The following is a 144,179-nucleotide window of genomic DNA, read 5'->3' as shown; positions in this document are numbered from 1 at the left end:
GCACGCCAATTATGTTCCATCAATAAAGGATGTTGAAGAAAATCGTTGGCAGCTTTGCCAGTACGAAAAAAGACCTTTAAGCCCCGAGGGCCAAGAGTACGAACATCAGCTACATCTGTTAGATTGTTATTGTATAAGAGTATACCTAGTTTCATAGGATGCTGTTTGCTCAAAGCAGAAGTGGAGGAAACGTGGACGACATAAGGTCCTAGATGGTGATTTTTATATCTGTTATTGTTAGTATGTGCATAGGGCACATTTGATACATGAGAATTTGAAGAATTAGTAGGCGGAGAAGTATCCATATTAGTGGATCGAAGCCCGTGTCCGTCTGATGAGGCTGCCATGTTAGGCAGCGACGAAAGAGAAAAAAAGAACCTTGCGCTAATACACAACACACGGAGAAAATAAAAGGTGAAGAACACTACACAAGTCAAGTACACTATATTCACAGAAGTATCATTTGAAATCACTCGGAATCTGCTGTAGTCCTGTCACAAGTGTACATCCATTCGAAGCGAAATCAAAAGTCCATCCAATCCCCATTGATATTTTATAACACTTAGTTGACATTGACCTCATTCTGTAACAATGTTTGCAAAATCGTAACACAATAGAAGCAATGCTATAAGAGTGGTCTTATTCCGTAAGAAATTGTACCAGCAGAAGAAAAATTTTGCGTTTAGTTTGCGATAATAGCTATATTAGCTTTTGTTGTTGCATGTCATTCGAATTCATTGAGATCCACAAATTATGTTGGGATTAATGTTGAATGTGGCCTTATATCTGAGAGTGTTTATAAAACAGTATGGGCCTTATGCCTAGTCGTTTTGACGTGATTAACGTCATACTAAAGACCTGACTACTGCAGGACATATGCTAGTTCAACTCTTTAGTATGACACTAATGAAGCGTTAGAATGAATATCCATAAGGCCATACGTTTTTAGCGTAATAACATTTATACTTTAGCCGAGAAAATAAAATGAAATTAATAAATAAAATAAATTCGTATAATGGTGGCGTCTGGTAAAGAAAGTTTCATTGTATTTATAGAGTCTATTCCGTATCCTATTTCGTCAACACAACTCAAATTCTGAGTTCCTGTTTACGATATTAGGTGTAGCACTTATTGCTGATTTTTGCATGTTTTACATTGTGCTACGTTCTGCAATTTTAACGAAGGCTTAAACGAAATAAGACCCATAGGGCCTTATGTAGAGACGTTTTGACGTGTAATTAGAGACATACTAAAGACCTGAGTACTGCAGGAGTTAGTCGAGCTCTTTAGTATGACGCTAATCATACGTCAGAACGATTCTGCATAAGGCCAATAGACTTCTCATGGTGATTTTATTGTCCACTTACCCCGGTCATCTTCGTTCCTTTAATTTGATTAAACAGCTGATTTTGTAAAAATTGTATCTATTTTCTATAATTCTTTTAATTGCTAGCTGGTTTAGATGTCTCACTTCCTTTCGCCTCTTTATTTTCCAATGTCGTACTTCGCTTCATTACCTACCCATTGTGAACAGTGTTGTGTTCAACGAGTAGCTCGGAGCTACGAAATTTCCTCAGTTGGACAAACAGCGTGTGCGTGTGTTTTCTCGGGGTTCTCACGTTTCCTCCCACTTTTTCATTTCATCATTCCATTCGTTTCTGATCTTCACCATCTTCTTTAGCCTAGCAAACTGAAAGATTTAATTTCATTTTTCAATTCACGTCGATGTATATCTCTGTTCGGGCTCGAAGTGGGTTATAGTTATACCGCATTGACTTGACACCTAGTCTTCCTTTCAAAGCGCTGCTATCGGCTGAAGGAATTTCACTCTCTTTCGCTAACGCTCCCTTGTTTAGCAACAGCTGAACCCTTATTGGCTCAACGCATGGGTGTTTAGCGTGTGTGAGTCTTAGTTCACATTTTTGCCACGGCTCAAGACATTTTGGCAGCACTCTATCAGTGTTTTCGCAGTACTACTTTAATCCGCTGTGTATTAAAAGTCTCCCTGGGGAAAACCGTCTGAAATCATCACCGCTTCTGAGCACTTTGGTATATCTAATTTGAATTTATTTTAGTAGCAGTTATAGTTCAGAAAAGAACTCGATGATCGCTAGACAACGATATTACTATAGTTCATACACCTTTGCAGATATAGCATTCATAAATAGAAAATCGAGAGCCATTCATCGACTACTCATTTCCCATTGATATTTATGTAATTAACGAGTGTTGGTCTGTGGAAAGGATCGTTATAATACCAGATTTCTGTACATGCGCGGAGGCGCACCTTGTCCTGAGATTTATTTAATATGAAAAAAAGGACACGTAAACACTTTCTTCCTCTGTGTTTTTCAATATTTTGATTTAATTTATTATATTATAACATTAATTTATTATACTTTCACTTTTTACTTTCAGAGCTTCGCCTAGAAAATATACGTACGCGCCTTTTGCGTGGAAGATCCGGATTCGATTCCCGGAGGGAGCTATGTGGTTCGGATTTCATGTTAAGCTGTAAGCCCACGTTTCAAATCCTTGCTGCTGAAAGTAAAAAGTGAACTGAAAATCAAATCAGCTATTTACTTTGAAACATAGTTAACAATATATTATTTCTTAACGTAAGTTTAAAGGAATTTTCTATACAAATCTTCTACAGCGATAGTATCAAACTACAGTCAGAAGATAACATGATTTTAAAAATATATATTTAAAAAACTTTGAAGCATTTTGCCCTCTTGATAATAATGATCTCTATTTTATGCACCTCCACCTATGCATGTATTCTTTCTGTTTGATTCATAAACAATTATCCTCTTTCTTTCAAGTTGTTGTTACTTATCTCCTCCATCGCTTGAATCAGTAGAAATCACTTCAAAATATCATGAGTCAGAAAATTTAGATTTTGCTTTAGTCCAACGTTTTATTTATATAATTTTGGACACCAATTGCTCACAACAAGTTCTTCATTTCGTACAATGACAAGAAAACTCTACTTTTTCAGAAGTCGATAATTTCATGTCGATCAGGATTTAAAAAAATTAAAAAGCTTATTTTTTTCGATTTTCTCATAAGGTTACTTTTCTGATTCATGACCTTTTTCAAAACTACGGATTCACTTGAAGCAAGCAACACAATGAGAGAGGTCAGTACCTAAGTGGTATTAGTATTATTGCGGTAGACTGAAGGTAATGAAGCGACTGCAACCACTTGTCGACGTCGACAGTACCCGCCATGGGCAAAGTAATCTTTGACAGTACGAAAAGAAGCATTGGTGAAGGTGCACGATCTCATGTTGGCATATAGAACTGTCTGCCACATGTCTTATGTCTTATGTCTTTTTTTTTTTTTTTTTTTTTAAGCGTTGATGCAACCGTAGACACACATCATTTTCAAATAAGGATTATTGCAAAATATATAAAGGTTATTCTATGTCCAAAACCAATGATGTTATTTTCCTCAAGAAGGTATACAAATACGCAATTGAATAACCATACAATATAATAGGTACGTTTCTCAAAACCACTAGTCTTACAACATTGGTGTCAAACTTTTCAAAATCAAACATGTTTGAATTGCACGTAACACAAAATGGAAACAAATGAGAAGTAGCAGCATTAGGATTTGGAAATTACTTTTATTATTATTCTAGTTTTTCTGCTTCATGATTTGAGAATTGTAAATAATATAACGACATGTTCATCAACCGTTTGTGTACGCACATGTTGACGGTGTGTTTACCAATCGTTTTGTGTTTTTAGTTATATTCATAAACATTTTATGTGTCCTTGAATACTTTGACGTGCTTGTCAGGTTCAAAATTGGCAAATATTGATAAACGCAGTCTTCTGAAAGTTAACATTTTTTTTTATTTTGATGTACTTGTTGAATTCCGAGTTACGCATTCGCAATATTGTTAATTTTAACAAAATAGATTGGAATAAACAAGATGATTTGATATATATGTGAATATTTTAAAAATATTATAGTAGATTGTAGTATCGGAATCTAACGAGAGAATTTTGAAAATAGAAATAGCGACACAAACTCATTATAATAATCTGAAACAAAGAGGGGTTGCCACAAGAGTAGAAAAATCAATCATTATCCGAATTTACAAGAAAGTCGATAAAAATTACTGTAATCACTAATAAGACGTCTGTCTTTTGTTAATATTTTATGAAAACTTTTCAAACGTTCTTTGATCCTACACGCCAAAGATATTATTGGAGTGTGGATTTCGGTGAAATCGATCAACTACCCATCAGATGTTTATCATTCGTCAAATACTCTACAAGAAATGGGACCACAACATCGAATATCAATTATTTATTGATTTTAGAAAAGCCTATTCCTCTGTTAGGAAGGGAACATTGTTTAACATTCTTATCGAATTTGGAATACTAAAACAACTACTTAAATTAATTATGATGTAAATAAATCCCAAAGTGATATCCGAGTGGGAAAATACTTGTCCACGACTTTTACGTCGAGAATGGCTTGAAACAAGACAGATGCATTTTTTTCATTATTATTTTTTTTTTCTCGAATGTGCTATGAGGAAAATCAAATATAGCAACTTGAGTCTAGAACCAGGCAGGTGGCCAGCTTTAAAATGTAGGGGGAAGGGCGGTACAAGTTAGGGAGGCCCGATCCAACCAAATTATAGTTCATCACCTATTATACCTATTCATTTGCAAGCTTATCGTGAAAATTTTAGGGGAGGTAGGAAAAATTTAGGGGGCACCGGCCCCCTAGACCCCCGGTGAATACGGGCTTGTCTAGAGCTGAACGACAGTCACCTGGTTATAGCTTATGCTGATCAGGTAAATCTGGTAGGTGATAATACAAGGACAATATTAAGAAATGCAGAAGTTTTATTAAACGCCTAGGGACATGGGTTTAGAAGTAAATGCAGAAATAAACTAAATTCGTGAAAGTTCGCCTTTACCGTAATATTGCCAAGTATTATTGCATTGAAACAGACAGCCAACATTAACAGACCAAAACTATATCCATAACAAAAAGGTCGACTGTAAGCAGGGAACTTGTGTATTGCTCGCTCTGCCAAAATTTGTTTGTGTTCGCGAATCCTGTGGAAGAATTTGAAGCTTAAAAGATATAAAACATTAATTATAAATGTTGTACCGTACAATTGCAAAACATGGCGCTAATTTTAAGGGAAGAACGCGGACTAAAGGTGTTTGAAAATAAAATTCAAAGCGAATAATCGGACCCAAGAGGGACGGGAATGAATATTGGCGGAAACTTCATAACGAGGAACTGCATAATTATACCGTTCACCTAACATTGCTGGTATCACTAAATCTTAGAAGCTCAGATGGGCAAGTCATGTAATAGAAGAAAGTATTAATACTTTCAAAATTTTAACTGGAAATCCAATTGGAAAAAGATCATTATGAATACCTAAGCTCAGATGAGAAGGTAACATTAAGATTGTTCTTGCAGTAGAAGAAATCCAAAGTAGAAACTGAATCCAGTTGACTAAGGACTGAAATCAGTGGTGAGCTTTTGCAAATAAGGCATTGAACCTCCAGGTTTCATAGACCATATAGTTAATAGTTAAGATGGATACTATTATGTGTATTGTATGTTCTTTCAGAGTAACTAATCTGATGAAACTGGAATATTATTTGTTTTTACACGCACATTGTGTCGCTTATTATTAAAGTTGCTTTATCGAGTAAAAATTCCAATTCTAACTAGAAAGGGAAAGGAGACTAAGATTTCTGTATTACTAGTATTTTTATCGTATATTTTATAACTAATAATAGTAATCGATGAAATTAATCTGTTATCATTAGATTTCGTATTATTCTTAGGTACCGGTCCAACAGTCTTTGTCCCTTGGTCTGCCTCTGTCTCTGACCCACCATATACCGAGCGATTAAATGACTTGTTAAAAAAAAAATAAACTGTGGATTCTTCTAATTGTTGCAACTTCTACAGCATAAAGATGAAACATAAAGTTATCAGGAACATATAAGGAAACTTCCTTCAGCCTTGCACAAATACATCTGCTTCTGTAAAATAAAATATAAAAGTGTCTTTGGGATGTGCTACTTTCCCTACATGAATGAGTAGAGTAACCATCAATATGCTTTACTTTTTTAAAAAAGAAAATAGTATATAATTATCCTTTATCGTTTTGTATTGAGTTTGTAATTTATTAACACAGTTTACAGTATAGTTCAGTTAATACATTAGAGATAACCAGTGAAAGTTATCAAACAAAATACAATATATAAAATTTAGATCCATTAATAGCTAACCATAACTTCAAAGTATTGTGTCTATTACGTTACCGTGATTAATTTACATTTAATTCCTCGTAACTTGCTTCTGCTGACATTTCGTTTTATTTTTCATATTTTCTATGTATTTTTCGCATGTTGAATTGTAATTTTCATGAACGTAGTTATTTTATTATAATTTTTTTCAATTGAAAATAAAACTATACTATTATTTCATTTACTCAAAATCAATTTATTTTTATTATCGAAAACTCCTTTCAGATAAGAGCTTCTCATTATTTTTCTCTTTTAGTAAGAAATCAAGATAATTTCATACATTTTTTTTTTATTATTCTGAAAGTCCATAATTCACTTTCTTTTGAACCATTTTCGTCCTTAAGATAACAAATCTAACACAGAATGCCTTTATTTTCCTTTACATCTTGGTTGAAATTCATCCTTCTGCTGAAAGAGGCTTCTCAATGTTTTCAGTGTTGCCAAGAACATCAGAACTGGACCGAGGACAATTGGGGCCGCATTCTTTTCTTCGATGAGGACAGATTCAGCCTGAGCAGTGATTCTGAACGTATACTCATCTGGTGAGAGGTGGGAATACGCAATGAACTCAAGGACATTGTCGAACATGATCGTTTTGATGGTCAAGATTTTCCTGTGTGGAGAGACGTAATGTTGTATGTAGATACTGACCTTCACCTTTTTGAAGTCGGTATACTCACCAGTCAACGTTATTGTGACAAGATGTAGTCAGCTTCGACTTCATGCCTGATAATTCGCGACCGCATTGAATAGCGTAGGAGGTAGAGCTCTTGGAATGAAAGGATATTTGGCAAATAGACTGGCCTGCCTGTTCCCCGACTTGAATCCCGTAGAGTACATGTAGAATGCTATTGGAAGACGTCTTGCAGCGCGTTAAGATGCATCAAGGACCATTCAGCATTTGTCAGCAGCACTGAGAAATAGAAGACCGTGCTACAATTAATTACCAACCTTGTGAGCAGCATGATAGAGCGTTGCAAAGCATGCATCTCTGTCCGTGATGATCACACACCCTACTAAGGACCATTTCACTCCTTCTGTAATGCCAGGGAAGCAGGCTCGGACTGGCCCAGGTGGCTAGGCAGCGATTGCCGCCCAGACAGGGGCCCAATCAAAAGGGGGCTAAATGAAAATTTTTATAAAGAGAAGAGGTCATAGAAATTTGGAATAAAATTACGCAAATCGAAATGAAAATTCATTACACCAATTTCTGGTAGCAATATTAAGATTTACTGTTGATAACTTCTTTCCTGATCTTTTATTACGTCGCAACCACAGTAGATAATTCCATTACGAGCAACCTGTAGGTCTATATGCGCACACGATTTGCATAAATACACACAATCTGGGTACTTGATATAGTTCGTGGAACCACAAGTGCTTACTGATGTTAATGTCCTTACGAGAAGATTTTGCCGTGCTTATTCCGAAAGATATGTCCTCCCCGGAAAAATATTTCTGGCTACGTGCAATGAGCGTCTCTTTGCAGCTTATCGTACCCCTTGTTCACGAATTCTGAAACCGCCAGTGCTAACTTTACATTAATTTGTCCGTAGTATTTATTAACAAATTACAAATTTCAGCCATCCCAAGGCGCACTAGCGGATCCAGAAGGATCGTTTGGGAGGAGCGGTTCGCTTTCTCGAAGATGAGCGTAGCTTCAAGGCAGGCCTGTAGCCAGCCCAAAAATATAGGGGGGGCCCGGCTGAAGCTAGGGGGACCGATCCAAAAATATTATAGTTCATCACCATATTATAGTTCATTTGCAAGCCTACCGTGAAAATTTTAGGGGGGGGCGCCAAAATTTAGGCCCCCCTAGACCCCCTGGATACGGGCCTGCTTCAAGGTGACCAGAATTTAAATTTACAAGAATGGGACTCATATGAATACGGGGCTGGAGGGGGGTGGGTGTAAAAATGATTCCCAGATTCCACTTTGGGACCCGAACTTGTATTTTTTTTTTAATGGGAGTATTTTTTCTGTAGATTTAAATTAAATACGTACTTCCGTTTCGGAAGCGTGACGGTGTCATGATTCACTTCACACACAGTCACCGCAACATATGAGATGCACTGTCTGGCACAGTACTTGCACAAAAGAAATTACTGTATTGACGATATCATTCATTTTAACGAAAGAGTGTACAATTTGCTCTAATCATTTATATTTTGAGTAACAATTGCGGGAGAGCAGTTACAAAAATTAATACAAAATTAATCTATCTCTATATTTGTGTGGGGTCCACGAAACATAATATAACTATAGTTATGCTTACAACAACAATAAAATTACCTAGGTATATTATACTAGTCTTCGTTAGGTGGGGCTCGCCCCCAGATCCCCAATCTGCTCGAAATACGTCCTTGAACAATATAGCAAATGCTCCTACGTGGTACTGTGGCACAATATTTCGCGTTCTTCCTTCTGTCTTTCATATAGAATTGGATTAAGCTAAAACTGACACGAAATTCCAACACCTCGTAAGGCATTTTAATGAACCACCCCCACCTTTTTTCCTTCTCTTCTACGTTAAGTGAAGAAAAACGTTCAAACACATGTTGAATTATTTTAAATGAAAAATCAAACTACCAACTTTCATGTTTCTAACCGCAAGGGATCCCGAGATATGGCATCTTATAATAATAATAATAATAATAATAATAATAATAATAATAATAATAATAATAATAATAATAATAATAATAATAATAATAATAATAATAATAATAATAGTAGTAATAATCCCACCCCTTTTCTTCCCTTCTAGGTAAAATATCAAAAATGCTACTATACGTATTGAATTATTTTAAGTGGAAAGTCCATATACGACATTTCATGTTTCTAACCTTCAAAGATTCTTAGATTTTGATATCTTATTATATTTGCAATCTCAGCCACTTTTTCTTTCCATCTCTTTTTTCTCCGTTTTACTATAATATAAAAAAAAGTTGAAATATGTGTCAAATTATTTTAAATGAGAAATCCAAATGCCAAATTCCAAGTCTCTAGTCTTAACTGATTCGAAGAGATGAACATCTTATTAAAGTAATTTCCACTCCATTCTCCCTTCCTTTCTTCGAATTAAAAAAAAAAATCCTTCCTTAGTGATACCCTACGTAGTAAATCTCATATACTGTCCTAATTTCGAGTTTCTAGCTTAATTGGTTTGGCCTGTGCGAAGTTACTTACTCAAGATTTCGTCCTTTATGTGTGAATTACAATAACAAGCTTGTGTTATTTCTCAAGAAAAGATGGAATGCCATTTCAAGTCACAATAAATCCCTGGTCCCTTCCTAATGTTTCCGTGTTGAACCCAGGGCCGTGCTGGGATACTAATGAGGGCGGTGGACAAGTCTACTAAAAGGGCGCCGATACAAACGGGAAAAATGAAATGAAATCTTTGAGTTTTACGTCCCGCGGTTATGCCGGTTAGGTTAAAGGAGACGGTGATGATGAGTAATGAATGAAATGGTGGAATGAAGAAAGTGGGAGGAAACGGGAGAATCCCGAGAAAACCCACGCACACGGCGTTTGTTCACCACAAAGTTCACTTGGCGGGGGCTGGGATCGAACCCGGGACCCCAAGCACCAGAGGTGAACGCTCTACCACTGAGCCACCGCGGCCCCCGATACAAACGGGAATAAATAAATAAATAAATAAATAAATAAATGAATATATATATATATATATATATATATATATATATATATATATATATATATATATATATATATATATATATAGGGAGAGAGAGAGAGAGAGAGAGAGAGAGAGAGAGAGAGATTAGTATTAACAAGAGGTTCAGTGCCGCGTTTACAAAAGCTCTCCATTGATTTCCGTCCTTAACCTACTGAACCCAGTCAGAACTTTGGATTTCCAGTCATAACTTCTAAAGCGTTTCTAATTTCTTCCATTCTGGCTACATAACCTGCCCATTTGAGCCTCCTTGACTTGATGACCCTAACAATGCTTTTGTAAACGATATAAAATCATGCAGTTCCTCGTTATAGAGTTCCCGCTATTCCTCATTCCCGTTCCTCTTGGAGTTCGAATATTGGTTTAAGAATCTTGTTTTCAAATACTATCAGTCTGCGATTTTCTCTCAGAGTCAGTGACAATGTTTCGCAACCATACAGCACAACAGGCATGATTTTCGTTTTATATTTTAAGCTACAATTCCTCAACAGAATTGGCGATAACAAAAGATTTTTAACTGAATAATAACAGAAAATCCCTGCTTTCAGTTGACATCAAATATTTTTTGATTATAGTTTTGGTCTGTTAATAATGATTCTAGATATTTGAAAGTATCCACTTTGTCGAAAGAAAATATTATTTGGTATTTTAACCCATCCATAAAATGCAGTATTACGATCCCGACAAACTTCCATTTATTTAGTTTTCTCTGCATTTACTTTTAAGCCCATATCACTGCAAGCGTTAAGTAAGATTTCTGCGTCCTTTCTATTGTTCTATAATCCCCTATTAAATCTATATCATCAGCATACGCCATAACCTGGTAAATACAATTCAGCTCTAGGACCTGATTCCTGTCTTTGATTTTCCTTATAGTGTTCTCCAGATCAATGTTAAATAATAATGGCGACAACGTATCTCCTTCTTTCAGGCCATTCTCAACGTGAAATCTCGTGAACAAGAATCTCTCTACTCGAACCTTACTTTGGGATTTATTTAAACATATCTTAATTAATCTACCTTTTTCAGTATTCCAAATTCTTTAAGTGAATAATTGATGTCCGAGAATATTGTATTCCCATTTCTTTTCAAGTATTAGTTGAATAGTAAATGTCTGGTCGATAGTTGATCGATTTTACCCACATCCGCTCCGATTATCTCCAATAATTTCATCTGTGTATGGAGTCAATCTTGCTAATAGAATGTTTAAGAAAATTTATTGGATGTTGACAGAAGAGAAATGCCTCAATAATTATTAAATCAGTTTTGTTGCTTTTCTTCTGAACTGGAACAGTGATTGATTCTTTTCACTCTTGTGGTAATTCCTCCTTGTTCCAGATAAGGAGAATGAGTTTGTGTATCTTGCTCTACAATCCCTTCCCCCCCAGCTAAAATTAAGTCAACCAGAATTTCGTCTACACCCGGAGATATGTGTTTCTTTAATTTTTTAATAGCGATTTCTGTTTCGGTCTGTTTATGTTCTGGAATATACGGTTATGCTGTATGCATTTCACTTTCTACACGCACATTAGTTTTTGGCTATGTGTTAAGCAAATCGTCAAAGAAATCTTTCCATCTATTTAAGATGCTATCCTGAACAGTGGGAACTGTTCCTTTAGCTTTCTTTAATATATAAGCACAAAATTGATAGCCTTTCTTAAGTCCGTTGATGCATTTTTACATGGCCGGAATATTTTTATTTTTTACTATTATCTTCAAGTTAATTAATTTTAGCTTTCAAAAATCACGTTTCTTTGTTCTAAAAGTTTTGGACGTTTTCCGCCAGATGACAGTGAAATTTTATGTAGTTAGTTCGTTCGGATTTTGTAGCCAACTCTGTTTCTTCTGTTTTCTCTTCTCTACTACTTTAGTGCATTCCTGGTTGAACCATGCTTTGTTCCTACGTATTTCTTAGTATTCCAATATTTCTTTTGCTGAAATATTAATGTTATTATCCTGAACACTAGTGCTCTCCGAACCTTCTAAAACCGAGAATCTATTCGATACCTCAATCTGGCTCCCCTCTCACCTGACTCTCCTCTAATTTTTTTAAAATTAAACCACTCCGTTTTCACATATTAAATATTTCCTTTATTCAACTATAGTCTCTCTCTTATTATCATAATCAACTCCTCTGAACGACCGAATAAGTTGTGCTAGACTGTTTTCTTCTATCTACTAAAACGTGATCAATTTGATTATGTGTTTTTCCGTCTGGTGAGGTATAAGTATAGTTATGAACGTCGCGATATGGGAATTTTGTAATCATCATGATAAGGTTTCTGGATGTTGCAAAGTTCACGAGTCTAACGCCGTTGTCACAACCTTCCTTATGCAGACATTTATTCCCTATAATCGGTTTGAAAATACCCTCTCGTCCTACCTTCACATTGAAACCGCGTAACAGGATTTTCATATGGTATTGCAGGAGATGATCAAATACCCATTCTATTCTTTCGTAAAAACTTTTTTATTGTCATTCTTATTTTCTGTTGGGGCATGTACATTTAAAACAATAATATTAAACCACCGACCATTAAGAGAAGAAAGAAAATCTATCACTAACAAATTCAACTCATGTAATTGCTGATAGTACGTATTCGTTTGTGAACGAAAAGCCCTGTTCCTAGTTGGTAATTTTTAATTCATTCTCCGTAAAAGGACAAAAATTTCCCGACATGACTCCTCCATTTCGTTCTCATCTAACTTCTTGATATCCAACTAGGTCCATTTTCTATTTCTAAACTCATTCATTACACATTTTAACGCGCCTGCCCTATAGAGACTTCTTATCTTCCATGTTCCAATTCTCATGTCGATTTTACTTTGCTGAGTTCGTGCCAAGTTATCAGTTCTGATCTGAGGATTCTGCGAATATATCTGAACAAGACTTTTTTTTTTTTTTTTTTTTTTTTTTTAACAGGATGAGGTTGTTAGCCCCACACCAAATCCCCAAGCTGGAATATCACCCCTTGTCTGTCCGCAACTTCTTATTCAGTATATTCGCAGCTAACCTCTATATCCCAGAGGCCTTCTCCTTGATCCACAACCTGATGACGCGCTGTGCCGTGGTGACAGAAAGACCACATTGTACGGAAATCAATATAGCTACATTTTAGAATTACAATAAGTACTGATTATCCGAACATTGATTTAAAACACACAGGAACAATCAATACGATTGGATATATGGATGCATATTAAGACCGTGAAAGCTTCGATGCCGTAAAAATCGTAAATTAGAGACTAGTGTCAGTGTAGTATTTCATGAATGCATCGTACGTTTGACTCTCTGAACTCTTCTTGATGTATCACATTGTTTAGTTTCATAGCTACATAACTTCATAATATTTTTGTAAGCGATTATACTCTTTACCTGTTTTCGGCCAATAGCAACTGTATGAATTTATAATACAAAACTGAAATACAGAATAATAAAATTTAAAAAAAATGTGATATTTCGCAGGGCATCTCAGGGAAAGGGCGCTTATAGAAAGTTGGTACACAGGATAACTAAGGCCACCATAATGTGATGTTTCGTAGGGCGCCTTATGTAAAAGGCGCACTGTACCTTTCACGGGTTCTTTACCAATAGTAACTGTATGCATTTATTGTACAGAACTGTGGTATACAAAAGAGTAAATAAAATCGTTCATTTTTGACGTGGACTCGCAAGGGTGCCTAATGTACAGGGCGCACTGCACCTTTCACGGATTTTTTTTACCAATAAATCTGTAAAAATTTATTACTAAAAACTTGTACCATTATATATACCGTGATGTTTCGGAGGGCGCACCGGGACACGTCCCGGTGTCCCGGTGGGCCAGCACGGGCCTGGTTGAACCCCAAAAGTCACGGCTCTCTTTGTTGATCTAGTAGATAGCGAATGTACCTATGATCTTTGATGTATGAGTTTCTGTGGTTTAATTTCCGGTAAGTGAGAATGGAACGCACTCTAGTTCTCGTTCTGTAAAGCATCAGTTTTGACAAACGACATACATACATATCAATCAATCAACCAACCGAAAAGTCTCCTCTTAGATTCAGAGAGCTTTTCGGTAAGGAGCGCTGAAGATTCTATATTTCTCTTTATTACAGGTAAAGGTAATTGAGGTTATAATCCGGAATTCCGAAATCCATTTCATATTCTTTTTCTAGGACACAATAACACATTTTTAGTACAAAGAGTGAACCGTCTTACCCTCCTTATTACAGTTGTTCGTCCAACGAATGAATCATATTCTCGCTCCTTTGGGGCTTATGGTGACCGCCCCAAGGAACTAGGGAGAGAAGTATTCAAAATTCAAATATGTCTGTATTAAGTACTATTAAGTACCACACATTTTTATTAGACTCTGCTATGCCTGTCACACAGATTGATCGGTCGGGAAAAAGACCATATTAGTATTTCCCAATCATAAATGCTGAAAGTTCAAAAAACTGGTGGGGGCGGTTGCCCCCTCCGCCCTTCCCGTGGATCCGCCAGCGCCAAGGCGAGATGAATATATATATATATATATATATATATATATATATATATATATATATATATATATATATACTAATGATTACTGTCTGTGTTGTTCTCATAAATATTGTTGTTACATAACATTTACCCTGATTTTATATTACGATCTTTATGGTATAATGTACGCTGTGGCTGCTAAAGAATAGTATGCTTTAACTAAGATAATAGTGTGCTTTTATTGTGGGAAAACAGTGGGCAGTTGAAGGGGGGAGGATTGAGAATTCGGGCCAACACAATATGTCACTCCGGTCTTGCAGGGGCTAACTAGTAGCCAGTCCGGTCCTGCAGGGAAGCCACCATGAGTCGTAGTGATTTCAGAGTAAGTTATTGGTAAGTTATTGTTTCTGTAGTATATATAAATTCCAATTTGTTTTGCTAATTATGTTTTTTTTTGTTTTTTTGTTTTTCTTGTATCATACTATAGCACTGCTTTCTATGTACTACCCAAGTTTTACCGTTCTATGCCACTTGAAAGTGGCACAACATGCAAAAAATACTTTGTACTGTGGAGGCACAGTGGCTCAGTGGTATAGTGCTTATCTCTGGAGTGTGGGGTCCGTGGTTCGATCTCCGGCCAAGTAAGTTTGTGGCGGACAACATCGTGTTCGTGGGTTTTCTCGGGGCATTCCAATTTCCTCCCACTTTCTTATTCCACCAATTCTTTCATCATCACTCACTTGCCTTAATTATCGTCTCCCTTAGGTTAAAAGGCATAATTGAGGGACGTTAAACAGATAGATTTCATTTCTACTTTGGACCTTAATTTTCTGACGCCAATGGATATATCTATATTTTGTTGAGATTTTGTGTATGTTGAATGAGAGAGAACGTATGTACGAGTACGCTCAGTGGTGGCTAGGATGAACAGTTTCTATTATATAATTAACAATTGGCAGAGGTGAAGTACATTTGTATTTCATCTAGATCCCTATTTTATTTTCGGGAATTACATTTTATGCAGAACATGCTAAGATAGTTCTAACAAGGTACATTCGCGAAGTGTCCCCTCGGGATTCATATCAAATTGATTCAAATGCAAAGTAATCAGCACGCCAATGTGTATTGTACTCATTTTAGAGGCCTATACGGACAATTTGCATACTTACGGGCCTTCATATATCCGGAATTCAATCATACACCACTATAACGCTCGGGTACAAAATTACTTTTAGTTTCTTTAGATGGGACTGGATATGAATGTGGGCATATGCAAAACAAATTGGATCAAGTACTGCTTCTCTGACACATGCTAACCTCCGGCCACCATCTTGGATCCGCCATATTGGATTCAACTTTCGGTTTTCTAAATGGGAGTAGGAGCAAGTGATACATCAAATTCACGTAAAATTTTCTCGGAAGTTCACCAGTGTAATGAATTTTAGCGTAGCATGTACGTACTGTTGGAAGGTATTGGATGTTAAATCCTTCCAGTCACTTCGCGAATAGATATTGCAGAGTAATATCAGTTACACTTACGTATTTCATGTTAACAAATCAAAACAATTTGTAACTGGAAAAATACTGTCGGTATAAACAAACTCTTTACAACATTAGCGTCATAATATTTATTAAATTTCTGTGAGTAATTGTTATTATTTCGATGTTATGCTATAACAAGGAAGTATTGTATAACGGTCAAAATGCCTAATTTAAATCCAGATACAACCAGATTTGCTTGAAGACCTATCATTTCTGGACTAACGTCTGTGTGTCTGTATGTGTGCATGTTCAAACAATATTTCGTCAACTATAAATCACGTAAAAGATCACATATACATACGGGACCCTGCACAACTTTCTATTTGGTTCAATATTCCTGAAGAACCTGATATTTAACATGCAATACCTTGCAAACGGTATAAGCTACGGTGAAATTCACTACACTGGTGAATTTCCGAGAAAATTGTACATGAATTTGATGTATCACATACATCTATCCCCTTTTGAAAAACCGAAAGTTGAATCTAATATGGCCGGCCCAAGATGGCGGCCGGGATGGGTATCCTTGCATTCATATCCAGTTACATCTAAAGAAGCTAAAAGCAATTTTGTGTCCGAACGTTATACTAGTATGATTGAATTCCGGATATATGAAGGCCCATAAATATGCAAATTACCGGTATGTGCCGCTAAAATTAGTACAATACACATTGGGGCAAGGAGTACTTTACATTTGAATCCGTTTTACACGAATCCTGAGGGAACACTTCGCGAATGTACCTTGTAAGAAAAATCATAAAAGGCACAAACGTATTACAATTTTCCACTTGTTAAATCGATAATTCCAAAATGAGTAGAATTGATTTTGAGTTTAACGCCCCCTTTCAGCAGCAAAGCTATATGAGACGTGAAGCTACTGATTAACGTGGAACCCGAACCACATAACCTCCCGCCGGGAATCGAACCTGGGTCTCCCACACCAAAGGCACGTACGCTAACCACTTAGCCGCGAAGGAGCTCTATAATTTTACAATTCTAAAAACAAATTATTCAGAATTAACATTGTTCACTATTCGACTGCTCAGCTCTTCCCAAACTATCTAATTTGTTATCACAGTCGAACGTAAGAAATTTTTTTCTCCTTGGTTTTTACTCATATAAATAAAAATGTTACATTTCGATGTTATTTTATTGAGTTGTACTGGAGTAATATTTCCTTAATGATGTAACCGGTGAAATTCATGAATGTGAAAGTACATTCAAGTGAGTGCTAACTACTAAATTAGTTTATTCGAATTAGCGTCGGAATCTGTCGATGTGCCCTTTTTCCAGTTCCAAGAATTTGGGTTTATTTACTTGTTCATATATTTTTTATCTGGTTATAATATTATTTAAAATTCATTTCGTGTTTAATTTTACTATTGTCCGCTATCTACATTATATTCTCGTTGGGGCTGTTAAAATATATATCCAGTTGTAGTTGTGTTTTGCAATTCTTTTGATATTGCCTAGTGTTTTGTTTTGAATTTATAATTACGTGTATCATTTAACTTTCATTGGCTTATATTTTCTTTCACGGGGCAATTTCTCAGTTTTGATACCAACATTTTATGAAAAATTTCACTGTTAACTTTTAAACCCTCTAGTATCTGTAATTAGCACAAGTGCTAGGCTCGTTCAGGAAAATACCGCCAATAGCTATTAAAATAATAGTTATTATATTATTATAATTATTATATGATCTTCCTTTCTTCGTTCCTTCTCCCGTAATTCTTTTAATTTTAACTTGTCTTAAATCATAATAACTTTTAGAATAATAATACTACGGGTCGTATATAAGGAAAAATGTACTCTAGTAATACAAATAACTAATAAAATTAATGCAAAGCACGTGTGTCGACTTGTTCGTCAAAATTTCACGTACACTCATGTCTATACGTACACTCAAAATTATTGTTGCACGTTGCACGTTAAATATGAAATATAATTTGATAACGAATTCGCCCGGTATTTTTTATAATGTTAGTATGTGTATAATCGGCAAAGACATGTGTGTGGCAAATTTCATGTCAAAAGATTAGAAAATAAGAACAATAAAACGAAAATAAAACTTTCTTGTCCATTTAGCAACATTTTGTTTTACTCATTCTAATTTTCGTATTTATAATTCTTTTTCTATGAAATTTACCACAATTATATATTTCCCGATTATACACGTAGTATCAGTATTAAAAGTACCTTGTAAAATCATTATCAAATTATATTCTTACAAGAAGACAATGCCACAAGCATTTAGATATGCCACAAGCATTTTGAAGATGAGTGTACAATAAAAAAACAATAGATAGGTACTACTGTGCGCATTTTCAGCCTTAGCACTAGCTACCCATACTCACACTAGGTAATAGCTTGCATGTGCTACTTATGTACTTACCTTTAAAAAGTTCTTTCTTTTCCCGCCGGTAATATGTGTCTGACTTCTTGAAGTATCATCACTCAGGCGCTGTAATTCTCATGTATGGTGACAGTTGACACCTATTTTTCTTTATAAATAGTTTCATATGTGAGGTACGTAAAACTAATAACTTTAGCTGTGATCCAAATACATGAGTTTTTTCAATATTGCTAGCTCAGTGGTTCTCAACTGTTGAGTCGTGACACACTGGTGTGTCACGCAGTCCCTTAGGTTGTGTCGTGAAATTTTAGAATTTAAAAATCACGAAGAATTTAATAATAATTAGTTAAAAAATCAACTTTGAGACAGACTGTACTAGTCAACGCCTCCAGCGCAGCAGCAACTATAATGCTCAGTACTACATAGAATCATTATATTACAAAAATGTATAGGGTTATACTATTATAATTTATATTATTATTTTTATTTTTTATGATTAATAATAATATCAAACAAGTACCGGTTTGCCGCAATGTCATGGATGTTTAATAAGATTTGTCGTCAATCGAAAAAAGGTTGAGAACCACTGTGCTAGCGTGCAATATTTGATTTATTAATATTGCGAATATGCTCTAATATTTCTGTAACTTATCATGTACTTATCATGGAAAACACATCCATGCTTTTAACACGTATTGCGCACTGTGTACCGCAAATGTTCCATTTCTAAGGAAGAATTTTGAACAGTACCGCAAATGACCCAGAATTATTTTTCGTTGAGGCGCAAATATTCAGTATCGCAAACGTCCTAATACGAATCATCCAGGTACAGTTGTCACATTCTTTTGTTATTCCAAACCGGGACACTTTCGATACAAAATTTACCCGGTTTTGTTCCTGTTCCACCGATTTCATGCCTGTTGCAAGTATCATCAATGATAGTAAAGTAACAAACATCTTAGATCCGTATAAGTTACATTTGTATATAAACTGTATGTTCTGACGTGAGATACTCTAATATTTAAGCGTATTGTAAGAATAGCTTAGGAAAAGACGGAATTCCAAGATAAACAAAAAATTCTAACTGTTAATATCGACATAAAACTCAAGAAGTGTAGCACTATATGGATGTGAGACATGGATTCTAGGAGAAGAGGATAAACGGAGAATGGAAGCTTTCAAAAATGTGATATAGAAGAAAGTGTTGAAAATTAGATGGGTTGGATAAAGTATTGAATGAGAAAGTATTGCAAATGGTAGGAGAAAAGAGAATACCGAAGAATATTTCAAAAATAGGACATAAGATGATTGAACATATTATAGCTAGGGTGGCCAGAAGGCAATTACTGTATTAAAAAGCCGAACACATTGACTTCCAAAGCCGGACTTAATGAATTTGTAAATCTCTTTCCCACATATGACAATTCAATTCATTAATTGCGTTTAGGCATCTTTGGCTCAAGCAAGTTGGGAAAGCTACATTTACAAATAGCTACATTTACATGTTAAAATTCTCACCTCATTGATATTTCTCTGCTCCTCGAGCAAAAATAATTGAAGGCTTAGATATGAAGCAGACGGATATTTATAATTTGATATGGCCTGGCGAGGGTTGTCAATCTAATGGCTTTCCTACCAAATTTAGGAACTCAAAATTTTTCTTACTTTACAACTTACAATATGCACTGATAATAATTTGCAAATTCTGAAGTGTCTGAGGGACTGGAGCAATCGAGTCATCAAAATAATGAGAAGTTAAACACTTACAATGAGACAATTGAAAAAGCAGGACAAATGTGCATCCGGCTCGACTACTAAGCCGGACATGGGACAGGACCTCTAAAAGCCGGACTGCCCGGCCAAAAGCAGGACATCTAGCCATCCTAACTATAAGAGACATGGATGAATCAGCCTAATAGCTATGGAAGGTGTGACAGACGAAAAAATATCCAGAAGAAGGGCGCTATTGAAATATGCGGATCAAATAATATAAAAAGTAAGGAAGAAAAAGTACATGGAAATTAACCCACAAACGCCCAAGACCAGTTAGAAATGAAATTTTTGAGTTTTACGTCCCACGGTTATGCCGGCTAGGCTAAAGGAGACGGTGATGATGAGTAATGAATGAAATGGTGGAATGAAGAAAGTGGGAGGAAACGGGAGAACCCCGAGAAAACCCACGCACACGGTGTTTGTCCACCACAAAGTTCACTTGGCGGGAGCAGGGTTTGAACCCGAGACCCCTAGCACCAGAGGTGAACGCTTTACCACTGAGCCACTGCGGCCCCCCAAGACCAGTTAGGTAACAAAAATTTGCATACACTAGCAACTGCCTGAACAATACCGTGTTACATCGAAAACCTGAGAAGAGAAGTGAACGAAACTCTTACAAGAGAACGGGTAGTGTGCCTGAAGTGGAACAACGGTTTTTTTTTTTTTTTTTGCCTAAATGAATGATATAGCCCATGTAACGTAGTGAAACATAAAGTGGGTCACTGGTGGCACAAGGGGCGTTTGTGGGTTAAAAATCTGGCTCAGGTTAGAGAAGAGTGGAGAGCTGTGTCAAACCAATCGAGAAACTACCGACCTGGGGATGAGGAGGATATGTAGCTGTTAATGTAAAAGTATGTAACACCAAAAATAATGTTTCATAATATCCAACGATGATACGGTACACAATAATAATAATAATAATAATAATAATAATAATAATAATAATAATAATAATAATAATAATAATAATAATAATAATAATAAAAGCTTCTTCTTGGCTAAGCGGTTAGCGTACGCGCCTTTCGCGTGGGAGACCTGGGAGCTCATGTGGTTCGGATTCCATATTAATCATTAAGTCTACGTCTCGTATAGGCTCGTTGCTGAAAGGGATGTTAAAATCAACTCAATAATAATAATAATAATAATAATAATAATAATAATAATAATAATAATAATAATAATAATAATAATAATAATAATAATAATAATAATAATAATACAAGGTCGAAAAGGGAGCTAGAAACCGTGAAAAAAAGGAAACCAGGATAAAATCCTTTAAATTGGGACTGTTCTGATCAAAAAGTGACGTTGGTAATTTAAGGTATATAAGATATTTTAAAAAAACACTCTTAACAATAATTATTATTGAAATGCCTAGCTTTCATTGCTGATGGAAAGAACAATTAAAATTAAAATTAATTTAAATTTTTAGTTACAATAATAAAGACTAACAATTAAGCACACAGTTAATTTTCTTAGAATTGTGCTTTAGAGCTATTTTTCGTACTATGCTTTGTTATTTCTAAAATTTGGATTAATTTTTCTGGACCTTTAGATAAGCCAAATCATGTTCAGGGTAGCAACCACATAGAGAAAAATCCGTTCTCCGGACAGCGGTATATTGTACAAATATAAGGTATCCTCTTGCTTACTATAGAAATCAGTACGGAGCATACGTTATCCGTATGCTACATAGGCACTGCCCTTAGATGTTACATCATGCCGTTGCAGGATGTCTGACATCTAACAGTTTTCCGTATATCACATACATATACTTATGTTACTTTCTTCAGCTATATGTTATATACGTTCATTTGTATGTGAGATCCTGACCGCCTATATTGTTTCATACGGAAAGTACGTATAGATGGAACACTTATACAGATGTTGCTTGCGAGTGATGGCTCACATTCCAGGATGATAATGCGCGCATGCATTCAGTTGGAGATGTTGGGTGTGTTCTAAGGATGATGAGGATAATATTGTAATATCCTATGTGATGTCGTAAACAAGCAGTTCCACGCTTCAATGTTTACAAACAACACCACATGGTTCGGCAAGAGGATCTTCCACCAGAGGGACCTGCTATCACCTGCAGACGACGTTTAGCCCCTCCTACGGAGCAGAAGACGAAATCGAAGCAGAAGCGCCACCGCCACCCAAGGGACGCTATAAATTGGGCAGAAGAATCCAGCTCAGTACCAGTTTTCTGGTGACCCTCCACTAGTCTGCTACGGGACTCTTGGAGTAACCTAACCCCAGGCCTCTAGTCTGCCACGGGACTACGCCTATCCTATCTCCTGGCTTAGCCTGCTACGGGGCTCTGTCTGGGAATCCCAACCTCAGCCGCTTAGCCTGCTACGGGGCTCTGTTGGCAACTTAACCTGCCTCTGCTTGCTACGGAGCATTGGTTCCTTAACTCCACTCCTCTTAGCCTGCTACGGGGCTCTGTTGGAGATCCTGTCTGCGACCACACGGTCAAAGACTACCTTTTACTCACCCTTTTAAATAGAGACCAAATTGTATAGTATTTTGTACAAATACTCATATTTTTATAATAAAACTGGTAGTGGGAGACGATTCCGGACACTCTTTTTATTAACTGCTCTACCTCTTCCTTATATGAGACGAATTTACACAAAGTTTTACATGGTAGAGGCTTGACCGGCTCAGAATAAACTCTGAATACTCCCCTACCGGACAGTATTTTTATTAACCGGAAGTGGACTTTTTTTCTTTGGAAGGTATGTGATTTTTTTAAAGTGTTAGTGCTTTTAAGTGAACTGAATTTTGTTTATGCCTCAAACTAGAACTGGTAAAAACACTTTTCCAGAAAACATTTTTAACATGGAGCAAAATTCGCGCCCTTCTTTTAATATACCACACCTTACTAAGTATTCGGGACACGTTACGGAAGACCCCGATAGATTTTTTATGCTCTTTGACCATTTGGCACTATTACATTCATGGAATGAACAGAAAAAGAAAGAACTATTACCTATGTACTTACAAGATGTAGCACTTGATTTAGTCCTACAGTTAAAGGCCCAGAATCAGTTAGAAGCGCTTAATTATGACCAATTAAAAGACAAATTAGTTGCACTGAGTAGACCAAGATTACCGGCATATCGAGCGGAATTCGAAATTTTTCAAGTCCAACAAGGTGAAAACGAGCCAGTAGATGCTTATTTTCTCAGAAAATTAAGGGTCATTAGACAAGTTCTGCCTCAGGCCACCGAGGAGCAGAAAATAAATTATTTATCCTTAGGTTTAAAGAAAACTTTTTTGCAAAAGATAGCGTTAGAAACATTTACAACTGTTCACGCCTTACAAACGCATTTACACAACCTCGAGAAAGCAAATGACCTCATGAAGAAACGTGATTACGTGGAATTACAACAGGCATTCTATTCACTCTGCGATCAGAGTACACCAGTCAGCAGTTTACATTCATCAGCAGTCGCTGGCGCTTCCTTCCCTGTGCATCAACAACAACTGACCTATTCAATATGTAACCCAACACCTAGTTGGAATCAATACCAGCAACCAGCTTCAGTTTTTCCTACACCTTCAGCACCACAGCTACAGGGTGCATCACAAAATCAGATAATTCCAAATCCTTCCCCCCAAGTTGCTAATCCGAATCCCCCTCCCGAACCCCCCGCGCCTAGCACATCTAGTAATTCCAGTGCAAACAATTCATTAGATTTTACTAAATTAGCAAATCAAATGGCTGAACTATCTCTTCTTGTAGCTCAAAATGCCATTAAGAACTCACAATTTAGAAGAGGTGGCCGTAACAATTATAGGTCGAAAAGTACAAATAACGGAAATCAAAATCGGCAGAGAAATGGAAATAAGAGCAATTCTAAAAATAATAATAAAGATAATAATAGTAATCCTAGGCCGGAAACTGTTACAGTATGCGGTACGTGCTATAAGAAAGGTCATTCTTCCAGTACATGTTATAAGAACAATCAGCAGGGAAACGCCTAGGGGGGCCCCAGGACACACCCTCTCAAGAACATGTTCTGAGGGCCGAGAACCAGGAAAAAAGTGAACAACAAAGATTGACAAATACATCACTTTATGCAGTAGCTCCGTTATCAGATAGAAGGGAGAACATTAAAATGTTAAACCAGGAACATAAATTATTAATTAATGTAACAATTAATAAAGAGAAGTATCCTGTAATCATAGACACTGGCAGTTCATTGAGTCTTTGGCCTAAAAATTGGCTTCCACCAAACACAAAATTGATCCCTTTTAGCACTAATCTACGAGGAATTGAGAATTCTGTCGTAAATTTACGCTATATAGCTTTGATTACATTCAGAATTGGCTCAACAACATTTTCTCATTATTTCAGAATTTTAGAGCATGGAGATTTTTTGCCTTTATTCGGTGAAGACATTCTAAATCGATTACAGACCAAAATTGACTTAAAGAATAACATGTTGTCAGTATACAAGAAACCAAGGCCTCCGCAGTATCCAATTGAAATTGATACCCAGGAAAAATTATCTGCTAACGCTATGCATACAATAAAACAGCACAAGTCGGCTGATGTTTTCACAACCAGGAAGGTTACCATACCAGCCAGGTCACATTTCTTTTTACCAATTAGTGTCAAGAATCGGCAAAAGAATAATAAATATTTTTTCATCTCTCCATTAGAAAATTTGCTGGACAAATACGGACTACAAACGTTACCTACTAAGGTACCTAAGAATAATTTGACTTTATTGATATCAAATCCTACTAGTAGACCGGTAACGTTAGTAAAGAGCACCCCAATTGCTTACGTAGAAGAGAATCTTCAAGAAGTAGATTTACAGGGTAATTGTCAAGATAATGGCCATGATGACGAAACTTTTTACAGATCAGACAAAGAAATTCAGGATCGATTAGAAGAAACAAAATCATTTTTTGATATTAATTTGTTTGACATAAACCCGGATTTATCAGAAGAAAAAAAGAAAGCCGTACAAGATTTACTCTTTAAATACAGAGATGTTTTTTCCTACACACCAACAGACATTGGATATTTCCGAGGTTATATACATAAAATACGGATAGACAAAGGAGCATCCTTCCATCAAAGATCTCCTCCGGTTCCATTAGCAGTAAGACCTCAAATTGACTTACAAATTAAGCAACTCTTAGACGCAAATATTATCAAGGAAACTAGCGATAGTTCGTTTTCATCGCCACTTCTCATAGTGAAGAAGCCAAATACTTCAGAGTTCCGCTTAGTTCTCAACCTCCAAGCTTGTAATAGGTTCTCACATTACCTAAGTATACCATTTCAAAATACGGAGGATATTCTACACGTTTTAAGAGGAAAAAACTCCATATCCACAATCGACATAAAATCCTCCTATTTCCAGCTATTGTTGCATCCCAAAAGCCAAAAATACATGACTTTTGAGGTCAACCATACTAGAAAGGCATATAAATTCCAGAGGTGTACCATGGGTCACTCCAGTTCCGCCGCCGGACTCAGTATAGCTGTACGCATGCTTTTAGAGGGCCTACCACCCCGTATAACTGCATTCGCTGATGATTTGGTCATAGGAAGTAAAAATTGGAAACAACAGTTATCGGATTTAGAATTACTTTTTAAAAGATTAAGAAAGCATGATTTTCGTGCCAGTCCAAAAAAGACCCACTTATTATACACAGAATTGGACGTTTTAGGCTTCACAGTTAGTGGGAAAGAAATCAAGATTTCACCTAAAATCGCTAACAAGATTCGAAATTTTAAGAAACCAACTACTAAAAGAACTCTGAAAAGCTTTTTAGGATTATGTTCTTATTTAAGAGCACATATCAAAAATTTCTCAGAAAAAATAGAACCATTTCAGTGCCTTTTAGACAAGAATTCAAAATTTAAATGGACCTCTCAGCATGACGAATTATTTGAGAAACTTAAGACTGACATCATACACGCGCCATCTTTGTTTCACTTCGATCCCTCACTGGAAATACGTGTGTATACCGACGCTTCCTCTATCTCCGCAGGAGGCTTATTAGCATGTTATAACCAAAAAACGAAACAAGAACGTGTTGTTGCCTATGCTAGTAGACGTTTTACACCAAGTGAAAGGAAAGCATCCACTTGGCAAAAAGAGCTGTACGCCTTAATTTATGTTTTGAGAAAATTTAGATACTTCCTACTAAATAGAAGATTTAAATTATTTATAGACGCCAAATGCTTGACATCTCTCACAACACAAGTGGACAAAGTTGGAAAATTTAGTCGCTACCGAATATTCTTAGCAGACTACAATTTCGAAATACAACACATTAAAAGTCAATTACACCCAGCGGACATCTTTAGTCGTTTAGAAGATAAACAGGAGATTAAACAGGGAGAAAAACAAGAAATTGACATTTTCTCGGACACAGAAGATGCTAAAGTATTTGCATCTCATTCTTTAGACACTACTCTCCAAATTGAACAACCTATAATCCTACCAAATTTAGCAGAAGAACAAAGGAAAGATCCTTCATTCTCTGACATCATCACTGTTTTGGAAAATAAGGAACCTAATAAGTTGTCTACTCTTCGGGCCGCAAAATATTTTTCTCTAAAGGACGGGATATTATACAGAACACAGAAGCATCCCCAATTAGGATTGTTATATCTACTTTGTGTGCCGAAATCTTTATTAAGTAAGTGGTTTGATGCCTTACACAATAACCCAATGGCACCACACTTTGGATATACCAAAACATATCAATCGGCGCTTAGGAAATACTACTTTCCTAATATGAAAGCGTACATTGCCAACAGAATTAAAACATGCATTTCCTGTCAGAAATTCAAGAAATTACCAGTTAAACCAGCGGGTCAATTACTCCATCACCCACCTAAGCCGATCGCAACAGCTTGGCAATATGATTCTATTGGAAAAATAACAGTGGGAAATGGACAGTTTAAACACATATTAGTGGCCATAGAAATGTGCACAAGATATTGTGTGACCAAGGTTGTGGACAACATAACAGCGGAAGAAATTGAACAATTTCTCATATATGACATCATACTCAAATTTGGACCTTTTTCATATTTATACCTGGATAGACATCCAGTACATAACGCTAAGAGGCTGCAAAATTTGGCAAAATGCTATAACTTTGAATTTAAATTTTGCCCTGCATACGACCATAAAAACCTAGGGGTAGTGGAAACATTCCACAAGACAATACAGAATGCACTTAAATTTTTCGTGCAAGAAAACCAAAATCTTTGGCCGAAGCTGATACCATATATTACATTCGCTATTAATACATTTGTGCAAGCCGGAACTAAATATTCTGCTTTTTTCCTCATGTATGGATATGAACCTAAGACCATCTCTGATATTGCGTTAGCGTCAACTCCAACATTATGTGTCAACAAAGAACATTTGAATAAAATACGTGAGAGTGTACAGAATAACTTGATCGCTAGCTATAATAAGCAGAAAAAGTATTTCGATAGCAGACACCGACAAACTCAATTTGAAAAGGGACAAAAAGTACTAGTTTACTTTCCTAATCGGCAAATAGGAGTGCCGGAAAGTTTTTCAGCTTCCTATGTTGGACCCGTTCAAATCCTGGATAGACTGAATCCTAACCTTTATAAGATAGAATTTCCAAATTCTTTTCGGAAGAAAATACAAGAAATCTCAATAGACCGAATCAAGCCATTTTATCAAGAATTACAAGACATAGAACAGGATAAATAAGTTCTTTTTATTCTCTACACACACACACAAAAAAAAAAAAAGTGCAGTACTCACACTAGGAAGAAAGAAATACAAAGACGACTTCAACAGATAAAAACACTTTTCATAACAACACAAACATTCATTTCCTTTTTGTTTTATAAAAAGCTGATTCATTTATTTTACGGCTGAAGAAAGAATGCTGACATCTGCATTTCCGCATTTAAAAGGCAAATGATCTTTTACAAGGACAGCTAACATATTTCTACATTATCATCGATAATATTTTTTCTTTTCTTCTGTGAACTACATATTGTAACTGACATTATGCAACTTGAATATTGTACAGGACGTTTCAAAAGTTATGACCACATCTACATTATACAGGATGACCAGGAATTCAGGACCATTATTACTATTATCATTGACATTTAAAATTGGATTATTTTATTGAAATACATATCTTTAGTGCAAATATTTTAGAAACTTTTACACCTTATACAGGGTGACCAAGAAATCACGCCGTTCGAATTAGAACTTTCCAATATAAATTATCTTTATATCTCAGTGTCAATTGCAACTTTTTTAGTATTCCTAAGTCTTATTATTTTATACATATTATATCGTCGTCTTCGTTCGTTACCAAACAAATCTAGAACGAACCGCATAGAAATTTCATCTCCTATTCCATTGGAAACATTTAATACCAATAATACAACTAAGGAGCAACAGCTAACACAGACTCCAACCCCACTTACTATAAGTGAATTAGTTTATATTTATTGACGCCAAGCCAAAAACAGCCCTATCTCGAGGGAAATGAAGTATCATGTACCATGTACGGATCCTGCCTGTATATAGGGACCACCTGTTTAGTGCTCTATATTCCGCTACCACATTACTGCTCCGAAAAGTGATTTTCATTTATTTCAGTGCCACAAGTGTTTAGTGTTCAGTGATTTCTTTTGTGTGTGTGATTCTTCAGTGTTGCCAACTATCACATAAACAAAAATAACCCTTCGGCTTATTTTTAAACAAGCCAGGGGGGTGTAATATCCTATGTGATGTCGTAAACAAGCAGTTCCACGCTTCAATGTTTACAAACAACACCACATGGTTCGGCAAGAGGATCTTCCACCAGAGGGACCTGCTATCACCTGCAGACGACGTTTAGCCCCTCCTACGGAGCAGAAGACGAAATCGAAGCAGAAGCGCCACCGCCACCCAAGGGACGCTATAAATTGGGCAGAAGAATCCAGCTCAGTACCAGTTTTCTGGTGACCCTCCACTAGTCTGCTACGGGACTCTTGGAGTAACCTAACCCCAGGCCTCTAGTCTGCCACGGGACTACGCCTATCCTATCTCCTGGCTTAGCCTGCTACGGGGCTCTGTCTGGGAATCCCAACCTCAGCCGCTTAGCCTGCTACGGGGCTCTGTTGGCAACTTAACCTGCCTCTGCTTGCTACGGAGCATTGGTTCCTTAACTCCACTCCTCTTAGCCTGCTACGGGGCTCTGTTGGAGATCCTGTCTGCGACCACACGGTCAAAGACTACCTTTTACTCACCCTTTTAAATAGAGACCAAATTGTATAGTATTTTGTACAAATACTCATATTTTTATAATAAAACTGGTAGTGGGAGACGATTCCGGACACTCTTTTTATTAACTGCTCTACCTCTTCCTTATATGAGACGAATTTACACAAAGTTTTACAATATCAAACACCTTCCCTGGTCCGTTCAATCCCTGAATACAATTGAAAATTTGTGATCCGTTTTGGAGAGATGAATCCAGCTCATATTTCCGCCTTCATCCTCTTTCAGGGACTCAACTAAACTCGTTGTCTCCCTGAACAACAAAATCGCCTGAGTGTCCCCCCCTCCCCGACCAACCAAACCAAATCGCTCCCCGACTACACTTGATATTGGCATCACAGAGTCATTCTCTTATTCCATTTTTTTCAAGTGGTAAAGCTTGATTTCAAAACTGTAGTACACAATTTAATTTTTAGTACAAGGTAAAACACCAAACTAATTAGTATTTGATTGCCAAATAATTGAGAGTAGCATGCTTGACATATTCTTATAGACTTATCATGATAACTGCAAATCACGATTTTTTTTAAAAAAAATTATATCAGGATGTACATAGAATGAATCAACAGTCTGTTGCTTCAGAATAGAATATTTAATTATGACAAACACTCAAGCTGTTGTCTCGAGTATCATACTCGGACATTCTACAAATCTCTTAAATCGATGAAAATTAAATGAAAACATATAACGCTTGAACTAAAACTTAAATTTGCCTGCTCTTTTGGTTGCAAAAGTTTTAGCAACGTCCTCAAAAGATATCTTTGAAGCTAACTTATGTTCTATGGATATGATAGTAAGATTGATGAGTCGTTCTTGTTCTGTTAAGTTTCTGAGGTAATTTTTTATGATCTTTAGTTTGCTAAAACGCCTTTCCTTGCCTTATAGTGAAAATAAATATTTTTCCAGTTTTGCGCTCCCCAATGCGGCGCCCGGAGCACAAGCCACGTTTGTTCCCTAGTTACGTCACTGTTCTCTCTCACAGAACTAAATGATGCACTATACGCAGAATGGTGTAATATTACACTTGCTTCCGCTCACAGTCTTTCTAATTTAATTTCACGTCCTATTAGAGTTGTTCCGAGAACGAAAGGTGGTGCGACTCCATATTAATCTGGTATATACCATTTTTTATGTATTTCCATTATTCTGATAGCCATGTATATGTTTATCTTTTCCTATTAGTAACATATACATACTCCTAACAGTGAAACACAAACTACTTTCAAAGTTTCCTTTACTTCTAGAATTGTGTAAAAAAACTCGTGCTTTATGTAAAACATCTCTCGTCACACTTTGGGTGTAGTTTTAAGAAACAAAGAGAAAACGAGAACAAAAGTTTCTTGTTTTCTTACAAAGTTTCGAATCTAATTCGAAATCACATTCCCATCATTTTTCTTTACGAAATCACATTCATGGACTTTTATCCTTACGAAAGTCGAAAATTTCACCATTAAAAATTTAGTTATCGTAGTACTTAATATTTTGACAGAAATCTTGTTGGTCAACTTTAGAGCCGGTAATGAGTATGTATTATATGTACTATACTATCCTATTTTTTCATTACACTTTCAATATCATTTTAAGAACAAAGAAGATATTTTTAAAACGAAAGTTTCTAGTTTCCTTGCGATTTTATTGGTACCCTTTATTCTAGATTCAAACGTGTAGGAGCAAATATGAAAAGAATCAAACCTAAGACAAAATAGTAGTTTAAAATAAAATTCTGAACTATTATTTATTAAATTATTTGTCATTTTCTGAATTATTACTTGTCATTTTCTTAAATATGCAAAACGATTAAAATTGATTCAGGATCGTGCGTCATAAATGAAAAATAATCAACCGGCTTTTTGCAGCTTCCAGTTCTTAAAAACTCATGTTTGTTTCTATGTTTATCAGACTTGTTTTCATATCATTCCTCTCTCGAAGTTTAATAGTGTAATATCTTCTCTCCGGCCGGGTACATATTTTTTTTCTATAACTTCAGAATAAATTACCAGATTCGAGTATAGTTTATTTTGACACAGTCTACTCTACAAGATATAATTAGAAGATAACACATACTATACATGAAATGAACATCAGAAGCACATAACAAACATAATCATGAAATAGTCTATGCACTTGGTCTCGAACGGTAGGAGAGTTGAAGTGTCCATACGTTGTACTTTCATAGTTATACAGTAATTTATAGGCATATTTTTTATACTTAATGTAAAATGTAGTATACTTAATTCCTTAATCATATATACACATATATACAATATTTTGTACTTTCTTGAGCTTTTCCATTCACTTTTCACATATTGAAGTTTACAAAAAAAAAGTGCAAGTATTTGTTTTAATCATTACATCCCTGAGTAATTTCTTGCGGTATTTTTGCCATTACTTCTGCACACCTGAAAAAGCTGGTTTTCTTCGTAACTAAAGTGGTGTGGTAGACACGTTCCACATTGGCGAAGCAGTCGAGTACGTTGATGTTGATTCGTCTTTAACCGATGTTTGAAATTGTATCAGGATTACAAGGTAGGTCGTCACAGCGCCAGCAATCTAAGAAAAGAGATGTTAATGAATGCATAAAATTATATACAGAAACAAATGTGTCACATATTGATATGACAAATGAATGTATAAGGCCATCTAATTATTAGCAAATCATAATTGCTATAATTGAAACGCATACAGAATTATACTTGTAGTATAGGCCTATTCTTATTACATTTTGGATTATTCTAAGGATCAGACAACTATGGTTAGTGATGGTTCGCTTATTAATACTTGAAAGCAAAAATTTGAGATTCAAACCCTGGTCACATTATCCCACACAATAGCAGAACGTCCAAGGAACATCCAGTTTATTTCTTGGATATCTACAGTGTGTCCACAAGATATCACTAAATATGGATGCTTTATTATAGCTCTTTGGTATCCACACTTGGGCACACATGGTTTTCCATAAAGCGGATATTTAGTGGAACATTCCAAAATGCAGTTAACCAATAGTAAACTATTTATTTTGTTCATTAATAATTATGATTTTAATAGCAGTAGACTGTCCTAGAACAAACGTTCTTGACACGTATGTGCGATGTACGTCGTACTTGTATGTTTAAACGATCATCCGACATACATTATATATCATGAATATCCATGGACTTGGAATGAATGTATTAGACAATATACACTGTGGAATTACATGTTAGAACTGATTAAATGTCTGTATCTGAACGTTCTGTCCAAAGGCAGTTTCTAACTCACCTAGGTTTGGCCACCAAGCTAGCAAAACAAGGTAGGGTGGTCAGTTTCTTTTTTTCTATGGTTCAAGAAGAGTTAGAGCAAGCTGAAAATTAAGACCTAGAGTAGAGGCACAGGTTGAGAATAGGATTGAAAATACCATATATACAATAACTCTATAATTATAGCTTCATTAGACAGGTAATCAGTACATATCAATTAATGTTTCGTCGACAAGCATTCTAATTTCCTGTAGTGCCAAGAAGTCAGAACCTTCACAGTAGCTGTCTGAATGTGCTTAGAGAGCTTTCCTTTTGTGATGCACTTTTATCATATCGAGTTTCTCATTTCTTTTTCTCATTTCTTTTTACTTGCAGTAAATTATTTTTCGTAGATTGTTTATAGTTAAGAACGTCTTATTTACCATAAACTACAGAATGTTACGTTTACTCTTTCATTTTTAACCTCTTAATCATATGAGGCGCCTAGTATCAAAATCCGTTACATCCATTTCGCTTAGGTTCAAGTAATCTCGCAAAACGTGCAGTGAAGCTCCATATACACGCGTACAAAGCCCCATATTTGAACTAGTATGAAATGTTAAGCTTTTAAACAAAATTCTGTTTTCATGGAATTCCTTTAGATCAAACATATAACAAGCGATATAACTAATTTCGGTAAAAAAAAATGGATTTGGCGGTTTTTGATACTAGCCGCCTCATATACTATTCCAAAATGCTCGTAGAATATTTTCAAATCTATCATCGTTCCATATGTAGCACCAGTGGCGTAGGCGGAATTGCATCAAAGTAGAGTAGATTAAAGTACTCGATCTCATATTCTTTCAAGACAAGCAAGATTTATATGTACATAGTAAACGTGTATTTTTTTCATATCTTCTTCAATGGGATTTAATGCCCCGAACCCCTTGCATACGTCAATGTGTAGTGCTTTAGAAACACAATTAAAAAAATACTCGAAATATATTAGCATGAAAGTTTACAATCTTTCTGAAAACAATGTTCTGCAAGACAGTCCACAAACTCTTTCACTTCTAGATGATAGGTCAATATTCAGCTGTCTTTCCGAGAAAATACTCTCCAATATCAGCTGGGCTCAAACAAGACGAGGTAAGTCACACTTACGTCTACGACGACGTATTCTACTGTCTTGACTTCGATATTCGGTACCAGAGCGAAGTTTGTGAATTCGCCTATACAATGCTTGTTCTAAGGTGATATCCGCAATCAATCAGTTGTATAGTACGTAGTTCAAGAGATACGAACGGTACTGTGGATGACACTTTCGAAGTCAATCATGATCATATTTGGTTTAAAAACGAAGTTCAGAAATTCACATTTTTTAGCAACTTCATCTATTTGTTTGAATATGCTGTACAGTACTTGAACTCTTCATATCATTTGAAAAAAAAAAAAACAACGTAAATTTAGTACACTTCTGTATGTAAAAATGTAACACCAAAAAACCACGTGTAAGTAGAATGAAATTTAAAGCTTGAGAACTGAACAACACCTCTAACACTGAAGCCTTCACGTGCTGCAACCATGCTGCGTAAAAACGTCAAAGCATCGAATCAAACAGCGTTGGATGCGTTCCTGAGGAATCGCTTGTCACACTGCTTCTTTGCGAGTCCATAACATATCAACGCTGTCTACTGAAGGACCGTGACGAACAAGATGGCGGCCAACGACATTTTACACGTTTTGATGGGCGATTGTGCACGCCAGAGCTAGCAGTGTCTGTCGTTCCTTGAAGAAGGCTTGAACACTCCAGGATACATGTGAGCAGGCATTATTCTCCTGAAATATGGGTCTTTGATTTGTTTAAAGGGAGGTTGTGATTTCGGGCTCCTCTGATTTAGTGGCATTTATTAGCTTACCCTGAACTTGTAGCAGTCGAGCTTCGTATTGCACGCAATGGGACCCCACACTTTCGTCCTTGGGGTTCGCCAGCTTTGATGTTCGATTGCGTTTACAACGACAGCATCTGAGACGTATGTGGTCATAACTGTATGACAAGTTAAAGTGAAACTAACCCGGCAACAGCACGTAAACGACGGTGTTCTTTTCCTATCTCGGCCTGAAACGTATGTGATTCTTTGTCAATAGAATCCTTCGTGAAGGCATGCGTGACTCAAGTATAGCGTTCAGCGATACAGGCCATCGAAGCAGAAAAGTTCACATCCGTCCGAACTTCACCGCCGCTAATAGTGTAGACAACTTTTTAAGGTCCGTCGGGACTGCGGCGTTATCTTGTGGCATAGTCGCATTTCGTGGTCTACTGCTAGGTCATCGCTGCGTATGAATCTCTTCTACCCGTAGCTTCCATGCACGTATCCTTGTTCTTGTAACGTACATACAACTTCGTGATATGAGAAGCCACCTCTCGTAACCTAAGAATACGACAGTACAAACCAAGTCATCTTTTTATATTACATCCTGTGGCACCGACGAAACAGTGTCTTTGCTCATACATTTCCTATTTGCTTGTCCACACTTTACTGAGTGCTGCATAAATCTCCCTCCCGCGATACTACTCCCAGCACTTATCACCGCCTTTTGAGGTTCGTTTATTGTCTTATTCAAAATAATAAAGAGAGGGCAAATTTTTGAATTCATTGAACAAGCCTCATATAAAAAGGAAATTCTAAGAACTGCTCCCTCACAAGCATATACATGTACATTTGCTTCTGTGTGTGTGAAGTGACTGCGGTGCAAAACACTCAGGACTCCTTATACGGTGAGAAAGAAAAATCGCTCGGTGTGCATTCCACAGGAGAATCTCACCGCTAATTTTAACCATGATTTTGGTCCCGATGTTACGAGTAAAAATCGGGAATTACCCGTTCAGGCTTATTTATACAGAAGTTGGCCGAAGAGACAATTCATTCGCGCATCCCACCCAACCAGGTACATTCTAGGAACGTGCCATTTAAGTTCCATATGTATCGTTTACGTACCTGGTACTTGAGAAATGTACATTTCATATGCATAGCATGTGTCGCTAGGTATGTGCCTTTCGAGGAATTTCTGACACTTGAAAGGTACTTTTACATGCTTCACTGGAATGTGAGGAATGTGAATGGCACATACCCCATGTACCATGGCATGGTTGTGCGTAAGTTGCTTCGTATTGCGACTAGGGTTGCCAATTTAGCCACTTTGTGACTAGATCTGGCCATTTTGAGAACGTCGTTAGTCACATAATTTCCAAAGAGCCAATAGTGGCATTTTTAGCCATATGCTTTTCACTTCTATAGCCACTTTCTGAGTTTAGCCACATTTTAATATATTCTGTGTGTCATTTTGCAATTTTCTGACGTTTGATGCGTTCTCTAGGTTGTAACATTCTAAATCCCACTGTCAGAATTGTCCTCATAAAATTAGCATTGATGGTTATATTGTGACATTACACAGCAGAAAATTAGTTCAAAACCTGTACGTTAAAACTAGACGTTAAATAAAATTTTCGGGAAGACATAAGTTTAAGTATAAACTAACTCCTTAAAGAAATTCAGCCTGGTAATATAGACATCCTTCAGGAAATGTCGCTTTTCAGTGGCAATAAGCCTGAAACCGGTGAAACATCTTTTACTGATTTAGCTTCTTCTTTCACCTTCTGTGGAATTTGAAGATAATATCGACAAAATTGAAAATCAGTGGCGATTATAAATCTTCGATTGAAGAATTTTTGCAAGAAACTAGCTGAACCTGCGCTCTCTACACAGGGCATTATTCGCATATGAGCATAAATCGCCTTATCATTCCTTACAACATCTGTACATGTCTCTTTACAGACACAAGTTAAAGACGTATTGATTAAAAAAATAGCCAAGGGGTATCATAAAGGGGAGATTTTTCGATTATTTTTCTGAATATCTCGCACCGTTTGCAAGATTTGAGCCTACTTCCGGTTGGAGTTTCTAATTCATGTATAACCAGTGTTTTCTTTCTTCTTGCATGCAGTATGTAATAAGCAAATACATTACATACAAAATTAATATAATGTCAGTTATATATGGTGTTCATTGGGCAAAACACTCCCAAAAAAAAGTTCATCTTAGACTGGAGAAATGGTTATCCTTCCTTTTCCATTATTATTTGGCTATGAAACAAATGCCGGAGACATATACAACCCCTATATACAACAGTGTGGTGTTGGAATGTATAATGATTAGGATGTGATGTTTTATTTTTTTTTAAATTTCAACACTTCCAATGTACCCGTAAAAATGTAATAAAAAAATAGTGTCCATCTTTTTTTAAATATTCAATTAGAACTGGACAATCTACATGAAATTTGCAATCGATCAGTGAAAACGTCATCTGTCTAGAGCCTGTAGTTTCTGAGATCTCATTGTCGAAAAACATATATGCATATTTTAAAACAGCTCCAAAGATGGCAGCACAATTCATTTGCATTTATTTCGGAGAAGGCTTACTAAAGGCAAAGGCCTTTGAACAATAATTTAAAAGGATAAACTTTGTGAAAAATATTTCCTTAAGTAATTTATTTAAACTACACTCTTTTAAAAATATTTGTCTTTGTTATAAACGTGAAATCACAAATAACCGCAAATCAAAGGAATGAATGCTAAGGTTATAGGTTAGAACTCGGTCGCTCTTAAATGCTACTGTAGCATTTTAATAGATAGATAAATTGCTACACAGATGCCGGAGGAGGGAATGTATTTTCAGACTTAGTTTCGTGGCTTTTTTTAGAAGTACATGCTTCTACATTCGAACGTAAAAATGAAGCGTTAATTTAAGTACTCGCACCCCCGGTTGAATAGCACTGCCCTAAGGAACATTACTAACATGCCTAGTACATTCCTGGCACATGCCAAGTAAATGTGTCAAGTACATACACGGTACGTGATATACACATAATAGATACATTCCTCGGTATGTGTCATGCACGTACTTTTGGGCGGAAGTAACCTTATTCCTTACATGTGTATTTCACATGATTGCTCTATTCACGTACCTATCATGTACATTCCAATGTACCTCGAGGAACATTCTTTACACATGACCAGTATGTATTTGTGTTGGGTGGGATGTGGTTGTAAGGAAGCAGGACTCTGCTCGGACTCTGCTCCGAGCCACCCATAAGTACAAGTCAGGTGGTTCTAGTGTTCATTATTTTCTATTGTGGTGTCGAAACGCGCTCCCCGCCTTCGTATCAAGGAACGGTGGATTGAGCATTAGGATTAGTAAACTATGCGAAAACTATATGTATTCAGGTAATAACTTAGTTTGTTGAAACGCGCTCCCCACCTATCGCTAGTGTCTGTGTGAGTCGAACATTATGAACAGTGGATCATTCTGAATTTACACATGATTCAATGTTCTTTTGTGTCTTCAAATATCGAGTAACAGTGTGTTGTCTAAGATACCAAAGGAAAAATTCGAGACGACCAGACGTGAGAACGCATTCCGCATTGACGTGGATAATTATGAATCATCATGACTGACTGACTCATAGAACCAGTTACGGACCCCTGCGTCGGCTTGCGATTCAATGCAAGACAACGACGGTCTGCATATTTGCGGATCCCAAACGTTTCAGCATATCCTCTGATCTGATTGGTCGATACAGATGCGATATCACAAGACATGATCTACATATAGCACAAAATAAACGAAAATTATTGTCGGTTCTGGTAGCCGAGTGGTAGAGTTGCTCGGCAGACGCCGTGCTGTTCACACCGCTGTCTACGTAGGTGTGCGAGTGGCAGTGTTGAGTGTTTTTTTTTCAACTCACGCCGCATTGTCAAGTGGAGTATTTTCTGCTATCAAGTACTTAGTGTTTGCTATTTGCTAATTTCATTATATAGTCTAGTGCGAAGTACTGTTTTCCATTCTCAGTGAACCATGTCAGTTATTCGAGTGAATACTTTACGTTTATCATTCCAAGATGTAGTAAATAAGCCTAATACATTAGTGTTACATGAATGGATTCGTAATACTTTCAATTTGCTTCCAGATCAAGTTGTCAGTATTGAATTCGATTATAGTCGCAAACAGTTATATCTAAAGTTAATATCGCAAGTGATTTGTGAACAAATTCTCTTTCGAGTGAATGGAAAGGTCACTTATTCAGATGAACTTGGTACATACAATATTTTAATAGATTCCGCAAGTTCCAATGTGGTGACAGTTCGTTTACATTTGGTACCCACCGAATTAGAAGATCAACATATTACCCGTGTCCTATCTCAGTATGGTGATATCAAATCCATTACAGATGAAATGTATTCTACTGGCCATATCTACGAAGTCCGAACTGGTAGAAAGATAATACGCATGTGTATTAAGCGCCCTATACCTTCTTATGTGACTATATGTGGTTTACGATTGTGGTTAACGTATGGAGGCCAAGTTAAAACCTGCGCTATCTGTGACTCCCCGAATCATTTTTTGATGGAATGTGCGAAGCGCCGTCTCCCTCCAGCCGTATCGGCTTCCCTCACCAGTGCTCCAACATCTAGATCACCGCCCATGCCCGGTTCTTTGAACAAAGTGGATACTTTACCGGATGTTCATTCATTTACCAGCTTTCCCGTATTAAGTGAGAAACGTCCTCCAACTTTACAGGAAAACCTTCCATCGCCAACTATGACTTGTGATCCTACTCTTCCAAGTGCACTCACTATAAATGAACCTACTTGTCAACTCGATGTCCCCAAGAGTTTTACCAATGCACCTATCACTAGTACTCCCGCTACTGTCTCCCAGAGAAACCTTGAATCCAATACAACATCACAGAGTGACTCATCAACCTCCAGTACCATTGTGACGACTTCTCCGGATCTTCCACAACAAACTCCTCCTGCTCCAGCATTTGCAAAATCGGAAGAGGATCAGTTACCTGAAACCGCCGTAAATACTCCGTTGTCAGCGATCACGGATGACTCCCGCCAGGAAATGAGTGTTTCATGTGAGATGGATTCTCCAACTACAGAAGCATCCCAGTTTTCCGCTCTACCCGAAAAGAGGCGTAGAAAAGGCCGATCTCAGTCCTCACCTCGTGATAAACCCGATCGAGCCAATAAACATCAGAAAACTAAAAGTGTTCTCCCTGTGAACTATAATTGTGTGTCTGGTTTCACGAGGTCACGAGCAGATCCCCATCAAAGTGAACTAAGCACTAAGGTAAACGATGTTGTTGCCCCTCCAGACAAGTGATCATAGCACCTCCCACTTTAGGATGGGAATATGTGCGACAAATATTACCCGTCTTTGTTGTGTCAAGTGCATTATGCCATTTCTTGGTGCAGTGTTTATTTGGTGTATTTTTCTTCTTTTGTGGCCATTAACTATGTTTGAAACGCGTATAGCCACCATTAATATCAACGGTATTTCTAGTCTTACTAAGCAAAAAGCATTAGCCGATTACATCACCAAATCAGATCTGGACATAATTTTCCTTCAAGAGTGCAATATTGATCATTTCTCCTATCTCTTTAATCACATGTGGGAAATCAATCCTTCCGAAACTGGTTCTGGCACAGCTATTTTATATCGTAAAGATATTTCTTTAACCGACTTTTCTAAATTTCCGTCAGGTCGCATTATTACAGCCAATTATGAAAATATACATTTTTGTAACTTATATTCACCTTCAGGCAATAATAATCGTTCCGAGCGCAACTCTTTCTATCTCACTGACGTTCCCACGGAGTTACATTCTGGTACACGAGATTTGATCTGTGTAGGAGACTACAACGCAGTGTTAGATCCTATAGACTCAAGTTTCGGTTACAATACTTCTCTTACACTGCGTAAATTGGTTCAAGACTTTACGTTAGTTGACGTATGGCGTCATTATAAAGGTAACACCCCAGGGCACACTTTCTTTCGACAAAATGGATCCTCACGTTTGGATAGGATCTATGTCAGTACCACCTTAATTAATTTTGTGCGCTCCATAAACGTTCAACCAGTATGCTTTTCTGATCACTGTGCTGTGGTTTGCACCATTGATTTACCCATCCGTAAGTACTTAAAGTCCTCCTTTGTTTGGTCACTCAATAACAGCATTTTAACTGACGAGGATCTTCAGTTGCTCATTACCAATAGATGGAATTATTTAATGCAATTTAAACCTCACAAGAAAAGTTTGTTTTCATGGTGGTTATATCAACTTAAGCCTTCTTTTCAGTCTATCTGTAAACAGCACAGTAAAGACAGGTCCTCTCTTCTTAAAGAGCAATATAATTACTACTATAACTTATTATGTGAATATTATAAAGAACTTGCTCAAGGAGTAGACGTACTTCCTCGTATTAAGGAAATTAAGGCACTCCTACTAACTTTACATCGTAAAAAGAATCAAGGTTTTTTCACGAGAGGCAAAACAACAATGCTTCAGCATGAAGTTGCCTCTTTACATACAGTTAGCCGTGAAAGGCGAAGAGGTAAACAAAACCTTATTTCCAAGGTCACCTTTCCTAACGGTGACGTTCACGAGCATGATCGCGTACTCTCAGCTCTGTATGATGCATACCAGAACCTATATTCCCCCGCTCCAACCCAATCCTCTGAACCTTGCTTCGAACATCCGATCGATTCTATCACCCCGGAGGCTCGTAACATCCTCAATGAGCCCTTTACAGAACGCGAAGTTCACCAAGCTATTTTTGCGGGGAAGTTAAACAAATCTCCGGGACCTGATGGTCTTACACTAGAATTTTACCGCCAATTTCACGGCATTCTCAAGCCTTTTCTCACAGAAATGTATAACGAACTCCGAGTCACACCCACGTGGAGCTCTTCTTTTACGGCTGGCATTATGGTCCTTGTACCTAAACATGTAGGTGCGCATGATTTTGATAATTTTAGACCGATTACCCTCCTTAATGTTGATCAGAAAATTTTGTCACGTTGTCTTGCCTCTCGTTTAGAACCGTTTTTAAATCAGGTCTTACATAATGATCAGTATGGTTTAAAGCATACCAAACCTATGTACTTAGCATTAAGTAATATACGAGAAGGTATTCATTGGTGTCAGAAAACTAGTTCTCCACAGGCAGCTATATTAGCTCTTGATTTCCATAAGGCATTTGATAGGTTGTCACATGATTATATGTTTACAGTACTTGCAAAATATGGTTTCGGAGACAGTTTTCTTAATTTGATTAAATTTCTTTATACTCAACGATATGTAAAATTAAAAGTTAATGGTGCACTTACAAATCCCATCAATGTACGTCGAGGCATTGCACAAGGCTGCCCCCTGTCTTCCATTCTGTATAGCTTGGTTCTCGTGCCATTTCTTTTAAAACTGGAACAACACATTCAAGGTATACAGATTGGTGCAACAACCTTAAAATTACAAGCATTCGTCGATGATATACATTGTTTTCTTAACAGTCCACAAGAACTGTCACGTGTTGAAAATCTCATATCGAACTATGAGCGCATTTCAGGTGCTGTTCTGAATAAACAAAAGTCACGCCTGATGTGTATAAATCCGGCTGACCAACACGTGTATTTTTCTATGATTTCTTGTACTGATCGCATCAAAATCTTAGGTGTAACTTGGCAACGTCGCATAGCAGAACTATAGAATACAATTTTCATACCACAACATGTACTTTGGTTGCACTCATTCACCAAAGTAAAGCCCGGCATGTAAGTCTTGCAGGCCGAGTTTACCTGTTAAATGTTTTTATTTTTAGTCGTCTTTGGTTTTTGACACAATTATTTTCCTTGCCGAAGAAATACCTCAGTGTGATACGAAAACACACAGGGCAACTGCTGTGGCATAATCACTGCCTCAGAGTAAGTCACGAGACTGTGTGTTTATCAAAAGGTGCTGGCGGCCTCGGTCTTAAAAATATTCAACTTCAGAGCTACTCGCTGTTACTGAATCGCGTGTGTCAAACATTATGTTTATATTCCGACTCCCTTTCCAGCAAGGCTTTGTGTGTAACATTACGTCATATTGAGCTACAAGCTCCCCTGCATACACAACCATGGGCTAGTATTGTGCCATACCTCAAGGACGTATTTATTGATATTAGCTACTCGCTTATCGCACGGAGTCACCTTGAAGACCTTTCCGTAAAGCAATTATATAATCAATTTCACTCTATCACAGTTTCTGTTCCCCGTATAGCAGAACATTACCCAATGAAAAACTGGACGCAAATCTGGGCGAACATTAATGCACCGATATTGTCCCCTGCCCTGCAATCTCTGTGGTACAGTGTTGTTCATAATATATACCCTACAAACGGGAGACTCTATGAATTAGGTATCCGCAGCCTCTCTTTCTGCGGCACCTGTCATGCTCTCGATACTTTACAACACCGGCTCGATAGTTGTTCAAAGAACGTTACAATTTGGTCTCACTATCAAAAAATTATTGCCCGTATATCCCGAACAACTCCTTATACTATCACTTGTCTGTCACTAATGTTATTTCCTGATTATCACTTTTATCCCTGTACTAAACATAATGCAATTCTGTGGATCACGTCCCATACTATAGATATTCTTTTATGTAATGATTTTAATGGTAATGTGACTTTGTACATCCACCAACTTTTGTTACGCATGCACACTATTGCATTTCCAATTCGTAAACAAAAGTTTGCTAATTTTCTTGCAGCAATTTATTAATATGTCCATTGTATGTTTGTTTATGCTTTCCGATGTAATTGGCTGCTAAGAGTACAACTTTTGTTTGTTTATTGATTCTGATGTAATCGATCGATAACAGTGCAATAAAGTATTTAATTAAAAATTAAAAAAAGAAGAAAAAAAGTGGTCTAGCGTAACATGCTAGTAACAAAAATGTTTTTGGCGAGGGTTACGGACAGTTTTTTTTTACTACTTTTAAAAATGTTTATAACACTTCTTTCGTTAAAATAAGATTAAAAATAATATTCAAAAAGTGATTTAACGATCATTGTTTTAAAATTTTCATTAAACTTCTTTCATTAAAATAAGTTTGCCCTTGTACTATATAGATCCACAGCAAATGTAGTAGTAGTACGTTTGCCCTTGTACTATATAGATCCACAGCTAACGTTGTAGTAGTAGTAGTAGTAGTAGTAGTAGGAACGGGTTAGAAGCCCCGCAGGGGTTGTTTGGATTATGTTCTCGACATCAAATTGGCAAGAATGCTGAAACGTTTGGGATCGGCAAAAATGCCGACGGTCTCAAGGTGGATTGACCGGTCGAAAATTATTGTGCGTATCATAAACATATTAATACAAAAGAAAAGCCACCTATAGATCCTTAACGATTTGCAAAAGATAGAGCTCACCGAAAGGAAACATTAATAATTTGTGTAAATCGAAAAGTAGTAAGTCTTACATATTTGTACGATTGATGCAATTCGCATGTAATTCAATTTATAGCCACGATTATGTGTGTTACATACTATAGAGTAGAATTTTATTTTCTTGCAAAGTCATATCTAGCTTGTTATTTATATCGAGTTAATCTATATACTCGTTCACACAATTAACGGTACTTATATTCATATCCGTCGTCTCCAGCTTCGGTGGAGATTGAGTATAGGTATGGTGGAATTCGTTTTTGTTATGGCAGAGCTGGGAAAGGAGAGAGAGAGGGATACAGAGAGACAGAAAGGAAATAAGTAGCATATTCGTGTTAGTTAAAAATCAAGCCATAACAAAAGCGCGATTTCATACCGAACCAGGGTGCTACTAAGGTCCGAAATTGTAAAAATTTGTACTTCACACATTGTCGTATAAATTTTGAATTTAAATGCATTCTCGTCATTTATGCTTGGTATTGCAATTTTCACAAACGGTGGTGTATATACAAGACTTTACACACTGATCACCAATTGAATTAGAGACAGCTGGACAGGTGCAGAAACCACTCTGTAGAGGCTCCACTAGTGCATGTGAATGAAACGCATAACGCATACACTGCTGCCATGTACTTTCTCTCTCGGTATCCGTGTCAGTGCAGTGTGTGATGGGCAAGATGAAGAACCTAAGTGCATTTGACAGTGGTCAAATCGAAGGAGCCAGAAGACTGGATGCTCGATTTCAGAGATGGCTGCGGTACTCGGATTTTCAAAGACAATTGTATCAAGGTTGTATCATGAGTATCTGACTTCCGGTAAAACAACACACCCAGGGACAAAATACTACGCTCAGGGGCGTGTCGATGACAGGAGAAGGCGCCGACTGGCCCACTCGTAACAGCCGATAGACTGGCCACAGTGCATCAAATCGCGGAGAGATTCAATACAGTTCAACAACGCCGTGTTAGCAGCCACACAATCCACAAACCTCTACTCGCCATGGAGTACAGAAGCCATCGGCCCACACGAGTACCCCATCTAGCCACACAGCACAGGAAAAACGTCTAGCATGAGCGAAGGACACCGCCATTGGACCATGGAAATGTGGAAAAAGATTGCCTGGTCAGATGAGGTACGTTTTACATTGGTACATGCCGATGAATGGGTACGGGTGCGTCGCCAACCGCACGAGGCAAGGAATCATCAGTGCATCATGCCAGCAGGGAACTGTGTAGAGCGGTAGTGGTGGTATTCTCATCTGGGGCATGTTTACGTGGTCTGAAATGGATCTCTTAACACGTGCGACACAAATGAACGCCACTGCAATCTTCTGGATGACCATATCCTGTCATTTACTCCGCTGCAACATATGGATAATGATTTCATCTTTTAGCAGGACAATGCGCCGACCCACCGCTCTAGGATGGCAGCAGACTAGTTTGATGAGTACTCCTCTGATCTGACAACACTTCTGGCCATCACGGTCACCAGACTTCAATCCCATCGAACACATCTGGAACGCCATGGAATGACCCTTCGGGCTATGAACCCTCTTCCGATCAACATGTGGGCTCTGTGGGAGACTGCAGCAGCTATGGATTGAGATGCCACAACAACACCTCAGGCGCCTCGTCGAGTCCATGTCGCGGCAGGTTGAGGCCGTTATCAGACTGAAAAGTGGTGCCACACAGTATTAGGGAGGCGTCTCCAATTCAATGGGTGATCATTGTATACCATATACTTTATATAAATTAACTTCCAAAAATGCTTACCGAGCACAGTAGTGTAAAATCCAACGTGAAGAAACCACAAGCTGAAAATTCTATTTTCCTATGCAGCATCTGTGACGAAAAGAACTGAATCTGAAAGAAAAGATATATATTAAAGTTTTAAAAATCAACATTATTATCATACAAAAACTGCTCAAAAAAGATACATAAATCAATTGATGTAACTCATTGAAGCTGAACCAAATGACATGAGTGAGTGTAAATCTTCATGCACTGACTGTTTTAAACCTATAAATTAATGGCGTACGGTAACCATGCTACTTCTTAAGATAAAAATGATATTTGAGCGTATACACTCAGCAAGGTTTTTTCAATTATGACACTAATAGTGCGAATTAAGTTTGATTCCCGATAGTAACCCATATAATTCGGAGATGTAGGTCCACGTCTCATATAGACTCGTGCTGAAAAGAACTCTAAAATAAATAATGATAAAAAAAAAACAAGCAACCAACTAGCAAGACATACATAGTACACCCTTGGGCAATTTATTGGAGTCAAACTTCAATTTTCAGCATAATCGGATTCTTGCAGCTTTAAACATTGTTGCTGGTTATTATTCTTGTTTGTTTCAGAAAATTGGAAGTTCCGCAGTGTTCCTACAAAGTCGCATTGTAGTTAGATGTGGTTTTGGGTGAGTTTTGGTACAGTTGGTACTTTTGTTCTTTGTGAAGGGTCACTTTCTTATTTTGTATTACTTGTTATATTTACAGTGCAAGATGGATATTAGTCCAAGAAAGGAGCAAACTATTGTGACATTGAACAAAATATTTCCGTAACTCAAAGAGAGATTGCTGCTAAGTAAGGTGTTAGGGGATGTCCACATATTATGTAACGCTATTTTTGACCAATTTTTACACCCTCTCTCCCCCTTCTCACACTTCGTAACGCAAGGCAGAACTCCTTCCCCCCTTCGTTACGTAACACATTTTGATTTTTGTTTTTTGACCAACTTTGCTTATTTTGGGGGTTATTACAATAAAAAACTATTTTAAAGGTAGAATATTTTATTACAAAATGCTTGTATTCTGAATATATCGATATTTATAGTGCTTTTCGCCAATAAATGAAAGTACATATTACAAAATAGTAGAACCGCAGTAATATTTTAAACCCATAAGGTTGTTTAATTAACCAGTTCTAATTTTTTAAAACTGCATTCTGCCGTACTCATCCTTTTAGGTCACCGATGATGAAAAGGAGGAAAATACTGCCGGAAGATGCAGTTGAAACCGCATCTAAAATACTGACATCGACCTCTTTTTCAGGAATCCAGGATGCTTCGTGCATTTGAAGTTCGCCAGTGTCGACGATGCAAAATTCTCTTCCTCGTCGACAACAGATTCGAGTGGCTGCACACGTGAAAGAAGAGGGACATCTCGTTTGTGAACAAAGTTTCGAACATTTTCTTTGGACTTTAGACTTCAGTTTCTGCCTTTTAAAATTATTCTTATCCTAAATCAGTGCGAGAATGTGAATGAACTCGATTTCTTCAGAAATATAAAATCTAAAAATCAAATTTAGTACGAGATGAATACCCGACGAATTAGGTTTTTAATTCCTTATTTTGATCTGCAAATCGTGGATCGTTCCGTCACGAAAATTATTATTTCACAAAAAACAATTTCTTCTGTTTCTTCTGCGAAACCCCTTAGAAGGAAGGAGTGATAATGATTCAAATCAAAGGTTTTACATAATATTTTCAGAAATAGAGATACGAGTGGGAACACGAGGACATTTTCAAGCGGTGATTACGTTCACTAACAACTAACTCCAGAAAAGCGTGTTCCGTAAACCCAATGCTGCAATAGCTACAAAACGGAGATTTATTGTGTTCTAATACACGCATGGTTCGACTAGTCATGCTGGTGTCTAGTGCGTTTTCGAATCGTTCTGGATGATTCAATTTATTTAGGCTATAGTTTGCAATTTTCCAAAACAATAGAAATATTTATTTTTCTATATATATAAAAATGAAAGTGACTATGTTTGTAATTTAATAACTCTTAAGCACCCGACCGATCTTGATCAAATTTTCCGATCCAAATGACCGATCTTGGCCTCGATGTTTTTATCATTTCACTTTGAAGGTGCATCTTGAGGGAGGGGGAAATATATAAAAATGATCTAAAATGACCAATGTTAGTGTCAAATCCATTGTTTTAGGGGTCGATGAGATAAACAGAGACTTCGATGCTGTTTAAATTAAAATTTAACTCCATAACTTGAGGGAGGGTGACATCTATAAAAATGATCGAAAATGACCTATAGTAATGTCGAATCGGTGTAGATTACCAGTGGCACTTCCGATGCTGTTTAAATCTAAATTCAGTTCTCATTAGTACTCCTAAGAGGGGATAGTGACATGTAAAAATAATTGAAAATGACCTATATTAGTGTCGAATTCATAGCTTTTGGGGACAGTTTTAGTGCCCTTTATGTCCAAAATGAAAGTATTCTCCCCATGTGAAAAACGGGAAAAAAGAAAAGAACTGAGTAAAGTTATTTGTTTAAAAGATTGCATATAAACCTGAGAATAAAAATAAAAATTACAGCAAAGAAAAACTTGCGTTATGTAACGAAGACCTAAACCCCCTCCTTCCTTTGTCATCTTCGTAACGCAAGGGCGAACTCCCTCCCCCCCTCTTGCCGCGTTACGTAATATGTGGACGACTTCTTACCCAATGTGTCTATTTCTCAACGTAGGAAAGAGAAATCAGGTCATAAACGCTCCACTACAACTATGCCTCTTCGTGCATGTAAAATTGACCCACAGAAGAGTATTTTTGACCTTTAGAAAGATCTTGTTTATGCAGGAACTTACGTTCAAAATTCAGCAGTCCCTCAGTATTTGTTGAAAAGACAGCCTTAAGTCAAGAAGGCCTTCCGAGGGTCCAAAATTCAACAAAATTCAATGAAATGGCTTTGCCATTTTACAGCAAGATTTGGCATCGTGCTACATGTCTAAAAAAATTCAATCATTTTTCGAAGAGAACGAAGTAAACATTTTAGACTGGCCTGAAACTCAATTAACATCAATCCGATCGAAAATTTGTGGTATATTTGTAAGAATAAAATCAAAAGGGTGGACTGCAAAACAAAAGACAAACTTGTTCCCGTTTTAAATAAACTACGGTTCCATAATAATGTACTCAGGGCATTATTGTGGGTTCATTATTGTAAAAAAAGAAAGAAAAAAAACTTGTGGATTCATTTCAACGGTGTACATGCTAAATGGTAATATTTAGTTGTGCACATGTAAATTTGTGTTTTATGTGAATATATTATGTCATTGATACCATTAATTTGATCAAAAGCATACTTATGATTTATTAGATATAGGCCAAAATTATGATAAGCTTAAACTTTATTTTTTGTATAACTTTAATATTATGCAACTTGATACAAATGTCAATCGACAAATGATATCAAGCTAAACAAAATTATATACTTAAGAGCAAATCAAGAAGAAACAAACTTTTATATTCTAATATGTATGTTGATTGTTGGCAATAATGATTGATAATTATATTGTGCTTCAAAGGATTATTTATTTATTTGCTGTATATATATATACACGAGGGAGGTTCAATATTTATTGTCACTAGCATATTTAAAATACTTGAACTGTTATGGATTATGGGCGATATTGTAGCCTAATGTCTTAGATGCCTATATGCTAAATTTCAGAACCATAGTTGCTATATTAATATTCTTTTTTGTCGTTTCAGGTGTGAGAGGTGGCACCTAGCTTGAAAAATGGAGAAAACCGAACAACGAGCTGTCATCAAGTATCTTCAAAAAAAGGGGTTAAGCCTAAAGGAGATTCATGAGGACATGATCAGTGTGTTGGGTGATGGGGCTTCTTCCTACCATGTGGTAAAGAACTGGTGCCGCGACTTCCGTTGCGGCAGGGAAAGCTGTCAACAGGCCCCTGGTGCTGGTCCCCCAATAACAGCATGCACCCCAGAAAACAATGATGCTGTGCATGATGCGACTATAGCAGACAGACGAATCACGGTGCAATAGTTAGCAGATATCATGCACATCTCTGTAGGCTCAGTGGAAACCATTGTGCATGAACACTTGGGATTCAAAAAGGTGTCAGCGCGATGGGTACCCAAAATGTTATCTATGAACATCAGAAAGACAGAGTTCGATGTTCAAGGGCTGGTTTGGAGGTTATGGGAGCAAACTTGAAACAGTTCTGTGATAGATTTGTGACAGTGGACGAGACGTGGCTCCACCACTATGATCCCGAGTCCAAACTACAGAGCATGGTGTAGCGGCACAGCAGTTCGTCTCCTCCACGCAAGTTCAAGATGCAAGCATCAGAACGCAAGGTTATGGCCACAATTTTTTGGGATGCGAAGAGTGTGCTCCGTATTGACTGCCTAGAGGTTGGACACACTATCATGGGGGCCTATTATGCAGCCCTAATCCCTAAGTTACGCGAAGAAATCAAGGAAAAACGGCACGGGATCTTGTAGCGAACAGTGCTGTTCCACCAAGATAATGCTCCGGCCCACAAAAGCCATCTTACTGGTGCCGCAATCCATGCTGCTGGTTTTGTTGTGTTGGAACATCCTCTCTACTTACCCGACCGCGCCCCTAGAGATTTTTATTTGTTCCCAAAGTTGAAGGAGCACCTCAAGGGGAAGAAGCTTCACTCAAATGCAGCTATTATTGAAGCTGTGGAGGAATGGCTCACGGCTCAGCCAGAGACTTTCTTTGAAGCTGGTGTAGTGGGTTTACAGCAAGGTGGAAGGAGTGCAATACTATAAAAGGATACTTTTTGGAAAAATAATACTGCTTATAGGTCAGGGACAATAATTATTGAACCATCCTCGTATATATGCATGTTTTTCGTAACGTTAAGCTTCTTAATCTTTGCTTAATTTTTTGATACGGAATAAAACCATAGATTATTAATTAACAAATACTGTGTGTCCGGGTGAAAAATACTAATAATAAATTTGAATAACTCGAGAACTGATAGTGACAGAATCGTCCGGTTTTGCTTTTCGGAAAGAGGAAAGAATAGAATTTTATGGCCAGCAGCAAGGGCGACCATGTTGTGGTTTGCAGGGGGACAAGTATAAGAGAAATTTCAAATATAGTCTCAAATTTTGCGGTAACTATTCTAAACAGTCTATTGGGTTTTTCGATCTTCTGAAGTAGAATTTCTTCCAGAGAGGGGTGAGCACTCCATCTTGCCCCTCCCCTGATGGGCGCCCTTGGCCACCAGATGATTGAATGCTGCGAGTTTAATGGCATCCTTTACTGTTCGTCAGATAGTGGAGTGCTGATTTTGATTTGCAGAATTAAAGTTCCCTGTAAGAGTACAGAGAAGATTTAGCCAACAATACGAACAGGAAGCACCAAACCATTATTGCATTGTTAGATGGCACAAACATTTGCTGGAAGCTGGGTCTGCGTGAGTACACAACTGCAAATTCCGCATTTGACTGTGCATGATATCGTGCACAAAAGGTTACGTTTCAAAGCATACAAGCTACAGCTTGTTCAAAAACTTAACTTTAATGACAATCCTTGTAGATATAAATTGACTGTTGAAATGCTATCTCACATTGAAGAGGAAAATGATTTTCTTAAAAGGGTAGCTTTTTCTGACGAAGCAACCTTCCATACATCCGGTAAAGTTCAGAGGGATAACTGCAGGATATGAGGTATGGAAAACCCACATCAGTTTGTGGAACATGTACGCAACATGTGTATAGTATTTGTTCCAAAATCATTGCATTACTTTTCAGTTTGGGAAGACGAATAAATATGGAATTATATTTGGAATATTCAAAATATAGTACCTTGATTAAGAAAGGCCAAACTGGGAGTAATGGACATCATTAAGCAACTAGAAAATACTGCAGAGCTGATATTTCGGCTCCTTGAGGGTCTGTCTGGGTCAATTTGGATTTTATGGACACGGGTACTGCTTGGGTATGCGGATGGTCTGGTCACCAGGTCTGAGATGTGACACCAACCCAGACATAATTCGTGGCCCGGTGACCCACTTCATCACTGAACCGGACGTTCCGTTTCAATGGAATTGAATTGTTTTTTCAGAAAGTCGTCCGGTGTCCCCCCAAAAATGTAAACGGGTCTCAAAATGTCCTTTTTCTGTTTTTTAAAGCTTCCCATTTTTGGCTCGTAGTTAGGTAGTAAACAAGTAATTTCTTGAATGAGAGACCAACCTTTCTACAAGCAATGCAGCCATAAAAATTATGACATTCAAAAGACAATAGATGACCTTAAACTTGGTTTCTGTTAAATGTTGAAAGATAAAGTAAACATTAAAATTGGAATAAGGTTAAATAAATAAAAAGAACCTGGTTATTTTGAAATGATCGATACTTCTTTCTTACTGGAGTGAATGAGATCACAACGGCTTTATCTAGGTTGATTGTTACATTAGGCCAGTTTTGCCAAGTGTCTAGTTTTTAACTTTCTAAATTTGGTCATTCTACATTTTTGCCATATTAAAGTATGTAATAAATACAAAAATTCTCAAAGACATAAACTTAAGAGTTTAAACCCTGCTCTCGATAACATTCTGTGTATGCCACTAACACAGATAGCTCACTATTGAATCTGAACTACTTTATGTTAGTTTCAATGAGAATCGAACCAGATTATTTTTAAATCGTTGTTTGTGTATTTCTGTAAATTATATCATAATTTGCGAAATATGATGAAATCTATATTAACTACCGAAAATAACTACGGTTTATTTTCCAACCTAAATTAAAAAACAACTTATTTATTTACCTCTTCTTTTGTTTCAGCATCCATCGTGGGACTTCGAATCTTATGCAAGAGTACTCCAGTGCGTTTTGCCTAAAACGAAAGAGGAACATATTTAGATTAATTACAGCTTTTTTTTTTTTTGCATATTATAATGTTTTATTTAAATATAGCTTTCAAACTAGTTATTACAGCGCAATAAATTTAAAATTATCTTGAAATTTTAAAGATAATCTTAGTAATTCTCTTCTATTTGATGAGAAAGAAATGATTTGCTGCTGTTGGAATACTAAGTTGACAAAAGAGTGCTATATACCTACTGCTTTTTTCCTGCTTAGATCTTGCCTCTACAGGATGTCTAACATCTAATAGTCTTCTGTATATTACATACGTCAGCAATATGTGATATAAGTCCATCTGTATATGAGATCTTTACAGCCTATATATACGGCCATACGGAAAGTACGTATAGATGGAACACTTATATGGAAAATATTATAAAACATACGTTTTCAGTTATAGCTTTGCTGCAGAATGTTACCTATAGTCATACGTTAAGTCCAAAAACTACAGGATTTACGCATGTAACCTACGTTTTTACGTACGCCACATACATACGTTTTCTCTGTGTGGAGGGAAGAGATTTTTTCTTTATTTTTTTCGAAGATTTTAAAAAGAATACGACAATTTTGCTCTTACTTCATAAATAAATATTTCAGTAATACCTATAGTGCGCCCAGGGCGGTTCGCGAAAAAATTGGTTAGAAAGCCTGAGGTTTAGCCTGTCCCTTTCAGCACCGAGACTATATGACACAAGGGTCCTACAGCTTAACATCGGGATATGAGCTCCTGCCGGGATCGAACCCGCGTCCCCTATATCTAGACGCATACGACTTGTGAGGGAAGCCCACACCAGTAAAAATTAGAGTTCTATTGCTTCAAACTAAGGATTAAAAGACTATCTAATATATTGTGTCATACATTAGGAACGTTTTCTTCTCAGTGTGTGATATGATTTATTTTAACAAAAGAGAGGGAGAAAGTTTTGTTTGGTGACACGTAATTTCTATTTATTATTATTTAAAGAAAGACCCAATATATATATAATTTTCAAGCTACACAATACCATTAGGTTTGGACCGCGGTTGCTCAGTGGTAGAGCACTCCCTTTCTAATGTGTAGATGCCCTACTTCAATTTCAGCGCGAGCTAAGTAGGTTTGTGATGAACAAACTAAAAATAGCCACAAAGTTCCGGTTCCGGCGGGACCGGTTCCACGAGGAGCCGGTTCTCGGAGATTCGATTTCCAGAACCGGTTCCGGATTTGGATCCGAAAACCCGGTTCCAGAACTGGATCTTAGGAACCGGTTCCAGACCTGGATCCGAAAACCCGGTTCCAGAACTGGATCTTAGGAACCGGTTCCAGACGTGGATCCGAAAACCCGGTTCCAGAAACGGATCTTGGGAACCGGTTCCAGACCTGGATCCGAAGAACCGGTTCTAGAACCGGATCTGTTCAGACCCGACAACCGGTTCCACCAGAGCAACACAGTGTAGATAGATTTCTAGGATTCTCGAAATTTCCTCCCACTTTCTACATTCCACCATTTCATTCTTGCTTAGCCTCAGAGCATAAGAAAATGAAATCTTTGAGTTTAACGTCCCACGATTATGCCCTTTAGGCTAAGGGAAACAATGACGAAATCAAGTGAATGGTGATGGAAGAATGGTTGAATGAGAATTGGGAGGAAACGGACACGATGTTGTCCACCACAAACTTACTTGAACCGGGATCGAACCAGGGACGCCATGCACTAGAGGTAAGCACTGTACCACTGAACCACCGTGCCCCCTTATTTTTATACGTATGTAAAATACATTGTAAAAATCATTTTTGATTTCATGAGGACCCGCGGAAAATTAAGTCACTACAAAGGGTCTACGAGATCAGAAAAATCAAGAAAAGCCTTATTAGATAAAGGTTTAAAGTTGGAAGTTAAGAAAAAAACTTTAAATTTGCATTCTATTAAAAAGTTGAGATATGACACATTTCGATGAGGTTGACTATATTTTCAGAACATGTCAACATGTGAAGACATGGCGCGACAATCTTGCTCTGAGATAGCTAAATCTTTTTGGGAGTAGTTAATCATTGATATAACATTTTAAAAAGTACTTTAATATTTATATCAATAAAGAACTTTCTATATATCAATATAAATTCTACTTTCCAAATTAAAAGTTACAATAACCTGTTCTCTTTTGAATACATTAAATACAATATATGACACTCTTAGTAAAGAAAAAAGTCAATTATTTATTATGGACAGTTATGATTTGAAAGTATCCTGAATTGTGCCCTAACTTTGAAAGTTATATATGTGATCGAGTTATTTGCATGCAAAATAACAGATTTTAACAATATCTACTAGGAGAAAGGCCTTTTGAAACTTTAGTCAATAATAACGCTAATACTAAAACAATGTATATTTAGTAGTTTTTAACATACCTTTTCAGTAACCTGCTCACATGACCACGTGATTACAAACAATCTACATATGTAAATTAAAGGCCAAAGTCCTTCTGCAATAACACTGTTGATATTATCAAATAATTTGTGATAGACATATACCCAAAAGAAATACAATTTAGCTATTAATAAAATAACACAAGATAAAACCGCAGCAAAAATAGGAATGCCAAACAATGATGTGAAATCTTCAATATTTTGACAGAACAAAGCATGTTTACGTAAAATTTGACGAACATCTGCTGCTGACAGAGAGTTGGATGATAGCGCACTTAGCTTTGACACAAATCTGAAATCTTGCTCCAACTGTAAGGGTCGTATTGTTGTTGACTCGTAACATGGATGTTCTGTTGAAATGCGAGAGTTTATGGCTGAAAAGCATCTGGCAAGTTTAGTTAGAATGATATAGACACACAAATCAACGGGAATTGGCGGTAATCTTAGGAAATAATAGAAAGTCAGAAAAAGTCTTCTAGAATCCCGAAAGAAATTTGTAAATGACAAACAATCATACACATTTACAACCACAAGAACAAAAACATAGGTTCCAACACAAAGTTGTGAAACATTGAATTTACTTGATGGAATTTTCAGTTCTGCTTCATATCCTTTCATCAACTGAATCATTTCTTTGATTTTGTAGAAATTCTTTATGCTAAAACCGTACGAGAGTAAACCCGAACATGAGACAATTAATAAGTCAAGATTCCATGCGATCAGCCCTGTTGACGTTAATATACTGTCTTTATAAATATTTTCACGTATTAAAAGAACAATAGCAAAGAACGTTAAAATAATCAAAATCGTCCAAGATACGATAAATAACGCAATACTGACGATGGACATTCGCACTGCACACATATTGTTCAGTACCTACTGGAGAACAGTCAACACCTCGAAGAGTCGCACGACGATTTTCTACAACCATAATTGATTTGACCTAGTTTCTGAACAACATGGCGCTTATATACCTAGGTACATATTATTTACCAATCAAGATAATAAATACACCATTGCGTGGTTATATAGCTACTGTACTTACATTTGATTGTAATAGGGAACTGTCATTTATTTTTATCTCTTGAAATATCTCTTACTATCATGTTTTCTGAGCTTATACTAACTTTGTAGTGTGTACGGTTTTCTCTAGAGAGTGTTATTCACGGGAACTTATGATAGCAAATAGACTTATCTTCCCTTATTTATACATCATTTATTTTGTTTGTCAAAGGGATTTGACATTTACACAAAGGTACTTACTAAAAGTTGAGAAACAAGATGTCATTTCTTTTCGATATTGATTAACACTTTTGTGTTCATGTGAAACCATAATAAAGAATATGGCACCTTATTTGATAGAAAGAGTTATTGAACTATCCTGAAAAACTGCTTATGTTTTGTTAATCATCCTTCTTATATCGCAGCCATTACAATTTGGACGAATTACTAATAAATGTTTTACTTGTACCCTTTTCCTTCATGCTTATAAGAAATGAAGATCTAAAAGTCCTTTTTATACATATATGAATAACTGGAAACCATAACACGGTATAAGTAACATTTTGGTCAAAATACCGATAAGTTAATAAATGACAACTTATACTGCCACTGTTCCCACCCATTCATATGACAAGGAATGTACCTCTTTGGAATTTGATTAATGCTACATCTAATTTCATTCTTCGGAAAATTTTTATACTTTTTGATACTTCAGAATCTTCATATCCATATTAACTGGTTTCATACATTTTCAATAAATAATTAAGTCTGGAGACCAGATGGATCAACAAATGATGCTGTGTGGCGGTCCAGAGGAATTCTAGGAAGTGAAAGATGCGATTCTTTAGAACTCTGGGGCACGATCAGGTTTGCATTCACTTGAACATTCACGATCAGGTTGCCATTTTTAATCTTCTGATTATGCCAACAATGCTCTATGGCAGAAGGCTCATAGAAGCTTGTGCCCCGAACTGCCTTCCTCCTATCTTGAAACATAGGGACATCTCTGCGATATTGTCGGACCGAAATTCCAGTTATTTCATGAGTCCAGTAATTATGCTCACAAAACGTATTACTTCCAGTGTTTATGGAACATTTTGAGGTATCATGTGTCCCATAGGTTGTTTTTGGTCAATGAAACAATAAGATAACAATGTGCTTATTCACGCTGCTGAATATATTGTGATGTGGTTCTACGAACATCGAAATGAACTACGACATCTCTGGGGCACTGACCATGGGTAGAGCGTGTTCTTTTTCCTAAACTATCTTCCACTTACTGTATTATCTCTTGCTTTGCCATCATCTATGCCCACTTCAACTCTCCTCCACTTTTTCGGGATCTGATCTTTTGATTAAAAAAAAAATAATTATGTATTATGTGTAATAGTAAATCCCTGTATTTTCATGCTGTAAAAGTAACGTTAAACGGAACTTCGCGCGGTGGAACGCAGCGAGACATTGGTTTTCCGTCGTATCTTGGAAAAATATTTGGCATCTATTAAAGTCGTTCAAGAAATGCTACATTTCCAATGCATTATTCAGAAAGAAGAGGTAGAAAGAAAAAATAATATTATCTGGGAAGACAGTCGAAAAAATGATGGTGCGTAAAGTTACGATCTAGATGAGGGTGTGGAGATAGTATTCAACTTACTGCTTCCATTGAGTTAAAAAAAAAAACGATTGTAAGTGCATCTTAAATCAAAGGTATGTCATACATTCATGTAAATACGGTAAACTGGGAAGACTTGAGATTAATTTTCTCTCTAAAACAAATGCATAATTAGAGTTGGCCTGGTATAGAAGCACATTATTATGTAGTGGCATAACTGTTAAAGCAGTCTCGCAAGCAGGTCAAAGAATATATTTACATTGAGCCGGAGTTAATGCTCAACTCATTGCTGTGCACATTGAAGCAACCTACAGTATCTTGTTAGTCACACAGTGTAAGCGAGCGCAGTCTGATGCCACCGGAACTGAACAGATTCTGGGAGAGGATCATTGTGGCCCTTTTCGACGCATCGCTGAAATGTCTAAAGTGCTTAAGAATCGTGTAGGTTGTGCCATTGTGAATCATATTATACGGAAATATGTGGCACAGAATGCTGAGCCCACCACACCGACGAGATCAGCTAGAAATCAGCTTCTTGTAAAGAGATCCCGCCGCTATTGCGTGTGTTTGGCGTTAACGACCTCGAAAAGTCCTCTAATAAGACGTGCAATGGCCAGGAAACGCTGCATATCGCAGGCTATAATCAATCGCGTCATTCACAAAAATTTCCGCCTTACGGTTGTTTGCAAGAGCAGTGTACACGCCCTGGAACCATGTCATGTAACTGAGCGAAAACTGCAGGAGGTTCGATGAACCTCATTTCGCGGATGATCGGTGAAAGTTCGTTGTTACCCTTGATGAGGTGTGGATTTACTTCACGTGCTGTGGTAAAGTTCGTGCCATTACATAAAGACCTGTTGACGCCAAGAGCAGAAGCACGTTCTTCCTTTAGTGTGCAGAGTTTCCCAAAAGGGTTCATGATTATGGGCGATTTCTCGTACCTGGCCAAACTGTGCTTTCGGAAGATAGAGCGAAATGTCAAACTCAATACTGCGTACTAGAAGATGTCATGACTGAAATGTACCAGCATGAAATTCCAGCATTGTATGGACAAAGTGTGAACTAGGTTGAACTGTACCAAGACAAGCTACACGGCAAAAACATGTCTAGAATTCTATCACTGTATGAAACACAAACTGGAATTTCGGCAATTCCCTTCTCTGACACCCGTGTCAAGAGTCCAAATGTCAATCAAATGGATTATTGTACTTTCGGACTTCTCTAGCAGTGCCTGCCCCTTCGTCGAGTTTGCACTGTCTCCGGCCTGTAGAAAACCTGTAAAGAGGAGTGAGATGTAGCACCCATGGTCCAGCTGCATCTCAATCTCCTGCAATGGAAACTCCGATAAAAGGCAATAGTTAATAGCGGTGGTCTACAGATCGAACACAACTTTTGGTGAAAACACGGCATTTCCAAGGAAAGTGGAACATTCAAATTTGGCTGAATAGAAACCAAAAACAAGAGGCCAAAGAAACGCAAAACATTTTTTTTTTATTCTGGAAAAAAGGGATGATGTCTTACTAAATGTATGTGAGGAAGATATTTTATTATTATTGTCAGGTTTGCTTACTCTGAGGGAAGAACATAGATTGAAAGTATTTGAGAACAAGATCCTGAGACGAAGATTCGGACCCAAGAGGAACGAGAATGGGGAATGGCGGAAGCTTCATAACGAGGAACTACATAGTTTATACGGTTTACCCAACATTGTTAGGGTCGTCAAGTCTAGGAGGCTTAGGTGGGCGGGTCATGTAGCTAGAATGGAAGAAAGTAGAAACCCTTTCAAAGTCTTGACTGGAAGACCAATCAGAAAACGACCATTAGGAAGACCTAGCCGCAGATGGGAGGACATTATTAAGATGGATCTCGCAGAGATTGGAATACAAAGTAGAAACTGGATGCAGTTAGCTAAGGATAGAAGTCAGTGGACAGCTTTTGTGAACGCGGCATTGAACCTCCGGGTTCCATAGGCCATAGAGTTAGTTAGTTAGTTAGTTATTGTCAGGTTTGACAATATTAATAAATGTAACAACCTCTATAATCTCGTGGATGTTTCTGAATTGTTTTGTTGTTGGTGACTGAAAGATCTCTCTATATATCCCCATCTTCGACAAGAAATGACCATTTTCCTTTCTTAAACATCAATGAAAAAATCCATGATATGTGATTTTTACCATAGTTTGCCATCACTGATGTATTTCAGTATAGATCCAGCAGCTTGAAATGAAACTGATGTTTTTCGCTAATCTCAAGAAGAGGTAATGGTTTTATCTGATTATCTTATTAGAACTCAGGAAATTGAATACGTGATAAAAGAAACATAATAATAATAAACTGATGCAGTTTTGATAAAACTTCGATAACTCGATTCAACTGAACACTCAAATAACTTCAAAGACGATCAATAAAATGATTAGGAAACGGTAGCTACAGCGATCACGTAACGAATTAAAAATTAAGAATTTGTTGGAAAAATTAAGAAAATCCTTGAGCTGAAATCCAGGGGTAAAAATGGATCTGAAAAGGTGGAAGGACGGTAGGTAGCGGCATGACGCTACGCCGTTTCCCTCCCTACCTTTGGTTATTGTAATTTTTTAGGAACTGGGGGGACGTCGTGCATATCTTTTTGAGGCGGGAGAAGGCGTCCCCCCGCGTTCCCTCGCACTTTTATCCCTGCTGAAATCCCAAACTGTTGAACGCTCAGCATATATTTCCAGCCCGATCGAAGAGAAAACGTCTTGAAAAAGAAGTTATGGATAATGGTTGATACTCTCGCTTTTCATTGGATGGTGAATAAGATCGATAAATGTCATACATTAATTTAAGACATACGGAACGAGACACGATATTGGCAGTTTTAATTGAAATGTTTTTAGAGAAAAAGACCTGTAGCTTAGCAACAAATAAGCAAAGGATAGCATATAGATAGACATAATAATAGGATGGAATATAGTAATTGGAAACTAGATTGTCTAGTTTTTAGGTCTAAACTAGGTAAGTTTAAAATCCAATTTGTTAAAGAGCTTTTGTTTCTGTGGCGATGAACCTTCCAGGCCCTTAAGATTTCTTTCGTGGCCAAGCGGTTAGCTTACGTGCCTTTGGCCTGGAACATCATGGGTCGATTCCCCGCGAAAGCTCATGTGGCTCGGATTCCACGTTTATTCAGTAGGTCCACATCTCATATAGTCTCGCTGCTGAACGGGACGTTAAACTCGAAACCAACTCAACGCAACTTCCAGGCCCTTAAGTCATGTGGTTATACCAAAAATGTTTATATTTTAAAAATCAACACTTCAAACTAGCTACACAATTTATACACAAGAACATTATATACTAGTTTGAAACTGTACTGACTATTATAAACTTAATAAGGAAAAACAATGAGAAAATAGTACTTACCTTAGCGGTAACATTTTGGCACCACCATGTAATTAAATATAGACGACACATAAATATTAAAGGCCAAAGTAAAAGTGAGGCTGTAATTCTAGGATCCAGGTGTACATGAGAAATGTTTATAATATTGCACCAAAGGGTATTCAGTTTGGACACAATCACCAGGAAAGCACAGAGAGTCCCGAGAAGAATTGGTACTCCAAATAACAAAGAGAACTCCTCAACAATGTCGCATAGTAATTCGTGATTATGAAACAACGAAAGAAGCTGTTGTTTGGAAAGAAATGGTGGCTTAACACTCGAGCATTGAACTAAGTTCACTTTACAAAAAGATCGAAAGAGTGTAACATGCATAGAATGTTGTTGAAGGTGGCGGTTCAAGGCTTCGAAGCATCGGGCAAGTTTCGGTAACAATAGAAACATGTATGCATCGATCAGAACAACACCAAATCTCATTAAAAAGTAAGGCAAATGACTGATCGGATTTGTGCCTCGAAAATAACTTCTTGAGGTAAAAATGCCATTCACATTGGTCACAATAAAAACAATAATATAACTCCCAAAAAAGAAATGATACAATTGAAATTTCCTTTTCTTAACATCATATTTTCCTTCGATTCGTTTTAGTTTTGCAAGAATGTCGTTGCTTGCGCTGAAATTTTTAATAGAATAACCATAGTTCAGCAAACCAGACGTGATAATTATGGAGATGTCGAGGTAGAAGGCAAAATGATGAGGTGTGAAGTCTACCGGTGCTGTGAGCTCGTAGAAAAGTTGAGAAATAGCACAAACGTTAATCAGAAAAAATATCAACCAAACTATGATTTCTTGTAGTTTGAAACATCTCAGCATAATGTTTATGATTCTTGGTTATTTTTAGTGCGTCTCTATTTTGTAACTTCGGTTTACTGAATCAAACATTGACTAAGAATTCTTCTCCAAAAGGACAATTCGATCTTTCTTTTTGTGTGAATCTAATATATCTATTGACTTTATTATCTCTATTTGTTATCATTTGTAGGCTATTCATATGAACAATTAATATAGTTTGTAAGCTGATCTGTTGATGAGATAACATAAATAAATTTGAACTCTCTTTTTCTTTTCAGTTTCTATACCTGTATATTATGCCAGACAAAGGGTGTTAGCATAAGGTGTCAACGTTTACAGAGCTAGGCGCCGTTCCATTTCACGTCACGTTACAATAACATGACGCTAATACGTCTTTTTCTTTCTTATTCATTAGTGAAGATTAATATAGGCAGCTCCACCTAGAGCGATATGAAATAAAGTCGGCTTATAATTATATAAAACACCAATTTATTCAACCACTCCATATTATTTTTAATATTTTTTGACTTCTCAATAAGCCTTATTTCCGTATCTCTTTCAACGTATTACGTTATTGAGCACGGAATCTTCTTATTGTACAGCCATATGCAAAAGGAATATCGTCTATCAAGTAAATAACTTTTATTAAAAATTGCTTCTCTTCCCTTTATATGTTCAAAATTTCTGAAGGTTTCAACGGGAGAATACATTACTGACAAAATTGGAGAATACGCTATTGTCAGTGATGTTGTTCAATATTAGCGTAAAATAATTAAATTAGAAGCAAATAGACTAACTTCTACTGTCAACAATGTAAAATGGAACAGGGAATTTGAACTACTCCATAACCGCGGGTCTGTCCTCCGTTGTCCTGCTAATGAGTATTTTCCGGAGACCTAGACTTACCTAGGTAAGACGTTGAAGGACATCTCGAAAAGGGAATTACAAATTCGTTCTCAAATTGCCTGGCGGTCTCAATAACAAGATGAGCATGAGAGGTTCGGTTGTCTCGTCTCGAAAACCTCACGGACGATCAGACGGTCACTCAGACCACAAAGCACACAAACATTATTCATACACACAACAAAAACACACTGGATAAAACGATTCTATGCTCATTTATTAAAATACTATTAAAAAAATAACGTATTGGAAAAACAATTAGAACACTGAATATATATGATTATAATTATTTTCACTAATAAAATCACACTTCGTTTTTTCACTACACTATAGCCCTTTATCAATTATATATGGAAGCTTATAATTGGGATTTCACTACAGATACTTTTCCCACACCATTAATGCACTTGGGAAATTAGCACTGTGGGAGTGAAATCGGGATGGTCCCACGAAGTAGTATTGTTGCTGGTCCAAAACATTCTTAGAGGTCGACGTTAGCCTTCAGCAAAAATATGTAGTCACAAAATGGAATGATCATGTTGGAGGGCGCGTTTGTAACTAAGGCGCACTAGGTATGTGAACCTGGGATTTCAGTGATTGGGGCTAGCCATAACTAAGTTCTTGACTGGCTAATAACGTATGCCCCTTAGCACAACATTATGATTGATGCTCGATGCAACGTACGTGGTTGCTGCTTACAGTTACGGAGTAAGACTTCTCGAATTCAGAGGTTCGAGATACGAGCTGCACTGATCGCTTGATCAATGCTGGCAGTTCATTCCAAAAAACACTCAGGTTAAATCACCTGTATGTACACTCATGTCCAAATTATTGTCGCATGTCTACAAACATGTTGTTGTAGGAATATAATTTGATAATGAATTCGCCCGGTATTTCTTAGTATGTTAGTATGTGTATAATCGGCAAATACATGTATATAGCAAATTTCATGTCAAAAGAGTAGTAAATAACAATAAAACGAAAAGAAAAAACTTCCTTGTCCATTTAGCAACATTTATGTTTTACTCATTCTAATTTTCGTATTTATAATTCTTTTCCTATGAAATTTACCACAAATATACATTTACCGATTATACACATAGTAAATTATACAATATAAAAAGAATTGACGTTAAGTTTAGTCCACTGGTCACGACGCACAAGACATTGCAATAACTTGGGTCTGGGAACGTTTAGATAACGAACTGGTAAAGCGATGTGGCTGGCGTCGTTCTGGCGCTCAAATATCTGGTGTGCTCTGGATCGCAGTATTTCCATAAATGATTGGAAGATACACTTGATTCAGTTCCAAATAACCATAGAACATAGTTCCTGCATATTAATAAGTCAGGGAGAAACACTGAGAACCTTCGTCGCTCACTAAAATGTTCTCACCACAAAGCAACTTTATATATATATATATATATATATATATATATATATATATATATATGAATAAGCGATGAAAGACTTCTTTGTCCTGTTACGTGGGAAGAAAAACAGTTCCTATCGAAGAAAGTAGTTATTTGCATCGCGGAATAAAGTATAAATCGAAAAATAATTACTGTCTTTACGAAATATACAGAGCGTCCACAAAAATACTTCTATAACCTGGTGACATTTATAACTCTACGCTAAAAATTGAAACCACTCCCAGGAACAAGATTATCGTGGATTCAAACATACATATAAAACACCTTATCTGACCCTTTTCTTTTATTACATTATTATTTAGTTGATTTTGTGTTTAACGTCTCTTTCAACACCGAGCTAGTATGTGACATGGACCTATAGCCCAATATGGGATCCAAGCAGTGCCGGATTTACGTATAAGCAAAACAAGCTATAGCTTAGGGTCCCACACTCTTGCGGGCCCAAAACTTAAAGGAAGAATTGAATGCACATTTCTAAAATATAAGAAAAACAAAAAATAAAGTAATATCTACATATAACTACAGTGCTTCGTTTGTGTAAGCCCTTATGATGAAGTAATTGGGCTCCTTCTAGAGGAAGTTCGGGTATTATGGAATAGTTGGATAATATGGAATACCTCATTATCTCGTCTGTGGTGTGTTGCTTTCAAGCAGAGATGCTCCCATAATGCTCTACAGTCAGTCTCCTTGTGATTATGCCATTCGTCGTGTTGGTAGATGTGAAAATCTGATTTCTTTTTCATGAAAATTTTTACAGGTAAGTGTTTCACAGCCTGTATTTTTCTATTGAAAAGTAATAGAACAACAATTCTTTGTTTACTATGACGTTGGATATAGAAAGTGGTAGTTTGATAAGCGCCATTATCCTATACGCCTTGGAATGCGCCTAACATTTCTTTCGTTTCCAAGGTGGTGTGGAGGGCAATATGGAATACCCGCAAGAAAAACATGATATTCCGTATTCCGTATGGGTAGATTACAAAAATATCTATCGGTATTGGGCAATTAAACATACATTTTACATTTATGACGACAGCAATGCTAAGTGTATTTTTTATTACAGCAAATTTTCTGATTATACAAGGGGTGAGCTTGATCCAGTGTTCATCATGTTTAATGTGAGCCCACAATAACTGTGCCGATCCTGAAGGAGAGTATTATATTTATGACTTTTGCCAGTAATCACATTCAGTTATGGCTTGGCATTCAGAATTTTCATATATTGTCACTGTATTCATTGTATGTTCAACAGAAAACTCATTCCTTTTCTATACGGCATTTGTAGATCATGACACCAGGGGCTCGATCATTCTAAACTATTTTACTGGAGCATATATTGGTTCGTTTAGCCAAGATTCCGTAACGGGGGGGAGAGGGCATGATATGAAATTCTGAAGGCTCAGGAGCTTTATCAACTTTACTATCAACATATAATGGTTTGTTAGGACAATAAAATGAGGATATGTTGGTAAGTACTTTAATAACAAACTATGAAGAAATCTCGAGTAAGAAAAGAATAAAAAAAGTATTGAATAAGATTTTACAATATTTACGTTCCTTTCATTGTTCATTCAAAAAAAACAATTTACCTTTCATTATGATCTCAGCTATTATGAAAAGTACATATTTACTATTATAAAAAGTACATGTATTGCTATTTTATTTTAGCTATTATATAATTTTATGCTTCAAAAATCTTTTTTTTAAAAAAAATCGGTGTTTAATTCCATTTTTTTAAATGAAAATGAGATTTATACATGCGCAACGGATCTTCTCAGTAAAAAAAATAAAACCGTAAAAAAATCAACAAATAATCCAGGAACTTGTGGTGAAGTCACTCCACGCGAGAGATTCGAATCGAAATTAACATATTTGATATATATATATTTAATACAATTAAATACTATATTCCGATGTTTTGACAGTTTATTGTTTAATTCAGTCAACAGACTCCTTCCATAAATCATTTAACATAAACAAACATGTAACATAAGCGCAAGAAAAAAAAATCCAATGTATCCAAGAGATAATTCCATAACTGACTTATTTTATCTACGCCTCATACGGCCTCAAGTGTGATTTTATTCCAGTACAATTAGTTATTAAACAGTCAGGCAGGGTTCATATATTATGCTAATTTCGGCGCTTGCATTAAACATTTCAATTGTAAATTCATAATCACCATATTGGTCGACCTCTTAATTAATCATTTCCGACATTTACTTACATCGATATACACATCTTTCATATTAATAACGTACATATTTTCTCTTAACAACTCATTATTACTAAATATCTATATGAATATCTTATACTAAAGAAAAAGAATAATAAAGACAGTGAAATATGATGGCCCCCTCTAAGCTAATCTACACCTAGCCATGAGATGAGGATGATAAGAAAGTAGAAACAAATCCACAACAGTGCAAGCCTTCTCAAGATTACAATATACCGTACATCTATAGACAAGAACCTCTGCCACATTTGCTTTGATTCGAAACGATTGAGAAAATACGTTCGGGTTTGGAACCCAGCTGATAGATAACTTTCATATCCTTCATCACATTCACACGGTTTTGAAGAATGAAACTAATTGAGGTAGAGGCCGAGAAAAGGACAGTCTCGTTTAAAAAAATTGTTATAAGGCAGTTGGAAGTTAAATAGTTCTTAACTACTGTCCTCCAGACTCCAACTGATATTACATCTTGGAAATTAATATAAACAAGAATACGAACAGGATATGGAAATACAATACTAGCACTACGTAAAAAGATTCCCGGTTTAGCGACTTCATAGCTTGAGACGTTAGTAAATGTAAAATCTAGATTTGGAATTTAGAAAGTAATACGACGTACAGGTGTGAATTTAAACTTAAGGAAAAATTATCATATGTTGACTAATATCGAACTCATGGACTTTCTTAGTTCTGCACTAAAGTAATATACGACGTGGAATATAAATTATAGTAAACATGACAAACAATTTTTTTGTTATTCAACGTATTATCATTATTATGGATTTTTTTATTTGTAAAGGTATCGAACTCGAGACCACTGCTAAACTATTTATCTAGGGACATAAAGGACAAGTTAGAATAAGAAGGTAACATAAATGGTTTACACTGAATTTAGCTATTTATTTATTATGGAAGCCAAAGTAATAAGATATCCCCCTTTTTCTCTTTTCCATTCTGGTGTGTGCGACCAGCGACAAGGTTTAATGACAACACATCATAACCTCTCTATAACCAAAATAAACAACTTGTAATCCCATGATCTATCTTCCAAAACGTACTTGCAAAATAATTAGTGCATGTCTTATTGAAAAATGTTAATACTTTAATAGTATATTCAATTTGTATCAATCTTTAGCTTTCACATGGATCACTTAGGAGTAAATAACTGTCTTTACCTGATCGTCTGGTGAAATTCTATGCTCGACGATTCGTGAATTATCCATTTATTAGCTACTGTTCTGAAATTAATATCTGACATAGATTAATTTTAGAGTATTAACATTCATATCCCCTCTTCTTCCAACACAAACACACGTTCTTACACCTAATTGGCTATTATCATTTCCCGATTACATAATTTAATGATTTCTCGCACACCCATTGGCTAGTAACAACTTCCGGGCTGACTTCCGCTAAAATTCAATCATGTCATCCTTCCTAATCAATAAATGAAACCATAATTACAAATAATATATCGAAATTTTAACTTGAACGATTATACTTCATCCAACCAGTAAATATTGTTAAAATTTATGTAAAATGCTCTATAAAACTGAATTTTATAAGAATTATACCATTTATTTGTGCCAAAAGCTATATTTCATATGGAAATATACATGTGTATACTCCTATATACATATGAAAGGAAATTAACACAATAAGTGTTGTTTTTTTATAAGATGATCCATGAGTTCTCATCAGTACACAATTCCATCCCTAATTTCTTCCTAAGTAGTAATATACTATATAATTATCCATAGTTACTTTGTCATAAACAAGGGGGGGTTGAGGGGCACCTTGCCCTATGTCCGTATAAACTTTAATTTATATCCAAGTTTTCTGTCATCTCCAATTAGTATACAGTAACAGTATTTTTCTTGTTTCAGCCTAATTATCTATAAAAACTGAATAATTAAATGTACAGTAATTTTTATTATCGTTTATGAGGGCACAGATTAACAATGCTTACGCCCACTTTATGAATATTATTTAATGATACGGCCTACTGTTAAAAGTGGGTCGTAACATTTTTCCCGGCGGCTTAAAGAAAAAAATCTTTCATAGAAAGTTTTTTTATTTGAATTCCTTTAATAATTCTTGTCTTTTCTCATCGGAACAGTCAAATAGCTTTATATTAGATAAATTTTGACTGGATACTTCTCTCCCTTTTAAATCTTTTAAACAAACAAAGTTTCTACTCACTTTCGTCACAACAAAAGGACCATTATATACCGGCATATACTTATGTGTTATTTTTTTATATGCATCTGATTGGAAATGGGTTTTTACCATTACCAAATTTCCCTCACAGATTTGTACGGGTTTTATCGATTTTGAACATAGTTTTCTAACTCTTTTAGTAAACATTCGAGGAACCACTTGTATAAACTTATGTGTAATTTTGTCTTGCTGCAGTTCTACCGGCCATGGGAAGTTTTCTTTGAATTTATGACTAGCTGAGAACGACAGAAAAATCTCCGCTGGCGTGCAATCAGTTGTACTGTTATAAGAATAGTTTAGTAGGTCCTGTGCTGGTTTTACCACCTCTTTCCACTTAGCATGGTTCTCCTGGCACATTAGTCTAATTATCCGATTGAGTTCACGATGCGAACGCTCTACGATGCCATTACTTTTTGCGTTGTATGGAGTTGTTAAAATATGTTTAATTTTGTGTTTTGAACAATAACTTTTCCACCTGTCTGAGAGGAACTGGGGGCCTTTGTCTGAGATTAATTGGTTAGGGTATGGAATAACATTGAAATATTCTTTTTCTAACGCACGAATAATTTCGGTAACTTTGGAAGTTCGTAAAGGAATATAACAAACGAATCTAGAGTAGACATCTACTACTGATAAGATAAAGTAGTATCCATAACTACATGGAAGTTTCCCAACCAGATCCACACATACCTTCTGGTGTGGTTTAGTGGCTTCAATATGCAAATCCTCTCTTGCTAAAACTTGATTGGAGAACTTAGTTTTAGCACATAGTTCACAATTTTTAATATATCTAGTAAACGTTTGTCTTTGTTTCTTCCAAAAGAATAAGGTCTTCGCTAGTTTTGTGCATTTGTTGACTCCAAAATGCCCCGTATTATGTATACATTCTACGACTCGATTGATTAACGAATTTGGAATTAGTAATAACCAAGATGTAGATTTAGCCTTTCGTACAAAAACTAAGTTCTTTTCTACTTTTATGTTCTCACACATCGGCGAATTCTGCAATTTTCCTTTTAACTGCTGGCAATAAGGATCATTAGTCTGACTATCTGAGATTTCCTGGTAATCGAACCAAGTGTCCGAGTCATAAGTTATAAAATTTACCCGGTACTGTTCCAGACTATCCGACGAATCAGGAGTATTCCTACTCAATATATCAGCAATTTTGTTGTCGGTCCCCTTGATATGCTCAAAAGTTAAATCAAAACGCTGTAGCTTCAAGAGCATCTTTGTAGTCCTAGTATCTAGGTTTTGGAGGGTGAAGGCATAAGTGACTGCACTATTATCGCAATGAACCGTGACTTTTCGTCCTAAAATATAATAATAAAAGCGTTCACATAAGAAAAGAACGGCTAATAATTCCAGTTGGAAGATGGAGTAAGAAACTTCATGTAGCTTCAGCTTCCGACTGGCGTACTCGATCACGAGGATCTCCCCTGTTTCATCGTATTGGGCCAAATATCCAGCCAAATTTTCGATGCTAGCGTCGCAGAACAAGTGAAATGGCTTTGTAAAATCTGGTTGGCTAAGCGCTGGCGGTTCACTAATAAGAGTTCGCAGTTGTTTAAACAATTCAATTTGTTCTGGAGTTAAACTATATTTTCTATCTTTCTTTAACAGATCAAATAAAGGGGCCGTTAAAGAAGCAAAATCAGGAATAAATCTTCTTCTCCATGACAGGAGTCCAAGAAAAGATCGTAACTTCTTTTTGGTTGTTGGAATAGGGAAGTTTTTAATAGCTTCATTCTGTTTCGGATTAACTTTCACTTCTTCTCCGTTCACGACATGACCTAAAAATAGAATTTCTTTTTGGAAAATTTTACATTTTTTGAAATTCAAAGCGAAGTTACCAAAAGTGAAAATTTTGAATACCTGTTCTAAATGGGTGAAATGATCTGAAAGACTTTTTGAGTAACACAAAATGTCATCGAGATATACTATTATAAAATTTCTTGTGTCAAGCCCAAAGTACGAATTCATCACATTTTGAAAAACACTAGGGCTTGACTTCAGACCCATTGGGAGGACGCACAGAACATATTGACGGCCTAAATATACGAAGCTAGTACATTTATATGAATCCGGATGAAGTTGTACCCCATAGTAACCCATTGTTGCATCCATGGAGCTAAAGATATTAGCTCCCGCAATCCTTGTAATGATCTCATTAATGGGTTCTACTTGTGACCTCGGAGTAATAACTTTTACGTTTAGAAGCCTTAAATCAATTACCGGCCTAACGCCCCCTGAAGACTTTCGTACACAATGTATGGGGTTCCGGTAACTGCTAGGACTTTCCTTAGCGATGCCTAGTTTTATCCATTTCTGAATCTCTGCCGCGAATTCAGTTTGCATAGATTGAGGAACAGGATAAATTTTACCAACAACCGGTTCATCATCTGTCAATTCAATTCTGTACGGTTCACATTTGATCGGCTTCGGATACTCACAGAAAAGTTGTTTATATTTTAACAATAAACTCATTAATTTAGATTTTGTTTCCTCGTCTAAATCATCACGCTCTTTAATATAATCTTTTAGCTCCTGCTCCGAAATTTCACCATAATCGTTCTTTTCAGTAAATGTAGTAGTTCGTTCTATCGAATGTTTACTGTATATATTTTGACTTAACTGAACCAATAACACTTTTGGATAGGCAATGTCTAACTCCACAAACTCTTGATTATTATTTTGCAAAATCAATTTTTGATTTCCGGTATCTAAAATAACATTAAATTTCCTGAAAAATGGTGCTCCTAGTAACAAATCTGCTTTCATATCCTTTACAACAAATACCGACACATTAAACAAATTATCCTGTATACTTAAAGTTAATTCTATAGATCCTTTTATTGTAAAGCTGTCCTTCCCAGCAAATGCACTTAATTGTATTCTGGACGCTGGTCTTAATTTTGCCGATCGAAAAGAATTTTGTATGGTTTGCCAAACGTTATAATTTAGGAGGCTTACCTCTGATCCAGTATCCAAAATACAATTTAAATTTATTCCCCCTACCTCACAATTCACAGTTGGAGACGGAGAAACTTCTAAATTCTTTATATTATTTTCCTCTTCTTCCTTAATAACAAATCTAGTAAGAAATTTTAGAGGAGTTATCTCTGCTGGTATATCGGAATCTAAATCGTCCTGTTGTAACGGGGAGAGAAGTTCCGATGAGCAGACGCCGTCTCCCCTTAAGGGCGGCTGCTCGAGATGTTTTCCGAGGATTGATTATTTCCAGCCGACAAATAATTAGAATTATTCGAATACATCGCCGCGGCTGAATATGGAGGATGTAAAGACGAAGTCACAGAAGTAATTACGGGTATGGGCATTGGCGAGTTAAACAGAGTTACCGCAGGTTGCGAACTGAAGTTTGGTTTCATTCCATAAATATTAGGAGATAAATATGGTGGTGGTACATTAACACATCCCGCTAATGACACTGGAGTAGATCCACCATGCGGACCAGGACCCCAACTTAGTTGTGGAGAACTAAACCGTCTCTGCTCATTCCAGTTCCTGCTGTTACGGTTCCCATTATAATTTCGATTGAATTTAATATTTTGTCTATTATTTCTATTATAACCACCACTAAAACTCCTTCTTTCATCATTCCTACTTGTTTTGATAGGGTCAGTTTGGACAGCATTATCTGTCTTAGTACGCTTGTTTCTATCAACGCCTACCTGCCTAACTGTAGGTCGTTTTATTGACGGTTTTAATAGATTAAAATTTTGCCTTTCCAGATTTGAAGGGTGTCCCTCCATGTCTTCAAGTCTCATGGTTAGTTCTTGAACACTATTCACGGCTCCTAACTTGAAGATCTTTGCTTCTTCAGCAGGTAAACAATCGAGAATCAAATCCTTGAGCTCCTGATCTGATGGAGAACTGACCACGGAATGATAGTTGTCGATTAGGAACCATACGAACTCAGATAATGTAGAGAATTTTGATTTGTCATACCTCAAGGAATAAAGGCGGCGCTTCTGCGCTCTCTCCACTTGCGGAGATATATATTGGAGTTTGAAAAGTCTGACAAAATCTCTGAATGTTCTAATTTGATTTTCTACACTTCTATACCAAGTTTTAGCAGAAAGTTCTAAGCAGTTATTAATAATATACCTTTTATCTTTTTCCCTAAGACGATACATACCCATGGTTTGCAATAAATCTTCTAGAAAGATTCTAGCTGATTTTGTAATTTTCCCATCGAATTTGGGAAAATGGTGTAAATTCCTTAGATATTCTCTTGATTTTCTTTCCGTATCACTGTCAGACGATGTATTTCCCTCTGTACTACTTTCTCGAATTCTTTCGCTTTCAGCCGGGCAACGATTTACTCTTCGCGCTCTACCTCGCCTACACCGAAATCGGCGTTTACGATTTGAACTATTATTATGGTTATTATTGTTTGCTTCTTTTTGGTCAGATACAGACATAGTGGCAACACTGTCACTATGTTCCCTTTCAGTTAGTAAAGACTTTAGTTGAGTTTCATTCTCACTTCCGCTCGAATGTCTCCATGGCTTCGGGTTTCTCGGAGAGGAACCTAACTTCATCCTCCCTTCCCCATTACACCTTTCGTGTCTGTCTAGGCGGTTTGTAAGTTTGTTAATCCGTTCACCTAACTGACAGAATTTTTCATTACACTTTTCAGAATTTCTACGAATAGTAACAGCTGTGTCCCGTTCAAAACCCTCTATTCGCTCAAGCATTTTCTCATTCGTTTCCTTCATAATTTTACAATTTTCTTTCGTCAAATTCAGATTAGAGCTACAATTTTCCTTAAAAGTATCCACCTCTATTCTTAATCTAGACATATTTTCAGTTACAGTACCTAATCTACTATCTACATTTTCAATTACGGTCACAATGCTGTCATTTAGTTCCTTTTCTACATTTACTAAGTTTTCTTTCAACTTTCCTACATCTGCCACGATATTGTCTAAATCTTCCGTACATTTCAATCTAACTTCATTTAAGTTTTCAGTAAACTGAGTTTTTACCAACTGAATATCTGACTTTACGATCGACAACTCATTTGACACTTTAGCATCTAAGTCTAAGATAGAAGATTTCATAGAACTAATGTCTGATTGTACGAGTTTAAAATCTGATTTCATAGAGTCAATATTCAAAATCATTTCAGAGCTCATTTCAGTCTTCACCGACATGATTTCAGTTTTAACGGATGCAATTTCAAAACTCATATTAGTTTTAACAGAGTTCACCTCAGTACTGACTGACTTAAGTTCAGTTTTAACCGTATTCATATCTCTCGATATGCTTTGCTGAAATCCTTCCATCATATTTTTAAGAGTTTCCAATAACTTTTCACCTCCAATTTCCACTTCGGGAACGGATTTTCTAGTCGCCCGTTTAGCTTTTCGTAAAACTCTAGAACTACTCTGAATACTTTCAGGAGCATTAGCATCAAAACCTAAGGTAAGTTCATCCTGACCAGAGACACCACTCTCTTCTGGCAAACTAGTTTCAGTAGCTAACACGTCTTCCATTAATACGCACTTCTGACACAACCAATCGCCATTCTTTTGCTTAATTGTTTCGAGTTCTAATTCAGATAGCTTAATACATGTCACGTGATAATATACTCTACATTTATCACAACAAACAGATTCGCCACTGTTTGAAATACGTTTAGCACCACAACATACATGAGCCTGTGGCTCGACGTCCATTACGTTGAAATTAATTAACATTTTTTTTTACAGATTAATCGCTTATCGCACACACCCAAACTGAAAAGTTAGGAAAAAGGGGTAATATTACGTGGAGTGATATATATTACTTAATAAACATTTAATCTCTCCGCGGAAATAAGCAACCCACTATAGAAGTTGTATACTTCTAATCCTGAAAATCTGGAGTCGCCAATTTTTGTATTGCTATTTTATTTTAGCTATTATATAATTTTATGCTTCAAAAATCTTTTTTTTTAAAAAAAAATCGGTGTTTAATTCCAATTTTTTTAAATGAAAATGAGATTTATACATGCGCAACGGATCTTCTCAGTAAAAAAAATAAAACCGTAAAAAAATCAACAAATAATCCAGGAACTTGTGGTGAAGTCACTCCACGCGAGAGATTCGAATCGAAATTAACATATTTGATATATATATATTTAATACAATTAAATACTATATTCCGATGTTTTGACAGTTTATTGTTTAATTCAGTCAACAGACTCCTTCCATAAATCATTTAACATAAACAAACATGTAACATAAGCGCAAGAAAAAAAATCCAATGTATCCAAGAGATAATTCCATAACTGACTTATTTTATCTACGCCTCATACGGCCTCAAGTGTGATTTTATTCCAGTACAATTAGTTATTAAACAGTCAGGCAGGGTTCATATATTATGCTAATTTCGGCGCTTGCATTAAACATTTCAATTGTAAATTCATAATCACCATATTGGTCGACCTCTTAATTAATCATTTCCGACATTTACTTACATCGATATACACATCTTTCATATTAATAACGTACATATTTTCTCTTAACAACTCATTATTACTAAATATCTATATGAATATCTTATACTAAAGAAAAAGAATAATAAAGACAGTGAAATATGATGGCCCCCTCTAAGCTAATCTACACCTAGCCATGAGATGAGGATGATAAGAAAGTAGAAACAAATCCACAACAGTGCAAGCCTTCTCAAGATTACAATATACCGTACATCTATAGACAAGAACCTCTGCCACATTTGCTTTGATTCGAAACGATTGAGAAAATACGTTCGGGTTTGGAACCCAGCTGATAGATAACTTTCATATCCTTCATCACATTCACACGGTTTTGAAGAATGAAACTAATTGAGGTAGAGGCCGAGAAAAGGACAGTCTCGTTTAAAAAAATTGTTATAAGGCAGTTGGAAGTTAAATAGTTCTTAACTACTGTCCTCCAGACTCCAACTGATATTACATCTTGGAAATTAATATAAACAAGAATACGAACAGGATATGGAAATACAATACTAGCACTACGTAAAAAGATTCCCGGTTTAGCGACTTCATAGCTTGAGACGTTAGTAAATGTAAAATCTAGATTTGGAATTTAGAAAGTAATACGACGTACAGGTGTGAATTTAAACTTAAGGAAAAATTATCATATGTTGACTAATATCGAACTCATGGACTTTCTTAGTTCTGCACTAAAGTAATATACGACGTGGAATATAAATTATAGTAAACATGACAAACAATTTTTTTGTTATTCAACGTATTATCATTATTATGGATTTTTTTTATTTGTAAAGGTATCGAACTCGAGACCACTGCTAAACTATTTATCTAGGGACATAAAGGACAAGTTAGAATAAGAAGGTAACATAAATGGTTTACACTGAATTTAGCTATTTATTTATTATGGAAGCCAAAGTAATAAGATATCCCCCTTTTTCTCTTTTCCATTCTGGTGTGTGCGACCAGCGACAAGGTTTAATGACAACACATCATAACCTCTCTATAACCAAAATAAACAACTTGTAATCCCATGATCTATCTTCCAAAACGTACTTGCAAAATAATTAGTGCATGTCTTATTGAAAAATGTTAATACTTTAATAGTATATTCAATTTGTATCAATCTTTAGCTTTCACATGGATCACTTAGGAGTAAATAACTGTCTTTACCTGATCGTCTGGTGAAATTCTATGCTCGACGATTCGTGAATTATCCATTTATTAGCTACTGTTCTGAAATTAATATCTGACATAGATTAATTTTAGAGTATTAACATTCATATCCCCTCTTCTTCCAACACAAACACACGTTCTTACACCTAATTGGCTATTATCATTTCCCGATTACATAATTTAATGATTTCTCGCACACCCATTGGCTAGTAACAACTTCCGGGCTGACTTCCGCTAAAATTCAATCATGTCATCCTTCCTAATCAATAAATGAAACCATAATTACAAATAATATATCGAAATTTTAACTTGAACGATTATACTTCATCCAACCAGTAAATATTGTTAAAATTTATGTAAAATGCTCTATAAAACTGAATTTTATAAGAATTATACCATTTATTTGTGCCAAAAGCTATATTTCATATGGAAATATACATGTGTATACTCCTATATACATATGAAAGGAAATTAACACAATAAGTGTTGTTTTTTTATAAGATGATCCATGAGTTCTCATCAGTACACAATTCCATCCCTAATTTCTTCCTAAGTAGTAATATACTATATAATTATCCATAGTTACTTTGTCATAAACAAGGGGGGGTTGAGGGGCACCTTGCCCTATGTCCGTATAAACTTTAATTTATATCCAAGTTTTCTGTCATCTCCAATTAGTATACAGTAACAGTATTTTTCTTGTTTCAGCCTAATTATCTATAAAAACTGAATAATTAAATGTACAGTAATTTTTATTATCGTTTATGCGGGCACAGATTAACAATGCTTACGCCCACTTTATGAATATTATTTAATGATACGGCCTACTGTTAAAAGTGGGTCGTAACATACGTACTCAATAATGTCTTGTAAAATATTTTACAATATCTGCGTTCCTTTTTCTGTTGAATCAAATGCTAATAGAACTCCTTTTAGATATAAATTTTTGTTTTTATTATTCCGTCAACTACTGTCGGTTCCAAATAACAGGTTAAAGGAGCAGTAGAAAATTGTTTTTGAAATTACATGTTTGATTCTGCAAGGATGCGATGACGAAAAATTATGATAAAAGATGTCCACGCTGTTACTCAACGGCACTATGCTTTCGGAAGCTTGAAATCTCCCTGACTAGTAGCAGAAATTTTGAGAATTCTGTAACTTTTCTAGAAATTTCAAATTCCCTGACTCTTCCAGGATATCTCGCTCACCTCGCCACCATGTATTGCAAGTAATACAAATCTCCTCATAAGAAAGAATAACCAAAAGCTTCCTGTAGTTTTTTATTTTTATTTTTAACGCTTATTTTTCTTTTTCTCATTTCATTTTGTTTCATCCTTCCTTAATTGTTTTCATTTCTGGTCTCGAAAGGGGGGGTCCGGACTCCCCTTGGCTACGTGCCTGACTGGGAATTGAAAACGGGCGCGTATGGTAGTCATGTAGCCAAAACAGGGTTCTATTATGACATTATTATACGAGGGCAAGTCAAGAAAGACTTGGACTGATTTTTTTCCCGGCAGTTCTGTTAATGTTGGAGCTTCATAGTTTGGCATACAAGTAGGGTGGGTCTTGCTGTGCATATATATAAAATGTTGTGAAGGAATCATTGCATGTTTGGTAACCACGACTTTTTATTGCAGGTGATGTTCTGCGCCGCCTCTAGAAGTCGCCTGTAGAAGAAATGGAGTCATTACGAGATGAACAATTTGCAGCTATACGGTTCTGCTATCGCCTGGGGAAAAGTGCAACAGAAACTCTAGGAATGTTGAGAGCAGCCTACAAAGATGACGCTCTGCCACGAAGTACCGTGTTCTGGTGGTTCAAAGAGTTTAAAGAGGGCCGAATGACAATCACGAAAGCTGGTGGACCAGGGGTATCAGCGTCAGCTGTTACTGAGGTGAACATTAACACGGCAGCAGTAATTGTTAGAGAAGATCGCCGCATCAGTATCGACGATCTGGCAGCCGCACTACGCATATCTCATGGCAGTGCCTCCAAAATTTTGCATGACCACCTCCACATGAGCCGAGTGTGTGCGCGATGGATTCCGCGACTCCTGACACCAGAGCAGAAGGCCGTTCGAGTGGAGACTTGCAGGTAGCTGTTGCAAAGGTTTGAGGATGGTGGAGACGCCTACCGCACCGTGCGACTTTTTTCTATTCCCTGCCCTAAAATCCAGACTGTGTGGACGCCGCTTCTCCGATAATTCCGAGGTTCTGAAGGCATCGGAGGCGGTTTTGAAGGACCTCTCAAAGAATGGCCTGCGACACGTGTTTGAGGACTGGAAGACTCGAATGAAAAAGTGCATTCAAATGGGCGGGGACTACTTTGAAAAGGACCATGTGCCTGTTGCTGAGTAATAATAAATTGCCTAGAAAAAAAATCAGTCCAAGTCTTTCTTGACTAGCCCTCGTATATAATACTTGCAGTATCCCAATATTTGTATCTAAATATTTATCGTATATACAAATGAATTGTAATTATGTTTATTTATTTGTTCGTTTGGTATACAAATCCACACCGTCGACTTGGCATACTTCAAAGTGATTTAATTGGAAAGAACATAGTCTAGAAGATAAATAGTCTCTATAGAACTTTTTTGTTCTTATCCTAACGGCAGAAAAGGAGGTTCCAAAAGGGAAGAGATGGTATGATAAATATGAAGTATTTCACTAATTTTTCATTTTAGGAAGGTAAAACTCGGCATGTAAATTCATTTCTAAAAACAAGTTGATATACACATGGCTTACAATGAAAAAGAAAAAAAAAAACTGTCAGGCTGACACTCCAAACATTGACTTACGTGCTAAGGGAGGGGAACGGGCTTGAAAAGGGAAGATGTGGTTTGAAATTTATGTAAAAAAATATTCCTCCTTGGAATATAGCACCGTTTCCCAACCGGTGTACCGCGGCACACTGATGCTCCGCGAGAAAATCAAAACAACATTATTAATTCTATAGCAATCAAATCGCAAGACATAGGGAAAAATGTATATTTGTATTACTATACTATTACTGAGAGGCACATTACTATGAACCTCTACTATGAATCTACAATTTTGAGTTTCATACTGTGCTACTTTTCTGTACATTTTTAATGTTGAAAAAAGTAGTTGTCATCTTTTTGTGACCATTATTGCTTCTTTATTGTTGCAGACTATTTCATAACTTGAAATTTTAAAATATCATTCAATCCTTTTGACAATGCAAATATGCTTACAAATTACCTATATTTGTGTTTTAAAAGTAGAAGAGATTTGTTTGTTCGTTCATTATTTAGTGATCTTTCTTCTTAGTGAAAGGTTGGATAGAATTTTCCAAAAAAGAAAGTGTATTAAAAAACCCTGAGTCCTATATCTCATTGCAATTGTTTTCTATTTTTAAATTAGAATGAAAAATAAGCATAGGCTAATGATTTGCACTAGGAGGGGGGGGGACCAGTGATCAAGCATTCTTCTCTGTGAGAAAGAGATTAGTAATCACAGAAAAAAATCACGGTACTTTATATCTACAAATAATAATAATGATATTTATGAGTGTGTCGCGATAATTCAAGTTACAATTACCTGTATTGTACCGCAAGTTGTAAAAGGTTGGGAAACCTGGTATATAGACTCATTTTTAAAAACAAGTTACCATATACATATGACTTATAATCTGAAAAAGAATACTGTGATGGTTATACACTTCTTGGGAGAGTGGGAATAGGGTGAAATGTAAAAATAATTGTAAACGACCGATATTAGTTCGAATCCATAGTTATAGTATTCCTTGAGATGAAAAGTTACACTCCAGATGCCATCTCAGTCCAAGGGGATAGGGGAGTGTAAAAGGGTGTAAAAGGGTGAAAAATGAAATGTCCATATTGACAGTGATAAGTTTAGGTTTAATATATTTTTTTTTAAATTAAGAATTAAATTTCTGGACTGTCGACATCGATGGCTATTTAGCCCGTCACGTATATGAGGGATGACTCCCCTCGGCGAGCCGACTATCCGATAAAAGGGAAGGAAGACAGGATTGGGGAAGGAAGGAAGCGTCCTAGGACCATTATGTTAGGTACAACCCCGGCATTTTCCTGGTGTGATTGACGGAAATCCAGGAAAAACCTCACTCAAGATGGCTGGCCTGAGAAAGTTTTACACTTTTTCGACTGAGTGTCTCCACCTGAGTGTCTCCGATTAACACTTTTGTGTTCATGTGAAACCATAATAAAGAATATGGAACCTTATTTGATAGAAAGAGTTATTGAGCTATCATGAAAAACTGCTTATGTTTTATGTTAATCATCCTTCTTGTATCGCACCCATTACAATTTGGACAAATTACTAATAAATGTTTTACTTGTACCCTTTTCCTTCATGCTTATAAGAAATGAAGATCTAAAAGCCCTTTTTATACGTATATGAACAGCTGGAAACCATAACACGGTATAAGTAACATTTTGGTCAAAATACCGATAAGTTAATAAATGACAACTTATATTGCCACTGTTCCCACCCATTCATATGACAAGGGATGTACCTCTTTGGAATTTGATTAATGCTACATCTAATTTCATCCTTCGGAAAATTGTCATACTTTTTGATACTTCAGAATCTTCATATCCATATTAACTGGTTTCATTCATTTTCAATAAATAATTAAGTCTGGAGACCAGATGGATCAACAAATGATACTGTGGCAACCCAGAGGAATTCTAGGAAGTGAAAGATGCGATTCTTTAGAACTCATTCACGATCAGGTTTGCATTCACCTGAACATTCACGATCTGGTTGCCATTTTCAATCTTCTGATTATGCCAACAATGCTCTATGGCAGAAGGCTCATAGAAGCTTGTGCCCCAAACTGCCTTCCTCCTATCTTGAAACATAGAGACATGTCTGCGATATTGTCCGAAATTCCAGAAACATAGGGACCGAAATTCCAGTTATTTCATGAGTTCAGTAATTATGCTCACAAAACGTATTACTCCCAGTGTTTATGGAACATTTTTAGGTATCCTGTGTTCCATAGGTTATTTTTGGTCAATGAAACAATAAGATAACAATGTGCTAATTCACGCTGCTGAATCTATTGTGATGTGGTTCTACGACATCTCTGGGGCACTGATCACGGGTAGGGCAATGTTCTTTTTCCTAATCTCTCTTCCTCTTACTGTATTATTTCTTTCTTTGCCATATCTATGCCCACTTCCACTCTTCTCCACTTTTTCGGAATCTGATCTTTTGATTTAAAAAAAAAATACTAAATTATGTGTAATAGTAAGTCCCTGTATTCTATGCTGTAAAAGTAACGTTAAACGGAACTTCACGCGGTTGAACGCAGTAGGACTTGGAAAAAGATTTGGCATTCATTAAAGTCGTTCAAGAAATGCTACATTTCTCATGCATTAGGCAGAAAGCAAAAATAATAGTCTATTATCTGGGAAGACAGTCGAAAAAATGATGGTGCCAAAGTTACGATCTAGATGAGGATGTGGAGATAGTATCAACTTACTGCTTCCATTGAGTTAAAAAAAAGGATTGCAAGCGCATCTTAGACTTACTAGAGACATAAAATCAAAGTATGTCATACATTCATGTAAATACGGTAAACTGGGAACACTTGAGATTAATTTTCTCTCCCAAACAAATGCATAATCAGAGTTTGTTTTCTGGTATAGAAGCACATTATTATGTAGTGGCATAACTGTTAAAGCAGTCTCGCAAGCAGGTCAAAGAATACATTTACATTGAGCCGGAGTTAATGCTCAACTCATTGCTGTGCACATTGAAGCAACCTAAAGTATCTTGTTAGTCACACAGTGTGATCGAGCGCAGTTTGATGCCACCGGAACTGAACAGATTCTGGGAGAGGGTCATTGTGGCAATTTTCGATGCATGTGTAAAGTGCGTAAAGTGCGTGAAATGTGTGAAGTTCGTAAGTTTCATGTAGGTTGTGCCATTGTGAATCATATTATACGGAAATATGTGGCACAGAATTCTGAGTCCACCACACCGACGAGATCAATTAGAAATCACTTCTTGTAAAGAGATCCCGCCGTCATTGCGTGTGTATGGCGTTTTCGACTTCCAAAAATCCTCTCATAAGACTTACAATGGCCAGGAAACGCTGCATATCGCAGGCGATAATCAATCGCGTCATTCACAAGAATTTCCGCCTTACGGTTGTTTGCAAGAGCAGTGTACACGCCCTGGAACCATGTCATGTGGCTGAGCGAAAACTGCAAGAGGTTCGATGAACCTCATCTCGCGGATGATCGGTGGAAGTTCGTTGTTACCCTTGATGAGGTGTGGATTTACTTCACGTGCTGTGGTAAAGTTCGTGCCATTCCATATGGACCTGTTGACATCAAGAACAGAAGCACGTTCTTCCTTTAGTGTGCAGAGTTTCCCAAAGGGTTCATTATTATGGGCGATTTCTCGTACCTGGCCAAACTGTGTTTTCGAAAGATAGAGCAAAATGTCAAAATCAATGCTGCGTACTACCAGATGTCATGACTGAAATGTACCAGCATGAAATCCCAGCACTGTATGGATAAGACGTGAATTAGGTTGAACTGTACCAAGACAACGCATCCAGCTACACGGCGAAAAATGTCTAGAATTCTATCACTGTATGGAACACAATCTGGAATTTAGGCAATTCCCTTCTCTGACACCCCTGTCAAGAGTCCAAATGTCAATCAAATGGATTATTGTACTTTCGGACTTCTCTAGCAGTGCCTGCCCCTTCGTCGAGTTTGCGCTGTCTCCGGCCTGTAGAAAACTTGTAAAGAGGAGTGAGATGTAGCACCCATGGTCCAGCTGCATCTCAATCTCCTGCAATGGAAACTCCGATACCGGACAATAGTTAATAGGGGTGATCTACAGATCGAACACAACTGGTGGTTGTAATGAATTACATTTATTTAAGATTCGGAAAAAAAGGGATGGAAACTTTTGTCAGCTGTTAAGCACTAGTTACTAGTGGCGCCGTTTATGGCGACCGGTAGAATTATTTTGTACTTATAGCGCTTTACAGGCGATAGCGTCATAATCATTCTGAAAGCCAAACTGGGAAAAAGTCTACTGGAAACTATACGAATAGTTCATCTAATAAGTCAATTTTTCAAGTTACATATCGAATGTACGTCGCTATAATTCCGATTGATACCAATGGTTTAGTCTGGTATATTAAAATATTAACTAAAGTTGGAAAAGATAAGTGTATTTTTCAAATAGTTCTTTTTTAAGTGAAGTGATTTAAATATTCCGAGATATATGGTTAAAGAAGTCTAAAAAGTTTAATTGATAGTGGCATATATTGGGAAAAGTGAGTTGTAATGTGTTATCAATATATTGGTGAGATATATTATATATTGTATCCAGCTATATTTGATGTCTTTGGTTCGGAATCTTCAAACTGGTGAGTTACAATTAATTATTTATTTTGGTTATTGGGCCATTTGCTTATGATTAATCAATGTAGTCTAAAGCCCTTATGGCAGTGTGTAAGGTCCAAAACCGATATTCAGTTGGTTAATTGTTTCTTGTTCATGATTTTCATGCAGTTGAGATTTTTCATAAATCGTTATTACATAATAATCATTGAGTTTCACTTTTGTACCCTGGAATATACCTATATTTTACGGATAGATGAATGCTAAGATAAGAGCTATCATATTTGCTTATTGTAGAAAATTATTGGGTTCGATCCCACTACTAAGATAATATCGGAATTTTATGCGCTACCTTCCCAATAAAACCTGCCTTTATTAAATTAAATAAAATGGAGCGAGAATTTTATACCCCCTCTCCCAGTGACGATACCGAAGACTAACTAGTTTAGGTAGTAAGTACATTACATAAACTTTCAGAATGATTATATTTCTATGCTGCTTATAAGAGTTAATTTTCTGCAGGTAGAAGCAGGTTGGGTTGGTTTCTGAGGTTTCCATTTAAAAAGCTAATATATTTCATAGTATGAAGTTTGCATTTAGTGATAATAAGGCAAGAAAAATAGGAAGGGATGATTTCTCTATTCGGTTGTAGTTTTTCTGGTGCTGCAGTGTACTTATGTATGTGGTTGATATCATTTATCATTATTTTATATATATATTTTCAGGAAAGTAAAGATAAGTATAGACTGTGAGATTATATACATATATTTAGTTATCATGGCAAATTGGCAATTAAATTTAAACCATTTTGATAATGGCGACGAGGGATTATTTATAAACAGGAATAATGAATTGTTGGACTTGTCATTTTTGCAAGAAAACGCCTCAGGGGTAGAAAATGAAGTTAGACGGATGCCTGCTTCGAGTGGCAGTCCTTTCGTTGTTACAAGCACAACTCAGCGTGCAATGACCTTGGGAGCAGATGGTTTAGATAATCCCTGTAATGTAGGTGCATTTTAGAAGGGAAAATAGCTGATAGCCAGCCGAATGTAGCTTGTGTTAATGAAAGAGAAAAAGATAAGGAATTTAACAATAGTAATAAATATAACCCATTTCTTCCTTTTTGTACTTCTTTTTCCAAATTAACTGTAGATGCCGTAAAATGTAGTTTCCAAAAATGTAAATAGAGTTCCAGTATGTAATGGGAGCAATCATCATAGTTTGTTTATGTTTGGGATTGAAGTATATAATATAACAAAATTAAATTTATTCCCTGTGGAATCAGTATTAATCGCTGCCTTAGGGAAAACTAGCGATTGTTTACGTGAGGAGTTGTTGAGTCTTTTTGCAATTACTCGCGATTGGATAGAAATATGTAGACATTTATTTCGTAAATTTGTGTCCCCATTGGCAAACATTGAATTAGTACATAGTTATGTGGATCGATTGCAATTACCAGAAGAATCAACATCGGATTATATTAATAGTGTAGTTGATAGTTATTCCGTTTGTATGGGAGTAAGAGTTGAGAAGGATATACTAGAATATGTGTGGAAGGGGATCAAACCCGATATCCAACATGAACTATTTCGTTATTCTAAACCTACATCCTTGGATGAATTAAAATCAGAAATAAAACGTTATGAACTATTTCAGAAAAACGTTCAGGTATATAATGCACTTTCTACAGGAAGACGAATAACAGATAAAAAAGTGTTACAGTGTTATTCTTGTGGGGGCAACCATAGGGAAAAAGACTGTTATATGGATAGACTATCACGTAGTAGTTGGCAAAAGGGATCACCATTCCGTCAAAATAGAGATCAACGGTTAAGGTCTAGTGCTCATGTTGATGAAAAAATGGTTCAATCAGAAAGACGGCAAACGAACTTAAACCATATGAGCGTTCGTAAACCTACATTATATAAACTTAATGAGGTTAGTGGTAAAACCAGTGGTGGTTCAGATAGACTTGTAGCGGTTTTTATAAAAGGATATATTTTGGGAAAGGATTATACTGTAGGAATAGACACTTGTGCATCTGTCTCGATAATAAATAGCGCTAAGTTTCAAGAATGGAACTCAAGATTAAAGGTTCCCATTAAGGTGAATGAAGAACTGTTTACGGGAACAGGTGTTAATAGACAAACCATATCATTATCTCAGTATGTAATCCTACCTATTCGTTTTCGAACTAAGGTGTATAGACTCAAGTTCTTTTTGATGGAATATTTAGAACCCACGTTTATAATAGGAATTCAACAGTTAAAGTATATGAGAGCACACATTGACTTAGTGGAAAATAAGTTTGTTTTGACTAGTGAAAAAGTGGTGATACCTATTAGTTATTTCCCAAACGGTGACTTTAATAAGCTGGATGATTCTGCCCTTAAGTTTTTATTCCGTAGTACCCCCTATTACTCTCAGACGTTAGATGGTGGTATGAGTGGTGAACCTGTTACGATGGAAGGAGAGAGTGAGCAGATGAACAGCGTTGCCAACCGCAGTTATTTCCTTTGTCAGAACATGGATAGTAAAACGTCAACATGTCGAATACCAGTTGATCCACTGCTTGCTGAAGGAGATCCCTCTTTACAAAGGTATGTTGAGGATCTTCCTAATAGGTTTCCTAATGTATTTAGGGATAAGATAGGGAGATTAAGGGTTACCAGTATGAAATAAAAGTTAATAATGAAGAGCCTATTAGAATGAAAGCGTACCCTATGGCACGATCCGATCAAAAATAACTAGATTTAATTTTGGATGACTGCTTAAAACAAGGTATAATACAAAAAAGTAATAGTAATTGGTCATTCCCTTGTTTCTTGGTGAAAGGAAAGACAGATGAGAAGCGACTCGTAATTAACTATCAATCCTTGAACAAGAGACTATACCTAAATCCTCAGTTTACACCGCGTATTGAGGATGTGTTAGCTAGTGTATCTGGTGGGAAAATATTTTCTGCCATTGATATAAAGAAAGCATATCTGCATTTACGCTTAACAGAAGGTTCTTATAAGTATACCGCTTTTATGACTCATCGAGGACTATTCGAATTTAAATATTTACCGTTCGGACTTTCTTCTGGAAGTTTTATGTTATCAAAAGTATTAACAGATATTCTGTATTCATTAAAAGATGAGGGTCTAGAATGGTTTTATGATGATGTTTTGTTGTATAGTTCAGATGTAGATAGTCATAAAAAGTTGTTAGATAAAGTTTTAAAGAAATTTGAGGAATATGGAATAACAATTTAATTAAGTAAATCAAAGCTATTTCAGACAAAGATTCCATATTTAGGATATATATTAGAAGATGGTCGTATGTATTTAGATCCTTCTAGAGTAGATATTATCAGGAAGTTACCAGCACCCCACAATAGGCGCGGTTTAATAAGTTTACTGTGTTTTCTACAATATCATGCAAAATTTGTACCTCATTTTCAAGAAATTGTGGAACCTTTGAATAGGATGAGGTGCCCTAAGATGAAATTTAAATGGGGAAAAGAGGAGCAAAGGTCATTAGATCAGATTAAAGAGTTATTTGAAACTCATGTACTATTAAAATTACCTGATATGAACGCGAAGTTTATAGTCAGCTTAGATGCAACACTGAAAAGTCTTGGGGGAACGATTCTGCAATATGGTAAAGATAATGTGTTGAGACCAGTGGGATTCTTTTCTAGACGTTTACGACCTTATGACTTAAATAAACCCATTTGTCTTCTTGAATTGATGACCGCGGTTGAAACCATTGAAAGGTTTAGAACATATTTGCATGCAAAATTTGAATTACGGGTAGACAATCTAGGGTTAATGTATGCCATAAGGAACATTAAACGAATTAAGAAATATGAGAGTTTATTATATCGATTGTTTTCATTCGATTTTGATGTTAAACATGTTCCATCTAACTTGAATATATCTTCAGATTATATTTCAAGGATCCATGATCGGGATATGTTTGAACCTGTGGAGATAGAACAAACCCACGATAATGAGGTAAAGAATTTATTGTTTGTAAATATGTGGAATATGCCTTATGCTTGTTTGTCCATAAAAGAACATCAGAGGAAAGATGTAGAACTGAACAGTATAATTGAGAGGCTAGAGAAGAGAGAAAATGTTGAGAGCTATAAGTTAATAAAAGGTATATTGTGTAAGAAAACGAGAGCAATTAAAAATCCTTGGAAAGTATGCATTCCTAAGAAATTAACGGTACCTATTATGGAATTTTACCATAATACCATTTTACCCGGAAATTACATGGGGGCGCAGAAGACAATTGCGCGTATCTCTAGTAGATATACATGGCCTTCTTTAGTAGAAAATGTTAGGGAATACGTACATTGTTGTAAATTGTGTCAATTAAGCAAGAGTGATAATCAGAAAAAGATAGGTCAATTAGTGTCTACTTTTGATAGAATCATAAATGGAAGATGGTATACGGATATATATGGACCATTAGTTCCGTCTCGTTCGGGCAGGTATTGTCTCATTGTATTAGACTCCTGTTCCAAGCGTGTTTGGTTGGAACCAATAAGACTATTGTCGAGCCAAGCTATAATAAATAAATTGTATAAGATTATGTGTAGATTCGGATTCCCATACGGGGTTAGTCATGATAACGGATCTGTTTATGTATCAGCTAAGTTTAAAGATTTTCTATATAGCCATGGTATAAAAGATATCCGGAATTCACCGTATCATTGTCCATCTAATAATGCCGAGAGATATTTAAGAGTGCTTGGTGATAGTCTTAGGATATATTTTAGCAATAAACAGACGATGTGGGACACGGGTCTACATGAAATTGAATTTGCTATTAATTCAGCTGAACATTCTGAGTTAAAATGTACTCCTATGGAGATGACTTTTAATTATAACGTATGTGACCCTTTAGATATTCGCTGGAAAATAGACGAATTAGATATACGAAGGAGAGACCCAAATATTTGGGCAAATGCTATGAAGAACATGGAATTAGCGTGGTCTGGAAGAAAACGTATGTACGATAAGAACAGAGTGCAGACATCATATTCTATAGGTGATCAAGTATTATTAAAATCTCAGTTTAAGTCTTCATTGGTAGATAAAATAACTCGTAAATTGTGTCCTCGTTGGACGGGGCCATATACGGTCGAGGCTTTCTTAGGTACCAATACCATCCGTTTAAAATCTGTTAATGATCCACCTGATGCTCGTAAAGCCCACGTTTCTCAAACTAAATTGTATAGGGTACCACGTAATTTGGATGTAACTTAAGGTGAATTATACAGATTGTAATTAAAAGGTATACCTTGTAAAATATAACGTATTAAGATATTGTATATTATTAATTCTACAACCGAATTATGTTGGCGTTAAATAGCCAGTTTTAGTAGTCTCTTTCTAGTCAAACGGTTTAGAAATTTTAAAGTGTTACTTATTTTAAAAGAATTGTTATTAGTATTGTTATTGTTATTGTGTAATTGTGTTATGTTTGTGCTAATCGAGATATTTTTAAATTCCAGGCCTGGAAAAATCGGTTGTCATATGTTGTATGGAAAAGTCGTTAGTCAAGTATTGTATGGAAATCGTTAGTATTTTGTCCGGAAACATTTATGAAATTGTTATATGGAATTGGTTAACTAATTGATAAGATGTCTATTATTTTGTTATATGGAGATTGTACCAGTTTATATAATCATTCAAGATCGTATGAAGGTAACCATGATAATTCGGAGTTTTCCATTATTTTGTCAACCTGTGGATTAATGAAGTAAGTGACTTATTTATTATGTTTATATATGATGAATCTTCAATAATGTAAATTTATGAATTTCCAGGAGGTTATGACGTAACGACTTGTTTAATACTAATACTAGGGAATAGTTTTATTTGGTGTAGATGGTGTATGGCAGTAAGAATGAATGTATGAAATGTATTATATGGGGGAATATTTTAGTTTCTTTATTTTATTTTGGAATGGATGGTTCGATGTTTGATGTACTAGTAGTTATAGATGTTATAGATGTTCCTGGAAATATAGAATTTGACAATGGGCAAACTAATCTATCTCCTCGGAAAATCATAAGATTTTAAGGGGGGTGTTAGTTGTTGTAATGAGTTACATTTATTTAAGATTCGGGAAAAAAAGGATGGAAACTTTTGTCAGTTGTTAAGCACTAGTTACTAGTGGCGCCGTTTATGGCGACCGGTAGAATTATTTTGTACTTATAGCGCTTTACAGGCGATAGCGTCATAATCATTCTGAAAGCCAAACTGGGAAAAAGTCTACTGGGAACTATACTACTGGGAATAGTTCATCTAATAAGTCAATTTTTCAAGTTACATATCGAATGTACGTCGCTATAATTCCGATTGATACCAATGGTTTAGTCTGGTATATTAAAATATAACATAAAGTTGGAAAAGATAAGTGTATTTTTCAAATAGTTTTTTTAAGTGAAGAGATTTAAATATTCCGAGATATATGGTTAAAGTAGTCTAAAAAGTTTAATTGATAGTGGCATATATTGGGAAAAGTGAGTTGTTAATGTGTTATCAATATATTGGTGAGATATATTATATATTGTATCCAGCTATATTTGATGTCTATGGTTCGGAATCTTCAAACTGGTGAGTTACAATTAATTATTTATTTTGGTTATTGGACCATTTGCTTATGATTAATCAATGTAGTCTAAAGCCCTTATGGCAGTGTGTAAGGTCCAAAACCGATATTCAGTTGGTTAATTGTTTCTTGTTCATGATTTTCATGCAGTTGAGATTTTTCATAAATCGTTATTACATAATAGTCATTGAGTTTCACTTTTGTATCCTGGAATATACCTATATTTTACGGATAGATGAATGCTAAGATAAGAGCTATCATATTTGCTTATTGTAGAAAATTATTGGGTTCGATCCCACTACTAAGGTAATATCGAAATTTTATGCGCTACCTTCCCAATAAAACCTGCCTTTATTATATTAAATAAAATGGAGGGAGAATTTTATACCCCCTCTCCCAGTGACGATACCGAAGACTAACTAGTTTAGGTAGTAAGTACGTTACATGGTGAAAACACAACATTTCCAAGGAAAGTGGAACATTCAAATTTGGCTGAATAGACACCAAAAACGAGAAGCCAAAGAAAAGCAAAACATTTTTTTTTATTCTGGAAAAAAGGGATGATGTCTTACTAAATGTATGTGAGGAAGATATTTTATTATTATTGTCAGGTTTGCTTACTCTGAGGGAAGAACATAGATTGAAAGTATTTGAGAACAAGATCCTGAGACGAACATTCGGACCCAAGAGGAACGAGAATGGGGAATGACGGAAACTTCATAACGAGGAACTACATAAGTTATATGGTTTACCCAACATTGTTAGGGTCGTCAAGTCTAGGAGGCTTAGGTGGGCGGGTCATGTAGCTAGAATGGAAGAAAGTAGAAACGCTTTCAAAGTCTTGACTGGAAGACCAATCAGAAAACGACCATTAGGAAGACCTAGCCGTAGATGGGAGGACATTATTAAGATGGATCTCGCAGAGATTGGAATACAAAGTAGAAACTGGATGCAGTTAGCTAAGGATGGAAGTCAGTGGACAGCTTTTGTGAACGCGGCATTGAACCTCCGGGTTCCATAGGCCATAGAGTTAGTTAGTTAGTTAGTTATTGTCAGGTTTGACAATATTAATAAATGTAACAACCTCTATAATCTCGTGGATGTTTCTGAATTGTTTTATTGGTGACTGAAAGATCTCTCTATATATCCCCAACTTCGACAAGAAATGACCATTTTCCTTTCTTAAACATCAATGAAAAAATCCATGATATGTGATTTTTACCATAGTTTGCCATCACTGATGTATTTCAGTATAGATCCAGCAGCTTGAAATGAAACTGATGTTTTTCGCTAATCTCAAGAAGAGGTAATGGTTTTATCTGATTATCTTATTAGAACTCAGGAAATTGAATACGTGATAAAAGAAACAAAATAATAATAAACCGATGCAGTTTTGATAAAACTTCGATAACTCGACTCAACTGAACACTCAAATAACTTTAAAGATGATCAATAATATGCTTAGGAAACGGTAGCGACAGAGATCATAACGAATTAAAAATTAAGAATTTTTTGAAAAAAAAAAATATGAAAAAAATCCTTGAGCTGAAATACCAAACTGTTGAACGCTTAGCATATATTTCCAGCCCAATCGAAGAAAAAACGTCTTGAAAAAGTTATGGATAATAGTTGATACTCTAGCGTTTCATTGGATGATGAATAAAATGGATAAATATCATATATTAATTTAAGACATTTTGGACCGAATTTATACGAAACGAGACACGATATTGGCAGTTTTAATAGAAATGTTTTAGAAAAAAAGACCTGTAGCTTAGCAACAAATAAGCAAAGGATCAACTCAACGGGACGTTAAACTCAAAATCAACTCAACTCAACATCCAGGCCCTTTATGTCATATGGTTACACCAAAAATAAATAAATTATAAAAATCAACATTTCAAACAAGCTACACAGTTTATACACAAGAACTTTATTTACTAGTTTGAAACTGTACTGGCTATTATAAAAATACATTATTTTATACTGTACTTCTAACTGAAGGCTTTTTTACAGACTGAGAAAGCAGAGAAGCCAAGAAACGAAATTTTGCATGGAATGTGGAACGCAATGAAGAGTCTGGACTTCTTTGTTTTGAATCGCCCATACTTCAACCGCTGACCGCAATAGCAAATTTTATAGGTAAACTTAATAAGAAAAAAACAATGAGAAAAAAAGCACTTACCTTAGCGATAACATTTTGGCACCACCACGTAATTAAATATAGACGACACATAAATATTAAGGGCCAAAGTAAAAGTGAGGCTGTAACTCTAGGATCGAGGTGTACATGAGAACTGTTTAAAATATTACCCCAAAGGGTATTCAGTTTGGACACAATCACCAGGAAAGCACAGAGAGTCCCGAGAAGAATTGGTACTCCAAATAACAAAGAGAACTCCTCAACAATGTCGCATAGTAATTCGTGATTATGAAACAACGAAAGAAGCTGTTGTTTGGAAAGAAATGGTGGTTTAACACTCCAGCATTGCACTAAGTTCACTTTACAAAAAGATCGGAAGAGTGTAATATGTACAGAATGCTGTTGAAGATGGCGGTTTAAGGCTTCAAAACATCGGGAAAGCTTCGGTAACAATAGAAACATGTATACATCGATCAGAACAACACTAAATCTCATTAAAAAGTAAGGCAAATGACTGATCGGATTTGTGCCTCGAAAATAACTTCTTGAGGTAAAAATGCCATTCACATTGGTCACAATAAAAGCAATAATATAACTCCCAAAAAAGAAATGATACAATTGAAATTTCCTCTTCTTAACATCATATTTTCTTTCGATTCGTTTTAGTTTTGCAAGAATGTCGTTGCTTGCGCTGAAATTTTTAATAGAATAACCATAGTTCAGCAAACCAGATGTGATAATTATGGAGATGTCGAGGTAGAAGGCGAAATGATGAGCTGTGAAGTCTACCGGTGCTGTGAGCTCGTAGAAAAGTTGAGAAATAGCACAAACGCTAATCAGAAAAAATATCAACCAAATTATGATTTTTTGTAGTTTGAAACACCTCTGCATAATGTTTATGGTTCTTGGTTATTCTTAGTGCGTCCCTAGTTTGTAACTTCGGTTTACTAAATCAAACATTGAGTAAGAATTCTTCTCCAAAAGGACAATTCGAGCTTTTTTTTTTTTTGTGAATCTAATATATCTATTGACTTTATTATCTCTATTTGTTATCTCTCTCATTTGTAGGCAATTCATATGAACAATTAATATAGTTTGTAAGCTGATCTGTTGATAACAAAAATCAATTTGAACTCTATTATATTGAAACATTTGTGTTGCTGCTGAAATACTGCGATTCGTTAAAGAAAAACATGATACTACCATGTAATTTATTCGTGACAATGGTGGTGGGGAGTAATTGTTGTATCATATTTTCCGAGAAAAATGCCAGACAAAGGGTGTTAGCATAAAGTATCTACGTTTACAGAGCTAGACGCTGTTCCATTTCACGTCACGTAACAATGACGTGACGTTAATACTACTCTCTTTCTTTCTTATTTGTCATTGAAGATTTCGACATTGGCAGCTCCACCTAGAGCGATACGAAATAAAGTCGACTTATAATTATATAAAACACCAATTTATTCAACCACTCCATATTATTTTTAATATTTTTTGCCTTCTTAATAAGCCTTATTTTCGTATCTCTTTCAACGTATTACGTTTATTGAGCACGAAGTCTTCTTATTGTACAGCTATATGCAAAAGAAATGTCGCCTATCATGCAAATAACTTTTCTCTTTCCTTTATATGTTCAAAATTTCTGAAGGTTTCAACGGGAGAATTTATTACTGACAAAACGGGAGAATACGTTAGTGTCAGTGGTGTTGTTCAATATTAGAAGCAAATGGACTAACGTATTTCCACTGTCAACACTGTAAAATGGAACAGTGAAATTGAACTATTATTCTACGCTGAAAATTGAAACTTCACTCTCAGGAACAAGATTATAGTGGGTTCAAACATACATACGTATAAAACACCTTATCTGGTCCTTTTCTTACATGACATTATTGGTTAGTTGATTTTGTGTTTAATGTCTCTTTCAACACCGAGCTAGTATGTGGCATGGACCTATAGCCTAATATGGGATCCAAACCACACGAACTTCCACTGGGAATTGTAAAGGGCGCGTATGGTAGTCATATTGCCAGAGCCGTAGCTAAGGAGGGGGCCAGCGGGGCGCCCGCCCAGGGTGCTGATACCAAGGGAGCGCCGAACGAGCGAGGAGAAAGAAAAAGTTGCGTTAGACATGAATAAAAGATGAATCACCCCCAGAAACTCGTATTGGCGTCCTATTAGATCAATATTGCTATCGGTTATCAATGAAATACATAGATTTCTTGAAAATTTTCTTGCTCGCTTCGCTCACAACCCAAGAGTTTGAATAAGTTACAACAAGTTTTTACTTATTACTTAAAGAGTTATTATAGCTGATTTCTTAATGACATGTGATATACAAGGTGCCGAGTAATAACTTATAGTGTACGCAGGAGCATTTTCAAAATCAGAAACGAGCAAAGTCGTGTTCGGCGTTTTGACAGTGATGAGTTTGCTCATTTCAAAACGTTTTTCTACCCATTCGGATTAATCACGACGCAGAGTGGGGCCAAAGCACTGAATTCTTGGCAAAAATAAGAATTCGCAATATGAAGCAGAAAATTGAAAACATCCAATAGTTCGGTGTGTGCAGTGGCTACAATAATGTTGTTTCGACATTATTCCATCAAGAACATAGAATTTTACATCATAAAAGGGAATTATCCTTATATTCGTGCCTAAATTATATAACATTATATGATTGGCATAAACAAACGCGTGGGCAATATGCTTTTTGATTTATCAATTTACGATTGGCTTACATTCTTACGCATTAAAGGGAAAAGTGTACTTATTCATTTTACAACTGAAGAGTAATAAAATTGAAGAAAAGTTCTTGCTTCTCATAATTATTTCAAAGTTGTGGAGGACTCGTTACGACAATGAAGATGCAAGAACGCTTCAATATAAAAATTATCTAATCAGAAGTTCTCAATATGAATATATTATCAGATATATTAAACACATTCTGATTTACAAGCATCAGTAACCGTTCAGGTTGTTTTATATTACATCGTGAATTACTTGAGCTCATTTAGGGCTTGATTGGAACACTCTGAGCTGGAGCGAGCGGAGGCTCAGTTGATTCCAATGTCACTTCTGTGCACGCATCACAAAAAACACAATACTGAATTGATCAACACCATTTTTAATATGATTCTACTTTATGGTCCATAGATTGTTTAGCAAACATTGGCGTTTCAAAATGTCGCTACCATTAATCATATATGTTTGACTAGAGTTTGGTTCTGTTGGTGAATGCCAGAGAAGTATGACTAGATTTTGGAAACAAGATAGGTCGTGGGGGCGAATCCCCCAACGAGGTCAGGGCAAAATTCCCAGACTCGACCTATATTCAACTTTGTCACTGCGTGCATGGGAATCACACGTATAATAACCTAACTCTTGTTCTCACATTCATCCCAGCTCAATTCAAAAGCAGCATTACATCCAGAATGCGGTTTTCATCAAACATTTTCATGCTCTATATTTCCCAAAAGTGCAAATATGTGCAGGTTTTCTCTTTGCATACAGTAAGAACAATGTTTCCGCTACGACATATTAAAAAATCAGAGACATATTATGCCATATTTTCTACTAAAGTGCCATTCTATCGTTTGACCATAGTTTATATGCTTTCAGTACCACAGCATTTTCCAAATATGATATTAAGTACGGGATTATCATAGGGATATGATAATGATATTAGCATCATTCCAAATATGATTATTGATTACACATCACATCAACATTCTAAATATACAAAACGATACATACATGTCGGTCGTGTCACCATGTTTACCAGCCACTGAATATCTACACGCAATGTAGGAATAGTCGCATTCAAAGTCAATTTCCTATCTTCTGTCACTAACCATCGCCTCTCCGGCTTCGGCGGATAACCAAATTTACACGTCCCATGAGTTCATTGTAAACTGCTTTCACTTCTTTTCCTGCACACTATCTTGTGTACACTATTAAGGTTTCATTATAACAAATTATATCGACTCAATCTTTTACTTCATTTTTCGGGTTTTGCTAAGAATTGCCTGGTTTGGCCCCACTGTGCGACGGTGAGAATGAAGGTATAAAAGTGAGAAGAGTAAAGAGACACAATGAAGCTGCTATTTGCTCGGGAATATTAAAAATAAAGGTAAATGAAGGGAACAATAAAATTTTCGAACTTCAAGCAGTTGTAGAATAGGGGCTTAAGGGATCAGAACTTAGCCCAACGAAGTTCGACTTTTTCAGACACTAATCACTACCAATGACTTACTTTTAAATTCCATTGACATATCAAATGCTTCCAATTTGGAGGAATTTATCGGGGTTATTTTTCATCAACTTTTTGTATCGCCAGCATATTATTTTGTGCATACTTGTCTAGTTGTGTAATGTTTTTATCTATCTACATACATACAAAACATAAGTACACACACTATTTATATATGTACGTGTTAGTGTATTTTAACATGTTAATTAATAATAAGTACATTAAATTCAGAACTTTCATTCATTAAGAAATTAAGTAATTACTATAATTTCCGACACATGTAGTAGCTAAAGTATATTTTGGATTTTAAGTACAAACATTGAACATTTTCTTCATCTCCATCGATCAATATTTAGAAATTCACAAAGAGGGATCCTTTTGAATTTCTATTACATTTCACAAAATATTTCTTACCGTAAAAAGATCGAAATTAAAATGTTATTGATGTGGTCACATACAGATAGAGATGCAAAAAAGCCGGCTTTTTTGAATCGATAGTTTTTTCACATAAAAAGCCGGCTTTTTTGGAAAAAAACCGAGAATTTTGGAAATTTTGGCTTTTTTCATTTTCATGATTTTTCTATCCAAATAGCTTTCTTATAGTATATTCTATAGTTAGATAAAATTTCCACGACCTGAATGCCATATTTAGCTCTGTAATTCACCATCCAGATGGATGGAGCACATATTTTACGAATTAAAGCTAACATGAAGAATGTAGTATTTGAGGGCAATTTTACAGGTTATTTAACTTTATTTCAACTTTTGAGTTATCGACATTTTTTTCCTTCTCTAGATCATTTTAGTTTGTCATCCGTGTTTCATTTCTAAGAGCTTAGTACTCCAGCTTCTAGCACGAAAGTTAAACTTACGTTTTTCTATATATCCGTCAAAGCATACGTTTTTCAATATGTCCGTCAAACCGTATTTCCACATTTCTGTTATACTGTAGTTGTGCAATGATTTAGCAATAATTTTCCAGATACAACCTTGAATACCAATTTATACAAATAATCAATAGCGGATTTAGAAAAGTACTTTGGGAGGGGTTTCTCTGATTGTTTCGTTTTCTAAAAAGTCCTAATTTTATTTGGGAGCAGCTTGAAGTTTATGAGTACAGGCATAACTAATATTTCGTTTCGTTTATATGTTTAGCAATAATCTTCCGGATACAACCTTGAAGATCATTTTATACTGAGAATCAGTGGCGAATTTTAAAAAAAGTGTTTTGGGAGGGGTTTTCTTACTACTAATGTTTAGTTTTTCTAAACATTCGTAATTTTTATTTGACGGCAGCTTAAAGTTTATGAGTAAAGGCATAACTAATAGATATTTCGTTCGTTTTAGACATTCCACAACTTTGGAGAACAGGCTTCAGTCCGAAAGACCGATCCTCTAACCTTCGCAAAACCGTCACTGCTGGTAATTAGTAATAATAACGATTTAAAAACAATAAGAAAGGAAGTCGGCCAACTCCTACACTCCTAGTCGGCCAGTACACGCACTATTTCTACATTCTCAGATGGAATGAAGGAAGGCTTTGTCAGAATGGTCGAATGCTGGGTTGAATCCCGGACTTCCCGATAGAAGCGCAAAAGCCAACCACTCAGTCACGTTTGTTGTGCAGTTGTATTTAGCTTAACTTAAATATATTCCGTAGTCTTTTTTTTTTTTTTTTTTTTTTGTTCCGTAATATGTTGAATCCCTCTTGTTAAAAATTCAGAAAACTTGAGGACTGGGTAAACCGTGATGGTGATCAAGGGCGCCCATGTTGTGGTTTCCAAGGAGGGGCAAGTATAAGCGACGTTTCAAAAATAGTTTCAAATTTTGCTGTAACTAATGTAAAAATCCTATTGGATTTTCAATATTCTGAAGTACATTTTCCTCTAGGGGAGGCAAGCGCCCCTTTATAACGAAATACTTTAGTTTGTATAATATTTACCTGTACCGTGGGCAAAAAGTGCTCATAAATATGTAATATACTTAGTGGAATGTTCATTTTAAATTAACAAAAAAGAAGAATGTTTTTAAGATATGTAAGAGATTATTATGGGATAGTTATGGCTATGTACATGTTATGTGTTGACCTAGTCAAGTGAATTTATGTATTTTACGGTCTTAAAAACAATATTTAAGACATATCAAGCAAATAAAGGTGAGACTAATAATCTTTGAATATCTGAGTTGATTTGTGCATAAAGAAAAGTAATTATCGCTTCGTAACTGATATTTTACAAGACGAACCAGGTTGACGACGCTTTTCTATAGAGTCGTTATAAAAATTTGGTTTACCAAACCCGGGACTTTTGAAAATTCAGTTCCCGAAGAAGGAAAGTAGGGCTGAATTTACTTGGATATTACCATTTATGAATACGAACTTAACCGTATTACGAAGCGGTAAGGTCATCAAAAGAAAAATGGATAGTGAAATAGTGCAACAGGAATCTAATACCAGTAATCTAGGTGAAATTAGTGCAACACCAAGTTTGTCATCTGAGGATCGACTTTTGTTAGCTGTGCAGCGACAAATTATGCAAATGACGACTGAGATAAAACAAACCATGGAACAGAAGCTCAATGAATCTAACACAAACATGGAACAGAAGTTCTATGAAGCTAACCAGACCATGGAACAGAAGATAGAATTGAAATTCAACGAAGCTAACAAGACCATGGAACAGAAGTTCTATGAAGCTAACCAGACCATGGAACAGAAGTTCTATGAAGCTAACCAGACCATGGAACAGAAGATAGAACTGAAATTTCATGAAGCTAGTAAGCAGTATGAAGAATTAAGTAAACGAATAGAACGGATAGAACTGAAATCTGACGATACGAAACAAACAATCGTCCAGGTGATGAACGACATATCTTCGCAGTTTGAAGAGAAGTTAAAAAGGTTAGCCGATGAGTGTCAAGAAAAGCACGATCATCAAAATCATGAAATCTGTGCTGTAAAAAAGGATTTAACGTTAATAGAATCTTCCGTTAAACATCAAAAGATCCAGTTGGCTACTATGCAGGAAGAAATTAAAACGTTACAGGCTAGAGACACCATTTATCGCAATAATCTGGGCAGTGATCGCTTCGAGTTTCCCCAATCACCGGATATAAATACGCCTTCGCCGGAATCTGAGGAGGATATTATATTAGAGGAAAATTGTCCGAAGATCACTGATGAACGAAATATAAATGGTATCATGACACAGCACGCTACGGACCGGAACAATCACACCACAAGAACAAGGAGTGAGAAAAGAAAGGTAAAGTTAAGTGTCAAGATGAGCGAAATCAAAGCCATGAGTAAATTTAGTGGTAAGTGCAATGAAAATGCTAGTTCTTTCTTAGAGAAGTTCCAAGACGAATGCAGTATAATGTCTATCGACCGATCACAATACATGAAATTAATACCCCATGTATTACTCCCACCTTGTTCCTTATGGTTTAAGGCAATACGTGATCACATTAGTACATATGAGGAATTTAAAGCGGCATTGATCGCGAATTACGAAAATGACTTTTTGCTGGCAAACAGAGATGCCACTCTTAGAAATCAACATTTCAATCCTCGATTGCACAAATCTATTGTAGAGTTTGTTGTAAATGTCTATAATGAATTAAAGGTCGTTAATCCCTTGCAATCGGAATCAAGAATAATTGCATCGATTCGCAATTTGCTTCCATTTAAATTACAGCAGATCTTATTTTCCACACAGTGTATGAGTTTCAGTCATTTATTAATGCTTGTACAATGCTACGAAACTCAATACCATGCTATGAATCTAACACAATCAGGAATGGGTAAAAATAAGAATAATTCAGATCATTTGGTCCCTGTTCGGAATTTGAATATCCGAAGTGTGAATAATAATGAACCGAACCTAAGACGAGTATACTCTAGCAATCAAAATGAACAAAATAGACAAGGTTATGTAAGGAATCCGCCTAACCTAATCAACCGAAGTAGACACAAAAATAATAGAAATACATGTCGAAATCCTAGAGATGCTATCAATCCTATGTATAGACATAATCATTGTTCACGAGATGGTACTTCGTATCCAAATTCAAATCACGATGAAAGACAGGTACAACCTAATGTAGAACCTAACCACGATTGTGCGGTACAATGCACTTTATTAGATTCATATGCCAGTGCGAATGTAACATGATTACTGTTAACGAAATTAGGTTAAACCCATGTTGGTTATAGATTCTTGTGAATTTTCGTTTTAAAGTTTGTGTTAATATTAATAATGAAAACGATGATCATAAATATTTGAGATGCATCTAGTTAAAGAGTTAGTAGCACCCAACATTCTTGATCAAATAAATAAGAATGAAAAATAACAATAATAATGAAAAATGTGTTTATTTAATAACAAAAAGGTGTCTTTTGTTTCTGTAAAATAAATTTATTTACTTCCATTTGATTATTCAAACGTAGGTTATGTTTAATTTTTATTCTTTCTTATTAATGTGAAGAATCATAATTCAATTTATAATTAGTTAAAGGCAAAATTTATTTTATATCAGATTGATTTGTGTTTAATTATCAAAGATTATGTTAAGAATAAGATCCATTCTATAAAATCAATTATTCAATGACTACCTTGAGTGAAATTCTTCTTTATTTTGGACATCTTAGTGCTACTATGTATACATTACAATTGCAACATCTAACTTATTTGTTATACAATGCGCCCGAAAAGAACAAATATTATTTGTCACATCATCGTTTGTAATAATGATCGACACTAGTAATCTTGATAATTTGTGTTTCTCCCTCGTTAATTATATTCCTAAGCGACGATGTTTTTTTAATGATAAAGAATAAATAATAATGTAATAAAAGAGAAATATTAATGAAATCAAAGATTTATTGTAAATGTATTTATGTGAATGATAATAACTAATATTTTATATATATATGAGGGATAACAAAAAAAATAATGAATATATATACGAGGTGTGATCAAAATATAAAGAACATATGTAATGTACAAACATTAATCTAATCAGACCAGTGGTTCTTGAATATAAAAGCCAAGCCTACTCATGACTTTTATATTCAGTCCCTTTGGCGGGCGACATTTTCTATAACGAAATACTTTAGTTTGTATAATATTTACCTGTACCGTGGGCAAAAAGTGCTCATAAATATGTAATATACTTAGTGGAATGTTCATTTTAAATTAACAAAAAAGAAGAATGTTTTTAAGATATGTAAGAGATTATTATGGGATAGTTATGGCTATGTACATGTTATGTGTTGACCTAGTCAAGTGAATTTATGTATTTTACGGTCTTAAAAACAATATTTAAGACATATCAAGCAAATAAAGGTGAGACTAATAATCTTTGAATATCTGAGTTGATTTGTGCATAAAGAAAAGTAATTATCGCTTCGTAACTGATATTTTACAAGACGAACCAGGTTGACGACGCTTTTCTATAGAGTCGTTATACCTTTAACCCCCCTGATGGGCGCCCTTGATGGTGGTTATAAAAAACTTGACTGTAGAATTTCAAGAATATACAGAACCATGTGCAGCCTTTAATTGTATCATACAAATCTAAGTGTTTCTCTTATGTTTTATTTTAATTTTATTTTGTTTCAAAAAGAGGGTATGGAATATTTTGAAGTAAAAATACTACATACAATTTTGCTAGTTATTTGTGTATTTTTTTAAAGAAGATTTTACTCTTAGGGTTGGCTCGTTTACACCAGCTGTTTTTTTTAAATAACTGGTTTAAACTAAAAAAATTAAAAGAACAAAAATGCGAATCGTGTGAACTTCATGGTGACGTTTCACATGTCAAACCATCTGCATTAGTCTTATTTCCTTTTCACCTTTTAATCAAGGTGTCCCATGTTCAATTCTCGGTCGAACCACAACCCTTCTTTCATGTGTAAACCAAGTACTCTTTCGGATGTCACTTTAAGCGAAAGTCTTCTCCTTGATAACCTCGGTATTACGTAAGGATGTTAAGCCTAAACATACAAAACGAAACCAAATTATATATTTCTGCATGCCTGTTGTTTTATAAAGAAGCGAAGGTTGCTTAAATATATTGATTAAAATTGGTAAAATTTATCGATTGCCTACTTAGCTTCCAACATTAGCTTGGATTGGACTTTCAATGATACCTACATACTAAATTTGTAATTTAATACCTCAGTTTTAGAAAAATAAACACACTGCTGAACAAGACTGCACTTATTTAATATAAAAACACATTTACACGTGACGTTTCGATCTTCTATCCAAGATCCTCATCAGACGTACACTCACGTCTGATGAAGATCTTGGATAGAAGATCGAAACGTGTAAATGTGTTTTTATATTAAATAAGTGCAGTCTTGTTCAGCAGTGTGTTTATTTTTCTGATTTTATTCGTAAGACGCTGACTATGATTGTGTGTCACTCAGTTTTAGCGTACTGATTATAATGCGTTGACCTTTAAATTTTACATGCAAATTAAATTTTACAGGATTTTCCCGTTATTGTTTTACATTTAAAAGAATGACGGGATTTTCCCGATGGCTAGGGCGGGAGTTTCTCAATTTAAGAAATTTACTGACCGGACTTCTTTAAGCTTATGGGACCTCTTCCAGCATAACCCCGTTGTTGAATAATAACACCAAGGCGAAACAAACTTATTTCTGTGAATATGTAATATAAATACATAAAGCAAAATATCTAAATCAAAAAAACCTGGTTTAAACCCCAAAAAAGCCTGGTTTAAACTGCCCCCCCATAACGGGTTTTTGGCATTTTCAGAAACAACCATGGTTCTTGCCAGCTCTGCTTACTTTTGTATATAGGAGGTTAAAATGTGTTTATTATATACATTGGTTAATCCTTTGGAATTCATAATGTAAAAATGTTGAAGTAAAATTGTTTAAAATATCTTTTCGAAATTCATGGTTTACTTTCGAGGTTTTATATTATTATCGGCATCAACCACTAATTAAATGACTTTCTGTGTTATAGAGAAGCGAAACAAAGTCTGCTTTATCGATTTAAAGCAGAATTTTGAAAAAAGCCCAAAATTTCCGAAGCAAAAAAGCAAAGCAGAAAAAACCGAGTTTTTTTCCAAAAAAGCCGGTTTTTTTCCGAGCCCTTGCATCTCTACATACAGAATAAAATTCAGCGTAGCATAACAACAAAAGTTGCTTTTCTAATATATATATATATATATATATATATATATATATATATATATATATATATATAGTAAGGTGAGTGTAGAGGGCGCCGAAATCTCTAGCTACGGCTCTGCACATAGCCAAAACAAGGTTCTGTTATGGCATTATTATAGATAATACTTGCAGTATCCCAATATCTGTATCTAAATATTTATCGTATGTATACAAATGAATTGTATTTATGTTTATTGATTTGTTTGTTTGGTATAAAATCCACACCGACGACTTTGCATACTTCAAAGTGATTTAATCGAAAAGAACATAGTCTATATAGGACTTTTATGTTCGTATCCTAACGGGAGAAAAGGAGGTTTCAAAGGGGAAGAGATGGTATGGAAAATATAAAGTATTTCAGTAATTTCTCATGTTAGGAAGGTGAAACTCGGCATGCAAATTCATTTTTAAAAAAAGTTGATAAACACATGACTTACAATGTAAAAAAAATACTGTTGGGCTAAGACACCCCAATCATTGACTCACGTGCTAAGGGGAGAGGAGGGGCTTCAAAAGGGAAGATGTGGTTTAAAATTTATGTAAAAAATAGAGTATCTCTGTAATTCCTCTTTGGTATACCTATAGCAGTGTTTTCCAGCCGGTATACCGCGGCACACTGATGCGCCGCGAATGGACTGCTGGTGTGCCGCGAGATAGTCGAAACAAAATTATTAATTCTATAGCAATCAAATTGCAAGACAGGGAAAAATGTATATTTGTACTTCACATTACTATGAACCTCTATTATGAACCTACAATTTTAAGTTTCAAACTGTGTTACTTTTCTGTACATTTTTAATGTTGAAAAAAGTATTTGTTATCATTGTTATAAACATTATTGCTTCTTTATTGTTGCAGACTATTTCGTAACTTGAAATTTTAAAATATCATTGAATCCTTTCGACAAAGCAAACATGCATACAAATTACTTATATTTGTGTTTTAAAAGTAAAAGATATTTGTTTGTTCGTTCGTTATTTAGTGATCCTTCTTCTTAGTGAAAGGTTAGATACAATTTTCCAAAAAGAAAGTGTATTTTAAAAAACCTTAGTCCTATATCTCATTGCAATTGTTTTCCATTTTTAAATTAAAATGAAAAATAAGCATAGGCTAATAATTTGCTACGGAGGAAAACAAGTGATCGAGCATTCTTCTCTGTGAGAAGGAGATTAGTAATCACAAAAAAGATCACGGCATTTTATATTTACAAATAATAACAATGATATTTATGAGTGTTCCGCGATAATTCAAGTTAGATCTGTAGTGTACCGCAAGTTGTAAAAGGTTGGGAAACGCTGGTATATAGAACTCATTTTTAAAAACAAGTTGTCATATACATATGACTTACAATCTGGAAAAAGAATACTGTGATGGTAAGACACTTCTTGGGAGAGTGGGAATGGGGTGAAATGTAAAAATAATTGTAAACGACCGATATTAGTTCGAATCCATAGTTATAGGGTTCTTTGAGATGAAAATTTACACTACAGATGCCATCTCAGTCCAAGTTTAACTCCCATCGGGATAGGGGGTGTAAAAGGGTGAAAAATGAAATGTCCATATTGACAGTTTCATAGTTTTTGGAATTAGGAATTACATTTCTGGGCTGTCAACTTCGATGGCTATTTAGCCCATCACGTACATGAGAGATGACGTCCCTTGGCGAGCACACTATCCGATGAAAGGGAAGGAACAAAGAATTGGGGAAGGAAGGAAGCGGCCTGAGACCATTATGTTAGGTACCACCCCAGCATTTGCCTGGTATGAATGAGGGAAACCCAAGAAAAACCTCACTCAAGATGGCTGGTCTGAAAAAACTGTTACACTTTTTCGACCGAGTGTCTTCACCGGAAATCGAACCCAGGACCACTTGCACCATCATAGCTTTTGGAGTCGCTAAGCATATTAACGACATTTAATATAAAGTTTAATCAAGAGTTGATTGGGGCAACGAATAAGGCATTGGTCCTTATTTAATCTATCCAGTTCTTTATTTTCAAATATTGTGCATAAAAAATATCTGTCATAAAAAACCCTGCCTGTCATTAGAGAAATAGGCGAAGGGGTATATGGATGCTCACAGATAATAAAGCCAAAAGTTGAAAGTTCTAATCTGTCTTAGGAACTAGGTATTATTGCTTTTTTAAAATGTAATTATTTTAATAAGAAAGAGAAACATTAAATGTTGATAGGTAGAGGTCTGCGCGGATGCGGATATCTGCATGAAAGTGGGTATTTGCGGATATATATTTATTTCCTGTGCGGATAGCGGATAAAGTTGCGGATATGGTTTCTACATCTTTTTCCTACCTAAAAAAACGCTATGAAATTTGAGGTGATGGTAGAAAGAGCACTAAGAAACGTTTGTTTTGAATTAAAAGTTTTAAAACCGGTTGAAAAATAACTAAAATCAAATATAAGTGTGTTTGAAGCTTGTGACTCAGTGACAGCAAAAGAACAAGAAATAACAAGAGAAAATTGTCCTATTGTGTTTTTCAATATAATTAGCAGCCGTTTTGTAGATGAATGGCATCTCTGACCTAAACAGAACGAAATGACTGGCCTCTTTGTTACTGTACCGCTATTTACTCTTAAAAAGAGGGAAATGAGTATTGCCATCAAAGCTCCTGTGATAAAGCTGAAAATTTTCAGACCATTGGACTTGAAGATGAAGAAATGTATTGAAATAAAGTTTTTCTAGCCTGAGAGTCAGGAACCAAAACCCTAATTTAACACACAACATACCCTTCCATAAACTGAAAACTGGTCAGCAGAATTATCTATGCCTTTTGTGACAAATTGGAGAAGCACGTAGGTCACCGAAATAGTAAACAAATCACATCATATTCAGCAGCCAAAATCTAGCAAAATAGGCTCATCTTTCTCTCTCTCTTTCAAAACAAAAATCTTCTTTATTGTTTCCTTTGAATTCCTGACGGATTGAAGGTTTATAACAGCAATTGTTTCTCTCTCTCTCTCTTTTCGCGTGTGTGTGTTTCTATGTATGTATGTTCTAAGCCTTTAGTAAAGAAAGAAAGAACAACTAATGCGTTGCTTCTCCGATCCTTAGTGTGTCCAACAATGAGTGGAGGCTGCAAAGAAAAGCAGTAAGTTCTAAACTTCCTCTATTGCCTCTTCCCGAAATTAAAGGTATAGACCTCCTATTTCTATTCGAAGTTATTTTCACTTCTAGTTTCAGTAAATGTGTGGTCATGAAACATGCAGATTGTATTGCGTATTTGCGTTGTTAGTTTCGTCACTTTTTTTTAATTTAGTGCAATTGCTGATGCTAGTGTCAGTTCAGGATATGTGAATGTGCGGTGCTGTGATTAATTTTTATTTCCTAATAACGATCATTTCTATTTTGCTCCTTTTTCATGTGTAATGATGAAGGTTAAAAACTTAGTGACGTGCTCTAAAATTACTTGATAGAGGGAATGCCACTTATGTGGCATTATTTTGGTCCGACATCTGCATTTGAAGACCTTGGGTAAGTGCATAGATAGCTCATTAATTTCTAATTTGTATCTGTACGGTTTATATTACATTTTATTTAGCGTAGTTGGTGTTTGATCGCGAGGAAACTGATATAATGTATTCTTTCATTTAACTCAGAAAACTATAAGAGATAGCTATTTAAAATATGTTTAAAACTATTTTCGAAATCATGACCATTATAGAATATGTAAGTTGTATATATTTGCTATCTCATTATCTGCGGATGTGGATGCAGGTGCGGATAGAGATGTTGCGGATGCGGATGCAATATTTTGTATCCGCGCAGACCTATATTGATAGCAATAACAAGACAAGTCAGGAAAAAAATAATTGAAATTAAGAAGTCAGCTACACCAATTAATTTACACCAATTACTACACAGTAATTTTCTTGAAAACATATATTTTTTTTACTTTTAAAATTTATTTTGCTTGTTGAATTTCTAAAAGCAATCATGCTTTTACTTTTTTACTTTATTTTATTTTTATTTCTTTTCAGATGTGTTATGAAACATCGTCAAAGCCTGAAATTTTGTTTGAATTTGTGAATGTTATCCTCTGTGTACTAGATGATCTTGCTTTACTCAAAAGTAAAGCTGACTGCATATGCGAAGGCTGCTATCGATATTTACAATCAAACAAAAGCTCTAACTTACAAAATACATTAAATTTGTATTATCACCCAACTGACGTCACTGTGCAAAGTTCCATCTTTGTATGACGTCAGGAAATGAGTTAAATTAAGGTTGCAAAGTTTGAAGGACACGATTGAACCACGTTTAAAGCAAAGCATGTATTAAGAAGAATATCCTGAAATCTAAGTATCGTTCATACATTGTAAAAATGAAATGAATGATATTCCAAGGTTATTGCTCTTGTATATATCCCAAGGTTATTGCTCTTGTATATGTCCCAAGGTTATTGCTCTTGTATACATCCCAAGGTTATTGCTCTTGTACAGCGGTGGACACTTCTAAATGGTACACCTTAGCCGTAAATCTCCATATGGCTGTACCATTTAGAAGTGTCCCCCGCTGTACATGTCCCAAGGTTATTAATCTTGTATATGTCCCAAGGTTATTGCTCTTGTATATATCCCAAGGTTATTGCTCTTGTATATGTCCCAAGGTTATTGCTCTTGTATATATCCCAAGGTTATTGCTCTTGTATATGTCCCAAGGTTATTGCTCTTGTATATATCCCAAGGTTATTGCTCTTGTACATGTCCCAAGGTTATTGCTCTTGTATATATCCCAAGGTTATTGCTCTTGAATATATACCAAGGTTATTGCTCTTGTATATATCCCAAGGTTATTGCTCTTGTATATGTCCCAAGGTTATGCCCTTTAGCCTAAATGATTGATGAAAGCGATTGATTACGAAAGAATTGAGAGAATGAAACTATGAGAAAACGCTTACAGACACGAGAGAAAGCTCACAGACACGAGAGAAAGCTCACAGACACGAGTTGTCCACCACAATCTTTAGTGGTCGAACATCATACCGAACAGATCTCGCACAAGAGATGAACGTTTTATGACTTGGACACTGTGCTTTTTATATATACGTTATAAATGTTCTCATTTACATCACGAAAAGAAAACAATAAAATTAACGCTAATGAGTTATCTTCGTTTCTATCCCATTGATTTATACAGGGGGATTATTATTTCTGTTTTCTTCCAAACGAACTGGAAATTTAATGATTTAAGTTAACTAATTCTTTCTTCAAGTCTAGTTATAAGACGTTTGCTTTCTCAAAATAAATTTTTATTTTATATAAAATTAATATAGTTTAAATCAAATTTTATTATTAAATATTAAATCAAATTAAATATTAAATCAAAATTTAATTTTCATAAAGTAAAAGACATTTAAATAAGAAATAAGTTAAATCAAATCATTAACCTTTTGGAACGGCTTATATATATAGAAGACGTCCTAAAAGCCGTCTAAGTCTATGATTGGGTTTTGGATGACTTATTTGACAAATTAAAACTGCAAGTGGGGCTTTTTTTTGTCGAGATGTTCTGTATAGCACATTCGTCCTAAGCGGAACGATCGACTGTGAGTTTTTTACACCACTGCCGTGATTGATTAAACGTGCTTGCGTCTCTCCGGTAAAATGCAGCAAGGAAGAACTGTTCCAGGCTAAGCTGGAAAGCAGCTGCTTGTCTGTAAATGTTCAGTGGATAAGTGTGGGAAAACTGATTCTAAATATCTTAAAAGTGATTTGTTAAAGTATCGAGTGATTTTACAGTATTGCATTGCATTATTGAGTGTTTAAACTGAAGACGTGGAAGTGAAGAATAGAAAGCAAAATCTAACAATGATAGTTATTGACACAAAAATCAACATGTGGAAACAACATAACATAACAAAGTAAGTGGACTTACTCACTTCTTCCACTAACCTGTCATAGCAAAAAGCGTAAAAGAGTCTAGCAAGTGGCCGACACTTATAGGGCTAAAAAAAATCGAAAGGTCCTACAGACAAGGAGATAGAATTCTGGTTTCACCAAGTTCAGAAAAATCTGGTGGCGCTGACTGAACACCCAGCTCTTTATAGCAGATCAAACCTTAATTTGGTGGTTTGACTATTTCAGTACGCCTTAGTCATTATGCAAACAAACTAACTTTTAAGTCAGTTGGGTTGCATATCTGCAAGGGATAAAATCATAAAATTTACAGAAAACAATAAGAAAAAAAACTAATAAAAAAATAGAGTTAAATTTCCTCTTCTAGGGAGAGGTATCTCCTCCATGGTTAGGGAAATAAACAATTAAACATAATAAATCGAGTTTTGAGATATTCAGGTGGTTCCTATATGTTGGATAAATTAGAAGAACAAGGATACCTAATGCATCCAAGAATGAATACGGTATATCAAGACCCAACACATTTATAGTTTACGAGTATAAAAGACAAAGGAAGACTAATGAAAAAAAGGAAAATGGAGTCCCAGCAAATAAAAATAAAGGTGAAAAAAGACAGACTGTCACCAAACCAAAACAAAAGTTTCATCAGAAGAGAGGATGAAAGAACATATGAACGTTAAATATTTTAAATGCTGACAGAGGGATAGGTAAATAAGAAAATTAAACCAAGCATTTAAATTAAGAAGAAAGTAAAGCAAATAGAAAAATCTTGAGTATTGAGTTAAAAAATTCAGAGAGAAAACGAAACTAATATAAAAGAATTATAAGGAAAAGTGATAAGTAGGATACCTGCTCATTACTGCTTTTAATATTTTAACTAATCACTTATATTTTATTGCTCTTTTCAGCTTGTTTCGTTTCAGATAACGTTCATCTACTGTCTGTCTGCATGTATGTTTCTGTCATATAAATAAATAAATGAATGATAAGTAAGGTATGATTTAATTTTTTGGGTACCATGCAATAATAAAAAATAGTCTCACCTCAATTTGTTGAGAGTGATAAGCCAGGAGGAAAGGGAGAAAAAACGACATAAAAGTAAACTAGAGCAAAAAAAAAAAAAAAAAAGGAATAGGCCAGTTGCGACTGCCATGAATAAGCATGTAGTAAATCAGCAAGGCAGGGGGACCTGGAGAGCACGAAAAAGCCCAACAACTGTTAAATTTCTGTTCAATTCAAAGTAGAAAAATGAATCCTTACATCAATCAATGGACTAAAAATAATATGTAAATACTCAACACCGTTAACGAATATGAGCGTTGTGTTGAGGCTACTATTTTGCCAATATTTTAATATTATTTGTCATTATCGAACTAAATTTACGTTAATGAATAAACCAAGTAACTTCACTATTTCCACTGATAAAGCAAGTGCAAGATTACAAAAGCTACGTTTTCAAGTTGCAAAGTTTTTTGCCTGCTGGATCTATTTGAATGCAACATGTTTCAATATTTTCCTTAACTTTTGATATATTTATTAGGAACACGTAAATGGAACAATTTGAGCGAAAGTGAATTTTTGAATTTTTATTTTTTTCAATATATAGCTTGAGCGTTATCTCGGCTATTCCTTATTGGAGTCAATCTGTTAATATCTTTAGGGGGTAACTGTGACTTGCTTGCGTCCATTAGTTTATCCCGATAGATGTTGAACGTGAGTGAATTTTTGAATCATCTTTCCTTTCAAAAATAGATAACTAAACATATTATATCGACAGAGTTTCTCAATAGAAATGAAATGAAATTTGTAAGTTTTACGTTCCACAGTTATGCCGGCTAGCCTAAAGAGAACAGTGATGAGAAATGAAGGAAATGGTGGAATGAAGAAAGTGAGGGGAAACGGGAGAATCCCGAGAAAAAACCCCACGCGGTGTTTGTCCACCACAACGTTCACTTGAGGCGAGCTGGAATCAAACCAAGGACCCCGTGCCCCAGAGGTGTACGCTCTACCACTGAACCACCGCCGCCCCAGTTTCTCAATAGAGTCAATATGCTAAAATGTTCAGAGATAACGATGACGTACGGATTTTAGTTACTCTACACTATAACTCTTGAGCGAAAGAGAATTTTTGAATTCTTTTTTTTTTTGTAATAAATTGCTACAGACATTATCTTTGCCAAGGTTGTTAATGGAATCGATCCGTTAACACCTCCGCTGGTGCCTTAACAGTAGCTATTCATACCTCATTCATTAATAAATATACGTTTCTTCGTTATCCTCTCAACTGTCTTTAGCAGAGTTTATTCTTTAAACTTTCTTGTTTCGGAAAAAAATCACAATTATGTCTTTTATTATAACGTTTATCCTCCAATAGTTCAATACAAAACATAATTATTGTACATTCCGTAATGTAGCACATTTCTTTGGAGCCTACTGGAAATAAATGATCCCAGTAGAAGATTATACTTGACTAGGGTTCCCATTATATTCAGAGTTAAAAAACGGGACATTCTATAGAAATTCACAGCATAATCAGTGTTATGCACCTGTTTCTTGCTGAAATATCAGAATTAATTCTTATTAGTTGAGTATCGATAACTAATAAAAGCAGTATGTTTCTTTAAATATCATAGGAATGATATTAACGTAGTTTTGCAGATAAACCGAAACTGTTGTTAGTTTTGAACAATGTTTGCGGGAGAGATGATATAAATCCAAGACAGTCTAGACTAAACCTGACGTCAGCAAGGCCTTAACTTGACCCATCCATTTCGGTTTTAGTGAACTACAAACATGTATAATATTACGAGGTGTGTTCAAAAAATATCGAACCTCTGGGTGGTAAAAGTAAATATATTGATTTGGAAATCCGAAACACTAATCCCCTTTAAAGTAGCCTCGTTAGTAATGAACACACTTTTCCCAGTGCTCCCGGCTTGTTGGAAACAATTCTGGGACGCAGTTTCTGGAATGGAGAACAACAATACAGTGGCATTCCGCATGATGTCTTCTCTTGACTCAAATCGGGTCTCTTTACTGGGATTTTCAGCTTCAGAAATAACCACAAGCCACACGGAGCCATGTCGGGTGAGTAGGGAGCCTAACGACCCACAAGAGTGTTGTATTTGGCAATGGAAGCTTGAATCAAATTTCGCAGACACTCTCCCCATGCTCAAAATTATTGTTCAAAATTGAATTTGCCAACCAGATTGAAAGGTTTCCGCTTGGGTATCATCAAGTTTTTGGCAAAATTTAATGCAATATCGCTGCCCAAGTATTTCTGTCATTTTACAAAATGAAAATAAAATCCGACTTCTACTCACTACATTTCAGTCGCTGGCGATTTCTGTGGGCGAGGAATAACTGTCCCTGAATGTCTTCTCTACATCTACACTGAAGAAGGTCTCTCGCGATTCAATGATTTACACGGGAAAAATAAGGTTAGGTACTTTTTGAACACACCTCGTATTCTAACGGGGAAAAATGTTTCGATACTTTTTGAACACACCTCGTATATCTAGCGGGGAAAAATAAGGTTCGATACCTTTTGAACACACCTCGTATATCTAAGGGGTAAAAATAAGTTTCGATACTTTTTGAACACACCTCATATATCTAACGACCTGATACCGTACAGATTCATTATAAACTGAGTTGATTATTTAAAAAAAAAATTATTAAACCTTCGACTCGTAAATAATAAATAACATACTAAATGTCTTAAATACTTACCTCTCGCACAACTCTTTCACAGCACCATGTAAGAAGGACGAGACGAGACACAAATATCATAACCCAAGCAACAAGAAGCACAATTAAATTCAGGTTATCGATCGTTGCTAGATTTCTTGAGACACAAAAATAGAGAAAATAAGACTTACTAACAATTAGAACGAAACAACAAAAAACTCCACTCAAGAGTGGCATCCCAAATATCTTATTAAAATCTTCCATTAAATCGCAGAGTCTATCGAATTTGCGAAATAAATTACGGATAATATCAGCTGATTTGTAGTCGCACATTGACTTGATTCTATCGATAGGTTTAGTATAGAACATGTAGTACGTCGATGATGGTGTGGGTATTTGTAAATCTAGATATTCATCCAACTGTGTATTTAATCTAAGAAGGCATTTGAAAGTTTTATTAAGTATAATAAATACTTGTATATCAACTGGCATTGCAGCAAATCTTAACATGAAATATGGTAAATGAGAAACGGGACTTGTTCCACGAAAAAACCTTCTGGCACCGACACAAGAGTATCCGTTTGTCACTACGAAAACTACGACATAAGTACCCACAAGGATATTAAACAGTCTGAATTTACCACAATTATCGTCACGCAGCTCCGTTTCTAAACATGTCAGTGTTTTCAGAAGTTCCTTGACATTTTCTACATTCTTCAGACAATAGCCGTAAGAAATTAAGCCACATAAAGCTATTATTAATATATCCAAAATCAACGTGAAATGTTCTGTTGTTGACGCATCTGGATCAGTTAATTCGTAGAGAAGTTGTAGAACCGCACAGATAAGAAGTAGGGCGTATATCACCCATAACATAAGAAACGTAATAGATTTTGCAACATAAACCATAATCTATGCAATTTCAATGTGAATGTTTATTGAATTCTGAGGAAAATAGGGTATTTATGAGAGATTACAGTTTAACAGCCCTCTTTAATGCCGAGGATATATATGAGGCTGTTCTGAACACTTAAAGTGGAATTCGAACCACTGGACAGTTCCAAAACAAACAATTCCAGAATAAGGAACAACAAACATAACACTACATACATTAAACTAACGTTATATCCTGGAACAATGTCTTAACTTGCAGCAATAGAACACAAATATTTAACTACAGTGTTGATAGTACGTTAGCCATATTGAGTTGAAGAAGAGAAAAAGTATTTACATGCTATGTACGTAATTATCCTATATTGTATGTTTCTGATCTAACTGTAGATATCCAAGACAATTATACTGTGCTAATATTTCATTTCTTATGACGTGACAACGTAATATCAAATTTTTCTTCTTTTTTTGTGTACATGACAACTTTCGAGTATTTGTCTTCAGTTCTCTACGAGTATGGTAGGAGTTGAAAATTACTTGTTTACACAAATATAGAAACGGAAACAAATTGTATTAAGGTCAAAGGTTTCTATCAAGGAGAGTGGGAGGTACTAGAACACCTCACCTCCCTTTTGCGCTTTAGGATATTACCCAGCAGTCCCGGTAGAGAAGTCATAAAATTATTTTACTCTGAAATTTTCCACTTCACATTTTCAATTCAATTTTACTGTATTTATCAGAGAAGTATTAGATTGTCTAAAAAGCATTGAGTATTTTGAACACAAGAGATTAGGACCCCAATTCGCAGGAATATGAACCGCAGCGGGTTGAGCGTAACGTTATTTGACAGCAAAGAGTTGAAACTAGTAGATGTGCGCCAAATGTTGAAATACCTATAATCAGAGTAAAACTGCGCTACATTTTACAATTTTATTTCGATATAGATACTAATGCTCTGTAGGCCCGTAAAGCGATTCGTGATATTTATAGGCAAGTTGAGTTGTGAAAAACAACAACCAAAAGATGATTCAGTAGCTTTCGTTTTGCAAATATCGATATACAAGATGATCCTCGTAGTTGGTGACTAATCACAGCAGAAATAGATGATATTCTGACAAAGGAAGAGCACCCATCACCAAACATGGTTAAACTATCTATTGAACTATCAACAAACATGGTTCGCTGCAAAAAGAAGCTTGACATTTGTGTGCCAGATGATTTGAAAGGGCATCGTGTCACGAAATGCTGCCGCCGAGGAAAGCGATACATTTGGAACCGTACTGTCTTCATATAGTGCGAGTAGCTATTCAAAAGAAATGTCCGGAACTTGCACACAAAAAAGGGTGTCGTATACCACTCTGACAACACAGACTGCATACATTTTTCAAACTACCGACCAGTCAGAAATCGAGAGAACTTTTCTGGGAGGATATAATGCACCCATCCTATAGCCATTACGTGGCACCGTATGATTATCATTTGTCTATGTCTGAAGATCTCTTAAGTTAGAATGATATTAAGTTAGTTCCAAAAGAAACGTGTGGGAACTATGTGTCACATTTTTTTGGGGACCAGAAACCACACAGTTCTACAGTGACAGGATTATGGTCTTGGAAAACTGGGAAAAGTTCATCGACCATAGTAAAGAATGTGAAGTTTCATAATATTAGTTTCAGGTAATAATAAATACGTTCTCAATTTTGAATTAGGGAATTAGGAATTAGATTTCCGGGCTGTCGGCATCTATGGCCATTTTGCCTGTCACGTAGGAGGGATGACAACCCTCGACAATCACACTATCCTAGGAAAGGGAAGGAAGGAAGCGGCCTAGGGCCATTATGTTAGGTACCACCTCGGCATTTGCCTGGTATGAATGAGGAAAACCCAGGAAAAATCTCACTCAAGATGGCTAGCCTGAAGAAAAGCTGTTACATTTTTTTGACCGAGTGTCCCACCGGGAATCGATCCCGGAACCGCTCGCACCAAAGGTGAGAGGGTTAGCGACTACGCCACATGGGGCCACATTTGAATTCCAAAGGCTCAGTACTTCTTAGACAACCTGATGTTTGTGTAAAGAGTATGTGCGTCACCGCTAGGTAAAGGCAGACTACAGTAGTCACATCAAGCTAGTTTACAGTGTCTTATTTATCTACTTAGACAGTACATGCGTATCAACAACAAATTCTTTCAGCAAAATAAAAGGTGTCAATTATTGTTGCAAACAACGATCGCGTATATCTTTCATTTAGACAATATTTTAGTTAAACAAAAAATTAACATTTAAGTGTTAACGATAGCCTTAGGCCATTAACCCTTGCACTGCCTAGGTATTTTTTTTTTTTTTTTGTAATGCAGACTACCAAAGGAGAAGTATTTTGTACCCACCCGATAAGAGTAAACATATCTCGCGAAAGAAACAAATCAGAAACTCTCACAAAAATCTGCAGTGACCGTAGTGAACAGTATACGGAATAAAACTAATAGCAATTTACTATACTGTCACCTACGAGTGACACTGCTAAATGCCAGTCACATCTCCTACCAGTGGGGAGGGGGATACTTTGTGTCCGCTAACTTAAAATAGAAAATTTATGAGTCAGTCTAATACAATGACTGAAGTGAACAGTACACGGGATAAGACTAACCGCCAAATTCAGAAAAGGCGGGAAACAGCTATTTATTATACTGCTATTCAGGAGTGGATGCGAGTCAGTCATATCTCCTACCAATGGGGGGGGGAGTGACTTTGTGCCCACCAACTTAAAATAGTAACTTTATGAGACACACTGACGTTCAATTTCCACCACCTTATAGTATATGATTTAGCTAAATATGTTGAGCATTTTTTTTTTACAATTTTAAAGAAAAGATTAGAAGAGTAGTTACAAAAAAAAAAAAAAAAAAAAAACACTGCGGTGCGCACAAAGTGCTCCCCTCGTTGCTATTGCGAGGGTTTATCATAGAATATGCTCTCATCTTGTTAGTGTCATAATGAAAAGCTTTATGAATGTATATTTCAATATCAGTTTTATCTAAATGTGTGTCATGGTTTTCGTACAGTATCAGTTTTAAGGCATGCAAATTGATTATTTTATGTTAATTTTCTGGAAAACGTTACATGAGCTTTTACACTTACGCATATCATTTTATTCAGATCATATGATCTATCAGTTGGTATATGTATCATCTTTGGAATATTCCCCGTCATTAAAAGTTAATATTATTGTAGAATTTAGATGTCAAATAGATTATGTACATGCTATTCTATTTACGAGGGTCATCCAGAAAGTAAAGAACGTTTTGGAATTGTTAAATAAAAACAATAGATATCAGCACAAAACTTTATTTACAAAGCCACAGCACCTTAATCTACTTTTCTATGTAATCACCATAGTTGTCAAGACACTTGTTATAACGTGGTTCCAGTTTTTCAATGCCTATGTTATGCTCATCTGTCGCCAAAGATTTGAGCCAGGCTGTCATTGCTTGCTTCAATTTCTCATCGTTTGCGAACTGTTTTCCACCCAAAAATTCCGTAAGTTTCGAGAATAACTGAAAATCACTTGGTGCCAAGTCGGTATTCTGAATTGCAACTTTGAATTTTCCCTTCAACAAGTGATGGCCTTCCACTCCGACCTTTCTCATGCACTCTGGTCCTTCCTTGATTAAACATAATGCACCATTTCCTCATTGATGGCTCATTCATTGCACTATCACCATAAAGATTCTTTATTTGCTTATAAACTTCAATAAACTTTCTGTGCGTTCAGATAACGAATGACACTTCCTACTTCACATTTGACTGGATTTTCGATTGGTGCCGCCATTTTGAATCACTGCAAGGACAAATAGCGTGACCGCACTGCATTGAGACTCGGCTCACACTGAGACAGTGTTGCCAGAGTCCTAGCTCTGGAGTGGGCTGAAAATAGTACCCAATTGAAACAAAAAGGGCTGAATTCAATATTTTATACCATCGGGGGTAAAAGTGTCGGGGAACGCGGAGGGACACAGTCTCCCCACTGTCAGAAAATATCTGTGGTGTCCCTCACTTTTAAAAAATTACAATGGGCAAAGATAGGTTCGCGTGACGGCGGGACGTCATGCATCCCCCTACTTTTTCAGATCCACTTTTACCCCTGAGTGTAATACATGGCTCTATAACATAAAAGTAACAGAGGTAAAGTTCTATAACACTCCCCCCTTTTTCAAGAGTTTAAATCAAGAAAGTTTTTTTAATTAATTTTTAAAAACATCCAAATAGGACGACTAAAATTTCTACCACACTGCTTCTTTCTCGCCTCCTTTATGCCCGGCGGATGCGTTCATCTAGCGTCATTTGTTTTCCGGTATAGTTCGAATTACGAATTTTCTACACAACGTTCGTAGCGTTATGTAGTGTAACGTCACAGATATGAATGTTCAACAGCAGTTTTTAAGAGTCCAACACACAGTATGAGTAACGTGAGATGTACGAAAAGTTTTACTGACACTTTTAAAAATGTGACAAGTATTTGTTAAATGGTGCTGAATTGGGTAGAATTGTACCAACTTTTTCACAAAAGGGGCTGAAAATGCCTGCGTGGCACCAACGGGCCGATGAATGACAAAAAGGGCTGAATTTGGTACAATTGTACCAAGTGTGGCAACACTGCACTGAGAGGTAGGAAGTAACTAACTGCCGCGCACGCGATCGCAGTGTTGCTGGTAGGGGGTCGGCGCCGCGCGAGATGCTCAATCGTTCTTAATTTTCTGGACGGCCCTCATATAAAAGGCGAACGCCTTAGTGAGTCAAACTAATTCTTAACAGTAGGCAGTCACACTCATATATGTCGTTACCTGCACTATTGCTTGGATGCCTAGAGCTAATAGATGGCGCTAGCGTGCAGGAAACAATTTTAAAACTGTTGTGATAATTTAACTGCAACTTTAGAAACTGCATTCTTTCAATATAAACATTTCAAAATAAGGCAAGGACCGTAGTCATCTATTTAGATTTTGATCATTAATATTTCTAGAGTAATATTGGGCGGGTCAAAATGATGAACCCAATTTGAGAAATTTATAAGGAAATGTAAATCGATTTCTGTGACATCATGTAATGGATTGATTGTAAAACATATGAAATTTTTAACTAAAAAAGTAAACGAGGTAAAATCAACTTACCGTTTGAGACGCCTTTTCGCAGAACCAAGTAATAAGAAACAGTCTACATATATGAAGCAACGGCCACAGTCCTGTGCATATAAGCATATGTATGTTTTCAGTTTGGGTATGATAAAGTTTCGACCAGAAAAAGTACAATTTGGATATTATCAAAATCAAACAACATAGAACTGCAGTCAAAATCGGGAACCCGAACAATGATACGAAATCTTCAATAACATTACAGAAGAAGTCATGTTTACGCGAGAGTCGATGAAGAACTGTCGCATGCACACACTTTGATGTTCTTTCTCTTACCGTAAATCGAAGATACTGTTCTGGAGGTTGCATATTAGTTGATTTGTAGTAACTGGGATAGTTAGTTGAAATCTGAGAGTTCACATACGAAAAGCAATTAGTAGCTTTAGTTAGAATGGTATAGAAGCACAAATCAAGTGGTATTGATGATTCTTTGAGGAAGATATATAAAAATAGAGGCACTCTTTGAAGATTTTGAAAGAAATTTGTGAACATCAGACTAGCATACAGATCAACACTGACTTGTGTAATGACATGCAATGTAACACAGCAATTAGTTATAGTGAACTTATTAGGTGGAATTTGAAATTCTGTTTCCTGCATCTTTAACAATTGAATAACACATTTGATTTTGCGGAAATTTCTGATGCAAAATCCCCAGGATACTAAACCAGAGAATCCTACAAGTATCAAATCTAGATTCCAAGCAATACGATCCATCGACCTTGAAATATTGTCTTCCTGTACATTTTCACGTATGAGAAGCAGTAATGTCAGAAATAGTAAAAGTATAAAGAAACCCCAAGATACGATATAAGCTGATTTTGTTAAGATGGACTTTCGTGAAGGATGCATATTACTAAAAATCATCCAGTAGTGACGTTCTATTATATGTGAAACATGAGTGACTTAATAGGAGCACACAACACTTCAGACACAATCGATTGCACGCACATATACGTATATCTTGTCACAAAATAACACTAATATATTCCTTTACTTATTTTCCTTCTATTATAAATATGTTACATGACATTAGTAGTTCCCATTATTCTATGTGAAGATTCTATCTTTATTTACTATCCTTTGTAATCGTTACCATTGTTAAGGCTAAAGTTTTTTTTTTCTTTTTTTAAGGTGAAACCATTAATGGCGACAGACGTGAAGACTATTAGTAGCTTGGGCAAATAACAAGCAATTTTATCCACAAGTATCTCACGCAACTCTGTTTCGTTGAGAAAATGGCGTCAAGTTGTGACAATTTTTTTCTTTAACGGTATTCAATACCTGTATTATATTTGCTTTTATTTTAACCTGGTGATTTATATAAAGAATTATTTTTTATTTTCTTTTTACTAATTTATTGTTCAAATCAGTTTAAAAATACCTTAATTAGTGAAAATTGAACTTTGCTTGTATTAAGAGACAGAGTAATCAATGTCTAGTTTCTTTGGAGCTTTGAAATCGAAGCTGAAAAGTTCATCTACAATTTCCATAGTTTATTATATAATATCTACAGGAAAAGGTTCTTCAGGAAAATTTGCCTTTTACGTGTAATAGAGTTATCAGAACACAAAATTATCTATAATTAAATTAGGGTAATGGCTTATCCTAAAATCATCTAAATATTTACAAATATAAAGTCTCCTGACACACATTGTGGAACTAACTTCAATCAACTTCAACTATTGACGATAAGGTATTCACAGCTAGTGACTTAATAACTGTACATAACAGTGACATACAATCAATCTGAATCAAGCGAATCCTGCTTTGTATTATACTCATTGTTTTACAATATGAGCTCAGTGAATCTGATCATACAAGATATAATTTTCATAAAGCGACTACACGAAATTCTAAGCTTCAATAAAATTCTCATAGCATTGTTATACAGTTAAGTACACATCTTGAGGAAATTTAATCAGCGAATCGGATGTTAGAGAGAACAGGGTCCATTCTTACTCAATCATGTGTTGTTTCGACATCATATCTGAACCATTCAATCAACTCTAACATTTTTTTAAGGAGTTTAGGTTACAAAAACTTTTTTGCATGTTTATTCCGTCTGTCTTTGTTTGGGAGACAAAAGATATCTATTTTCTTTCCAGCCTTAGAAAAAGGTAGATGTAAACAAATCCACCTGACTACCAGTAGGTCGATGACCAGTGGTTGGTTGTTGGACTCATTGTACTAGTATCCTACCGCAATATAATCCCTACTAAAATAATAATTTCAAATAAAGATATCTGAATTTATCCTGCAGGTTGTGATAACAAACGCAATGATAATAATATTTAACAACAGATGTAGCTTTATTTCAACCTCACACGTATTCGGACATATAGTATTTACTGCGCATGCGAATGCGTTCACGCGCCTTCCTCACTCATTTAAAATTATTGTAGAATGCAGTTTCATGGCGACGATATGTAACAATAATTCATTTTCATCTCGTGTTATAAAACACAAAAGAGAACAACAGGAATAGAGACAATCTCGTTTATATAAGGATTTAAGAAAATATATATCTCCAACATAGCAGTAGTCACTGTCAGTCCGTTAATTATTTACCAACAAACTGTAGCCTTACACTTTGGAAATTATGCGACGACAGTAAATAAGCAGACGATCTTGCTGTTCACATCTCTCGCTGCCGAAGCACGTGTGAGCCGTGGAGTAATACATTTCGCTTTGTTTACGTCTAATTTGTTCTAAGGCTGGAAAGACTGTACAACTACTTGTTGGATCACCAATTTTATCCAGGATGTAGAAGATCAACAGTTAGGAATTAAGTACGTTGACAAAGGTGATTCGTCCACCGGAAAGGGGGTAGAAATCAACCATTTCCGGTTTTAACATTGATAACTATTGGGGAAATATTTAATAGATTGCGAGAAGCTGTTTTATGAAATAGCGTTTATCAACGAATTAGCGTTTTAAGAATAGGTACCATCTTCTTAACTTTTTATCCTAATCGTAAGTGGCAGACGTCAAGCATTTTTGGATTTAACGTTGATCGTTACAGAAAAAAAAAAAAAAAACATTAATGAATAGCAACAAACCTTTTTCTGTAGTCAATTAAGTGTCTCAAGAATATATTCAATTTACTCTTTAATCTCTCTCTCTCTCTCTACTAAAACCGGAAGTGATAGAAATCGACTACACTCCAAGTTTCAAAATAATTTGAGAAAATATTACGCCATAGAACCAAATCTCTTAACGTGCAGTGGACACGGTGGCTCAGTGGTAGAGCGCTCACCTCTCGTTCATGGGGTCCTTGGTGTGATCCCCAATCAAATAAGTATTTGATAGACAATATCGTGTACGTGCGTTTTCTAGGGGGTACTCCCACATCCTCATCCCACCAACTCTTTTCCATCATGATTAATTTGCCTTAATCATCTCTCCCTTAGCCTAAAGGACTTAATTGTGGGATGTAAAACTGAAAGATTTTCATTTCATTTGTATTCCATGCTGTACGAAGGATCGTATCTCAAAATCTCACTTTTTTCGGACATAAAAAAAGAAATAATAATAATAACGTGGACAGGAAAGCAATTCAATATGTAATAACTCGTCACCTATTCCAGATAATAATTATGTGAAATTATTGATCAGTTATTGCATATTTAACGCTTTCATTCTCTGTAGAATTATATTTCATTCTCTATGTTTGAAAAAGTGAGATTTTGAGATACGACTCTTTGTCAAGTTGTTGACGATATGGTACTGCTACTTCTTAAAACGATCAATGATGACCAGTGAGGGAATACATGTACTGGTTAGATTTAGAATATCAAGTTCCACTAAGTTTAAACCGCCGAGTCAATCCTGATCGTGGTTTGGTGGCCAAGTTCGGAATCATATTGCCACGAGAGGATAATCACCCCCCCCCCAATTTTTTCTCTAGATTTTAATGGAAGATGTATAATGCACCAAATCAGGTGTGTAACAACAATGGAATGGAATTTTCGAAATAGAAAGTAGGGGGAAATTATATTTGATTCTTACTGTACATATAAGTTATTTTTTGAATACCATGTGTGATTATAGTTTTGAAGTTCTGAACACGATTCATCTGACTACAGTATGCCGAACACGGTAATTCTCTTCATCAGTTAATAGAATTTATTATTTTCTCCATCTGTTTTTTTTTTTTTTGTCTAATACATTGCATTGTTTTAAGACAATCAGGAAATTTTTGCTCACTACCGTTCACGAAGTAATTAGATAAGAGAATATCGCTGCTTTACTCATACCCTCATACAGGCCCGTAACTATGGGATGGCCAAAGGGGTTCAGCTTACTGTGCTACCACTATCAGCTCGATGAAATTTTCAGTTTTTTGTTGATATGTATGCATATAAATAGGGTTCGGAAGTTGAAGACCTAAAAATTGCATAAAAAGGATCTATAAAAATACCTAAAAATATCTAAAAAAAAGGACCTAAAAACTGGAAAAAAGGACTTAAAAATAAGACACAATTTAATTAGAATTACATATTTAATGAATATAATGCCCAAGAAATACAAACTTCTGGTAGGTTAACGGTCTGTTCTTGTTCCACAAACTGAAGTACAAACTAAAATAAGAAAACTTCCTCACTCTCACTCCCCTCGCTGGAGGACATTGTTACGCCTCCTTATCCGGCATGTGATTGTTGCAGATCTGGTCTTATCAGTCCAGTCGTCGAAGAATGACTTATCGTTTGAATTTTCTTTACTAAAGAAAAGATGTTTAAGAGAATTCGAATTAACGGCCAGTAAATTTATTGTCGAAAGGTGAAGTGCAAAAAAAAAAAAAAAAAAAAAAAAAGAGTTAAGACCTATGAAAAGCTTTAAAAAAAGACTAATAATAAAAAAAAACCGCAAAATAGGCGAAAAAGGACAAATAAAATCCACCATTTTCTGGCCCACAATGACCCAATATATTATGTTAAGCCTCGTCTTCGGGCACTCGTAAAAAAGAGGATTTTTCCTTAATTTCCGGGCACTATATATAACAACAACTCAAGTTAGCGCTCGCAAGGTGGTCTCATGTCCACCTGTCTTACTGTTTTGGCTTCGGGCCTGACCGTATATCAGAAAAAACTCTGACTTTTGGAAACTTACCCAAGATAGATGAAAAAAGAAAAAAAATATGTTTACACTGCATATTCAACAGATGTATCAAGAATACTTTCGCCTTGTGCATTTTAAATACTTCTAAATATCAACAAGGGTAGTTTGATAACTAACTTGGTTTGATATTGAAGAAAATAATGAGTTTTTAATGTATCTTATTTTTCGACATAGTTCTCCAAAAGTTCAATGCACCTGCTTCAACGTTTCTTCAGCTTCACGATTTCATCGCGGAAGCAAATTTCAAAATACTCGGCTTACTTCTTATATGATCCCTTCATTTAACTCAAATTTTCGTCTTGCCAGGAAAGTTTTAAGTTTCGGAATATATCGTAGTTCAATAGGGTAGATTTAATGATTAGCCAGGACGCGGAAGTAGTTCAAATCACAGTTTAATCAACGTTTGTTCAGCGACACTCCTTTTTTTTCGCCGCACTGGAGCGAGTAAACGCGGCATCCATCTTGCGAAAAGTTTCTTCATATGCAACTCATTATGCAAAATGAAGTGAACCCGCTCAGTTGAGATGGTTGTGTCTTCTTCTAACTCACCGATTTTTACTCACAAAATTCAAACCATGGACTTCATCATGAATTTCGGACGTAATAGCTGATCTCGGGGCTCTAGGATGTAGTGCATGTTCAGTGCTTATTCTGCCACGCTCATATCCATTTATTCAAAGTCGAACGGTTTCATAGGAAGAATATGAACCATTCAATATAAATAAAGTCGTCCCATTAATTTTCTTCACTGTTTTCCCTCCCAGAGAGGAAAAAGAAAGAATTGAATCATACTACGACTTCCAATTTTGGGCCGCGGTGGCTCAGTGGTAGAGCGTTCACCTCTTGTGCTTGGGGTCCCGGGTTCGATCCCAGCCCCCGCCAAGTGAACTTTGTGGTGGATAAACACCGTGTGCCTGGGTTTTCTCGGGGTTCTCCCGTTTCTTTATTTCACCATTTCATTTATTACTCATCATTTTATTAATTTTTCACGTTTTCAAAACACTTTTGTTTATGTAATTTTCAAACAATGAATTACTGTCAGAATGACGAGATCACATATTATTTACTCATATAAAGGATAGTTCTTGATTACATATACAGATGACGTTAGCACAGTCTATTAGAATGCGAACCAAGTTACTTATCAAACCGCCTTCGTATATGAAGCAGACTCAATCTTATTATATATTAGAGGTACGAACGTCCTTAAGAAAGTTATCTACAAAGTGTCCAAAGGATGCATTTTTACTAAGCACTTTGTTTCTAATCCATGAAATAAATTCTTCTTCTGTATCAGATAGAAAAATATTTCACAGCTAAGACATATCATTGATAGTGTTATACCCGTTATTAATAAGAAAAAAGCTGATTGTAACATGGGTAAGGTGATGACCACTGGGGAACCACTAATATAAGGTTTGTATCGCATTACTTTCCACATTTTTCTTTCTTTGATATCCGCGATCACTTGCCATTGCCATTTTTCGATAAGACCTGCTTGTATCATCCATTGCAGAATTTCGTCTATCCTCCCTTTATACGGCGATCTCTTTTGTAGTGCCATCCCTACATTCATCACTACAAGAGTTTCTTTCATGATTAGCAGCTTTCGCCAAGTATCTTCTGTTATAGATTCACTGTCTCCTGCGGCATATTCTTTAGCAACATTTACAACAATTACGCTGTACCCACCTTTAGAAAGCCAATTGTTCATCTCATCAGTTGTACTAAAAGGACGATATTTTTTCAAGAGTTGTGCATATTCTGGGTACACTTCTTGAGACTGCTTCAGTACCTTTAAGCTGAATGCATCAGTTGATCCCCAGTACAGATTGCTTTCAGTTAACTGTTTCAGTGTTTCGATGGGTGATGAAAATACCGGAAAGGTAAGATGAGAAACTAGGGTACTACAGTAGAACATTGTTACAAGATACAGAAACAGTGCTGTACCTATGAAATGTAAACGTAGGGGGGAATGAACTGGTTCAGGTATACCGTGGGTAGTAAGAAAATTTATTAACCGGAAGAAGTTTGTTGCAAAATCTTTGTATGGAGCTGGTACCCTGTTAAGAAATATCTTACTATGAACAGACGAAATGATGTGTAAAATATAAGCACACAAAAATATTAACAAAATTGTAATGATCCAAACGTTCCTGTGAAAGGGATATGTGATTGACATTAATCCACTGTGGGGATAAGGTTTCGGAACTAAGAAAGTAATACCGACTCTTATGTATGGTAGGCTGGTTGAGATGCGAGAAAGAGATTCGTGTATAACAAGAATTCCTCCTATACCAATATCTGCTTTCCTCTCAGCAACGTCTCCTAAAACACCTCGAGGTGGTTGTGTACCACCCCAACGATCTATGTTGTGAACACCAACAACAGAAATCGAAAAATTCATTCGATAGGCAATTTCTCGGATTATTCGATATTCGAAACCTTTGTACACAGAATCCATTAGGTAGTGTCTAGAGATCATTACGTACGGTGGAAAGTGAAACAGGCTAAGTTTTAGTTCCCTATTAGTTCTTGAATATGAGCTTGTAATATTGTTGTGGACAAAAACTATTGGCGACGATTTTCTATCTTGTAAAGCGGATTCTAGTTCCAGTTCTTCTTCTGAAACTAAGTGGAGGGATTTCATAAATTTAAATTTATGATTTGATGGTTCCATAATAGTAATCAAGTAAAATCTTGAAATTTGATTTAATAAAGGCATGCGCAAAAAGCGTTTTCTCACAGAAGTGTTTATAACGAACCAAACACAATTTTCAGTGTCCTGAAAAACATTTACTGATGAATTATTCTTCAGAAATTGTTCCAAAACTTTAACATTATCGATAATAAATATAACACTTTTACAAATAAATGATCCGTTGATCAAATTATGCATCTGTCCATCATGTTGATTATTGTGTAACTGTATTTTAATTATTGGCATTGTATATGACTCCCAAACCCTCTCAATAATGCCTTGAAACTTACTTTCCGAGTTAGTACCAATAATACATGAAGATGTGTTGTTGAAGTCAGGAATTGAAGCTTTAATAAATGCACCAATTTCTGCCATGTATAGATTTTCTAGTTGACAAATAGATCCTGCATAGAAACAGAGGTTGATTATTCCTATGATGTCCATGTCCTTCCAAAGAAATTACTTATTTTTTCTGAAAAAAATAAAGAATTCTTTTAATTTCAATCACACATATTAAAATCTTGTATGGAACTTACATTACCTTACTACTTGTATAACAGTAATGGAATGAGTCACGAACTTCGCTTCAAACTTCTAATCTTCTATTTTCATATACGAGGAGAAGTCAAAAAGTAAAGGGACTTCTGCAATTTCTCGCACTAGGGTTTGGTGACACTGCTAATAACCAGCGCTGAATTAAAGCCTGTGACAAACATCTTGACATTTCAGCTAAACGAATAAAACGCAAGTTCTGACGCGACGTTGCCGAGTGTTAAAGGGGTGTGGCTGTGACTAAGTAGACGAACTACAGCGCAATCAGGTGGCAGAGGATAGACGTGGATGTGTACAAAATAAACGTGGCAATACTGCTGGCCTCTCGTTTGATAGCAGCATTTAAAGGGAACTTGAAGTGCGGCCTTCAAATGCCAAGATGTTTGTCAAGCCGTTTAGTGTCTTCTGCAACACTTCTATGCAACGTGTCACTCTTATTCTCGAGTTAGTCGTTGGAGTGTAACAGACCGTTAAACATGGCAGCTCCATTGTCCAAGGAGGAAATGAGGGCAGTGATTCTCCCTTTTGTTTGCCGAAGGTGTTAAACCTGCCTAAATTATTTGTCGACGGCAAGCGCAGTATGATGACAGCTGTTTATCCCGAAGCATAAGACAAAAAGGTTGGACATCTCTCGTAAACATTTGGCCTGTTATCGTCACAAGGGATATGGATTTTCACAGCAAATCATTACCATAAATGAAACTTGGGTACATCATCACGAACCGGAAAAGAAATGCTGCTGGTATGGTTTGGAAACACCCATCACCACTAGAAGTTAAGAAATTTAAACGTCAACCACCATCTAGTCATTGATGCGGTTCAAAATTGGTTACAGGTGCAACCGAAAAACTTTTTTTTTTCCCTGACGGAATCAAAAAACCTGCGAAACGTTGGGAAAAGTGCGATGAAGTGCAGGGAGATTATGTAAAAAAAATAATGTTTCGGTTTTTTATCATTAGAATAAATGTACCTTTTCTGGTCTCTTTACTTTTTCACTCGCCCTCGTATATGCTGGGATCCATGGACAGCATCCACTCTTAGTACATTAGTTCTATCGTTCCCTTACATTGGCTTATCGATTACTCTGACATTTTCGCATGTTGGATACGAATGTGTGTATTACTATCTAGTATTGCAATTTCGACATTAAAACTTTAACTGACACATGAAATGAGAGTTAATGTGGCTAAAGAAGACGATGATTAATGAAAGTTAATGATTGTGATATTAATATTCTTGTGCTCTCTCATCGGGAATAAGAACCTGGGATTACGTGTACGAAAGGTGCACGCACTAGCCGCTAGACATGCTGGGAAGGCAACTCGCAAATGAGTTGAATTTAACTCACGCTAGTTTTAAGCTCAACTCCTCGTGCATCAAGTATAATTCTCATGTATCTTCACCTTGAGAGTCACATGGTGCGCAGGAGATTCATGCTAGAATGGGGCAACATTTCTGTAATCTGATGGTTGGTCCCTTATGAAAAAGTTGGCAGTAACTCACTCTTGTTATATACTTGTTATACTTACAATAATTACTCTTACATTTAGATTTTAGCGGAACCAGTTGAGCCTGTAGCCTGTCCGGAATATGGCAACGGTATTTCAATAGTAATAATAATCTTTGTTACGTGCAGAAATTTTATCCACACTTTACACACAAACACCCCCCCCATATATATATATATATATATATATATATATATATATATATATATATATATATATAATCGAAAATTGTTTCCTACAAAAGTTGTTTCGTATTTCAAGGACTATTGAATGAGGTATGATTCAATACATGTTCCCATTTGAAAATTTGAAGTTGGCCCCTCGGCCCCCTTGAAGGAGGGCCCTGTGGGTCACCATGACAACACCATGTGATGCGCCCTATGACATTTTCCTATCTCAGTTTTTGTTTTATCTTTTTATTCTCAGCCATTTCGGATTTATAAGCACTGGACGTTTTATCTGATATAGAACCCACTTTTTGCGGCCATTTAAAAACGGTGGCCCAAATCGAAAATTGTTTCCTACAAAAGTTGTTTCGTTTTTCAAGTACTATTGAATGAGGTATGAATCAATACATGTTCCTATTTGAAAATTTGAAGTTGGCCCCTGGGCCTCCTTGAAGGAGGGCCCTGTGGGTCACCACAACAACACCATGTGATGTGCCCTATGACATTTTCCTGTCTCAGTTTTTGTTTCATCTTTTTATTCTCAGCCGTTTCGGATTTATAAGCACTGGACGTTTTATCTGAAACACCCTGTATATATATATATATATATATATATATATATATATATATATATATATATATATATATATATATATATATATATATATATAACCTTTTAATGTATTGCCTGAGGAGTATGCAACCTGAAATAAAGATGTAATTTTTTTTTTAGCGCCTCTAGGGAAAAGTTGTGAATTACGTACCTACGACGGTGCTTGAAGAGGATGGCTTAGCCATGCGATTGCTACTGTGCAAGTGGGCACTATCAGTTCTGCTATAGTCAATTGCGTATAATGTAATTATATATCACGCGTTTCAGAATTAGTGAAATTTAGAGTTTATTCATGAGTAAGAAATCTATATATTCTAAAGTATTGGTACCTAATTTCCGAAAAGTGTTATTTCTGTTTGGCGATATTGTGTGGATGAAAATTGCTGTGGTGTGACACCAAATTAATTAAATCGGGAGTGAATATAATTATATATCACTTTTGTAAATAGGTGAGTTGTTATACTAATTTGTTATATTCTCCGATTTAAGGTGTTCCATTAGTTAGGAGTAAATATAAAGTATATCTATTTAAATTATTTAACATAGTGTTATTAGAACAATCTATATTATAAAAGAGAACGTACAAATCCTTTGTTCCCTCATCACGCTAATACGGCTGAACCAATTTCTTTTATTTTTGGGGGGTTATTAGGATTTGGACCCTAGATGGTTTTTATCATATCACTTTAATTTTTAATTACCAGTGTCTTGAGATAATTGACCATTCAAGTGTCCATAACGTACAAATCCTTTGTTAGTTCATCATAGGTAAAAATAAACGTATTTATATGCAACCCGCATGACCGTGTCACTCGGCGGGTTAACATAAATGACAGGCGCTATAATGTTAACATTTACTGCAATTTGAAAGCGAAAAAGTAAAAATTATCTAAGTAACAAAGTTTATTGCGTTCCGGGGTGACCGCAGCGAAGCGGGGTGAACGCTGCTAGTTTTAAATATATTGTTTTAATGAAAATTAACGTTATGGAATTGTAGTAGGGTATATTTTGCTACTCTGTTAGATTCCTCAAATATACTTACTGTAAAAACAGTTTTTTGTAGTATGTATAAAAATATATATATCAGGATATCAATTTACTTATTTAGAAACTACTATACTTGTTTGAATCCATTGAAAGTATATTAAAGTTGATTGAAGTTGATTGAATTAAAGTAAAGTTGATTGAATTATTGTCATAAAGTTTTCAATTCACATATATAAGCTTTTATTTCGCTATCCTAATAGCATTTTTTTTATTATTTAAATCATGATTTTTTTTTGTTTTTCTAAGCTGAAATACGCAGAACTCCTATAGATGAGAATTATTATAGAAAATATACTGAAGATTTGTACTAGAAGGAACTCGCTTTAACATTTAACAATTATTATTGTAAGGCATGTTTCCCTCTATAGATATTTGACCTGGCCAGTAACGGCCGGGAAGCCCACGACGGAGCCATACCTAAGGCACGTTACATCTTAGACCAATGATTCCATGAGATTCCTCTATTGGGAGGTTAGCGCCTATATCCTTGTAACTCTAATTTCGATTCATATCTTTTTTCTATTTTTTAAAATTATTTACTATGTTGGAAAACTTTTCACATGTCAGATAATAGGTGTGATCTCTTAATGTTGCAAGTTATAAATATGAGCCTACTATATTTAAAATTAGCTGAAATAATCATTTTTCGCACGTGAAGAATAGGCTTGCAGAAAGTATTTAAACACAGTTTCTCCCCGCCTTACGACACACATTTCAATGAAAGAGTATAATAATAAAACCAATAATATATTCTAATTTAAAAAAATGAACCTCCCTTAGGATACACCTCAAGTAAAATTATAAATATCCAGCTTAAATTAGGTATTAACTACGTCCAAAATTACAAACGGGTCAGTCGTTTTTCTCGTGATGCTATCAGAAAAGAAAAATAGTCATCGCCGATTTCAATGTGACGGAAGCAATTGAGAGGGCCGAGGAAACATAACGGGATGTCACACTTTATCATTTCGAGTAAACTTGAAAAGAAGGATCAACATTTCCGTGCAATTCATTGCAATAACACATATCAAACGAGCTCCCTCTGCTATCTGCAGGTCTTCTTCTTCTTATTCTAAGCCTTTTTTTTCAGTTTGCTGGGATCGGCTTTTTGGATCGCTGTCCTCCACCTGTTTCTATCTTGTGTTGTATCCACTGTGACACCATAGTTGCACTTATCGTTCTAAACACAATCTCTCCACTTCTTTGGCCGGCCTCGGGCTAGTTTCCCATTCACTTCTATAGCATCTAGTCGGTGAAGTATGTATTTGATTTGACAAATGTTTTTACAACCAAGTGACTACCTGTCATCAACCCCCACCTGGAGGATCAGGATTTTTTGTCGGGGTTTTCTTCCCTAATAGAAAGCATTACTACTACTTCAAAATTTACCAGGCTACTGTTAAAATTACCAAGAACTACTACTAACTAAAAATTCGTAAACATAATTTTTTTTGCGTCTTTGAGACTAGTATTAGAAAACTACTAAAAAAATATTGTATCCACACTTAAAGAGTTGGTGATTTTTAAAAGAAAACTGTTCACATTACGCTTTAATAAAACCTTGTGCGACTTTTTGGTTTCATCTAGATCAACTGGAGTAAATGACAGCAAAGATTGAACTGTAGTAAATCGATCCACAACTAAACTACCTTGATACTGTTGTATGCTTCAATCCCAACCTATTCCACCTAAAAACTCAATTTTACCGGAAATGTTCTTTACCATTATGGTAACCCAAGCCGCTCATTTATAGAAATTGCCTCCCTTCACCCATTAATTTTGGAAATGCTGGGATATGAGTGGGAAATTAACAATCTTATCAGCACCTCCCTCCCCTCTCCACCCGATGCCGATAGGGACTGAACTTGGATTTAAACGCCATCCAAAGACTCCGACTATTCATCTCAGCGATTCCGAAAGGTATGAAGTCGACACTAATAAGCTCTATCGATCATTTTCTATATTTTTATGGGGCCCTCTTCCCATCCAAGTATTTATTCTACTCGACAAGCAACGCCTTCGACCTTACCATTATCACAAAATCAAGAGTTGAGTGCATAAATAAGATGAACAACGCCTTCGGCATTGAACCTGTCATTTCCTAGCTGACATGAATATTCTTGACATTTGGCCTTAAATGGCATCGGGTTTGTCACCAATCAACTTTTGACCTCAAAAACTATGGATTCGATATTAAAATCGGTCGTTTTTGATTATTTTTACATATCACATCCCGTTCCCATACATCAAGAGAGCTAATGGTGCCTGTACTTTGACATAAATGACATCAAAAGTGTCACTATCCATCTCAGCGATCCCAAAAGCTATGAATTCGACACTAATGCCGGTCGTTTTCTATCATTTTTATATGTCAAACTTCCCATTCTCCCTTGTGTGCTACGGAATCTCACCCCACAATACTCTTTTCCAGACTGTTAGAACCGGTAATATGTGTACTATTATTGGTCAAAATTGCTCCAACCGTTCCAAAGCAATATTGGAACATACACACACACATACATTCATTTTTATATATGTAAAACGAAAAAAAGGTGGAAGATTAGAGGTTTAAAGCAGTTTAAAACTAGGTTATATATTTGGTGTTCTGTTTTACACCCGAATGTTATTCCATATATGCTGGTAGGGATTAGAGCTTGAAGTATACTACTTGAAGGATAATATATGCTTTATAATTTAGCTTCCATTATGATTTTCATTTTTAAAACGATGTTTTTGCCTTACATTTAAATGGAGTGAAATAAGGGAATATCAATTCTAGGTAGATATAATGCTGTAGTGAATAAGTGTACAGGCTTTCTTCATTTTTTGAGACAACTCATACGGTCCAAGGCCTGCATGTGGAGGTGAAAGGGTTCACACTTTCTTGATTTCGGCACTCATGGCGGTGTCATCACCACACTCTGGTCACCTTTCCCAGGTTGGTCCAGGTACCAATTTTATACCTCATGGCAGGCGTGCACTCAGAAATTTTAGTTGGGAGATGTCCAAGCTTTGGTGGTGGGGGATCCAATATTAAAAGCCATTACGTCTATGTAGTATTGAACGAGTATTATTATGCACCTCAAAAGACACTAAGTAGGCCTAATTGTAAAATACTTCCACCAGTATTTTCAGAAAAATAATTATAGAACTAGATTGTTTTTATAAGAGAAAGAGCCCAGATGAAGTTTACAATCAAATTTTCATGCTACTCCCTGTTGAACAAGTATAGTTTTATTGAGAAAGTATACACTGAGAAAAAAATTGTAGGTGGCGTACTTAAAAAGATAGGTTAATTTCTGTAGTTTTTGGACTTAACGTACAGCAGACGTATAACTGAAAACGCATGTTTTATAATACTTTCCGTACTATACGTACTTTCCGTATGAAACAATATAGTTGGTCAGGATCTCACATACAAATGGACGTATATAACATATAGCTGGCGAAAGTAACATAAGTATATGCATGTGATATACGGAAAACTGTTAGATGTCAGACATCCTGAACGGCATGATCTAACATCTAAGAGCAGTGCCTATGTAGCATACTGATAATGTATGCTCCGTACTGATTTCTATAGTAAGCAAGAGGATTCCGTATATTTGTACAATATACCGCTGTCCGGAGAACGGATTTTTCTCTGTGTACAAATGTATGTTGAGTTAGGAAGTTTTTGGCGGGGAATCTGGACCAGGTGGACCTCCGTGAGTGAGCCCCTGCCTCAGGGACCCATTGAAATGAAGATGGAATAAGCATAAAACGTCTAAATTACTAATACTTACTGTAAAGTACAAAACCAATGTATTAACCATTAACAACGCTTCTCAATATAAACTCAATATTGCCAGGTATTTTTCCTTAACAATTTACAGAATTGTTAATGAAAACAATATAAAGTGTACTTTTAGTGATGTTAAACTTATACATTGATACACCTGCTATGATTCTGATACACATCCGAGTCATTTCTTGGTCATTGTACACATTTACAAAAGAAGATAAATTTGTTACATTTTCCGAGAACAACTTAACAAATATATCATATACGCGTATTTTTTTGTGTTAAATGATTCATAAAATAGGTTTACTTCTTACGTGACAGATAAAATATTGAGCAATTTAGTAAATAGACATCAAAACCTAAAGATATTACATGTTTCTTTTTACCTGATGTGATTCATTCATATAAATAAAGCACATTGTTATGAATGTTTTCTCAATTTACCATTCTCGTTTGTTTTATTTTAGTGGCCCAGAAAACGAAATTTTATGTCTCATATAACCTTGGGGCTGAGAAACAAAATTAATTGTTTAGGTTATAAACAAACTAATAAATGCGCTTTCTTGGTAACACATTTATTTATTTATTTCCAAAGTCCTTTCAAACAACAACATATACATATATTGTAACAGGATTTTGCATTCGTTTGATATACGCTCACTCAAGACGACTTGAAAGTAGAAAAAGAAATGTATATCAATAAATAACAACCAAGTTTTTGTTTACTTCTATATTTAAATGCTCTTGTGCGTACAAAATACACATTGAGACGATGTTATAATGCCATAAAAGATCATATTTTACAATGATATTGGGTGATCCTATAAGCTAGCTTTCTTCGAGGTGATATAGAGTGGTGGCCTATATTATAAGGGTTGATCTCGAATGATGGTGTGTACACCCAACAACTACATCGAATTCAAGCCCCGGTCGAGATTATGTATTCACGTTAGTAGTAAGTGCCGTCCTTCATAACCTTAATGTTTTAATAAGGAATAAAACACAAATTCTGAAGGGATATTGGTCGCTGAATTCACATTGAAAAGCCATTATTCGTTATGCTATACTACTTTTGTCCTAAGGCAATAAAAACTAAAAGTGGAAAACTTAAATGTAAAACCAATACCGGATTGAATAGATGATTAAGGGTGAAGATAGAATTTCCTCTTAGGAAGCTGAATTGATTGCCAAAAAAAGCTGTATCCCGATATGTCTTACAGTTTTTGGTCTACGGAAACCAGTATTGCAATTGAAAGAAGTACTAAATTTCGACCACTTCTGGTTTTGGTACAGTGTTGAGGATTGAGATGATGCGTACCTTTGAGGCTTTGAATGTATTGCAGAAAACCACTTACCGCTACCTATCACCATTTTTGTTCAATGTTCAATGATTTTTGTTCAAATCACTTCTGTTTGAATAGAGTGATAATGGATGACATAGAACCTATTCTTGGAACACTTGGGACAAATGAGATAAAACTACATCTCGATACCTCTTGTAGTTCTTGCTCTATAAAAAATAATATTGAAACCAGACGTAGTAGGAAATTTGAACTACTTCCGGTTTGGTAAGTTGTGGGTTGTGACGATATACTCTCGGCAGACATTGAATCGATTGCAAAAAACTGCTTGCCGTTATCTGTTACTGCTTAAGTTCTATGGCGATAAACGTTGAAACCAAAAATGACTAATTTGAATCACTTTCAATTTGAATAGAGAGTTAATGGAGTAAACATAATCTCTTCTGGCGATGCTGAATCGATTAAAAAAACGCATCTTGATATCTCTTACCATTTATGCTCTGATACCTGTAGACAGACGGACGTACGAGCTGACAAAGCCATTCTACAGGGTGTTTCAGAACAACACCGACAACGTTCGGGAGGTGATTCCTGACACCAAGATAAGACAAAAAGTATAGATCAACCTGGGTGCACAAATGCTTCCTTTTGGAGTTATAGGCTGCCGAAAACATGAAAAAATGAAATTTAAAGGTCCATAGCTCCAAAACTATAAGACTTACGGTTAAGATTTCACTTAGGAACTAATATGTGCCCTATCTAAACATAACATATATGTTTCAGAATTCTAAGGTACTCACACAATTTTTATAGAGGGAGTTTGGCTATAGGCATATAATTTGAAGTACTTACTAACTACTTCTATAAAAATTGCTGCGGAAGTACTGCAGGATTCTGAAACATGGATATTTAGATATGGCACATACTAGTTTCTTGACCCGACTACGGTAGGTTAAATAGTTTTCGAGTTATGGACCTTTAAATCTCATTTTTTCATGTTTTCGGCAGGCTATAACTCCGAAGGAAAGCATTTGTGAACCCAAGTTAGTCTATACTTCTGTCTTATATTGGTGTCAGGAATCACCTCCCAAACGTTGTCGGTGTTGTTTTGAAACACCCTGTATAAGACTTCCGATATTTATATATAGCACGTTTGAAATACTAACAAGTGAGTTATAGTGTGAAACTACAGGAGACTTCCAAACTGTGATCATTCAATAGCCAAACTTGAAGTAATACATCTATAACTACTGGTTGCAATAGATTAAGATGAAAGATAGAACCTATTCCTCAGACACTGAATGCATATGAAAAAGCCATTACTCGCTATGCCGTTTTTTGTCGTATGGTGATAAAGATTAAAACCGGAAATTGTCAATTTGAACTACTTCCGTACTGAATATAGGGTTAAGTAAGGAGATAGAACCTACTCATGGGACGATGAATCAATTAGAAGAAATTGCATCTCGATATCTCTATGGAAATAAATGTTGGGACCGGAAGAAGTAGTGAATTTCAACCACTTCCGTTTTTGGTAGTGTGTTGCGGGTTGTGACAATATGCTCCTTTGTGACACTGAGTCGATTGCAGAAAACTGCTTCTCGCTATGTGCTACCGTTTTCGTTCTATAACAATAAACGTTGAAACTGGAAATTGCTAATTTGAATTATTTCCAGTCTGAATAGAGTTAACGGAGGAGATGGAATCTCTATTCTTGGAACAGTGAATCGATAGCAAAAAAACAACATTTAGATAACTCCTACCGTTTTTGGTCTGTCGAAATCAGTATTGAAACCGGAAGTAATATAACATTTGAAACCACTTCTGGTTTTGGTAGAGTATTTGGGATGATCATAGTACGTAGACTAGGGACGCTGAGTGGTTTGCAGAAAAACACTTCTCAATATCTGTTACCATTTCCTTTTATGGCGATATACGTCGAAACCGGAAATGGTTAATATGAACCACTTCAGATTTAAATAGAGAGATAATGGAGAAGATGGAACCTATTTTTGGGACCCTAAATCTATCGCAAAAACCTGCATCTCGATATCTCTTACCGTACTTACTCTAATACTTGTCGACGGACAAAGCCATTCTATAACATTTCCAATACATGCGTAGCATAGTTTGGAAGTCTAATTCCGTCACTTAAGCATAGCATAGTTCGGATGTCCAATAATTAGAACATTAGGTGACTTCTATGAATATTAAGTTTCCCTGATGAACCGCCTCTGCTAGTCCCATGTGTCTCTTGGTGATAATGGAAATAGGCTAACTATTTGAAACAATATTAATATTCAAGCTATTGAAAGTAATTCAAACCGCTAATGCTCTTTCAACAGTTTTAATGCCAATTAGAAAAGTTGGTTCAGTTTGGTATTCAACTAAACAATGTATTAAATTACTATTGAAATTTAAATTTGCACAGGTTATTTATTGACAGTTATCAACACGTAGTGGGATCGTATGGTTTCTCTTAAGAAATGTGGAGAAGGAACAGCTTTTAGTATGTAATGATTTTTTTTTAGAACCGTAAGACATCAGGGGTAACTTTGCACAAAATATGAAAAGAGTTACACAGTACTCTGTCGGTAAAACCATGAACTGTAAAGAGAAATTTTCAACTGTCACTCTAAGATAGAACATCTAACTGTATTTTGGCTATAATGTTGGCGATTAATATTAGTTCTAATTATCCGGAGGGTTTGTTGTTGTAGAGGTATGGAAAATAGTCACGGTAAAGCCGACAAAATTTGAAAGATATCACCTACAAAAATTTCCGTCAAAGTTAAGTCAGGTACAGAATACTACGTATATAATGGGACTTTGAAGCAATAGCTGAAATTGAAGTGTGTAACGTTTTTAAGTCATAAAAAATAAAACGGAGAGAACGTGGTTTCAGCCTCTAATCGGGGTTAGGTCTACTTTGCATCAGTCCAAAATAACCCTTTGGATAGGAAATTACTACTGTTGGTATCTTCTGTTGTCTAATTTTAGGTAAATTTCCTATTTAGGAAGATGCCGGAATGAATTTCTTATTGGAAAATAAATTACGAAGAGTGGGAGTGGCTTCACTCAGAAAAAGCTTAGTTTTTTTTTTCAGAAATCACTAGACTTTTGGGGGGGCTTGAAGCTTATACGCATAGGAATGACTAACATTAGATTTTTTAAAATATAAATCATGCAATTTGGTGGGCTTCAGTCTGAAAGCCCCAAATTCCGTAAATATTCTACTGATTACGTTTGTAATAATATTCTTGGACATAAATAGCAACCAAGGCAAATCAGTTCACGGGGATTTTTTCCTAAGTTGGCAATTTTGTGGGGCATATGCAAAATTATCAGAATGTGGTTCCTGTGTCGGTACCAGAAAATACATAATTTTCTTCACAAATATTGATAATTCATATTAAGTACTGATACCGGTACCATCATTCTAATATCAATATATAGGTAGACTACACAGTTTTGTGCTGGCAGTATAAATCCTGAAGGGAAAATATCGCACAGAAACATTATGTTCGTATGTTGAACATACGTTTTGGTGTGTTGTGCAAAGTATCCCAATCTATGAAGTAACTTTGCACCAAAGTTTATATTTCAATAACCATGGTCATACTGAATATTTACTAATGCACGAACAATTTCCGTATATACATTTAGCTATTATATGTTTAAAATACAATGTTCTAAACCCTTACGTTTGTAAGTTACATGCGATTTTCTTTAAAATTCCTTAGATCTGGTGCAAAGTAATCTCGTCTTACAGTAATGAACTAGATGTTACACACTTGATTACAATAAAGCAAAGAACATTTATTAAAATGAAATGCAATGTTAAAAAAAATTAAATATTTCGATTCAAGTTTCACATCAATACAGCACAATAATAAAGTGGTACACTTATGTTTGTTTTCACTTTTATTTTTGTGAAATCAGATGCAAGTTTGTAAGGAGTAACATATAACAATAACTCTTCTATGAAATGTTTAGTTCCTTAACACTGCCAGGACTCAGTGTCTCAGTCTGAGCGAATTAACATGTTTCGTGCACTACTTGCGTAATGAGGCCATAGTTGTGCAGTTCTTCTACATGCGGTATACTTATTCTCAGTTCAGTGTAAGCTCTAAACTCCAATAAACAAAACATTTGTACCCTTCCGCTTATCACAAATACGATTGGCTAGTGATGTATCACTCCCACTCCCCACGGGGAGGAGCAAATGATATAAGTGCATTTTGACAATACTGTCTTGTGTTGTCCAGATACTTACAGCAGCAGCGGAAAAGAAAGAAAAAACTCTAAAGATTAAAAAAATGATTTGAATTTCGCTGGTAAACAATTGTTGCTTAGTGAATAAAGGTTTCCCATGTTGGTGTTTCACCACAACACTCGCGGAACCGGGATTCATGTCAGCTGTAACGCTCCCGCGCTTAAAAGTGAAAAACCATCTAGTTCGTCCAACGATCCCACAAAAAAATTCCGTAATAAGAATTACAATCAAGGACGATTCGGAAAATCACAAAACAGTGGGGTGCTTAAGAATCACAGCCGTGCTCCTGAAAAATTGTCAGTCTCTGTATATATAAATATATATCCCTTAAGTAAATTACCTAAAGTCAAGAATTAACAATTAAAGAATTAAGATCTTAAATAATTACACTAGCAATATATTAATTCAAAATCAACTAAATTCAATTTAACAATTTATTTTCTTTAACAGTTTGCATTAAAACCAGAAGAAAATATTACAGCAAATATTACTTTTTAATCACCCTATATATAATTCAGATCTCATTCAATCCGTAGTATAACAACAATTCAAAAAATTAATAAATATTGAAAGTTCACAACTCTATTATAAATTCTTATATTAAATAGAATGATTTAATTTGGTCACACCGTCAATCACAGACTTCTACAACTAATCAAATTATAAATTGATAGAATTATTTATAGGTAAGCCAATAGTCAACCGACCAAATTAGATTATTAATATAATTATTTTAAAGCTCAACAAAAGTTAATTAAATGAACCAAACAGATTTGAATCAAATAATTAATTGCTATAATTCGGAGACTAGATTGTTACAGTTAATCAACGAGTTTTTTTTTATTGAGTGGTGTTCAAACCTAAATATTTAGTTTGGGACGCTATTTCTAAATCGAGAACTTTCAGAAGAAACGTTATCAATAACAGATTAATCAAACAATAATATGCGAAAGACCCTAAACAGAACCTAAAGCAATATAATAGTTTCAAAAAAAAAAACTCCAGAAAAAAAATGAAATCCGATAATTTCAGAACTGAGCTAACTCCCAACGAATAGTTTCAGAGAACAATGATAATCCAAGAAAACTATTAGATCTGGCCGAAGATTTTACGGAACTACGTTAAACTTCGAATCAAAAAACTCACGTGAACTGGGAATAAAATTTGCTACTCCAACACCAATCGGAAAATTAATTATAAACAAACGATAAATTATAAGTTCGAAGAATATAAATTAGAACTAAAAATTGTAACAAACAATTTTTAATGAACCAATTCAGACGGTTGATTTAACAATTAAATAATACCAAATTGAATACGAAATAAACCCCAATAACAAGAAATGTCGTTAAAGCACTAAATCGAATTTATTCTTTCGTAATTTTAATTTGAAAGCTAGCTTCATTCAACTAGATCAAATAAACCAAGAGTACCGAACTTTAATAATAATCCAATGTACCAACTATGAAAGAAACCTTCAAACAATAAGGCTGACGTCGCAAAAGTACTCTCAACCTCAATCGGAATGGGACACTAAATAAAAAAAACTATCCACAAACTAAATTACTACGACAAAATTACTCAAAACTGAAAGAACTAAAAAAAGACGCTAAATATAAAAAACTTTTACAGAATTAACTATTAACGGAAGTTTACTCAAAATCGAAAAGAATTAATTGTGACACTAAAGCAAATTAATCGAACTTCAAACCTAATTAATTACAAAGACCCTGAAACTGAAACAAATAAGACGAGAAACTAAAGCTACTAACCTCCCAATTAATTATACAAAAATAGCCAAAATTGATGCAACTAAATGGGGACGCTAAATTAAATCAACCTTGAGACCATTTAACCAAGAATACTAGAAATTGAAGCAACTCAATGGGAACGCTAAATTAAATTAACTTTTAGACCAATTAAGCAAAAAATATTATCAAATGAAGCAACTCAATGGGGACGCTAAATTGAATCAATCTTAAACCAATTAACCAAAAATAACAGTAATTGAAGCAACTCAATGGGGACGCTAACTTAAATCAATCTTAAACCAATTAACCAAAAATAACAGTAATTGAAGCAACTCAATGGGGACGCTAACTTAAATCAATCTTAAACCAATTAACCAAAAATAACAGTAATTGAAGCAACTCAATAGGGACGCTAAATTGAATCAATCTTTAAACCAATTAACCAAAAATAACAGTAATTGAAGCAACTAAATAGAGACGCTAAATTAACTCAACTAACTAAACCAAAGTCAATAGTACCTCAAACAGAATATTGAACACAAACTATGAAAAATCCACTCCTTAAAAGCAGAGATCTTAACAACCCAAAAGAAAAACAGAGAGAAAGAAATACCAAAATAATATTTCTTCACTTACCGCAATTACGTTAACTGCTGGGCTTTCTTTTCCTTTATTCTCAATAGAAATTACAGCAAACAATCTTTCTCAATCGGAAATAAATCCAAACGATGAATAATCAAAATGATTCAAAAAGTCCAAAGATTTCGATAACAGTAACAATCGATGTAAAAGCAAAAACCACAAAAACAGCGATGAATTCAATTAGAATAAGTCCCTCTTAGATTTCAAACACACCCACTCAAACATGCATACAGCAACTCGTTGACGTGGCAGTACAGAAAGCACGGTCGGGATTCCTTCGGTGCTGCGAGATAGCACCTCAGGCAACGTTCAATTCTTCCTAGCTTCTGGCGCGAGGAAAGCAAGGCACCAGCCACGAGGAAGAGCGCAATGGTACAAAGTTGACTATTGACGTATAAATACATAAAACTTTATACAAAACTTTATACAAAATGATTTTTTTTCAGTTTTTCTTCACAATTAATGTCTCTTCTTTATTCTTTTATTTTTTTCTTTTTTAAAAAAAGAAAGACAGAAAGTTCTTTATTTTTGTATTATTTTCACACAAAAATAGTCCATTTCACACCCATAGCAGAACGTATTTCTTAAATCCAATAATGCCCGTTGGTTGTAGATTCCAAACAACAGGGTACCTCAAAAGTTCAGATACAAAAATTGAAATTGACAGAAAATATTGTGACGATGAGTCCAAGCTGTCACAATTCTCCCTGGCCGAATTAAAGAAAAATTCGAATAGAATTTTTCTTGTACTAGGATCCAAATACAGTTTCTCTGAAAAACTCAACAAAAATATAAAATAAAAATGTATTAAAATATGATTTTTTATACAAATTATTCACATGAGACAAATAATAACCACGTGGAATATTTCTTTGGCCAGCCAATATACAATCTTTTCATTTAATTTAGTTTCAACATAGTAATTGAAGAATTCTCATTATATTTAACAATAAAACATAGGAAACACCTTAAAATTTATCAAATTTTAAAAATTACTTAAAAACTTGCTTTGAATTGTCTTGCTACCTCACCTTACAATTTTAAACTTTATATCACAAAACAAATATTTCTTTCGAACTATA

At 35.7% G+C, this 144,179-nt stretch overlaps 2 protein-coding genes across 2 annotated transcripts; both read right to left on the bottom strand.

The window, feature by feature from the left end:
- Window positions 1-31,459: 31,459 nt before the first annotated feature.
- LOC145666231 (putative gustatory receptor 28a) lies at window positions 31,460-93,717 on the bottom strand. Its single transcript, XM_081733298.1, has 4 exons — window positions 92,573-93,717; window positions 52,582-52,650; window positions 45,775-45,864; window positions 31,460-32,002 (listed from the first exon to the last, which is right to left on the bottom strand). The coding sequence occupies exons 1-4, from the start codon at window positions 93,419-93,421 to the stop codon at window positions 31,877-31,879; spliced, it is 1,134 nt and encodes a 377-aa protein (XP_081589424.1). The 5' UTR covers window positions 93,422-93,717; the 3' UTR covers window positions 31,460-31,876.
- Window positions 93,718-125,974: 32,257 nt separating this feature from the next.
- On the bottom strand, window positions 125,975-127,219 carry LOC145687431 (glutamate receptor ionotropic, delta-1-like). The gene has a single exon (XM_081760898.1). It carries the CDS (start codon window positions 127,217-127,219, stop codon window positions 125,975-125,977), a length of 1,245 nt encoding a protein of 414 aa, XP_081617024.1.
- Between the last annotated feature and the right edge of the window lie 16,960 nt (window positions 127,220-144,179).

This window comes from Thermobia domestica, chromosome 1 (genome assembly GCF_964235325.1).
Source record: "Thermobia domestica chromosome 1, izTheDome1.hap1.1, whole genome shotgun sequence".
NCBI classification, from domain to species: Eukaryota; Metazoa; Arthropoda; class Insecta; order Zygentoma; family Lepismatidae; genus Thermobia; species Thermobia domestica.
The sequence above is the reverse complement of the archived record's forward strand: the minus strand, read 5'-3'. Positions and strand labels throughout refer to the sequence as shown.

Coding starts and splice junctions, on each gene's coding strand:
- LOC145666231 (XM_081733298.1), bottom strand. CDS start 93,421: ATGCAGAGGTGTTTCAAACTACAAAAAATCATAATTTGGTTGATATTT. Junction 52,651..92,572: donor GCCAAAATGTTATCGCTAAG/GTAAGTGCTTTT, acceptor CTTTCGTTTTAG/GCAAAACGCACTGGAGTACT. Junction 32,003..45,774: donor ATTTTACACTACTGTGCTCG/GTAAGCATTTTT, acceptor CTCTTTTCTTAG/ATTGCTGGCGCTGTGACGAC.
- LOC145687431 (XM_081760898.1), bottom strand. CDS start 127,219: ATGGATTCTGTGTACAAAGGTTTCGAATATCGAATAATCCGAGAAATT.